Source organism: Myripristis murdjan, chromosome 8 (genome assembly GCF_902150065.1).
Source record: "Myripristis murdjan chromosome 8, fMyrMur1.1, whole genome shotgun sequence".
NCBI lineage: Eukaryota > Metazoa > Chordata > Actinopteri > Holocentriformes > Holocentridae > Myripristis > Myripristis murdjan.
The window spans coordinates 30481030-30593529 of NC_043987.1; the positions used below are offsets into that span (position 1 = coordinate 30481030).

A 112500-nucleotide genomic window follows, 5' to 3' on the forward strand; every position below is an offset into this window, starting at 1 on the left:
AAGCAGGTTTCACTGAATATATTCATTAAAAAAATGCATTTGATTTGAAAACATACAAAAGTGCCCTATAAGCACCAATGTGTTCATTTATTTTTTTTTTCAAGGGATCATGTGATATTTCCATCTGCATAAATTATTATCAAAACCAGTTTACTATGAAAAACCCTTCGTGATAGAGGTCATTAGGCATTATGCATTAAAAATGATGAAATTACGTTAATAAGAAGGCGTTATTACGCACACACACACACACACACACACACACACACACACACACACACACACAAACACACATTTCTTGGTGAGAACATCGGTGTAAGATTTGGGAGATCGGTGTGTGCCTGGTCACGTAGGCTATAGAGAGATTGGCACTGTATAAACGGATGCACCCGGAGGCGTTTTACGTGGTTGCGGGGGACTTCAGTCACATGAAACTGACGGACACTCTGCCCAGATTATACCAGCATGTCACCTTTCCTACACGGGGAGACAACACTCTGGACTGTGTATACAGCAACATTCACGGTGCGTACAGAGCTCTTCCTCGCCCTCATCTTGGCCTCTCCGACCACATCTCTATCCTACTGGCGCCAGCATACCGCCCCCTGCTGAGACGGATCAGGCCAACAAAGAAGACAGTCACTGAGTGGCCCAGGGATGCAGCCTCTGTGCTCCAGAACTGTTTTCAGTGCACAGACTGGCAGGTCTTCAGAGAGGCAGCTACATATGAGGGAGAGGTGGACCTGGAGGAATACACCTCCTCCGGCCTCGGCTTCATCTCCAAGTGTGCCGATGATGTCACCACCACCAGGACAGTAACCTGCTATCCGAACCAGAAGCCCTGGCCGAATGCTGAGGTGAGAGCGCTGCTGAATGCTAGGGACGCTGCGTTCAGGGCAGGTGAGGCATCAGCACTCAGAGAGGCGAGGAAAGGACTGACTGCAGGCATCGCGAGGGCTAAAGCCACATATGCCCAGAAAATCCAGGGTCACTTCACCACCAGTGAAGGGCATCAAGTGCGTCACGGACTACAGTATCAGGGACGCACAATGCCCAAGGGACCCCTCCTTGCCAGATGCTCTCAACCACCTCTACGCCCGCTTTGAGGACCCAGACCCCCCCCCCCCCACCGCCCAGCACCAGACTCACACCACCACCTGGCGACACGCCCCTCAGTGTGACCACAGCAGACGTGAGGAAGACCCTCCAGGGAATCAACCCCCGCAAAGCTGCAGGCCCTGACAACATCCCAGGGCGGGTACTGAAGGACTGTGCACACCAGCTGTCTGAGGTGCTGGCGGACATCTTTAACACCTCACTGTCACTGTCATCTGTCCCCACCTGCTTAAAGACTGCCACAGACTTCCGGTGGCGCTGCTCTGCTGCGACCCGGGCCACCTCGTGCCGCTGCCTCGTGTTCCTACCTGATGTTTTGTGTTGGTGTTTTTAACGTTTAGATGTGAATGTTTCTTATCTAACACGGTGCCTGACTGTACGAAACAATGCTGTTTTTACTAAGAGGATGGCTGGTGGGTTTTTTCGTCTGGCTTGTCTTATGCCACCTCCCGCCAGAAGGTGTTGGCGTCATACCGACCACGTTGTTGAGCTACACCCGGAACCAGCTCCTGCTTCTCCGTCCCAGCTACACACCCGTCCCCCAGCTACCGAGTGAATTGCTGGCCAGACGTCCGGAGGGAGGCTGCAAGAGACGGACGCGTAAGAGGGGGAAACGCGGCGGAGTACGACAGAGAGGAGACGAGCTAACCGGCCACCATTGCCCTCCATGCTACTCTGCAATGCCCGCTCCCTGAAGAACAAGGTCGAGGAGCTCAGGGCCAACGCCAGGTTTCTCCACGAGTACCGGGAGTCATGCCTGCTCGTGTTTACTGAAACATGGCTGCAGGAGAACGTTCCCGACTCGCCCGTTTCCCTGGATGGCTTCTCGCTGGTGCGCTCTGATAGGAACAACAACTCCGGTAAGAGCAAAGGCGGCGGACCTGCGTCTATATCAACAACCTGTGGTGCTCGCAGTTCACAACGAGAGAGTCGGTCTGTAATCCCGACATCGAACTGGTATGTTTAAGCCTGAGACCCTTTACCTGCCACGTGAATTTGGGAACATTTTATTATGTACTGCTTATATTCCACCGGGAGGAAATGCTGCTAAGGCGGCGAATATCATAGCAGACTGTGTTCACAGTCAACTGAAACGCACTCCTGAAGCACCGTGCTCTATCTTAGGTGATTTTAACCATTGTAAACTTGAGGCCACGCTTCCTGGGTTCAGTCAATATGTTAACTGTAGCACCCGAGGGAATAACATACTGGACAAATGTTATGGAAATATTAAAAATGCCTATACTGCGAAAGTCAAACCTCCTTTAGGGTCCTCTGATCACAACGCTGTCCATTTAATCCCTACGTACAAGTCCCTGCTCAAAAGCAACAAACCACAAGTGAAAACTGTTTATATTTGGGACAATGACAGTGTGGAAACTCTGAAAGGCTGCTTCTCTTGCACTAACTGGGACCTTTTCCATGGCCTGGAACTAGAGGAGGTCACAGATACCATCACAGAGTATATTAAGTTCTGCAAAGATAATGTGTTAACCCAAAAATCTATTACTATGTACCCAAATAATAAACCTTGCATTTCTAAGGAAATTAAAGAGTGCATAGTACAGAGGAAAGCAGCATTTAAGAATGGGGACCTACTACGCATGAAAAACATGCAGAAAGAACTTAACCACAAATTAAGGACTGCTAGGAGGAAGGAGAGGGAGAAATTTGAATCCCACTGTTCAGGCATGGACACTAAAAAACTGTGGGACTCTATGAGGACCATGACAAACATGACCCCAGTTAAGAGGTGTATTAATCTGATAAATGAGGAGGAAAAAGCAAATGAGCTGAATAATTTATTTTGCCGTTTTGAACTAAGAGACTTCTCTCAAGGACAGGGAACAGTTATGGATAGTGTGCCTAAATTAGACTCTGGAGTAATCACCATTGACCAGCATGCTGTGGAGAGACTTTTTTTCTCACATCTGCCCCAGGAAGGCCTCCGGACCAGATGGCATCTCTGGGCGCTTATTGAAGTCCTGCAGCAATGAACTGGCAGAAGCCTGGTGTCCCATCTTCCAGAAATCTATAGACACTCACTCTGTTCCCTCTATGTGGAAAAGCTCTATTATCATCCCTGTGCCTAAAAAAGCTAGCTGCAAAGAGAACAATGACTACTGTCCTGTTGCATTAACCTCGTTGATTATGAAGTGCTTCGAGAAAATTATGATTAACTTGCTGAAAACGGAAGTTAGCAGTTCTCTAGATCCCTTTCAGTTCGCTTATAAGAGCAACAGGAGCACAGAGGATGCCATTATAGCTGTGACCCACTTTATTAATAAGCACTTAGAGGATCCTAGCTCATTTGCACGGCTTTTATTTGTTGATTTTAGTTCAGCTTTTAATACGTTGCAGCCACATATTTTAATTAATAGATTAAATGATCTTAAAGTTCATCCTTCTATTATTAAATGGTATCTGTCATTTTTAACCAATCGTAGACAGCAGGTCAGGGTGAATGGAACCTTATCGGAAACTAAAACCTTGAGCACAGGCGCACCACAAGGGTGCGTGAGTTCACCGGTTCTGTTCACTCTGTATACAGATGCGTGTAGAAGCTCTTATCCAAACACTCACATCATTAAGTTCTCAGACGACACTGCAATTTTGGCACTATTGAAAAAGAACTGTGATTTATCTGACTACTTTTTGGAAATCCAGAGGTTTATTAATTGGTGTGACGATAACCATTTGGTGTTGAATGTTAATAAAACTCAGGAAATGGTGTTTGATCCATGTGGGGTGGGCGACCATAGGCCTGTGGTCATCCACAACCAAGCCATTTCCAAGGTGCAGTCCTACAAGTACCTCGGTGTCTTTATCGACAACACACTCTCCTGGAGCACACATGTTGACAGCCTCTGCTGCAGATTACAACAACGGTTGCATTTTTTACGCCACCTGTGAATTCATGGTGTCGATCATAATTTATGTTGATTTTTTATAAAGCTGTCCTAGAGAGTCTAATTAGGTACAGCATTGCAGCTTGCTTTGGAAATCTCTCTGTTCAGCTTAGGAACAAACTGGCTCGGCTAATTCTTGCTGCGGGAAAAATCATGGGTGCTAAGGAGCATTTCTCCAGTAAGAATATCTATGAACAGGCCACTCTGCAGAAAGCCAACAAGATAATTAATGATCCATCACACATTCTGCACAGCGAGTTTGAGATGTTACCTTCTGGGAGAAGGTATAGAGTTCCTCACTGCAGATTAAATAGATTTAGAAATTCATTCATACCTATGGCTATCAATCTAGTAAATAAGGCCAGTTAGACCAGTGGGATGTTGATTTGCGCGTCTTGCACAGGTGGCACTTTACTCTGTACTTTTTTTTTTTTTTTTTTTTTTTTTTTTTTTTAGTACTATCTATTTATTGGTATTATGTTCCTGTACTTGTATTATGTACGTATTTCATGTTCTTTTTTTTTTTATAGTACTATCTATTATTGGTATTATGTTCCTGTACTTGTATTATGTACATATTTCGTGTTCCTTTCATGTTTTTTTTTTTTTTTTTTTTTTTTTTTTTTCTGTTTGTGTGATGTGCAACACTCTGTTTATGTACTGTTCGATATGTGTGGCTGCAGCATGGGCGTTGGGGCCCAGAACAAATTTCTCACTCTGTGAGACAATAAAGGTAATCTAATCTAATCTAATCTAATCAATTGTCCCTGTCCCCAAGTGCTCCACAGTGACAGGTCTAAATGACTACTGACCCATAGCCCTGACCCCGGTAGTCATGAAGTGCTTTGAAAGGCTGGTCATGCCCCACATCAAGGACTCCATCGACATCACTGTGGACCCCCATCAATATGCCTACAGGAAAAACCGCTCCACTGATGACGCCATTTCATCGGTGGTCCACACAACTCTCACCCATCTGGAGAGCAGGAACTCCTATGTCCGTCTGCTCATCCTGGATTTCTCCTCTGCCTTCAACACCATCATCCCACAGACCCTGGTGCAGAAGCTCTCCTCCCTTGGACTGAGTCCCAGACTGGGGAACTGGGTCCTGAGACTTCCTGACCAACAGACCTCAGACTGTCAGGATCCACAACACCGTCTCCTCCTCCATCACCCTCAGCACTGGCTCGCCACAGGGCTGTGTGCTGAGCCCCCTCCTGTTCACTCTGCTGACGTATGACTGCTCAGCAAGACACCCCAGCTGTCATAAATTTAAGTTTGCGGACGAAACAGCAGTAGTGGGACGCATCACCAACAACGATGAGTCCAAATACAGAGAGGAGGTGGAACACCTGGTGCAGTGCTGCAGTGAAAACAACCTCTGCATCAATGTGAAAAAGACTAAGGAGATGGTGGTGGATTTCAGAAGGGACAAACGCCCCCTCCCTCCCCTGCACATCGGAGGAGCAGCTGTGGAAGTGGTCTCCAGCTTCAGATACCTGGGTGTGCACATATCCAGTGACCTCACCTGGGGTGCCAACACTTCCCGTCTGGTCAGGAAGGCCCACCAGCGTCTCTACTTCCTCAGGAAGCTGCGGAAAGCTGGACTGGGGAGCTCTGTCCTGAGGAGCTTCTACCACTGTGCGGTGGAGAGCATCCTCTGCACCTGCATCACCGTGTGGCACGGCAGCTGCACTGCTGCTGAGAGGAAGGCTCTGCAGAGGGTGGTGAAGGCTGCACAGAGGACTGTGGGGAGCAGCCTTCCCACCACCTCAGACCTCGACACCTCACGATGGAGGGGGAGGGCCCTCCGCATCATGAAGGACTCCACCCATCCCGCTCACAGTCTGTTTCAGCCCCTCCCCTCAGGCAGGCGGCTGAGGAGCATTCAGAGCAAGACCACCAGGCTCAGAAACAGCTTCTTCTCTGCAGTGTTTATATTATATATATATATATATATATATATATATATATATATATATATATATATATATATATATATATGTGTGTATATATATATATATATATATATATATATATGTGTGTATATATATATATATATGTGTGTGTATATATATATATATATATACACACTGTTTATATTTATTCATAAATACTGTTTATAGCCTACTTATATATCTTATTTTTTTATATTTACACTTATTATATTATTTATTTTTTTTACCTTGCTTTATTTATTTATAGGCTTATACCAGGACCTGAGTCCTAATTTCGTACCACTAACATGTAAATGTGAGCTGGTATGACAATAAAGTCCTTTGAATCCTTGATTCCTTGAATAACTAGGACTTTGGCTGCTGTTTCCATGTATGCTGTATATGTCTAATTAAAAGTCCCGTATGGCTGGCATGGGCATGTGACTCTCTCTCTCGGACTCCCCCATGTGGTTCCATGGTGTAATGGTTAGCACTCTGGACTCTGAATCCAGCGATCCGAGTTCAAATCTCGGTGGGACCTGAGAGTTTTGGGGAACTCTCTAACTGTAAATTCTGAAGCGACTAATAAACAGACCTTTATATTCTGTAGGCTATAAGAGTGAAGAACAGAGTTCCGCGCCATCACAGCAAGACTTGGACAGATAAACAGATAGCCTAGATTAAAAACAAAACAAAACATTTATTCAACAAATACTAGAAAACAAATATTAGAATTATAAAAAAAGTAAATTAAAACATGTTCTTAAGGACAGCAAATAGTCTAACAGGCTCTTTACGTTTTATTTGATACTCTACGTTGTAACATCAGATTTGCGGCAGTGGTCACTTCAAGAGGCAACAACACAGATGTTTAAAGATAATTATAAATTAAATGAATGAAAATGAATGAATTATTTTAAAAAATATTAAAATTTATTTTTTTTTATGTGACCAAATAAATATTATATCTGAGAGCTGAATATGGACTTTGCTTTCTTCTTGGACTTTCAACAAAAGAATCGGGTGCTAACACTACCGCCAATGTGATGTAATTATTCAAATAACCCGCCTCTTATAACAAATGGAATATGAAATAATCCGTTTTTGGAAGTTATTAAAAACTTGTTTTGGTTTTATTATGGTGTTTCAGGAGACAGAGCGCGCGCGCGCGCGTGTGTTTGTGTGTTTTTTTCCCTCTGTGTGTTGTGCAGGTATGAAGGTGCTATGGAGGGGAGAAACTGTAGTGTGAAGAACTGAGTGATTAGACAGTTATGACAGAGCATGCCAGATATATCCTCACCCATTTCTTTTCCTTGGAGAGTTCGTCTCGAATTAAAACTAACTGGGAAAAACTCACAGTCGACGTTATGAAGGTGCAGATTAACTTTTTGATGAAGTTGGGTGGCTCTTAAAAGAGCCTTTGAGTTGTTGAAGCTGGAGCAGCTTGTTTTACTTGGAGCTGGTGTACTTGGTGACGGCCTTGGTGCCCTCGGACACGGCGTGCTTGGCCAGCTCCCCGGGCAGCAGCAGGCGGACGGCGGTCTGGATCTCCCTGGAGGTGATGGTGGAGCGCTTATTGTAGTGAGCCAGGCGGGACGCTTCACCGGCGATGCGCTCGAAGATATCTTTGACAAAGGAGTTCATGATGCCCATGGCCTTGGACGAGATGCCGGTGTCGGGGTGTACCTGCTTGAGCACCTTGTACACGTAGATGGCGTAGCTCTCCTTCCTCGGCCTGCGGCGCTTCCTGCTGCTCTTGCCGGCCGTCTTGCTCACGGCTTTCTTGGAGCCCTTCTTGGGCGCGGGCTTGGCGGGTTCAGGCATTCTCACACTTCCGTAGTTCAAAGACAACGAATGATACTTCCTCTTCTATGCATGTTACTTTGTAGCCAGCTCATGCAAATTAAACTGCGCTCTATCTCCTCTACGATTGGTCGGGTTTCGCAGAGCCACACGAGGAATTCACCCACACGTCATATACAGACTGTAGTACAGCTCAATCCAAATCACCATCAGAAATACTTTACACTAAAACAAATAATTACATCCCCGATGAGAAACTCAGTTGCAGTTGCTCAAATTCTAAAGAGAATAATATAAGCACTGATAAATTTATAAGGAATAGGAAAAGCAATTTAAAAAATGTGCATTAAAAGTAAATGATGTGCATTATGTATGAATAGCCTATGTGTAGCCCTTGTATCTTAGTTATCATTATCTATACATTAATAACGAATCCTTAAACATATTACAACAAACATATATGAAACATATGAAAAAAATGTAAATGAAGGATTACAAAGATTTATTTATTTATTTATTTATTTAACCCTATCAGGCTGCTTCAGTGGACCAAAATGCATTTCTCATCTCTGCTCATCTGGAACTAGCCTGCTAGCAGTCCTAAGAGTTTAACTATTACCAATAAAGATTTAACTGTTAAAAAATTGGATTATACAAATTCCATTTGTTACAAAAGGCGGGATATTTGAATTTACATTGGCAGTAGAAAGACAATGGCACACTGAAGGGGGTTGAGCTGTAGGTGTGTCTCCTCAGGCTGCTTTGAAATTGGGCGCTCAGATGTTTTTCCATTGTGGGGTTACTCCAGTTCACTTGAGGTGTGGCTTTGCAATGTCTGAACAGATTAAGCAATCCACCTCAGTGTCAGTGAAAAACGAGGCAACTTGTAAGCTTCATTGTTTAGACAACATAATAAAATACAGTCTTTGATTTCCCACGAAAGAGTGCTGTAAGTTTAGACTGTTGAGAGTTTCACCAGACAAATCACTTGAAGCAAAACTTGGGGGCAAATATATATTAGGATACATAGTTGTGTTTTAAGTGTTTCAATATTTCTCTATTGTCCATTCACTGTCACCAGTGCACTAAATGTCTGCATGAACACAGATGGCAGGAAACGCTCTTGGAGAAGTGTGTGGAAGAGCCTGTGTGTGTGTGTGTGTGTGTGTTAGTGCAGAAGCCCCTCACTTCTCTGCTCATCTGGAACTAGTTTTTAGAACGGTCCTAAGAATAAGACCAAAAACAGGTTTAATTATTAGGCTACCAACAAAGACTGACCTATTTAAAAATTGATTATTTCATATTCCATTTGTTATAAAAGGCGGGCTATTTGAATAATTACGTCACATTGGCGGCAGAAAGACAACGGCACAGAGAGGGGGGTTGAGCTGTAGGTGTGTCTCCTCCGGCTGGTTTGTAATTAGGCGCTCAGATGTTGTGGGGTTACTCCAGTTCACTTCAGGTGTGGCTCTGCAGTTCGTTAACAGATTATGTAATCCACCGCAGTGCCAGTGAAAAACGAGTCAACTTGTAAGGCTGATGAAAATAACAGTGTTTGTTTCCCCACTAAAGAGCGTTGCAACATTTGGACTTTTGAGTTTCACCCAACAAAACATTTAGTTAAATTTGTGCGCGAATAAATGTAAGAATACATACAGTTGTGTTTGGAAATGTTGCACTTGTTTACTTTCCGTAGTCCATCCCCACGTTACACCAGTAGCTTATGCTTTCCATTTGTACATGAAAAAAAAGAGAAAAACAAGAGGAGACGCTCTTAGAGAAGTGTGGCTCTTAAAAGAGCCTTCGTGTGTTAGTTTGTGTTGGGTCTACTTGGCCTTGGCCGGCTTGTCGGTCTTCTTGGGCAGCAGCACGGCCTGGATGTTGGGCAGCACGCCGCCCTGAGCGATGGTGACTCCGCCCAGCAGCTTGTTGAGCTCCTCGTCGTTGCGGACGGCCAGCTGCAGGTGTCTTGGGATGATGCGGGTCTTCTTGTTGTCGCGAGCAGCGTTTCCGGCCAGCTCGAGGATCTCGGCGGTCAGATACTCCAGCACGGCCGCCAGGTAGACGGGGGCGCCGGCGCCCACGCGCTCGGCGTAGTTGCCTTTGCGCAGCAGCCTGTGCACGCGGCCAACAGGAAACTGGAGACCGGCACGAGATGAACGGGTCTTCGCCTTGGCACGAGCCTTGCCTGCGTTTTTGCCTCTTCCGCTCATGTCTGTTCTTCTTTTCGCTCTGAAAATCAAGTGAGAAACATCTGATTTCCTCCGCGATCCGTCTTTATGTTGCTCTCTGCTGCCTTCCGATTGACCAGTTCCACCTTTAGCTACGTCGTCCAATCAGATAAGAGGACAGCCCTGTCAAATCCACCCAGCATAAACAACACTTCCAAATAACACTTCAATCTCAATTCACAAGACATCTTATTTTACTTGTACTCTTAAATGTCACTAAAACTTCCTAACTAACAGTTTCCTCTGAAAACTGATTCAGAAAGCTGCTGTGACCAACTTTACCTGAGGAACTTAGAAAACTCTTTGAAATATTGCAGAAAGAGGTACTATGCAGGCATTCACTTGTGACACTAGTAAATATTTTTGGCCTCACTAGTGTCACTAGTAGCACTCACTAGTGAGTGCAAAAAAAGTTAACTAGTGGGATATCTGAATATATGCTCAAACGGCTTGCCATACAAGCCAGTAATTTCGCCTTGGACGGCAACATAGGCAGAACCGCCACTGCTTCCGCCTCCTCTCCTCTCCTCTGCTTCCGCCTCCTCTCCTCTCCTCTCCTCTCCTCCACATTCAGACACACACGCGAGTCACGACACCCCCTCCTCAACATGCTGCCTGTTTACAACGGACTGGGAGTGTTGGGGCGGGTGTTAATCAAAACAAACCAATCACGTCTTGATCTCTTCACAGGTTGGTGGCCTCTGATTGGCCTGGCCTGTCTCTCTGACTTAAAAAAAAAAAAAAAAAAAAAAAAACACGCGCAGGCCACCAGGCCAGTGACAGGCAGGCGCTTCGGGAAATCTCCCGGTTCTCCCGATGTACAGTCCGGGCCTGTGTGTGGGTGAATTCCTCGTGTGGCACAAACCCAACGTCGCTGCGAAACCGACCAATCGTATACAGCGCAGTTTGATATGCATGAGCTGGCTATACCAAGAAGCACGAGGAGAGGAGGGAGTATCATTCGTTGTCTTTGAAAGAAGGTAGGTGCTGTTGCTGTGGGAACAGTTCTCTTTAAAGGACTGGCCTATGAATTGGCTTGCTGGAGGTGACTTATTTTATTGAAAACATTTCGTGCTAATGTTTTTTTTTTTTTTTTTTTTAACATATATATATATATATATATCAAAAGGTTGAAAGGTGCCTATGTGTGTGTGTGTGTGTGTGTGTGTGTGAGTGTGTGTGTGTGTGTGTGAAGTCGTTCTCTGACTGTGCGGGTGACACAATGACAGCATGCATCAAACATCAAACTTCCAGTAGGCGAAATGTCACTGAAAGATCAAACGTGCAAACTTGTGTTGAAGGAGACGACAAACAAAGAAAACACACACCTCCTTAAAAATATTAGGTTCCACCGAGATTTGAACTCGGATCGCTGGATTCAGAGTCCAGAGTGCTAATCATTACACCATGTAACCACATAGAGGTGTCAGAAAGAGAGAGTCACACACCCATTCTAGGCTTACGGAACCTGGATGTCAGTGTACACAGATGTTCTCACCAAGAAATGTGCGTGCGCGCGCGTGTGTGAGTGTGTGTGCACAAGGGGGAGTGTGTGTGGTCGGACTATTTGTGTTCAGAACATTCCCAGAATTGGGGTCCGGTGTTCCTGCTCCTGTTCCCTGTTTTTCGTTCCACTGGCTTGGTCTTGCATAATATCTGTCGAGCACTATGATATTAATCAAAAGGTGTTCATATCCATCATGTTATGCAACATTTTTCCCAACCACGGTCAAAGAAGAAAACTGTACGGAACAGTGGTTATGACTTTGAGCACAAAAAAATTATTTAATCATTATTTAATAATTGGAGATTTGTCTATGGAAGACCTGGATATTGTCAATTCATATTTTAGAGACCATCCACCCGACTAACTAACTAACGAACGAACGAACGAACGAACGAACGAACTAACCAACTAACTAACTAACTAACTAAATTAATTAATTAATTAATTAATCAATCAATTAATTAATTAATTAAAATAAAACAAAATATCATGTTGTTAGGGGAGCGCATGTCTTACTGAGCGTCTTACAGGTGTGAGGTGAAAATATCCGGGCCTTTCTGAGGAGAGACCGTCCCCCCTGTAGTGGCATTCCTTCTAGATGTTCAAATATGCCACAAATGAACTGCACGCACAATCACTTGAGTCTGACGCGAATGACATGAGCTTTAATTTAGTTTAAGAACGTTCACTGAAAAAAGATGACAAATTACATCACACGGTAGAAAAACGAAATGCTCCCGTGCCTGATGCAGCTCTCTCCCCACAACCACTGTACATGACGTCACTCACTAATTAACAGAGCATCAATAATCAGGATTCAATATACAGGCATTTGTTCTTGTACATTTTACACATGACCTATATATTCCTACACAGTGACTAGAAATGATGGATTGTAAGATCTGCAGAATATACAAATGAACACATTTCACTTTCGCTGCTGAGGGCCGGTCAGAGAGGAGCAGCAGCCCCGCTCCGCAGAGAGAGGAGCTGGAGCGAAGAGGAGCCGCGGCCTGTGGAGCCTCTGACTGCTTCCAGCTTCAGGTGAGTGTCACAGTTCAATTCAATTCATTTTTAAGGGGCTTTACTGGCATGGGAAACAGACGCTAACATTGCCAAAGCGAGTGTGAAATAAAAACTACAAACAGTGCGCAGTAAACAGTACAAATGCTGTTAGATGTAATAATAATAATAATAATAATAATAATCGCTTGCGCCGAACCCCAATGTAGCTATATAAATGCAAATAAGTGGGAACTTATCTTCTTATATTTTTTTTATTTTTTTATTTTTTAAATGAATGTATTTAACGGTATTCGTTCTGTCTGTATGTACATGTACATTAAGAGTGTCTGTGTGCAGAGATGAGCGCAAGTGATCTGTGCGGGAACACACAGGTGACTGATGTTACACAGTCTGCACAGCAGGGGGCAGCACACACCGTGAGCTCATCGCTGATCGAGCTGCCAAGTCTGACGTTCACTCATGATGCTCACGTTTTCGTCCGAAATATGTTTTATACTTTGATAGTCCAGCCTTGTAAATCAATAAACTGAAGATAATTAATAATAATAATAATAAGAAGAAGAAGAAGAAGAAGAAGAAGAAGAAGAAGAAGAAGAAGAATTTAAAAACCTTAAACTGCAAACTTTTTTTTACTCATTTGGCAAATGTTGTGTCTAAATCAGCTTTTTTATTTATTCTAATATTTTAGACAAAGCTGTCTACAGTGTAAATAAAGACAGCGTAAGACTGACGATCACGCTGAGTTAATAACGCCTTCTTAATAACGTGATTTCATAATTCCTATGCATATAATGCCTAATGACCTCTATCACGAAGAATTTTTCACAGTAAACCGGTTTTGATAATAATTTCTGCAGATGGAAATATCACATGATCCCTTTAAAAAATATATATATATTTTTTGTGAAACCTGCTTCGCTAACTGGCCAGATACCAACCAGAGAAAGAAAAAAAATGCTAAATACATGAATGAATAAATGAATGAATAAGTAAATAAATAAATAAATAACTGCTGCAAATGTTAAAATGAGCCTGCCGAGTATAGCATTATCCTTAATATATTTGGCCAACATGGTACTGAATAAAATGATATGCCTGTGTACTCAGCCTTTGGGAGATGTGTAGTAGCCTATCTGTTGTTTAAAGTGTTGTGCTGTCTTTTTTGTTTGTTTGTTTGTTTGTTTGTTTTTACCATATGGCAGAAATTATTCAACAATGTAAGACCTAAACTTTCTGGAGCTCCACAGATTTTTTGATACTTTTGAGTTTTGATACTTCACTTCCACAGGACGCTGGTTTGCATATGCAGTTTCTTGTTTTAGGACTTTCATTAAATAAAAAGTTTTTGTTGATAGTTTTGGTTGATATTATTTTCTTCAGTTAAATCAAAAGCCCAAGAAGGCGGTCAAGAAACCCAAAGCCAAGGCCAGCAAGCCCGCTGTTAAGAAAGTGTCCAACAAGCCTAAGAAGCCGACAGCAGCCAAGAAAGTAGCCAAGAGCCTCAAGAAAGCAGCCAAGAGCCCCGGCACATTTATTTTCAAAGATGAGGTGATGACTAGAACCTGTGGCTTGTCTTTACACTCTTGTTTGTCTACTACTAAAGGTAATTACAACAATAACAGACTATATAGTCCATTCATGACATGTATTTATCCCCCTCCCCTGCTACTTTTTTCCATTTTGATTACGAATAGGCTAATGAGGTGACCCTGGAATGAATGAATGAATGAATGAATGAATGAATGAATGAATGAATGAGTTTATTTGTCATTGCACAACACGTTACAACGAAAATGAGGATTGCTACTTCAGCACAATGTATAAAAATTGATAAATAGTTAAAAAAAAAAAAAAAAAAAAAAAAAAGACAGTATAAAACAACACAGTGACAACAGCAGTAACAACAGGGACAGTTAAAGGTGCATCAGTATAAAGTGAAGTGCAACCTGGCAGTGTAAAGTGCATGTGATGATGGGAGAGGCAGTTCATGTGTGAGTGTTAAGTGTTCTGATGGCTCTGGGAAAGAAACTGTCTCTGAGTCTGGATGTGCGGGTTTTGATCTGTCTGTATCTCTTTCCTGAGGGGAGTAGGTGAAAAAGTTCATGACCTGGGTGTGAGAAGTCCTTGATTATTTTGTTTGCTCTGCTGAGGTACCGGGTGGAGGCAATGCTATTCAGTGAGGGCAGGGGGCATCCGATGATCTTTTCCTCAGAGCGGATCACTCTCTGCAGTGCCTTTTTCTCTGCCTCAGTGCAGTTTGCATACCATGCCGTGATGCAGTATGTTAAAATACTTTCTATAGCAGAGCTATAGAAAGTTACCAGCAGCTTCTGCTCCAGGTTGTTCCTTTTTAGCAGCCTCAAGAAGTGGAGACGCTGCTGAGTTTTCTTGATGATGGCAGTGGTGTTAAAAGTCCATGTGAAACAATGGATTGATCGGAACGATCACTTGACGCTGCCTGACGTCATTATGCCATTTATAACATTTACCTTGTGTTACTTTATATTACAGTTTAATGGATTTTAAAGGCTCCCGTCTTTGAAACGGGGTCATCCACATTTAATCGTTAGAATTATAAAAAGAGTGGCAAAATGCAATAAAAACGAATATTCATTTTGTGTGGGGTCATGTTCTCCCCGTGTCTGCGCGGGTTTCTGCACAGTCCAGACAGTCAAGTTAGCTGAACTGGAGATACCAAATTGTCCCTAGCTGCGAATGTGAGTGTTAAAATGCTTAACTAATCCCTAGGCTACAGGCCCAGCGGTTCATCAGCTCTCAAATCGTGCCGCACCTTTTGCTTTTTGTGATGAAAAGTTGTGAGTGTTCTCGTAAAAGCAGGAGTGATCGCTACTCCAATGTCTGTGGGTTTTTGAATGGATTCCAGCCGCTCTCTGTAAATGCCTGGCCTGGTGAACGAAGTGCAGTCAGACGCCCGGCTCCCTGCCCCTCATGTGAACAGACGGTCTGTGTCTCCATCTAGTGGCTAAATAGTAGTATTGACTAGCATTAAGTGTAGGGTTGCATAATAAACCTCTGTAACTTCGCTTCACTTTACAGCCACTGGTCTTGGCGCAGGTAATGCTCCGATGCTGTGCTCTGGTTTGTTGGAGGTTTTTGGGCTGCAGCTGCATAGCTCCAAGGTGATATTCACTCTACAGTTTCGTTAGCCAGAAATCAAACTGAATTTATGTTATGGTCAGTCATTTAGTCTGACCCAATAACATCTGTGCTTATTATCGTCTGTATAGAAATACACAGTATTATATCCTGGATCCACAAATAATGCATATATCCCACTATACATTATCTCGCAGTCCTGTATTCCATCTATGATGGAAATACGTCTATCAATTTTGCCTCTGCAGCAGCAAAGAAAGCTGCAAAGAGCCCCAAGAAACATGCAACCAAGAAGGCCGCTAAGCCCAAAGATGAGGATTAAATTTAATTGTGCGCATCTATATAATTACAAATTACAAGAAACTATTACTTGAATAAATTCATGAGGTAGAAACCATTCAGTGGAAACGTCTACACTACCCACCCACAGATGAGCACTGTGGACTCTGAATCCAGAAATCCGAGTTCGAATCTCTGTCGAACCTGAATTTTTGATTTTTATTTGTTTGTTTGTTTAGGCGGACGCTACCGCTCGTGCCTCCTGGTAACATTTGACAAATGTTAACTGTAAATTCTAAAGCGAGTAATACATAGACATTTATATTCTGGAGGCTATGAGAGTGAACGATGATTGAGATGAAAATACAAATCCTGGTGACAGAGGCCCGCGCCGTCACAGCAAAACTTGGATAGATAAATTGACAGATTAAAACTAAATAAATTAAAAATTAAAAAGTAAATTAGTCTAACAGACTCTTTATGTTTCATTTGACAGTCTACGCTGTAACATCAGTGGTCACTTGAAGAGGCAACAACACATGTTGGATAGGCATGGAAGGGCGCAAGGGAGTAATTTTGACTAGAACGCCAACATAGGTAGAGCCGGCACTACTCCTCCTCCTCCAACTACTACTACTACTACTACTAAAAATAAAATAAAATAAAATAAAATAAAATAATAATACAATTTGTATTAAAGAGGAAGTGAACCGCTCACCATCACAACCAACACAAAGGCTCTGTTAGGAGGCGACTTTGAACACAAATTTGCACGTTTGATCTTTCAGTGACATTGACTGAAAGTTTTATTTAGACCACATTTAACTCCTGAACCCCAAACATGTATTTTTTAAAAAATCGCCAAAATTCAAACGTTTATCATAGCTGGAAGCTTTAAAAACCATTTTTTTTCGTCGGAATTTGAATTTTCCGACGGTCCCTGAATGCAACATGTCCGACTTCCGTTTAGCGGTAGAAAAAAGGACGACACTAAGCCTAAAAAGCGATTTTTCATTCGAATCATTTTATTATACATGCTTCATTCAACAATTCGCCAAAAAATAGTCGTTTACTCAATCCAGATTATTCAAAAAACAGAAAATTCTGCGGTCTTCAGCGGATCTGAGACATCTTGATTGATTCAGGTGAGCCCAACAGTCGCGTGAATTTCAGTGTGTAGGCAACAGTAGTAACATGGAAGGGCACAAGGCAGTAAAAACGCCTAAGTTTATACAGGTTGGAAAAATATTAATATTTCAGGAAATAAATCATATGAAGCCCTACTTTTTTTTTCCTGGATCAGTGACACTTGTGGGCACCTGAAAAAATGTTCTGTATATTTATTCCAGTGTTTCTTGATTTTTGTAAAATAAATTATCAAAAAAAAAAAAAAAAAAAAAAAAAAAAAAATCACTTTGCCTTTTTTATTTATTTATTTTTTATTATTTATGGCAATGTCGGTGGCGTGGTGCTTCAGGAGACAGAGCGTGTGTGTGTTTTCCTCTGTATGTTGTGTCCTGCAGGTATGAAAGTGCTGTGAAGGAGGAGGGAAACTGTAGAGTGAAGAACTGGCTTGTTAGAGTTAAGACACAGCATGACACCTATTTCTTTTTTTCTGTAAGAGTTTGTCTCTGTTCAAATTAAACTCAGTGATTTGAACTCCGATTAAATTTCTGCAGGTGCAGGTTAACTCTTTGATACAAGGTGGGTGGCTCTTAAAAGAGCCTTTGAGTTGTTGAAGCTGGAGCAGCTTGTTTTACTTGGAGCTGGTGTACTTGGTGACGGCCTTGGTGCCCTCGGACACGGCGTGCTTGGCCAGCTCCCCGGGCAGCAGTAGGCGGACGGCGGTCTGGATCTCCCTGGAGGTGATGGTGGAGCGCTTGTTGTAGTGAGCCAGGCGGGACGCCTCGCCGGCGATGCGCTCGAAGATGTCATTGACGAAGGAGTTCATAATGCCCATGGCTTTGGACGAGATGCCGGTGTCGGGGTGCACCTGCTTGAGCACCTTGTACACGTAGATGGCGTAGCTCTCCTTCCTTGTCCTGCGGCGCTTCTTGCCGCCCTTGCCGGCGGTCTTGCTCACGGCTTTCTTGGAGCCCTTCTTGGGCGCGGATTTTGCGGGTTCAGGCATTCTCACACTTCCGTAGTTCAAAGACAACGAATGATACTTCCTCTTCTATGCATGTTACTTTGTAGTCAGCTCATGCAAATTAAACTGCGCTGTATCTCCTCTACGATTGGTCGGGTTTCGCAGCGCCGTTGGGCTTGAGCCACACGAGGAATTCACCCACACGTCATGTACAGACTGTAGTAGGCCTACAGCTCAATCCAAATCACCATCAGAAATACTTTACACTAAAACTAATAATTTCAACCCCAAGGGGAAACTAGGTCAGTTGCTCAAATTCTCAAGAGAACAATATAAGTACAGCTGAATTTATAAGGAATAAGAAAAGCATGAAAGCACATTAGAAAAAAAAAAAAATGATGTGCATTAGCCTATGTTAAAATATGTGTATTTATCATGACCTTGTATTGATCTTAGTTTTAAAAAAGTTTTTGTTATAAATATGTGTATTAATCCTACTACATATGATAACAATAAATCCATAAATAAGAATCCTATGTAAAAAAAAAAGGTAAATGAAAGATTATTAATTTTTTCCCCTGTCTGGCTGCTTCAGTGTTTCCTCCCAAAAGCACACAGCTGCAGTTTATTGAGAATGCAATCAAAGATAAAAATATCCCCTGGCTTTAAGTCTCATTTAGGATTGACTTTAAAATCCTGCTGTTCACCTAGAAAACGCTCAAAGGCCAAGCACCAAAATACATTTCTCATCTTTCAGTACAATATAACAGGATAACAGAACCCCCTCATTTCTTTGCCCATCTGGAACTAGCCAGCTGGCAGTCCTAAGAATAAGACCAAAACAAGTTTAACTATTACCAAGAAAGATTTTGACTATTAAAACATTGGATAAATAAAAATTCCATTTGTTATAAAAGGCGGGATATTTGAATAATTACATCAAATTGGCGGTAGAAAGACAAAGGCACAGACAAGAGGGTTGGGCTTTAGATGTGTCTCTTCAGGCTGCTTTGAAATTGGGCGCGCAGATGTTTTTCCATTGTGGGGTTACTCCAGTTCACTTGAGGTGTGGCTTTACAATGTCTTAAAAGATTATGCAATCCACCGCAGTGCCAGTGAAAAACGAGGCAACTTGTAAGGCTGAAGAAAATAAAATACAGTGTTTGTTTCCCCACTAAAGAGCACTGTAAGATTTGGACTGCTGAATTTCACCCAACAAATCATTTGAAGTAAAACATGTTTGAAAATAAATGTAAGAACACATACAGTTGAGTTTCAAATGTTGTAGTTGAACTTTCGTTACACCAGTATACTTTCCATTTCTACATGAAGAACAGCAGGAGACGCTTTTGGAGAAGTGTGTGGCTCTTAAAGGAGCCTTTTAGTCCAGTCATTTTATGAAAAAACCTAGGACAAATTGCAAGAGAAGCAAACTCAACTGATTTTGTATCCTCAGTTTGTCCTGAGTGAGGGTAAAAAAGTCCCAAGAAATCCCATTGGTGGAAAGTTTTGAAAATCACCTATTTATGACCACATATTACCAAAAAACACTGTTTTTAACACACAGGGGAAAGGGGTTCAAAATTTTACTTTCAGATATCACTATAAAAATTCACAAGATGATTACACACACAAAGACAAGAAAAAATAAATGCCAGAACAGATATTTAAACAGTGAATTAAAAGGTTACTATATATATAGTAACCTTTTAATTCACTGTTTAAATGTCTCTTCTGGTATTTTTCCTTGTCTTTGTGTGTGTAATCATCTTGTGAATTTTTATAGTGATATCTGAAAGTAAAGGGATTTCTTGGGACTTTTTTCCCTCACTCAGGACAAACTGAGGATACAAAATCAGTTGAGATTGCTTCTCTTGCAATTTGTCCTAGGTTGACCCCAATTTTGGCCTAAAATTACTGGACTATTTGTGTATGCTGGTTTGTGTGTTGGGGTCTACTTGGCCTTGGCCGGCTTGTCGGTCTTCTTGGGCAGCAGCACGGCCTGGATGTTGGGCAGCACGCCGCCCTGAGCGATGGTGACTCCGCCCAGCAGCTTGTTGAGCTCCTCGTCGTTGCGGACGGCCAGCTGCAGATGTCTTGGGATGATGCGGGTCTTCTTGTTGTCGCGGGCGGCTTTTCCGGCCAGCTCGAGGATCTCAGCGGTCAGGTACTCCAGCACGGCCGCCAGGTAGACGGGCGCGCCGGCGCCCCCGTGCTCGGCATAGCAGTAATTTATATTTCAGGATATTTCATCAAATTTTATTTATTTTGTAATTTAATTAACGTGATCCTAGTTTCATCACAGGCCAATTAGACCAACTTTTGTTTCTCTTCAAACAAAAATCTCATTAAAAAAAGTGATGTTTGGACTGTTGTGTAGCTATTTATTTTGGGGAAAATATTTGGAGACATAATAATTAGCTTTAAAAAATACTTGATTATTTACAGCTCTCACACTATTAGTTAATGACTCACTGCAGACCTTCCAGTCAGATGAGGGAGGATTTTCTCATTACTAACAATATCAGCAAGCAACACAGAAAATAAGAATAGGAAACTATTTAACATTTTTACAATAACCATAGCCTGCTGAACAATATTGTTGCTAATTCTTAAAGGGTAAATACAACACATGTAAGTTTGTAAACAATACTGTAGATTGGGTTTTATTAGAAATCACTCTGGCAGGACAGGTAGCAGGATGATCATCCTGGACACACAGAGGTCCTCTCTCCACATCCTCCATGGCCTTCTGTTCCTGCCACTGCAAGCCAACCTGGAGGTCTGGTGAGTCTGCTTTTGATGAGGTGCCACCAAGAGGCAGCGATTTGAGAAAGATGACAGCCTGTGAATTGTCTATGGAGGATAAACCCTGACCTCCAAGAGAAGTGCAATTTACTTAATTCAATGCCTGACAAAAGCAGGAAAGCAAAACGTATTAAAGCAAGAATCACCCAAAACCTGTAATGACCAAAGTGTTCACACATCATCCTCTTTATTTATTTATTGTAGCTTTATTGTATAGTTTTTACCATGGATCTCTTCACCCATGTAATTTTAACCATTCATTGTGTAACTTATTGGAAGGTTAGTGATACAAAACATCTATTTTCTTAAAAAGTCAATAAATAAATTAATAAAATTAAATAAAATTAAATAAAATTAAATAAAATTAAATTAAATAAATGGGATGGCATCAAAAATATATTTATAGGTTTTTTTAGGGATAACCAGAACATAAAAAGACAAAATTTCATTAAAATGTTATTGAAAAAGAAAGAAAAAATACAGGTTAATGGTGGTTAACCTCTTCAACTCCACCGTGGACACCTCAGCTGACATATTGTCTTTTGGAAATTATAAGAGGCTCAATTTTTCTGCCATATCTTAGAGTGAAAATACTGGTATCATATGAAACTAGACAACCAAAGGAACCCATTGATAACAAACCATGCTAGGTTGCTAAATATTGCCTCAGAGTTAGGCCAAATTTTGCTGAAGGAAACACTGGCATGTCTATTTTCAGTGGGTTCCATGACCTTTGACCTCCAGGGCCCATATTCAAAAAACATTTTAAGGTTAAAAGTAGCTCCTAACTTGCGGATTTAGGAGAAACACTTAAAAATAATGGGTGTGTCAATCCTAAATTTAGATAATTTTAAATTTCTCTGCTAAGAGAATTTCACCAAGCGTCTTAGTGTTAAAATCAGCTCCTAACTCTGTGACAAGTTAAGGGAGTCAAGAGACTCCTGAGTCACTAAAACCTGCTCAGACCTCCAGTCCTCTTATGCTGCTGTCAGAATGGCCAAGCTCACTACATATCAAGGCAACAGGTGATAAAGATTTGGGTGCAGAGCCTCCTCCTAATAAATACAATGAAGATTAATAAAAATGAAAATTAAATAGATAGATAGATAGATAGATAGATAGATAGATAGATAGATAGATAGATAGATAGATAGATAGATAGATAGATAGATAGATAGATAAATGAAAAGGTTATAAATGAATATAATTTGATGATGGGTATCAAAGTTCAGTACAGAATTTGTTAATTTTCCCATATGAGTGACTGAATAATGTTACACAGAGAATAACACATTGTAATCTCGAATGTTTACAGATAAATGGCTGATATGTTACTTGTTGCAGTTGTTTGGTGCTTAAACTATGTAATCTCTGTCCTTGCCTCAGAGTTTTTTCACAGTCATCAGTAGTCCAGGTGATGAGTGGGACAGCTGCATTGATCTGAACAGAGATCTGTGCCCATGCATCTTTTTTGCATCTTGATGTCACTCCTGCTCCAAATTTCCTTTCAGTGATATCCTTCCTTTCATGCGAGGAGCTGTTCTTGCATCCAAATTGGCTTTTGCTTTGTTTTGAAGGGCACAGCTTCAAATGATTTATCAGCCATGGTCACTGTAATATCTCAATAATGCTTGAAAGACTGCTTATATACATGTGTTCTAATTGTTTAACGAGATACATGTGCATAACAGGCTGCTGACATTTAGCTAAACATGTGCTTGATTCATTTTTATATTGTTTTTGTTGTTTGCTGCATGTTTTATCAGAGAAGGCTACACGCACACACACGCACGCACACACACACACACACACACACATATATAGATGTATATAGATAGAGCATCATATACCTCTTTCTGCAATATTTTCAAGAGTTTTCTAAGTTCCTCAGGGAAAGTTGGTCACAGCAGCTTTCTGAATCGGTTTTCAGAGGAAACTTAGTTAGGAAGTTTTAGTGACATTTAAGAGTACTAGTAAGATAAGATGTCTTGTGAATTGAGATTGAAGTGTTGTTTGGAAGTGTTGTTTATTCTGGGTGGATTTGACAGGGCTGTCCTCTTATCTGATTGGACGACGTAGCTAAAGGTGGAACTGGCCAATCGGAAGGCAGCAGAGAGCGACATAAAGACCGATCGCGGAAGAAGCCAGATGTTTCTCTCTTGATTTTCAGGGCGAAAAGAAAAATAAACATGAGCGGAAGAGGCAAAAACGCAGGCAAAGCTCGTGCCAAGGCCAAGACCCGTTCATCTCGTGCCGGTCTCCAGTTTCCTGTCGGCCGCGTGCACAGGCTGCTGCGCAAAGGCAACTACGCCGAGCGCGTGGGCGCCGGCGCCCCTGTCTACCTGGCGGCCGTGCTGGAGTACCTGACCGCCGAGATCCTCGAGCTGGCCGGAAACGCCGCCCGCGACAACAAGAAGACCCGCATCATCCCAAGACACCTGCAGCTGGCCGTCCGTAACGACGAGGAGCTCAACAAGCTGCTGGGCGGAGTCACCATCGCTCAGGGCGGCGTGCTGCCCAACATCCAGGCCGTGCTGCTGCCCAAGAAGGCCGACAGACCGGCCAAGGCCAAGTAGAGCCACAGCCGACCCCAACACACAAAGGCTCTTTTAAGAGCCACACACTTCTCTAAGAGTCTCCTTCTGTTTTTTTTTTTTATGTAGAAATGGAAAGTATACTGGTGTAACCGTGGGGATGGATGGTGGAAATATAGAACTGCAACACTTAAAACACAACTGCATGTATTCTTACATTTATTCGCCTCTAAGTTTGACTTCAAATGATTTGTTGGGTGAAGCTCAACAGTCCAAATCTTACAGCACTCTTTAGTGGGGAAACAAAGACTGTATTTTATTTTCTTCAGCCTTACAAGTTGCCTTGTTTTTCACTGGCACTGCGGTGGATTACATAATCTGTTAACGAACTGCAAAACCACACCTGAAGTGAACTGGAGTAACCCCACAACATCTTAGCGCCTAAATACAAACCAGCCTGAGGAGACACATCTAAAGCCCAACCCTCTTGTCTGTGCCTTTGTCTTTCTACCGCCAATGTGACGTAATTATTCAAATAACCCGCCTTTTATAACAAATGGAATATGAAATAATCAATTTTTTAAACAGGTCGGTCTTTGTTGGCAATAGTTAAACTTGTTTTGGTCTTATCTTAGGACTGCTAGCAAGCTTGGTCCACATGAGCGATGAAGTGAGGGGCTTTTGCATGCGCGCGCGCGCACGCGCACACACACACATATACACACACACACACACACACACACACACACACACACACACACACACACACAGGATCTTCCACACACTTCTCCAAGAGCTTTTCCTGCCATTTGTGTTAATGTGAAGTGCACTGGTGACAGTGAATGGACAATCGAGAAATATTGAAACTACACTTAAAACACAACTGTATGTATCCTAATATATATTTGCCCCAAGTTTTACTTCAAATGATGTGTCTGGTGAAACTCTCAACAGTCTAAACTTAACCATAATCTTTTCAGACATTGTAAAGCCACAACTGAAGTGAACTGGAGTAACCCCACAATGGAAAAAAACATCTGAGCGCCCAATTTCAAAGCAGCGAGAGAGACACACCTACAGCTCAACCCCCTTCACTTTGCCGTTGTCTTTCTACCACCATACCTTTTATAACAAATGGAATTTTTATTAATCCAATGTTTAAATTTTAGCAATCCTTCATTTACGTTTTTTACAAATGTTTCTTATACTTATGTTTGTTGTAATATGTTGGAGGAATCACGATTAATGTATAGATAATGATAACTAAGATAAAAGGGCATGATACACATATTCTACATAACACACATAATTTTTTCAAATGCATATTTCATTGCTTTTCCTATGTCTTAAAAATCCGTCAATGCTTATATTGTTCTCTGGAGAATTAGAGCAACTGCAACTGACCTAGTTTCTCCTCGGGGATGAAATTATTAGTTTTAGTGTAAAGTATTTCTGATGGTGATTTGGATTGGGCTGTACTACAGTCTGTACATGACGTGTGGGTGAATTCCTCGTGTGGCTCCAGCCCAACGGCGTTTCGAAACCCGACCAATCGTATAGGAGATACAGCGCAGTTTAATTTGCATGAGCTGGCTACAAAGTAACATGCATAGAAGAGGAAGTATCATTCGTTGTCTTTGAACTACGGAAGTGTGAGAATGCCTGAACCCGCCAAGCCCGCGCCCAAGAAGGGCTCCAAGAAAGCCGTGAGCAAGACGGCCGGCAAGAGCAGCAGGAAGCGTCGCAGGCCGAGGAAGGAGAGCTACGCCATCTACGTGTACAAGGTGCTCAAGCAGGTGCACCCCGACACTGGCATCTCGTCCAAGGCCATGGGCATCATGAACTCCTTCGTCAAAGATATCTTCGAGCGCATCGCCGGCGAGGCGTCCCGCCTGGCTCACTACAACAAGCGCTCCACCATCACCTCCAGGGAGATCCAGACCGCCGTCCGCCTGCTGCTGCCCGGGGAGCTGGCCAAGCACGCCGTGTCCGAGGGCACCAAGGCCGTCACCAAGTACACCAGCTCCAAGTAAAACAAGCTGCTCCAGCTTCAGCAACTCAAAGGCTCTTTTAAGAGCCACCCACTTCTGTAAAAGGGTTAACTTGCAGCTGCAGAAAATTGAGTTCGACCTTACAGTGAGTTTTTGAACAGAGACAAACTCTCACAGAAAAAGAAATAAGTGTCATGCTGTGTCTTAACTCTGTCTAACCATGCAGTTTAGTGATGGGAATTCCGGCTCTTTTGGCTCGGCTCACTAAAAAGAGCCGGCTCTTTCGGCTCCCAAGCGGCTCTTCAGATTTTTTTGTTGCTTAAATTAATTTATTACCAACAGTAATGTAAAATTATGCGCAAAATGAATTACTAATGTCAAAAAACATGCATTATTATTTTTTAATTTATATATGTTTATTATATAAATATGCCTTTATTTATTCATTCTACATAGTGCTACAAAAAATATTATAAAATACAAAAAAACAAACGTTTAACTATTTACAGTTGAATTGAATTGCTGTACACACTGCAGCAGCAGCAACAACAGTTGCAGAAGACACACTGGCACCTTCATTAATATCAAGTTCATTTTCTTGTGTGTTTTTTTTTTTCCCCATTGCACTGATGGCTGAACAGTTCTGGACAGTTTGGGGAGCCGGCTCGATAAGATATTTTTTTCTTGCAGACTCTACACTTTGCCTTTCTATTGTCAATAAAATTGAAATGGTCCATATTTTACTCCTTTTCCTGCTGTCACTCATTTTCTTAACTATAGGCTACCTTTCCAGCGCGTTCGTGTTGTCTCTCATTGTGGCCCCTTGCTCTCTTTCTCTCTCGTCTCCGTCCCTCCTCTTCTCCTGTTTGTGTGTGTGTTTGTGTGTGTGTGTGTGTGTGCGTGTGTGTGTGTGTGCCGCTCTGGTGTGAAGCGCTCAGCGCAGACAGACGGCACCCCACATCTTGACCAATCACGTGCGGCTTTCTCAGAAAAAATAACTAATCGGCTCCCGGGAAAAAAAAAAAAAAAAAAAAACGGCTCCTAATCAGGAGCCGGCTCCCGTCGTTCACTTTTTACATTACTTTTTACATTATATCACAGAAGCATGAAATCACTTGTATATCAACATCAGGGTAGTTTTGCTTTGATTTTGCTCGAGTTGCATGTGAGGATGAAGTCAGGGGTTGTTGTCTTGTCCTGTTTCGTAGGACTTGTGGGCCTGTGAAGCTTTTGGAGACGAAACAGGGATTCTGGCCTCCAGATGAATTTCAGTTTTAAACTTGAGACAGCATGGTGGGCACATCCATGATGATCCATGATCCATGATCAAGGCAGAGATCCAAACACAGCTTTAAAATTGTTTTATTACTTACATTAAAAATACAATATATGGAAGTAAATGGTTCACTTCCTCTTTTATACATATTGTATTATTATCAGTAGTAGTAGTGGTAGTTGTATTAGTTGTAGAAGTACTTGCTATGAAGTAAATTGTTTCTAAGACGTAAACATTGCTGCATTACACTAATCTGATGCAAGAATATTAGGCTGGAATATCATCTAGTTCTGAGTGCTGTGCAGATTAACAAATTAAATGATTCATAAAAAATGAAATAAAATGTCTTGCTGTGATGGCGCAGGCTTCTGTTACCAGGATTTGTATTTTCCTCTCAATTATTTTTCACTTTCAAAGCCTACAGAATATAAATGTGTATTCATTAGTCGCTTTAGAATTTACAGTTAGAGAAATGAAGGGGGTTCCCTAAAAGACTCAGGTCCCACCGAGATTTGAACTCGGATCGCTGGATTCAGAGTCCAGAGTGCTAACCATTACACCATGGAACCACATGGGGGTATCAGAGAGAGAGTCACATGCCTATGCCAGCCTTAAGGGACTTGCCCACTGACTTCCCAAATCTTCCACCAAACCTGGATGTCAGTGCAGAGCGATGTTCTCACCAAGAAATGTGTGTGTGTGTGTGTGTGTGTGTGTGTGTGTGTGTGTGGTGGGACTATGTGTGTTCAGAACATTCCCAGAAATGGGGTCCGGTGCTCCTGCTCCTGTTCCCTGTCCACTAGTTTGGCCTTGCATAATGTCTGTCTAGCACCATGATATTGATCAAAAGGTGTTCATACCCATCATGTTATGCAACATTTTTCCCAACCACGGTCAAAGAAGAAAACTGTACGGAACAGTGGTTATGACTGTGAGCACAAAAAAAATAAAATAAAATAAAATAAAATAAAATAAATAAATAATCAATATTTAGTCATTGGAGAATTGTCTATGGAAGACCTGGATATTGTCAATTCATATTTTAAAGACGCTCCACCCGACTAACTAACTAACTAACTAAATAACTAAAATAAAATAAAATAAAATAAAATAAAATAAAATAAAATAAAATAAAATAAAATATCATGTTGTTAGGGGAGCGCATATCTTACTGAGCGTCTTACAGGTGTGAGGTGAAATTATCCGGGCCTTTCTCTACTGAGGAGAGACCGTCCCCCCTGTAGTGGCATTCCTTCTAGATGTTCAAATATGCCACAAATGAGCTGCAGGCACAGTCACTTGAGTCTGACGCGAATGACAGGAGCTTCGTTCACTGAAAAAAGATGACAAATTACATCACACGGTTGAAAAACGAGATGCTCCCGTGCCTGAAGCAGCTCTCTCCCCACAACCACTGCACATGACGTCACTCACTAATTAACAGAGCATCAATAATCAGTATTCATTATACAGGCATTTGTTCTTGTACATTTTACACATGACCTATATATTCCTACACAGTGACCAGAGATGATGAATTGTAAGATCTGCAGAATATACAAATGAACACATTTCACTTTCGCTGCTGACGGCCGGTCAGAGAGGAGCAGCAGCCCCGCTCCGCAGAGAGAGGAGCTGGAGCGAAAAGGAGCTGCGGCCTGTGGAGCCTCTGCCTGCTTCCAGCGTCAGGTGAGTGTCACAGTTCAATTCAATTCATTTTTAAGGGGCTGTACTAGCGCTTACATTGCCAAAGCGAGTGTGAAATAAAACTACAAAAAGTGTGCAGTAAACAATACAAATGCTGTTACAACGATATAATAATAATAATAATAATAATAATAATAAAAAAATTTTCATGGGCAACCCACATATTCAGCTCTGCAGCTCATCCCACAAATGCATGTTCCTTACAATTGTGGCACCATTTAAAAGGGAAATAAACAGGCTTTCCAACGGTATAAGATTTATTTGCAAGAAGCACTGCTACAACAAAGAAATAATCTACCAAACACAAATTTCCTTACTTTTTGTACAATGTTTATATTATTGCTATTTTTTAAGTAGAAAGTATATGGTAAATATCTTTCCTGCGCCTATTGTAAACCCATATATACATACATACATACATATATATTTATATCTATCTATCTATCTATCTAGATATCTATATCTATCTATCTATCTATCTATATCTATATCTATATCTATTTATCTATATCTATCTATCTATATATATATATATATATATCTATATTTATATCTATATATATATATCTATATCTATCTATCTATCTATCTATCTATATCTATCTATCTATATCTATACACACACACATATATATATATATATATATATATATTTAGATAGATATAGATATAGATATATATAGATAGATAGATAGATAGATAGATAGATAGATAGATAGATATAGAGATATATCTATAGATATATATAGAGATAGATATATATAGATATATATAGATATATATATATATACTTCACACTTCTCTCACATGAAAACGCAAATGCTGCAAATGCTGCACGTAAAGTTCCTTAAACAAAAAACAAAAAAGGAGGAAGGCTGCAGAGTTTGGGACTGCCCATCACGGCGCGTGCTCTCTGTCTTCACTTACGTCCGCAAACAAGATTGAAAAGGAGGAGCGTCACTCTGAGGTTTCATCAGTTTCTTCTCACTCTTGAAGATTCGTTGAAATCATCATGTCTGGACGTGGCAAAGGAGGTAAAGGTCTGGGGAAAGGAGGCGCCAAGCGTCACCGCAAAGTTCTCCGCGACAACATCCAGGGCATCACCAAGCCCGCCATCCGCCGTCTGGCTCGCCGCGGCGGAGTCAAGCGTATCTCCGGACTCATCTACGAGGAGACTCGCGGGGTGCTTAAGGTCTTCCTGGAGAACGTCATCCGCGACGCCGTCACCTACACCGAGCACGCCAAGAGGAAGACGGTCACCGCCATGGATGTGGTCTACGCTCTCAAGAGGCAGGGACGCACCCTCTACGGCTTCGGAGGCTAAACACCAACAACGACCACAACAACACAAAGGCTCTTTTAAGAGCCACCCACAACGCACTCAAGAGCTGACTGTCTTTCAGTGAACAACAGTTTTTTTTATTTTTTTATTTTTTATTTTTTTTAACGCTACACAACAGCATACAGCAGGGGTTGGCAACCATGTGCCATAGTGAGCCGGGAGGCTGCAGGCTGCTCTCCAAACAAAAACTCCACCAGCTGATTTCACTGATTAGTGCCTGCTCTCTTCTTGAAAGTGAGGTAATCAGTAAAATCAGCTGGTGGAGTTCTTGGTTGGAGTGAAAACCGGTAGCCTCTCGGCTCACTATGGCACATGGTTGCCCACCCCTGGCATACAGCAGCAACCATTAAGGGACAACTTGTTACATACAATCTCCCAATGGCTTTATTAAAATAACAATTTACCTAAAAATACTTGATCCTGGATTAGCTTGTCCTCTCTGCTTGAAGGAGAGGTGAAATTGTCTCTCTATGGCTCATGATTGGACACCCCTGGTCTAACACATGACATCAGTATTTAAATAATAGCATTAATTTAGTTTTTGTTCTTGCATTAGCTCTGTTTCAAATATAATAATACGACTGGAAAATAATAATGTAGCCTAATATTAATTTGCATTTTAATATTCAAAGCTATACAGTAAATGGCATACTGAATGTGAGGTACTGAAAAGTAACAACAGACAAAGCATTTACTGTAAACAAGTTAACCACTTTAATTTCTCTTGGTTTACAAAATTTGCATCATGCAACAGTGCAGAGCAACAGCTATTAAAATCAAAATCGTTAGATAAACAGTTCCCCCCTTAGTAAAGTTCCCTTCTTAAATAAATAAATAAATAATGAAACAAACAAATAAATAAATGAATGCATAAACGAATGTAAATGCAAAAAGACAATATTAAATAGATAAAGACATAAAATGAACAGAGCTGTAATAAGATAACAGTAACAGTCCAAGAATTAAATGTAAGCTGAACAATTATTTTTGAAAACTACACAGATGTGTAAAAGGTTCAGAAACAAAAAAGGAGGGGCGGGGGGGGGGGGGGGGGGGGGGGGGGGGGGGGGGGGGGCAGTCATGTTAGATGTAACAATGTCAAACCACAGGAGTGCTGTGTCACTCCTTTCTCTTGCTTATTGTATCTCCAGACATTCACTGAATCCTCTCAAATGATAAAAAGTTTCATCATATGGAATCAAAATTACTGAAATGCAAATCCAACTAGACAAAACTAATACTTACATGTATAATTTGGTCAAAATATGACAAATTACTTCAAAAGTCAAACATCAAAATATAAGTACCGTGACTAGTGATTACATGGTATATTACAGTTCTGGTCTCATATGGTAATATTCTTTCATTCCAGCCACATCAACCTTGTATGTGGCCTTCTGCAGCTCTGGGATGGAGCTGTATTCCTTCATCTCCTCCAGGTCCTGGACCTGTAGTACCATCTACACATGGGAGAGAAAATGCCAAAGAGGGCTAAGTTAGTGTGTTTGTAGCTACAGCTGGACAAATCTGAAAAAAAAAAAAAAAAAAAAATGCTGACTACAAACAAAAATTGGCAGTGTCAGAACAAGCTTTTGTCTTGAAACATTATGTTTTGATGTAAAAATACATGCTAAGACATGCTATTTTGCTATGAGTTATGACTCTTATTTCTATGTTTTTAAGGTATTTAATATTGGGATTATTCATTTGTGTTTGTCATGTTGTCATGTTAATTCAGATACCTGCGTAATCAGAGGAATCAAACACTGAACACAGAAATAAATCTGAATTACATTATGTTTGGTATTGTAATAAATAAAATAATAATAATAAAAAAAAAATGTTTGCCCCCCCAGCGCAAATTTCAAACTCCGCCTATGGTTTTTTGTCCACATTTGGAGAAAGCCAAAAGAAACCTTCAAGGCAGATCGCAGATAACAAACTCTAGTACATGGTGGTGGATGTGTAATGGTAATGGCGCCCCCTGCTGGAAGTCATTAAGTCTGATGATCACAGGTCTGATTCTCTTCTGCCTCTTTGAATGGAACTGGCAGGTTAGTTTCTCATCAAACATGGTTGATATTTATCTATTCAGCTGTTGACTCCTGGGTAAGTGAAGAGAAATCTGCCACCATAAGATACAATAGCACGTATAAACTCAGTGGCCACTTTATCAGGTCCACCTGATAACCTAGTACAATTCAATCCACCTGTTGTGCCATAAAGTTTCCTTTTCTCCTGCTGCCTGTAATGCTCCGCTTGTCTTGTTGTCACAGTAATAGAGGTGTTCATTCACTTCTAGGTTTGGCATTGAGCTCACAGTTAGCGCTGCTGTTGGACTGGAAAAAAAAAAAAAAAAAAAAAAAAAAAAGGAAATACATAAACTTTCTTAAAAGGTAGAATTGATGTCAGTGCTGTTGCATCGAACTGTGTGTGTGTGTGTGTGCCCCACCAAATTGGCCAAGAAAATACATTTAAATGGGCAATATAACAAAATTATAAGAAATATAACAAAAACAGAGATGGGGGAGGGCTGCGGAGTTTGGCAACGCCCAGGAAAATGTGCGGTTACTGTCACCCACGTCCACAAAGAAGATTGAAAAGCAGCAGCTGTTCGCTGAGTTCTTCACTTTTTTTTTTCTCGCTTGCGATTCGAGCAGGAAGAGACATGCCTGGCCGAGGTAGGACAAACAAAGCTACAGCTAAAGGAGGTAGAAGCCGCCAGCGCCGACGTCAAACGGCACCAGCGCCGACGTCAAACGGCACCAGCGCTCAGGACCAGCTCCAGCTCCAGCCCCGGCGTCAAACGCCTCCAGAACCGGTGTTAAACAGCGCCGGCGCCGGTGTTACACAGCGCCGGCGGCGGGCTCAATCTGCACCGGCGCCGGCTTCAAACAGCGCCTGCGTCAAACAACAGAAAGTTACATACCTGGCCGCGGTAAGTGAGACAAAGCTACAGGCAAAAGGGGCGTCAAATGCCGCCAGCGCCGGCATCAAACAGGAAGAGACGTCCTTGGCCGAGGTAAGAGAAACAAAGCTACAGATAAGAAAAAGTCGTCAAGGCGCCGCCGCCAGGGCGAGCGGCGTCAAGCGCCGCCGCCTGGTCGAGCGGCGTCATGCGCCGCCGCCTGGTCGAGCGGCGTCATGCGCCGCCGCCTGGTCGAGCGGCGTCATGCGCCGCCGCCTGGTCGAGCGGCGTCAAGCGCCGCCGCCTGGTCGAGCGGCGTCATGCGCCGCCGCCTGGTCGAGCGGCGTCATGCGCCGCCGCCTGGTCGAGCGGCGTCAAGCGCCGCCGCCTGGTCGAGCGGCGTCAAGCGCCGCCGCCAGGGCAGCGGCGTCAAGCGCCCAGGGCGACCGTGAAGGTGAAGTTCTCCGCGACAACATCCAGGAAATCACTGTGTCCACCATCCCCGGCGTTGTCAATTGCATCTCTGGGTTCATCTACGAAGTGGTCCGTGAGTTATTGTTTGAATTCCTGAGGAACGTTATTCAGGATGTCACGAAGCTGTGTTTATTATACATCATAGGAAAGCTTTGGTGAGGCTTTTCTGCATTTGTTTGGGTTTTAACTAATACCTCTTATGTCCAACTCATGCTCTTATTGTGTCAGCCTAATACTATTACAACTACTACTAGGCTACTTGAAAGCGGCCAAGCGCCAGCTCTGTGTTCTCTGCGACATCCGGCTACCAAGCCCCGTCATCGGCAGTGGCGTCATCTCCGGCCTGATCTATAAAGAGGTCCGCGGGTTTCTCGAAGATTTCATGAAGATCGTCATCTGGGATGCCACCACCCTATTTACGAAAAGGCGTGTGTAGGAAATCATCAAACCCAATCGGCGAAGTCAATCGCATCTTATTGCATGTTGAAAAGCAGGAGCTGCCCTTTGATTTCATCTAAAGTTGGATGTCTCAATGGCTTTAATAAAATCGGACCAATATCACTAAATATGCAATGGTGTGTTTTTTTTTTTTTTTTTTTTTTTCAAGTCATTTTAAATTTTTATCAGTTAATGTAGTATGTATTCCTCAAATAGACTGACATGAGGTCATTTGGATTTGTATCAAATTGTTATATTTTTTTAAGAAATTGCTTTTTTTGTTGTTGTCTTTTTTTTTTTTTTTTTTTGTATCATTACCACACTTTTCCATACCTGGGGTCAAAAATTACCCCAAGCATATTTTATGGAATTTCAAGGGTTAACCCTAGCAACCTTTGATTTTTATCAACTGTGAATGGCAGGTATACATCTAGTGTTGATCCACACATCTAATGCCAGCAGTCTCACCACCCTGAAGGTTATTTTTACACAATAACATACATGTAAGTATTATCATTTTTATACCTCAGTATATGTGTATATATGTGTATGTGTGTGTGTGTGTGTATGTGTGTGTGTGTGTGTGTATATATATATATATATATATATACACACACACACACACACACACACACACACACACATATATATATATATATATATATATATATATATATATATATATATATATATATATATATATATATATATATGATGAATGGAAGGTAAACCACGCCTATAACTGAAGCAATGGGATGTGGAATGACAAAAAACAGCAATCCAGCCACAGGAGAGAAGCAGACAGGGCCAACAGAAGAGAAAGAGATGTAAGATATGTCCAAGAAACAACAATGGCAAAGCCAGCAATACTCGTTGGAAATGCAGTGACCCTGTGTGCAGCGCTCACAGCCAGAAACAAGTAGTTTGTAACAGCTGCTCACAGCAAGAAGAGAGAAGACACGTGTGTATACATACACTACTCACAAAAAGTTAGGGATATTTGGCTTTTGGGTGAAATTTATGTAAAATGTAAAATGTTCACGCTACAGTGATATTGTATCATGAAAGTAGGGCATTTAAGTTGAAGCATACACTGGTGATTTCCTCATCTCAAACAATTTCTTGAAACAAAAGCCAACAACAGTGGTGGATATACCACAACAAAAAATGTCAGTGTCAATAACTTGTCATGTGCCCTTGAGCATCAATTACAGCTTGACAATGACGTCTCATGCTGTTCACAAGTCCACTTATTGTCTGCTGAGGCATGGCATCCCACTCTTCTTGAAGGGCGGCCCTCAGGACATTGAGGTTCTGGGGTACAGAGCTCCGAGCCTCTACACGGCGACTCAGCTGATCCCATAGGTTTTCTATGGGATTCAGGTCTGAGAAAGTGCAGGCCACTCCATTTGAGGTACCCCAGTCTCCAGCAGCCATTCCCTAATGATACGACCTCGATGAGCTGGAGCGTCAAACACCTGATGTGATTTTTGCCGTTAAGCTCCTTGTTAGAGAACAGCAACTTGTGCAAAAAGTACTGAAACACTGAACAGTTGGACATGTGCATTCAAAAGTTTACAGAAGGTCACATTAAGTTCACCTGTAAAGGTTAGAATGCATTTTAGGTTCATCCTGAAATTTCACCCGAAAGCTGAATATCCCTAACTTTTTGTGAGTAGTGTATGTGTAGATGTGCATAGACAGACAGATGGACACACAAACAATAAATGCTGACATTTTGATAGTTGCATTGATAGGCTACATGACTAGTGTAAAAATTAATGAAACATACAGAAAACAGCTGCATTTCCATCCAAGGCCAAACCTCACGGAATGAAAGATTGTCATGCAATGATTAATGATGAAATGATCAAGTTACAACAAAATGAAGTTTTATTCCCAAAATGATTAGATAGAATCATATTTTTTTTATCGTATGACAGTGGCAGGCCACATGTTATTTTGTGATGAAAAGTTGTGAGTGTTTTGATAAAAGCAGAAGTGATAGCTGCTCCAATGTCTTTGGGTTTTTGAGTGCGTTCCAGGCACTGTGTGTTGATGTCTGGCCTGGGGAAAGAAGTGCAGTCAGACGCCCAGCTCGCTGCCTTTACTGCGAAACAGACGGTCTGTGTCTCCATCTGTTGGACGAATCGCAGTATTGACTGTAGCATGAAGTGTGGTGTTGTATAATAAAGCTCTACAAGCACTAATGTTAGTAGATCATGTTTAGATGTGCTATGGTTTGTTGTTACATATTTTCCCCCCACTGTTATGATTCTTAAGTGTATATTTTTTGAAGCGATTATATCTAATTGAATCTTTAAAAGATTAAAGAAAAAAAAAAAAAAAAAAAAAAAAGAATTTGCGTCTCTTCAGCAAAGTTGTATGTGGCTCTTAAAAGAGCCTTTGGTCGTGAGTTGTTGCCGGTGAGTCTAAGCCCTCTCTCCGCGGATACGGCGGGCCAGCTGGATGTCTTTGGGCATGATGGTGACCCTCTTGGCGTGGATGGCGCACAGGTTGGTGTCCTCGAAGAGGCCGACCAGGTAAGCCTCGCTGGCCTCCTGCAGAGCCATGACGGCCGAGCTCTGGAAGCGCAGGTCGGTCTTGAAGTCCTGGGCGATCTCTCGGACGAGGCGCTGGAAGGGCAGCTTGCGGATGAGCAGCTCGGTGGATTTCTGGTAGCGGCGGATCTCCCGCAGAGCCACGGTGCCGGGCCGGTAGCGGTGAGGCTTCTTGACGCCGCCGGTGGCCGGGGCGCTCTTCCTGGCCGCCTTGGTGGCCAGCTGCTTCCTGGGGGCTTTGCCTCCGGTGGATTTACGGGCGGTCTGCTTGGTTCTGGCCATGGCTCACACTAAAACACTCCTCTCTTTTCAGCGGAACAGTCAATACATGCTCTGGCTCCCTGGCGGCTTTATATAGACAACGGCGGGGCGGGGCTGACGCCCGAGCGTGAGGAGCATAGCGCGTGCGTCAACAAATGCTATTGGAGCACAGGCCGTTTGAACTAGGCGCCCATTTTTCCCTCCTTGTAGCTCCTGTCCCATTTCAAATTCTCTTTCTCTCACAAGTGTTTTTTCTCTCCTTTTTTATTGAAATAATCTTGATTTATAAAGTTGTTTGGCACGCGAGGCTTCTGGAATATTTTCATTACAATATTTGAACATTTTAAAAGGTCACGTCCTATACCCCCCCCCCAAAGGTTAAAATATTAAAACAAAAGGTAATACGAAATTATGATCAAACCATAGAAAAATACGAATTTAAAAATGACTGTTCAAAGGGAAAGCACAATTCATTCATTCATTGTATTTAGTTAAAACCTCAGAAAACATATTTTCAGTGGATCAGAGGTATTCAATTCAAGATTCAAAAGGTTTATTTGTCACATCCATGATTGTATATATACAGCAGCAGTGAAATGAGCTTGCTACTCCATCACTGTGCGAGTAAAATGGGAGAAAAAAGTGATAATATACTTCATACAGGGAGGAAAGTTTTTAAAAAATAAACATTAAAATGAAATATAATAAATAAGAAATGAATGGCATATTCACAGGTCAGTATGTATGTAGTAAAAATAAATAAAAAAATAAATAATTGTTGCAGTGTGCAGGGGACTGTGTGCATATCAGACTGCCAGTAGGTAATTAGGTGCTGAGCTGAATGCAGGATGTGATGTGAATGTTTGTGTTTTAGTGTTAAGTGTTGATGATCCTTGTGGCCTGGGGGAAGAAGCTTTTTCTCAGCCTCTCAGTGCTGGCTTTGATGGAGCCAGAACACAAAATCCTGTCATGTGATTGATTTGAATGAACCTCTGAAATTTAGCTCCCTCAGATTATAGTGACAGTTAATTAGGTCAGAGCATTTCATGTTCTGTTTTGTTACATGTAGTTTGCAGTATTATATTCCATGAAAGAATGAGCCAGAATGGAACACAGTACTGTTTCTGTGCAAATATCCTCATGTGAAAGTGTTGTTAGCTATTAAGCTAACACATGAAAATGTGGGCATGGCGTATCTTATTTAAACACTGTTGCATTTAACTGAAAATCACTCTCTCAGTAGAAGTGGGTGGCTCTTAAAAGAGCCTTTGAGTTGTTGAAGCTGGAGCAGCTTGTTTTACTTGGAGCTGGTGTACTTGGTGACGGCCTTGGTGCCCTCGGACACGGCGTGCTTGGCCAGCTCCCCGGGCAGCAGCAGGCGGACGGCGGTCTGGATCTCCCTGGAGGTGATGGTGGAGCGCTTGTTGTAGTGAGCCAGGCGGGACGCCTCGCCGGCAATGCGCTCGAAGATGTCACTGACAAACGAGTTCATGATGCCCATAGCCTTGGACGAGATGCCGGTGTCGGGGTGCACCTGCTTGAGTACCTTGTAGACGTAGATGGCGTAGCTCTCCTTCCTCGGCCTGCGGCGCTTCCTTCCGCTCTTGCCGGCGGTCTTATTTACGGCTTTCTTGGAGCCCTTCTTGGGCGCGGACTTCGCTGGTTCAGGCATGTTGACGCTGCTTGTTAAACATGTAACCCTGTGCTCCACCGCTGCTGCTTTTATAAAGAGCGAGATGACGTCAGCAGCAATGCGAGGCTCCGTGTGTATGATTGGTTGAGCTTCAGATGCCGTTGTTTGTGTGCGACGTTATACAACTTCACTCATTCATTGTCCGTGCTGACTGACGGATCATAGTTTCATTCATTCAGTGGGAATTTACAAATTCACAAATTAAACATTGAATAAACTTTTCTGAATGCCCCTGCTGGGAATAAATAGAATAGATAGACAGATATATAGATGGCCCCCTGAAGTCTTCCCTACACTGAGCAGACTATAAAATATAAAAAGAAACAAAGAAACAACTCATTTTCCCCTCTGTATCCAATTTTGGGTTTGCCAAGAATATCGATCGCGTGATGGCTGGGAATGCAGCAGCTGGCTTCTCAATTGGTATGTCAAGTTATAAAGAAAGACAGATAGAGATGGATAACTTTAATCAGCGATTCAACAGTGATGTTTTTAATATACCATCAAGTGGGAAATGTAATTGCAATATTTCTGTTCAACCTTAGTAGGATTCAATAAAAAAAAAATAAACAAATAAAAATGGATTTAATATAATTAAGAGCTCACAAGTTTGCTGTTTCAGAGACTCGCCAGGTCACAGCAAATGAGAATAGAATAAGACCTAGCATGCAGAGCAGGAAATCCGGTAGTGTTGTGATCTTATCCTTTTCAGAAAAGGAGACTGCTGTGTAATTGTTTTGACATGCAGCCAACGGAATATAGCATTTATGTGTTGATCTGGCAATTCGCACCGCTGTGACATCACTGATTTTCATTTGCACAAATTTAAGTTACGATAAGTTCTCTTCTGAGTAGCTTAATTATAAATTTCAGTTCCAAATATTAAGAAACATCAACTCCTTCAAGGTATATGGGTGGCTCTTAAAAGAGCCTTTGTGTTAATTGTGATGGATGTTAGGGTTTAGCCTCCGAAGCCGTAGAGGGTGCGTCCCTGCCTCTTGAGAGCGTAGACCACATCCATGGCGGTGACCGTCTTCCTCTTGGCGTGCTCGGTGTAGGTGACGGCGTCGCGGATGACGTTCTCCAGGAAGACCTTGAGCACCCCGCGGGTCTCCTCGTAGATGAGGCCAGAGATGCGCTTGACTCCACCGCGGCGAGCCAGACGGCGGATGGCGGGCTTGGTGATGCCCTGGATGTTGTCGCGGAGAACTTTGCGGTGACGCTTAGCGCCTCCTTTCCCCAGGCCCTTACCTCCCTTTCCGCGGCCAGACATGTTAGTTATCCTCTCTTCAACAACAAAAAGAAACTGGTTGAGCTGGTTAGAGGTTCCTGCTTTTCAATCTTGTTTGCGGACGTAAGTGAAGACGGAGAGTGCTCGATGCGCCGGGCGGTGCCACACTCCGCAGCCCTCCACCCCCACTCAACACACACACACACACACACACACACACACACACACACACACACACACACACACACACACACACACACACACACACACACACACACACACACACACACACACACACACACACACACACACACACACACAAGCGTTTGTTTTTCAACGGGAGTTTTGTTGCGGAAAGTTGGCAGAACCGTTTCCCGTTGCTTTCAAAATAAAGTGAGGAAACGAACACGAAATGTTATTTAGCATCATTGTAATGGCAGACATTGACCACTAGGTGATGCTTTATTTTCTTAGTTAGTTTGAAACTTCCTGTTTTTGGTTTTCTGTTTCCTTTTTGTCATCGCGGAAGTGAACTTGAGAAAAGAATGATGCTGGCAAGCAAAGAGCCCCTAGCATGTGTGCTGTTTCTTTTCCTCATGTGTTGGAAACATAATAAGTTTGCAAGAATTTCTAAGAAATATCAAAGGCTGTGAAGATTATTGACCAAGAAGTTTAACCCGTCATTGATTGGCAAGCAGGCAAAGTGGTATGTTTTATTTTATTTTGTTTGTTGGTCGTCACATTTTATTTCTTAAATTATGTGATGTGAAAGAGACTTTATTTATTTTCTTTATGATGTTTGTCTGTCTATATTTTAGTTCTACGGTGTTTACATGATTTTAAGAAGATCTGCCAAGATAATAAACATCTGTAAAAAGAACCGGAGTCTCGCATCTAATCAATGGGCGGCATAATCATTGATGCTTTCATCAAAGGTCTGTGCTCCGTGTTCCTGCCTAACTATAAACATATAAATGGAAAAAAAACAAAAAAGGTCTTTTACCATTAACCTTAATCGATTATGGAAGAGCCTTGACCTCTCTGAAAATACATGTGGAGGAGAAACTGGAACACATAAATAGGTTATTTTTTTTTTAAGCTACTAAATATGAAGCTGGATGTAGTGTGAAATTAGACATTCCTGTTAGAAGCAGGGCTCCATCTATTCAGGAGGAAAAAATAAATAAATGAAGGATCAGTTTAACCAGAGAGCACAGAGGAAATGACACAGAGTATGGGCAAAGAAAGCATGAACCACATTGTTTAATGAATTATATATATATTTTTCTACTTTACCCACTGTGTGTGAAGAGTAGACCATACACCGAAGACAGTCTGCAAAGCACATTGCTGTACACCACCAGAGCAACATGTGCTATTTTGTCCCAGGACTCAAGATATTTGTGTAAAATTTGATTTTAATTCCAGTTTCCTTATTTCACGATATACAAATACAGAAAAATAGATTGTGTGTGTGATGCACTCATGTTATTGACCATGAACCTAATGTAAGAACTGAATGGACACTTGTACGAAGAATATTGTTGACTTTGCACAGACACCTTAAGACTTTGGGGTTGTTCTGATCCGCTTGACTGTGTTTCCTTCACTCAGTTACCAGCAGAGGAGAAAACAGAAAAAAAGTAACATGAAAACAAAAAAAACAAAAAAAAACAAAAAAACAACTCCATATCAAAAATGTTTTATTTTTCTCTCACTTATGTCTTGATCATCTTGAAACCCCTCAAAATTATCTCATTAGCATTAGTTTGAAAACCTAGTTCATTCATTCATTCATTCATTCATTCATTCATTTCTTTCCTTTGTCTTTCACGTGCAGATCAAAGTCTGTTGGTGGGTTTCCCTGAAGGCCAGAAAACATCAGTGAAGGTCCATAGGCGGCATAACTCCATGTTCCCACCCAGAGCTTGCTTATTTATTTTTTTACTAAACACTGAGAAAACAAACAAACAAACAAACATGTTCTTAACAACTTATTGCATGTAATCTGTGTATAAAATGTACAAATGATGCACAGGCCTCTCGTGCTTAAGCCGCATGATTACAAGTCGCAGGGAACCAGGATGGACACAGGAGCAACGGATATATTAGGAAAGTATATTCAGGTAATATATATTCATGTATTGATTTATTATTTTTTTTTCCAGATCTCACCACATTCTCCTCTTGTCGACGTGGTCTGTAAAGGAAGAAACAGAGCGGAGCGTAGAGGATGTTAACTGCTCCGATGATGGCCATGAGCCACGGGAAGCCAAACGCCGCAGCGATGGGGCCACCGACAGACGGACCTTTGACCCAAGAGAGAACACACACAGAGGGGCTGGATTCACACATCCATGTTCAGCTGAGCACACACACACACACACACACACACACACACACACACAAATGAAGCTACTGTATGTGCTTATGACAACTTAGACAAAAAGTAGTTTTAAGGGATTTAAGTGTCTCCTAGTTTGATTTTTTTTTAAGTCACAATCAAACAACAGCAATGGTCTGAAGTCTTTTCACTTCACATTAACAATATTTGTTTTTCATATTCAGCATAAAACAAAAGAAAAAAAATGCAACATGTATGATGTTTTTTTTTTTTTTTTTTTTTTTTTCTTCCACTTCAGTCCAGGCACCACACAGGCTGGTTGCCTGTCAGCCGGTGTGAGTGACTGTCACCAGTTCACACTCATGCATGTTACCTGTGGCCTTTTTATATGGGGAAAAAAACAAAAAAAAAACAAAAAAAAAACAACTTCTAGGGTTTTCAGTTCAGGTCAGTTTAGTCTGTTGTCATTCAAACATGTTAAAAAAACATGAGGGCACGAAATCCATTACCCAGCTCCAGCAGCATACAGGATAAATCATGTTATGCAAGAATAAATAACATTACCATGCCAACATTACCAGTGTAAGAGCTCCAATTAAACAACCATCACCAGCATGTGCATCTTCTCTTTGTATATACTGAGTATACAGTGATACTGAGCCAGTGCAACTGTATTTTAATGTCACTAAAATAAATCTGAGTGAATCTCAGTGAATCTCAGCTTACAGTATAAGGTGTAATGCAATCATTATATTCCCCACTTGGCAGTTTCTGTGTCAGACGTAACATGGAAAAAACAACAACAACAACAACAACAACAACAACAACAACAATAACAACAACAAAAACTTACCTACAGAGAATCCTATGCATATTGCAATATTAGCAATGGCATAGATGCTGCCATAGACAGGCTCATGTCTGAGGTCAGCCTGGCATCACTGTGGAGTCCACCATGCCTGGTAAAACAGCATCACTCACAGTATCACAAACATTGATAAAAGTTAAAGTTTATTATTTGTTTATTTATTTATTTTATAGCCTGACATACTAATTGAAAAGCCAGCAGCTGCATTCATAGCCATCACAAGTTCGATATTCTTGGCAAATCTAAACCGGGATACAGAGGGGAATAATAATAATAATAATAATAAGAGAGCTCAGGGACCCTTCAAGCCACAAATGAATGAATGAATGAATGAATGAATGTCTGTCTGTCTGTCTGTCTGTGAGACTTACAGAAATGGTGGTTATTCCCAGAAGGAGCATTCCAAAAAAAGCACATAGCCATCTGTGGAAAGACAAGATGAGAGCTCACTGATCCCTGTGGGTGAAGTTAGGTCACTGAAACTGTGGAAGGTATACAACTCAGAAAAGGGACCAAAGCAGTATTAGAAAAAAATGCAGTATTGTAAACAAACGTAAAAAAGTAACATATTAAAAAAAATAATAATAACACAATAAATGGAATGTGAACGCTGTACATACTGCAGAAATGTGTATTTAAGGATTAGGATTATTTTAGGGTTAGGGTTAGAGGCTTGTAGACCAGCGCCGGGGATTTTAAAATCTGAGACCTTGGGCTTCAATCAAAGTTTAGAAAAAGGTGTGTCCCTTATCGTATGGCTTAATTCATGAATGTCTGTGGGATCTTGCAGCTCTTATTTAATCCCATGGATATTTGGCAATTGAGCCAAGCTTATATTGCCACTTGATATAACTTCAAAAAACATCCAAATGTATAAAAAACAGTTGACTCCAAAAATATTTTATTAGTTTGTCTGACTGTGAAACGTAGGAAAAAGAGGACAGTTCCTCAGATCTGTGTCTCTCCTTAGTTAAATGATACGGTTTCCTTTTGATAACTAGAGGGAACAACCATCTGTTTTTCAGTTTTATGGAAACATTTTCCACCCTCAGTGTCTGAGCCTCTCCTGACGCTATGTGGCGCCCCCCAGTGAAGGACGGCCTCCTGCTTTAAAAACCTCAGGATGAGCAAAGTAAATTCACCGTTTCTATCAAATATGTTAAAGAATGTGCCTTAACAAAGCCCATGACTGAGGTGTCATATCTACTGTGCATAACAAAAGTCAGCTTGGTTGCTTAGTACACAGATTTCTTGAATCCAATACAGCATACATGCATTTGAAAACCAATAATATTTCTTCATCCTACATGAAAACTAGCACTTCAGTTTTGGATGTGCTCATATGCAAATGACAGAGCACAGGTTTGGCTTGAGAGCAGCTCACTGTACAAATGTCATACAAATTTCAGCTTTTTAATGCACAACAACTGTGACCTATCAGGGTGTTTGCAGATGAGTCAGAATTTGCAACATATTTCAAAATTGATCATTTCAGATAAATTTAATGCACAGGAACATGTGTCATTAATCAGGGAAACTGCAAAACCTTTTTTCATAGAAATTAATGAGTCATTTAGATATTTTTCAACCTTTCTTCTTCTTTTTTTTTTTTTTTTCCTTGAACAGTAATGCAGCACTACATCAACCTACCATCCAATTCTGTGAGCCAGAGGACCAAAGATATTGGCTGAAACGAGGTAGGAGACACTGTCTGGCAAGAAGACAACACCTGAGAGAGAATTTGTGAGGATGGAGTGAAAAAGCAGAGAAGAAATAGAAGGATATCACCTCATTTTCCAGGCCAGAAGCCTTTTCTTACATCCATTCCTTCACTCATGAATATACTGGTTTAATTTCTGCCATGCTGTTTTTCAACCATTTTGAATTTTATGCTTGAAAAATAAGTAGTGAGGAATTTCGATACCAAACCTGAGTTAACAAAATCACAGGTTTTATGAACAAAAGAAGCAAAATGTTTGCTTGAAGGAACAGTCTTTGCTCTGGACCAGCCTCATCATTTGACCAGAATATTTTATGGTTAATTCACTGTATAAGTCAATGTTTTTGAAGATGAAAATGATCAAATCTCAGGAATGAGTGTTTGTGAGGCCTGGAGTTTTCAGAGCTGATGGGTCAGAAGCTGTGAAGTTAAATAAATTATCATATAATGATGCTGAAGTTTCCACCTGTGACATTGTGAAGCTGCAGCCTTTTGTATTACAGCACTTCTCAGTTGCTAAAAAACATTAAACTCCATTCTCTGAACCAGATTCTCAGTGGCCTAAACTCATTTTTCCAATCAAACACTCTTTTGGCCAAACATAAAACATTTACTTGGACACAATTTGCAAAACTCATCCATTCTTTTTTGCTAAACACATTACTTAAACACATTCTCAATCACTAAACACATTTCACACTGTCATACTCTCGTGTTGCAATACTGTAAACACTGACAGCTAATTGTGAACACAACTCCAACACAGCCGTCACCTTTTACACACAACAACTCAAAACTGAACACACATCATTCTTTGATTGTGCAGTAACGTGCTTTTCATTTAGTCTTATTTTTTGTTATGAAAGTGCTGAATGTAGTCTAGATATTGCTTTGACTACAATATTATTTTACTAAATGCATTTACAATAAACATTTTCTGTTGACTACATGTCCTGGATGCTGTGTCCTAAATTATTTGATGTAGTGTCTGGCGAATGCTCTGTGGTGACTATATTTGTACTTGCTGTGTGTATGATCTGAACACATTGTTTGGTTTTGAACGCAGGATAACTGCTTTTGAGGTGACAGTTTGATTCTGATAGAAAAGTCTGGGGTTTTGTGAATGTAGTTCGAGTTTTTTGGATTTGTGTTTAAGGTTTTGAGAAAATGGGTGGAGGTCTCAAGAAATGTGTTTTAGCAATTGGGAAAAACTGTATTGTCAGCAGGAGACGTGAGAGTCATTAATACCTAGCTGCCATTTCCTTGGACACATGGTCTTCATCATCCAGATGGGCAGAGATGCCTCCAGCATGCCGATCGCCATAGTTGAAAAACAAATGGCACCTGGCAACAAGATCAAGTCAACACAGAGTACAAGGTTCTTTCCATCTTTTCAGATTGAAGATATGCAGATTTTCTGGAAAGCTCATTTCGCTTGTCATTATCAAACAGCCAAAATATGTTGTCTAATCTGGCACTTTAAAGCGATATGGAACTATAATAATGATACTTCTGCTGTTTAAATTACCAGCTGCAACAAGAATGTATGGATCCTTCAGTAGCATCAGTAGTGGGGTTCCTTTTTGCTCTGGATAGAGAGAAGCATAAAAAAAATAATATATATATATATATATATATATATATATATATATATATATATATATATATATACATATATATAAATATATATATATATATACATATATATAATAAAAGAAAATAATAAAATAAACCCTTTGGGCATCAAATGTCACCCTTTTCCACCAATTTCATTTCATTTTGGTTGCACTTAATCCAGAAACATCTTGCTTGACTTTTCCTTCAGAGCGCACAATCAAAACTCAGTTTTGTGCACAAACTTGAGTGTGCAGTGCAGAGAAGTGATTTTTCATGTTGGTGGACACAGTAAACACAGTGCATATTTTAACCAGTAGATGGCAGTGTGTCTTACACATGCAGGTTTACACACACACTTTGCTGTCAGGTGTGGAACCTGCTGCCTGGCTGGGAGACTCACTCCACCATGTTCAAACTTCTGAAACTCACACAGGATTGAAAAAGGTGCCTCTGGCCATTTTGCTGCCCAACTGGAAATGCAGTGGAGAGCAGAACATTCTGCACCGAGCGCTGAGGCGCAGTGAGGCCGCCCGGCAACCGTCAGGGAGAGAGCCGCCACCCGAGAACCTCGCTGGGCCGAGACACGTCAGCCTACTGGCAACGTCTCCCCAAAAGCACCGAGCTGCACCCACATCATCCTGTGTGACCTTTAACCCTCTGAAATAAAACCCTTCATTTAAAATGCATTTATTTCACCCTCTTAAAAAAAAAAAAAAAAAAAAAAAAAAAAATCACTTTATCTATTTTTTTAGTGTTAACTTTCTGGTAATTTAATCTGAACTAGATACAGTATGTACGTGTGTCTTATTTATTTATTTACCCACGCCCCAAGCAATTTTTTTCTTGCAATTTTTCAGGTAATTGTCTTGTGACTTTTCCACAAATTTCTCACAATTTTTGGTGTCATTTCTTGCGGATTTTCCCATCTCCTTTTCATGATGTTTAGAGTAAGCTGGTGAATTTCTACATTACCTTCACCCAAAACAGCGGAACAAGAAGGGAGACATCTTCCCCACATATTCATACATCACACTGCCGAAGGGAGCCCCCGCTACAAGACACAGAAGAGAGTGGACCACATAACAGAGCGAGGGTGGCAAGTTTGCACTTTCTAGGATGGTAACGAAATTTCTAGTTGATTTACATTCATTCTCTGCAGCCTTCCCCTAATGTACGCCTAACCCCAAACTTAACCTAACCATAACCTTTAAGGCAGAATGAGTAGGATTTTTTTTTTTTTTTTTTTTTTTGTATAAGACAATGTATAGACACAAACAAAAATAATCCCTCTCAATCATCTCTTCTGAGCCACAAGCAGTGTGTGTTAGTGTGAGTGTGTCTGCGGAGACTCTGCCCTCTGCCTGGAGTTTCTCTCACCAATAAGTCAAAATATCAATAAGTCAAAATGACCTCCCAAAATAAAAAAAAAAAAAAAAAAAAAAAATTCCCTTGTTAAAATGAAATTGGTGCAAGGGTAGCTGCTTTGGGGAAGTGAGGTGGTGTGATGCTTGAGGAGGGCTTCCACTGTCTTGTATGACCTGGTTTCATGGCCCCATGTCGGTGGCCATCTTCCTCGTTGAAATGTCCTCGAGCAATTTTCTGAATCCCTACCTGCTTCTCTGTAGCCATGGCTGTTCCCTCTGACTTTGCCAAGGGAGGGAGAGCAAAGATCGAGAGTCAGAAAAAGCACTATATGCACATCCCCCCCATTAAAAAAAGGGAAGGGAAGGGAAGGGAAATATTTTCAGGAAGGGCTTCATGAAAACCTGACAAGGCAAAGAAACAATATAAATCCATCCCGATAACCTTATTGTATCACTTTATTTATGCATGTGACTGTGTGTGCATGTCTGAATCCTTCCCCGTCTGCTTGACATTTTCTTTCTCATGACGCTCAGGGTTTTTTAGGTTGGATTGCACTTGTTTGGGTTGTGTTTTATATCACAGTGGCAGTAGCTAGGGTTGGGAACCGGAACCGGTTCTTTTTCGGAACCGGTGACACTTACAGAGGGTTGCCATGAAGATTGTTAAGAAACCAGTACACATGGGGATGTGATATCCTCAATCATTTAGATGGACTCTTTATTTGTTTGCAGCATAATCACAAAGGCATTTCATGACAACATCACAGAGTCACCAATAGATATAGACAGATATATACCAATACACACATCCATGCAATACCTCATACAAGTTTGGAGCTAAACAGAAAAGTCTCCTACCTAGACCAGCTGGCCATCCTGCTTCATTAATTAATTATGTGAGTTGCTTCTTAAAAAACTTAATGTCTTGTGGGACAAATGAGAATCTGTTGTTCTGTTTTTTAATGAATTGTCGGGGGCAATATTGTCGCCCAGATGGCAACAGCTGGAGGCAAATGAGGAGGCGAGAGAGTGCCTGTTGTCGCCCGCAATGTTGTTTGCCTTATTCTTCATTCTGTCTCTATAGATTCACTCTGTCCTTGGTAACACGATCCCTAACAGTTTACTGGCTGCTGCAAACATTTTTCTGACAGACTTTTTCTGTGTCTCAGTGGCATTTCAAAACCAGCAGACGATGCAGAAGGCCAAACGCTTTCAATGACAGCACAGTGGGACACCGAGGACAACCATTTCTTCAAAAAAGCACATTCTTTGCTGTGTCTTAGTGCATAAGAGGTCAGACCACAGATCCCATTTCAGCTTATTTTTCAAGCACAATGTGGAGGTATTTGTAATCTATAGCAGACTGTATTGGCTCTCCATTATGTCAAATCTGAATAAACACAAAACAAATGCAAGAATGAAAATGGAGAGGTTTTAATTAAAGATGCACAGTGACATTACACAGTGCTATGAGAGTTTTACAAATTATGAAGCTGACTGAAAGTTATTAATCTCCAGTTATTCTCACGTCATTGTTTGTGGGGGATTCCCTGTGTTATAATGCAATTGGTGCAGCTTCAGATCTCCATAGTGCTCCAGGATATCCATAGTGAAAAGGCAGTTGTGTCAAAATAGGCAGCGTCTGAGTTATTGTATATAACAGACAGACAAACAAATTTAATGTCATGGGTCAAAATATCAGGGGTGCTACCAAGTGTGCATGTGACCATCGGGATCATGTGTTTATTGCAAAATATGTATGTAAAGTCCCATATTTGCACTGACAAAGAATGTAGTAGGAAACTAAACACACCATAAAATATAGCAATGCCTCCATTCACAGTCTACTTTCAGCTTTTCTAACGAGGACATTAGAATGATTTTTTTTTTTCATATGTTTTCAAAACACACTTGGCTTAAATTGTATAGAAAAGTAATTAACCAATCAAACAGAACATGGACAGACTTAATACCATGGTAATAAGCAAAACTTGTGCGAAGGGACCAGTTTCAGCTTTCATGCTGACTAAAATGGATTGATTTGTTTTTTGTAAGTCTTTGCAGATCATACATTTTATCTTTTTATCTAGCTTAGCTTTACTGTAAATAATTACAACTGCTCAAAAATATTGTAACTCATTTGTATTCAGATACATGGCAGCTAAAAGAAAACAAGTGATTTGTCTACATCGTTAGTAACAAAGGCATAAAGCAATTTGCCGATGTGTCTTTTGGTCTTTATATGAGCATCCAACTTGCACACAGACTTGTTGAGAATTGTAATTGTACTGGGTTATTTGACTGGGGATGCCAAAGGACTCACAAAGGCAAATAAATTAAAGCCTGTGTAAACAGTGTTTGTATAATCTGTTGAGCTGAGTACTCTGAGGCATGCTCGTGATGACGGGCATGAATGAACCTGACCAAACAGAACGCAGAAGTTAAACTCCTTTGTCATACACCAAGAGCAGATGTTACCTGCTGTGTGGTCGGGTATGGTTCATGTAGGGTCAGGGGATATGTTTTGGATTACTCACATCTGAATCCGTACTAAGACTGACTTTGGTCCGAACCGGATGTTGGGTGTGTTGCTTTGCTTCACTGGTGCTGTCAGCCTCAACTGGCTGAAGATGGTTTTGTTTAGTCTGCATGTCAACTTTAATAGACAAAGTAAATTCCTGTGCATGTGTGTGTCTGTCTCTCTGAGCAAAACAGCCCAGCTTCAACTTGCTAGGGAACAAACCAAAACTGTTGTAAAACATTAATTAAAACAACTACACTCACAGGTCAGGCAGGCACAGCCCCGGTGAGCTGGATCCCGTCAGTGCTCGTACCAGCACTTGTGAAATGCAACAGTGAGGACACGGACATATACCCGAGAAACACACTGTGCACCAGGCGGCACTGCATCCTCTGGTCACGCTTACAGAGGTGTTACGTGTAAGCATGGCAGGAGGACCCAAATGCAGGAGACGAATGCGATGAGGCAAGTATATTTAATGAAAACTGAAGGCAGGATTTCAGAATAAAGTCACATATAAACCTAAACTTAAGCAGCCCAATGTGGACACACAATGAATAAAAAAAATAAATAAAAAATACAAAAGTGAAAACAGGACTTAAATACAGTAGAGACTAACGAGGAAACAAGATGCACCTGGGGAAGGAGCTGGAAAGACTGGAGAAAAAAAAAAATGACTGGCTAAGGGAAACACTGGAGAGCGAGCAGAAGAAAATAGGGCTAATGACTCTAACTCAGGGCAGGTGTGGAAAGCTGGGCAAAGACTGACAAAAAGGAACCCAACACACTAAAAACACAAGAAAAAACAAGGAAAAAACAGAAAGCAAAATCCAGAAGTCCAAGTATAAAGTCCAAAAAACACCAAAAGCCCATAAACATAACCATAACTGACAACCATTGTGGATGATGCATGATGAAATCGATGATGCATGTTATTTCTTATTTTTCTTCTCAATTCCACTGCATGATATTTATTTTACTGAATAGCGTGTGAAGAAAGTTATCCTGATCGGACAGAGAGGAAATGTGCAACTTAAATGTGAATTTGCTAAATTAAATGTCTTAAATTATATCCCAGTGGGTATAACTGCACTGTGTAGATAAGCTTTGTGAGACTCGCTTATTAGCGAGCCTCGACACGGTCGAGTGTGTGACTCTTTGTTGATAATGTGTTCTGTGGAAACGAGCTGTGCAATGTTAGGTTCCAGATTGACCAACTCACTTTTGGCTTTATAGAGAGGAGTCCTCCCTTTATTTTTGGAGAACTATTTTGAAATTCCTATGCTGTGATTAATAGTAATAATCATCATCTTTGTTTCCTTCTTAAAGGATCTGTAATGCTTTTTCAACATATCCTCTACAGAAAGGGTAGGCATGGGTATATGTGCATGTGTGCATTACTTGGTGATGTACCAAAAACACAGCTACAATAAGAAAAAGAAGAAGAAGAAGAAGGCTCACTAGTCACTTTAAATTTTGCCATGACAGTTTCAGTCACCCACCTGTTAGTCAGTGGCCCAATGAAGGGGTTGGTGATGAGTTGTATGGTGGCCTTGGAGGCCAGCAGCACTCCAACTTTCACATTTTCATGGTCTAGCAGAGTGTCTGCTGTAGTGTAATTGGGACAAGAGGAGTTCTGGGCCACGATGGATGAATCAGAGGAGGAAGCCGGGCTCGGAGGCTCGGCTGTGGAGTTCAAACCCACTGAGCTGTTGCTGCGGGGCTGGAAGGTGGAACCGACTGTGCTGTTCTCAGCGGCGCGGGTGGCAAGCTGATCCATTGAGTACAGGTAACTGGGAAGTATTGGCACTGATGGAGAGAAAACACATGAAAGAAACAAAATATATAATATATTTCCAAGACAATTCATTTTCACTCATACAAGCTGCACCTACCGACCACAGAGAGCAGCATGTTATCCAGCAGCAAGGCAATAAACACAATAACCAGGAGCGTTTTCTTCAGCTGTGCCTCCTGCCTCAGCCAAGTCAGCAAGCCTAGTTTTCAAAACAGAAACAATTATCTTAACTTTTTTTGTCTTTCTGGTACCATTCTGCTGAATATTTCTGGACAAATAACAACAGCAACCAATAAAAACACAACAGGCATATACATACAAGAAAGAGAACACTGAACACACAAATAAGTTAGTTAATTAATTACAATGTTAGAGATACTTCTGTAACATAATTATGCTTAAGCCATTAACCTATGAGATCACATAATTCAACATGTCTTTAAGTATTAGATGCCAGTCACTGTAAATAATGATAAAACTATGTTTGTAGACAGATAATCCATAACTAAATGAAAGTAAAGAATCATATCAATGGGTTTGCACCGGGCAAAGAATGCAGAGATATAATTGAAGATTTTTTTTTTATTTATTCCTTTTTTGTTTGTTTTGCTTTAGTTTGTTGATACGCACATAAGGTAGATATAGGTGTATAGATATATGCCGCAGAATTTTGATCCAGTTTGGTAATTTTGTGTCTCTATGCAATATGCTCACTACCAAGTCAAAGATTGCCAGTGTGACACTGCTTGTTACATAAACATATTTGCTCAATAGGCTAAGTAAAGTAAAGTAAGTAAATGAATTACAGTAGGTCTTTAATTTGAAAACTGAATTAACAGTAAACTCATGGCCTATTTCTTCCCTCGTTCGACATTTTCAAATTTATCACTGACAGCATCAAATCTAGAAAAAAAAAAATGTGCCAGAGAGAAAATATCACTGAAATTTGACATGTGGATAGCCAACAACAAAATAAGAAACAATATCATTCAAAATTCAAAGCATACTTACCAAGATCTTACTTCAAAAAAAAAAAAAAAAAAAAAAAATGCTAGATAATCTCTTGAAAGTCATTTTTTTTCATTTGTTTGTTAGTTTGAATTCACATGTTAAAAAAAAAAAAATTAAAAAAAAAAAAAAAAATATATATATATATATATATATATATGGAATCCTATTATATAGAATAGAAGAGAAGATAATCTAGAAAGAAAAAAGAGATAGATAGATAGATAGATAGATAGATAGATAGATAGATAGATAGATTGATTGATGATCTCTGTGTACTTACCCATGTGTAAGCTTTGCCAACAGAGCGGGGCAGCCTCACCTGCAGGTGTGTCCAGGTGTGACAGTTTACGAAGGACTTTACTTCGTTGCACTCCTCCAGCTCGCCTCAAAAACATTTATATAGCAGTTTGATCCAACTGAGTGCTTTGATTGGACAAGAGCGCTGATATTCAGTACAACAGCACTCCATCCACTGTGATATTGTTTACAAGAAACAAGCAGAGCGGATACTAATGAGTAACAGTGAGCCTGTGGCTTTATGTAAAAGGTATTGTAGTTGTGTTATATGGGCTAACTTGTCATAGTGGCTATAATGCAGCTATTAACACAACTATGGAAAACTATTCACAGAAGTTCAAATATTACATAGTATGTCAAATGTGAAAAATTAATTGTCAAAAACCTCACATAAATTTCACAATAAACTCACAAATCCACATATACAGAGTATCTGTTCAGATGTCTGGCTGGCTCATTACTGGCTTGGCAGCCTCATTTGAATGCTACAGCCCAGTCAGCTGTCCATCCCGTAGAAAATGAATGGGTAGAACCGACGTGGGCCTTTGGTTCACAGCAAATTAGAGGATTTTTGGGTGGTTGTCAAGGCAACAGCTGCACATGTTCAACTGATGTCACTGCATCGACAGAGGAGTTTGTGTTTGCCAGGAGAACTGATGCATGGCTAATGGAAATATGTTCTGTTTTCACAAGAGAATGAATAAAGAGAATTGAAAAAATAACTTTTTGGCTCTTGATTTAAAAAAAAAAAAAAAGGTTTTGGGGGGACTTTAGTCGTGCAACGGCTCCAAAGATTATAGCAACCACCTAGCAACCACCCAAAATACCATAGTAACCACCTGCCCATGTCCTAGCAACCATTCAGTTTACCACAGCAACCATTTAGCAAAACAACTACAAACCAAACACACCACCACGCACAAACGGCATAGCAAAGGGACGGCGGGTTAGCGCACGGCCACGCATTCAGCGATGCAGGCGAGCACATTTACAGTTTCTCGACAGAGATCCACCGAACAGCAGGTGCTTGTTTTGTTACAATGGAAGTTTCAATAAAGTTACTCTAATAAACTCCTCTGCCTACATGGTGAGGTCAGTGAATGCTGCAGCTGTTGCCTTGGGAAGGTGAACCACCTGGAAATATTCTGATTTTCTGTGACCTGAAGGGCCACAGTGGCCCGTGCCAGTTCAATTTCTATGGTCCATCCACCCACACTGATAATCTGTGGCCTGAAGGTTAGAGAAGCTTGTGACAGCACAGTCACTGATGAGCTCTCTCTTCCTTTGATAACCCACAGCTGATGTGCTCTTGAGCAGAGCACTTGACCTCAAACTCCAGTGGAGCTGCTCAGTGGCCAGCGGTGAAGACGGTGGCTATAATGGGCAGCTCCCGGGTGTGAATGTGTGTAATTAATGTGTATGTGTACTCAGCAAAAAAAAAAGTCCATTCCACCGCCTGGCCGAACAGTTCTGAGCACAGACAGAAACTGCTGGCACTTCCACCTGGGCATGTTTCCAAATGAAAGGGTTTCAGACTGTGTCCACTTCTCTGGGGCACAGTTTGTAGAGCTGATACCATGCAATGAAAAAGTGCCGTTGTACTACAAAAAGTATACAAATGCCCGAGACCGTGTCAAATTCTTCTGTGCAGAAAGCGTTTCAACATCAATGACGAAATGTTCCCCTCTTACAAGAACTGAATCTGTTGGTGACTCAGCGAAAATCGGACTCTTTTGTTTGTTTCTTTCAGTCAGTAGTTATGTGTGGTGAGGAGCAGGAGGATGTTTTTACACACTCACAGACTCTGTGAGTGCATTCCCGACAAGTCTGCAAGGGGAATCGGTGTGTGTGTGTGTGAGGGTTCTTTTGCAACACTTTCTGAGCCCTTCATGAACATTTTCCCCAAATTTGCAGTCATGCTTAAGGAAATGACTCTCAATCCAGCACGTTGTGACGTTGACCAGTATACGGTTACACAGATCAAGAGCTTTATGGTATTTGAAACCCAAACACCATAACACAGGCAGCAACACTGACCAGCTTCCCACCTACTCTGAGGCTGCCTGCACACGATGAGTTCATGTTCATATTGTAGTGGAATCACTGGAAACCTGTGACTGCATAAAAGGTAGCACAAAAGATATTGGACTTCTAAAATATGACTGTTTGTTTTGGGAACAGACTAGCGGAATGTGAAAACATCAGCAGAAACATGTGTACTCGTGTGTGTGCGCGCGTGTGTGTGTGTGTGTGTGTGTGTGTGCCTGCATTTCCTCTAAAAATTCCAGGCAGGCCAACAGCAGAGCCGCAGAGTTTCGGTTGCTGCTTGCAGTTCGAACGGCACCAAATGTTATCTGTCCTGATTGCAGATATGTCATGTGCCCTTCCTTAAAATACACTGAACACTCAAAACCTGATCATATCTGTCTTGACCTCATTCGTATTTGTTTTAGTTTCCTGTAACAGTGACAATCTAGGCATTTACTTTACAATTTAATTTACTGGAAACTGGCATGGATAACAATTTCAGCAAAGCGACCGCTGCAGATTTTACTTGTTTACTTTTGTTATGAATGGCTACATAATAATATTGATATATTATTTCTTGTGTTCTTTGAATGATCCATGAATGTGCAGATGTTGTCAGTTTTGTACTTTTGCCAACTCTTTTATCACTTTTTTTTTTTTTTTTTTTTAGAACCCATCATAACAGTTGCCATTGTTGCTACTGACTTGTTAGTGACGTGTTTTCTGTGCAGGTTGTTTGCAGCATGCTGGAGGAATGGAATAAACCACGTTCTTTTGCAAACCCTCCTGTTCTCTCTGTGTGTTTTGCGGACCGGCTGCACACACCGCTGTCACATCCGCATGTGAACCCGCTCTGCTCCGTTTTCTTATCTCCGTCAAAGCTGATACAGAGGTAAGTGCACACATTCGTATAATTTATCCTATATTTTTCTGGCCATCTTTGATATTTGCAATAGTTTTTGGCATTCTCTGATGTGGTCTACTCTGCACATTAAATCAACATTACACTATTTGTTTTTCTTTCCAAATGGATAATTGTTTCTCATTCTACACATTTCTACTCAAGTCAAAGTATTTAAGTTTTTGCCTTTCTAACATAGTTATGTATTCAGAGGAACATTTTCTTTTTAATCTCAGCACGTTGCTGGATTTTCACAATGCATCTAAAACCGAGTCTTTCCAGTGACTTGAATTAAGCCTGCTTCAAAATAGTTAAGTCATTTTTTTTTTTTTTTTTTTGTCATTTCTGTTCTTTTTATCTGTGTATTCCCATTGCTTCTACAATAAAAATGAAACAAAACAAAACAAAACAAAAAAAAAATAAATAAATAAATACTTGGTCTTTTTTTTCATCAAAAGTGTAACAGCATTATCAGTAGTGGCCAGCTGAAAATACCAAAATCCCATTTGAGCTCTAGGTGCACGTTATGTGGGTTAAGGTGGCATGTGGCTAACATCAGTGAACAAGTGATGTGCCGGGGGAGGAGTGGCTTTGTGTGTTTATGAATGGAGTTTGTGCTCTTGTCACCCTCTAGTGATTAAAAAAAACACTCAGTGCTGCCGTAATGAAAGCCTATGAATTATCAAACTTTCCTCAATTATCTGTAATGCATCTTGTATTTCTGTAAGTGTCTTTTTTTTTTTTCTTGTAACCATAGTGCTCTTATAAGTTTTAATTGTCTCTCCACTACCGAAAAGATGCAAGTAACGGGAAAACTATGTCAACTGCGAGAGCTAGGCTTGCTGACTTGGCTGAGGCAGGAGGCACAGCTGAAGACAACAGTCCTGGTTATTGTGTTTATTGCCTTGCTGCTGGATACCATGCTGCTCTCTGTGGTCGGTAGGTTCAGACACATAAGTCACATTCTGAAAATGCATTATCTAACAGGCTGCAGCACACATTAAGGAGGTAATTTTTTCATGTGTTTTCTCTCCATCAGTGCCAATACTTCCCAGTTACCTGTACTCAATGGACCAGCTTGCCACCCGCGCCGCTGAGAGCAGCACAGTCGGTTCCACCTTCCAGCCCCGCAGTAACAGCTCAGTGGGTTTGAACTCCACAGCCGAGCCTCCGAGCCCGGCTCCCTCCTCTGATTCATCCATCGTGGTCCAGAACTCCTCTTGTACCAATTACACTAGAGCAGACACTCTGCTGGACCATGAAAATGTGAAAGTTGGAGTGCTGCTGGCCTCCAAGGCCGCCGTACAACTCATCACCAACCCCTTCATTGGGCCACTGACTAACAGGTGGGTGACTGAAGTCCTGAGCAAAGCTGGAGAAAGAGCCTCTGAGGGTGACACGCTAACTGAGACCTGGAATATTTACATATTTACACATGTGTTGCCAACTTGTCCTTGTGTGCATCTAAAGAGCGCTAAAAACTATAATACAGTTTTTCTCAGTTGCTAAAACACTAAACCCTATTGTCTGAACCAAATGCTCCATTGCCTGAACCCACTGATTGAATCAGTCACTCTTTTGGCAAAACCATAAGCACTTTTCACCTGTTTAGACACAACTTACCAACACATTTTCATTGTGATACACCTGTGTTGCATAATGGTGAGCACTTTTGGCAAAAGTCAAACACAAGTAAAGTACTGGTGTCACTGGTTGAACACAACAACTCAAAATTGATCACACTTCTGGCTAATAATGTGAGGGAACATATATAAGCCAGTTCAGAGAGCACTGCTTTGTGAGGCACTACAATGGATAGAAATCTGAGAGGAGGAGTTTGTGTCAGAGGTGGTCGAGGTGGTCGAGGAGGTTGAGGAGGTTGAGGTGGTCGAGGTGGTCGAGGTGGTCGAGGAGGTTGAGGAGGTTGAGGTGGTCGAGGTGGTCGAGGTGGTCGAGGAGGTCGAAGTGGTCAAGGAGGTCGAGGTGGTCAGCGAAGACAAAGAACAGTAATATCTAATGAAATCAGAGCTACTGTGATTGACCATGTTCTTGTCCACGGTATGAGCATGAGGGAGGCCGGACAAAGGGTACAACCAAACATCAGTAGATTCACTGTGTCCACCATAATCCGAAGATTTAGAGAAAGAAAAGGAGAGCAACTTTCGAGAAATGTGTCTTAGCAATCGAGAAAAACTGTAAGATGGAGTGGATGAAAGTTTGAAATTGCAGGTCAATCTCTTTTTTTTTTCATTTCATTGTTCTTCATCATCATCATCATCATCATCATCATCTTTTTCTATACATCTTCTTCCCTCTGCTAGGGGGTTATGTATATTTGTCCCTTGGCTCGGCTTTCTGTCTGTCTGTCAGCAGAATAACTAAAAAGTTACTGATTTGAACAAAAAATGTTGTAAAGGTTGGATCATCGGAGACACAAAACACTCACAGTATTGTAAGGATTCAAGAAATATGTAATATGCTCATACTGTTTCATTGTGAGAGGGAATTGACTTTGGCAGAAATCTCCATCTTTATGATAGAAGTGTAAACATTGGGATACTTTTAGGATTTTCTGCACTGAACAAAACCTGGTATATACTGCCAGTTAAGCAAACACCCAGGAGGCATTGTAGTTTCACAAGTTATAGCTTAAATTGCTCATCTTGAACTTGCCAATCAATTCATAACCAAATCATGCCTTGTGAGGCTGGTTAAGTTGTTTAATTTCCACTATGAACACACAAACAAACAAATAAACGTGGCACTTCAGATTTTCCTTATTATTTCTAATACATACTCCAAAATGATCATACTCAAAATGATCATTATCATGACATTTCTTATATCACGTGTGTTTGTTTTGGCTCTTTTGTTCTAATTAAGTGCATATTTTCCATACAATATTACAATGCATATGGAATAAGTAAACAAGCACAGTTAAAATAAACATAAATTAAACTAAAACAAATAAACACCATATTTAGACATCTATAAGTTGATACTGTTACAGTATGTTGTGTATCCTTGTTAAGGCATGAATTTGGGTGTTTATGCTAAAATTCTTTCGGCTTACATTTGCATTTGCAGAGTGAAGAGCGTCGCAAACTGGATTTTTGTGGAGATGCAAATTCTGCAAATTTTACACATGCAATTAATAAATTTAATACATTTCTTCATTTCCTTCACGGAGATCAAAATTTCTTGTTGCAGACATAAAATGTTGGGAGGTGTTGTGTTGGGAAGCGGTGTGTTGGGAGGTGGTGTGGTGGGAGACGGGAGGCGGTGTGTCCGGAGGTGTATTTAGAAGCGCACCCTACTCTGCTCTGCGCCCGTCTGGCCGTGGAATGGAACTGTAGCTGTTTTGTGTATGTTTCATTAATTTTTCCACTAGTCATGTATCCTGTGACAAAATTATTGTTTAAGCGTCCAAAATAGGATAGATATTTTTAGCTTGTGGCCCTTGGACACAGCTGAATTTTGCTGAGTGGTCCCTGAGGCATCTTAAGTTGAGTGGCTCTGAATTATAAGGAATGACAAAAACAAAAACAAGAAAACTGAAATATGGCAGTGCAAGGAGACACCTTCAGAATCCACTCCATTTATGACGTACAAACTGTTTAAAATCTGTGTTGGCCTTTTTGGGCAGAAACATCATTTAAACTCCAGGATCAGACTGATAATGCAGAGTTAGTTGGACAGCTCGAGGACACTCTCTCAAGCTCTGCCAGTCATTCTGGTTACCCTGAATAATCTTATGTTTCACACAGATCAGATCAAAGGAAACACAAAGGTTGCCCTATAATTCAAGCTGCTTGCAGAGGCTGATCTCCAGAATGACGTTGAACTCTGAAAGACAGCTAGCTGAACACGTCTGACTGCATTCAAACAGTACAAATACCCCCATTGCTAATTAATCTAATCTAATCAAAACAGAGAAGGAGCCAATCTTGATGTATGCAACAATCCTGTCTCTGAGCTCTGCAGGCACTTCCTTTGACCTCATGGCTTGTTTTTTGCTCTGATATGTATGTCAGCTGTGAGGCCTTCTACAGAGAGCTGTGTGCCTTTCAAAGTCATGTCCAATCAATTTAACTGACCACAGGTGGACTCGAACCAAGCTGTAGAAATATCTCAGCAACCAGCAATAGAAATATTTCTACAGTTCTGTTTTCACTTTGTCATTATAGGGCACTGAGTGTAGATTAATGAGAGAAAAAAAAATAATTTAAAAAAATAGCATCAGGCTGCAACATAACAAAAGTGAAAAAAGTGAAGGGGTCTTAATACCTTCTGAATGCAATGCATGAGTATCAGTTTATAGATGTGTAAATACCGCATTTTTTTTTTAATGTTTATTTTAAATGTGCTTATTTAGTGTGCAGTGTCTCTGGTAATTTTCATATGTATTGTAACACAGTATGCAAAATAAATAAATAAAAAAAGAAATCCATAAAAAATAAATGTGCATGTTAGATTTTTTTTTTTTTCTTCTGTTTACAATCAAAAGAGCAGTCTCTGGTGGAGTTAATCTTGCAATTAAAGAAACATGCTTTATTGCTTTCTTTTCTTCTTTCCTATGTTGGAACAGGATAGGATACCACATCCCAATGTTTGCTGGATTCTGTATAATGTTCTTGTCAACCACCTGTAAGTATTAATTCATTCACTCCATCAGTTATTCTCATCATATCTCACACATCTCACAGTCCCTGCAGCTGGAAATCCCTTTGAAACCACATGAACTGAAAAAAAATGTGTAAAACATTTGTGGGATTAGTGCTTTCTCAAGGCAACGGATTGTCAGTCTAATTTTTTTTAATTTATTTTTTTTTTTTTAAGTGTTTGCCTTCTCATCGAGCTACACTTTATTACTCCTGGCCAGATCAGTGCAAGGTGTGGGCGGCTCCTGCTTGACTGTAGCTGGTAAGATTTATGCTATTAGAATAATGTGGTAAATCAGTTTTGCAGCTGAAAAGTTAAGGGGAGAAAAGCAGGTCAGAGTTACACAAAAAGTGAGTTGCTATTTTGCTATTTTGCATCGCTCAGAACAAACGGACTCATACTAAACAATTAATGCTGAATTACTTTCACCTCCTCTTTTTTTAGGTTTGGGGATGCTGGCCAGTGTGTACACAGCTGACAAGGAGCGAGGACGTGCTATGGGAATAGCCTTCAGTGGTTTGGCCTTGGGATTAGTGTGTGTGTATACAGTCTCTACTAGCAGCTATTCATTGATATATCAGCAGTGTGTGATTGACATGCTAAAAAAAAAAAAAAAATGGCATGCAGTGTCATTGATGTGAACCACCAATCATTATTTGCATCTTTGTCAAGCTGGGGTTAAAGTGTCAAAGTAGTTTGTTTGCTTATTCATTAAATATTTAAAAATATTGATATTTAAAGGTGTAAAATTTTCAGGTATATCAGTATAGAAAACATAAGAATTTAGAAGAAGCTAGATTTGACAGCTGTGTTTACCTGCCTATCAATTTTGTTTGCACTTTATTTATTTGCACAGTTCATTTAAGTACTGTCAAATATTATTCCAATTTTGTGTTTGTTTGTTTGTTTTGCAGAGGGTCTGATGTGGTTTGATAACTGCTTTAGAGGCTGAGCAGAGGTGCTAGGGGAATTTTTTTTTTTTTTTTTTTTGGGGGGGGGGGGGGGGGGGGGTATTATCTCTGTTTTGTTTTCATTTAATTGTAGAGTAAGATGCAAAACCATTCATATGCAGTTACTCTTCAAGGAGTGATTTGTCTCACAAAGTCCTGAACCTAATCATATATGAAGTTATAAGCAACAGTTTCACAGATTACTTTTATTTATTTATTTTTTCTTTCTTTTGCATAGACATGGATAGTAGATTTTTTAACACAGCATTCTGTTCATCTTCCATATAATAAATGTGGCACCACTTTACAATAAAACTATTCTTTTAAAGAGTTTATGAATGGTTTATAATTGGGTTATTAATTATGTTATGCATTTTTAAAAGCTATAACAGAATTCATACATACTATGACCAAAACTCAATATATTTAAACTTTGACCTCATTTGGTGACGATGTTTTGAAGCACCTCCAATCAGACTCATGATGCCAAAAGCAAAAACAGAAGAAAAAAAAAAAAAAAAAAAAAACTGAAGCTCTTGCGTTATATGCTATTGTTAAAATAGCATTTTTATAGCAAAGTTTTTACTATGGCACTTGACTTGTGCATCATCTAATTAACCCTCAGGCTAACCAAACATGGCGAGGTGAATAAGGCAATATGAGGACATATAAGTGGGTGTCATCTGCATAGCGGTAGAATCAGATATTGTATTTGCAAAAAATGTGACCCCTGGGCAGCAAGTCAATGTAAAACAAGAGAGTGGGGAATGAGAGTCACGGCCCCTGAATGCATCTCAATGATTGATTAAAGCTTTTTGTGATTTGGGAGTGACTCAGAGCTCTCTCTTTTAGAAACTGATAACTTTTCAAGTCTACAAAAGGTTAAAAAAAAAGTTCTGAAATTGTTGTTTGTAATTTAATGTTGCAATCACCGGAAATTATTATGTCATTAGAATGACATTCTGATACTGCAGCAGGGTGGACATCAGTGCACAGTATAACAACATTGGGGCACATTATTCAGGAGAAGACTGACTACCCAGCTTTCAAAATCATCTTTCATGTTTATGTTCACTGTCATCTGAGTCATGTGTCTCCTTCATGTCTTGCAGTGGGCGCTCCAACTGGAAGTGTGATGTATCAGTTTGCAGGGAAAACAGCTCCTTTCCTGTTCCTGGCTTTCATCGCTGTGTTGGGTGGAGGTACTTTACAATGTGCTATAAGTGTGATTAAACTCACGATCATACTCTAAACACCATCATCAAACAGTTCATCTGTGGTACGTGCATTGTGCCATCCATCCTGACATGACCTGTGTCTTTTTTCTCCAAACAGCGGCACATTTCCTCATCTTTCAGCCATCAGGAGTGCAGTCAGAGGTAAAGTATGCCAGCTGTTTTGTCAGCTGCTCCAGTCTACAGTAGTTTGCATTCTAAATTCTGCACTGCAGAAAACACAGGTGTATCACCGTGTGTGTGTGTGGCCTGGGAAGAGAGAGGCAAAGCACCTGTGCCATACAGAAAAAAGGGGGGGGGGGGGGTCATTAAAACAAAACAAAACAAAACAAACAAACAAACAAACAAACAAACAAAAAAAACTACTGTGTAATGAAATACATAGGTAGAAACACATACTCACAACAAAACACAAAGACCACATGATAAATAATACACATACAAACTAAATAACTAAATTGGGAACATGAGCCAAACAACAATGAACTGGGCTAAGCAAATGTCCATTGCCCAAAAGCATGCTGGGAAACTCCATTGATTGGACTTAACTCAGACTTTGGCCGCTAAGGGAAGTCCGCCACATTTTTTTTCCCAAATCCGAATCGAAATTTTTTTTCCCCAAAAAGTACAAATAGTGATGCCTCTGCACACCCCAACTATGTGTATTAATTGTACAATTATCTGTTTATCTTTGTTTGTTTTGTCCTCTTTCCAGAGTAAAAATGGGACCCCACTGCTGACTCTGTTGAAGGATCCATACATTCTCATTGCTGCTGGTATTTTAAATAACAAAAATCACAAATTAAACATCCTCATCAATTTAAAGTACCAAACTGTATCTTTTAACTCTTCGTCCATGATGAAGAAAATCAGTTCAACAGAAAAACAGAACAGTTGCAATTTCAAAAGACAGAAAGAGTCATAATGCATTGTATTCAGTCTTGACTTCACATGTTCTCTTTATCAGGGGCCATTTGTTTTATAAACCAGGCTACTGCTATGACAGAGGCGGCACTGCCCATCTGGATGATGAAAACCATGTGTGCAAGCAAATGGCAGCAAGGTATTTACAAATCTCCAGTGCTGATTCACTCTTTCACCGTAAACAGAAAATATAATTACTATTGTTGTTTTCATATGTCCACCTCATAAAGAATTGCTATCCTGAGAACTCAAAGATGCAGGAAACTTTAAGAATAAGGTTTTGTGTCCGATCAGTCAGGACATTTTGGTGCCACATCAGCTGCACACAAAAGTTACATTATACATTTTAAACAAGGTGGTTTACTAAAGTTCTCAGCTCCTTAGTTTTGCACACAGTGACACCTGCTTCATCTCAAGGAGCTTTGATGGACTCCTGCTGTTGCCGTAGATGGTATACGCACCAAACGGCAGCTCGGTGTACCCGGCCATCCTAGAGGCACTAGGAAGACTTTGTGGTGCTACTGGGTGACTTCAACACTCACGTTGGCAATGATTTGGAAACTTGGAGGGGGGTGATTGGGAGGAACGACTTGCCTGATCTGAACCCGAGTGGTGTTTTGTTGTTGGATTTCTGTGCAAGTCATGGACTGTCCATAATGAACTGTGTTCAAGAATAAGGAGGCTCATAGGTGTACACCGGGTACCAGAGCTCCTTAGGCTATGATCAGCTTAGGTCGATGGCCAACTTTGTAGCTGTTTCATCAGGGCTGTGACAGCAGTTATGCAGTCACCATCGAGGAGTCGAGCCAGAAGGTAAAGCTCTCGATTAACCAGTTCCAACCCTCACCTGGGGTCACAAGCTCTGGGTAGTGGGTAGTCTGGCCAGCAGAAATTTGTTTCCTTTGCAGGGTGGCCGGGCGCACCCTCAGGGACTGGGTGAGGAGCTCGGAGTAGACCGCTGCTCCTCTGCATTGGATGGAGTCAAATTGATTAAGAATTGATTAATGGAGTCAGCTGAGGTGGTCCATGCTGCTAGTCAGGACGCCTCCTGGTCACCTCCCGGTGGAGGTATTCCAGGTATGACCAGCTTTTTTCTCTCTCTCTCCTTCCCAGGTGTTGTCTTCCTGCCAGAGAGTGTTTTCTACCTTGTTGCATCCAACACTGTTGGCGCCCTGGCTCACAAAATTGGGAGGTAGGTTGGCGGGGTGCAGAACAGACTGGTACTTGACATTGTGTAATAGTAAGGACACACAAACCTATGGTAGGCCTGTTGCCCTGTAAATGATTTGTGTATTGATAAATGTTGGCATGAATTTAATTCAAATTAAATGCAGTTGAAATTAGGCAAATTTGGAACTACCAAGTTAAATACAATGAAATACATACAAATATTTATGGAAATACATGAATTAAAAATGACTCATTTAAATTTGAAACATAGGTTTGTCAGCCTCCAAAATTACAGTTTAATTCAACTTAAAATAATTTGGTTATATGTCTTGAAATCTAAATGCTCTTACACGTCAGCAATGACAGTGCTTAAAATGTGTCAGTATTTGTGTGGTGACCATTACAACATCTTATTCACTGAAACAACAACAACAACAACAACAACAACATGATTTCAACATCAGTTGTGTAATTGCTATACTTCCAGCCCCACATTTTTGTATTAAGCAGCCAAGCTTCCTTTCCACAGATGGCTATGTGCTTTGTTTGGAATGCTCCTAATGGGAATCACCGCCATTTCTGTGAGTTTTATTAATTTAAACAACCACATATCATTCAAACAGGCTGAGATCATGTAAATCAGTGAATAACCCAAATCTTTGGAGGGTTCCTCAACTGTCTCTGCACTGTACAAACAAATCTTTACACAGCAGGGCACAGAGATGTGAAATGACCCTTTAAAAAATGAGTACAACAAAAACATTAAAATTAAAAGTTTGGTTTTAATTTGTAATTTGTTTATACTTAATAGGTAAGTTACTATCTTATTTCCATAGCTATAGGATGATGATTTGATGATTCACTTTCTGTTTTTTAGTATGGATTTGCCAAGAACATCTACCATGTGATGGCTCTAAGTGCAGCAGCTGGCTTTTCAATCGGTAAGGTGGTCCATGCACACTAATTGATGCAATAAACTTTTACTTTACATTACCTTTTTTCATTGAGGGTTGTATGAATCAGTGATAATTTTGTTTTTAGAAGGATTACTATAATAATGTGCTTGTAAAGTACAAAGATAGTATAACTGGAACATGGAAAATATTAAATTCAATTATTAGAAATAAGAAATGCGACACCAGTTCCTCTAAATGCTTTATAGATAATAAGATAATTACTGATAAGAGGGAAGTGGTCCAAGGCTTCAACAGTTTTTTTGTGAATATTGGGCCCAAACTGGCAAGTGAGATAAAACCTCCACAAGAGGGAGGTATTGAAAAATATCTCGGCGAAAGAAATCCAGCCACAATGTTCCTGAGCAATGCAGATAGAAACAAAATTATAGATCTAGTTCGTAACTTCAAAAGTAAAACATCATTAGATTGCCATGGAATTGACATGACACTAATTAAGCAAGTGATTGACACCATTGTGGACCCCCTTACATACATATGTAATTTTTCTTTTAATACAGGTTGTTTTCCAAATAAAATGAAATTAGCCAAAGTGATTCCTATATACAAATCCGGAGATAAAAAACTGTTCACCAACTACAGACCAGTATCATTGCTTCCCCAGTTCTCTAAAATACTAGAGAAACTTTTTGTTTTACGTTTGGACAGCTTCATCGAAAAGCACGGGTTGCTCATGGAAAGCCAGTATGGCTTCAGAACAAGCAGATCAACAGCAATGGCCTTGATGGAACTGGTGGAAGGGTTAACAAGTGCTATAGATGAAAAGAAGTATGCAGTGGGAATATTTATAGATCTTCAGAAAGCATTTGATACCATCGACCATGATATTTTGCTAAAGAAATTGGAGCGATATGGGATTAGAGGAGTAGGACTGAATTGGCTAAAAAGCTATATTGAACATAGATATCAGTTTGTTCAGATGGGTGACACTAGGTCTACTCTTTCACACATCACATGTGGTGTACCACAAGGGTCAATACTAGGACCGAAACTATTCATTCTGTATATTAATGATATTTGCAATGTCTCAAATTTTTTGAATTGTGTTGTTTTTGCGGATGACACGAGTGTTTTCTGTGCTGGGAAGAACCTTCAACATCTTTTGGAAGATGTTACTGGTGAGTTGGGAAAGCTCAAGTTTTGGTTTGATGCAAACAAATTATCTTTAAATATAAAAAAAACGAAATATATGATTTTTGGAAAAAAGAATAAACATCTGGAAATGCCAATTGATTTAATAATTGATGGTGTCAAGCTGGAAAGAGTATCTGAGAACACATTTTTAGGAGTCATCATTGACCACAACTTGAGCTGGAAGCCTCACGTTAAACATGTTAGATCCAAACTGTCACGAACAATTGGAATTTTATGTAAAACAAGACATATGCTTAATTATAACTCATTATATATGTTGTACTGTACACTTGTACTTCCATATTTGACTTATTGTGCTGAAGTTTGGGGAAATACTTATAAAAGCACCCTCCAAACAATATGCAGCATGCAGAAGCGTGCATTAAGAATTGTGCATAATGTGGGGTTTTATGATCATACAAATGAATTGTTTCTCAAATCAAGAGTATTGAAATTTTCAGATCTTGTGCATTGTAAAACTACACAAATTTTGTACAAAGCAAAGCACAACCTACTTCCAAGGACTATACAAAAAATGTTTGGAGAAAAAGAGGGAGGCTGTAACTTAAGAGGGAGAGGGAAGTTAAAACAGCCGTTTGCTCGTACCACATTGAAAAGTATGTGCATATCTGTTTGTGGAGTGAAGCTTTGGAATAGCTTACCCAATAATATCAAAGAGAGTAAAAATGTTGCCCATTTAAAAACAATGTTTAAAAATAAGATATTTGATAAATATAAAATAGAAAATGCTGATAACAGCAAATGATCAAAATCATAAAAAAAATTACAGATGCCTTATAATTTATTTTTGATTAAATTGAGAGTTTTGGCCTTTTGTTTAGTGTGTGTTTTGGATACTGGTTTCATAACGGGGAAAAAAAAAAAAAAAAAAAAAAAAAAAAGAGTATCTATGTCGGTATGTATGCTTCTCGTATGACAGCTAGCAGGTACTGTATGTATATATGTGCACTCAGGTACACTTATGTAAATGTAAACAGTAGTATTATTATCTGTGCTTTGTTTGCTTATTCTTATTAAGGATTTCAGGAGGAAACAAATGAAATTGATTGCAAGGGTTCGGCAGCCATAAGCTTTTGCTTCAGCCGAAAACCCTTTTCGACCAGCCATATTCATTCTCTTTAATTCTTTAACTATGTTTAATTTGTTGTGCTGCTGTGATCGAAATAAACATATTCATTCATTCAGGCATGGTGGATTCCACGATGATGACTGTGCTTGGTCACTTGGTGGATCTGAGACATGTGCCTGTCTATGGCAGCATCTATGCCATTGCTGATGTGGCAGTCTGCATTGGTTTCTCTTTTGGTAAGTTTTGTTTCATTATTGTTAACAAAACTACTACTACTATTACTACTACTACTACTACCAATGATAGTGTTACTGTCTTTTGAGAAGCTTTTCTAATAATAAATATATAAACTTGAATTTCTATTTCTGCAAATTATGTCAAAAATACAACAACTACAATAAAATAAAAATAGTACCGACATATGCACATATGCCATGCAATGCTGAAGAGTCACAGATAATGTGAAGACTGCGTGTGACAATGTGCACTGTGCTTATATGATCTCATGAGGGGTGGAATACTACATTTTTTACTGAAAGCATATTTCACCCAGGCAATGAGCCCTTCAGAAGATGGAATGATACATTCCAGAAAATATTTCATACTACAGTAAGCTTCTTAAAAAAAAAAAAAAAAAAAAAAAAAAAAAAACTGGCTGTTTTACTTTTTACTGCATAAAACTAAAGATTTGAGACTAAAAACTGTGTTTATGCACAAAGCTAGAAATATGTACACGCATTATTTTATTTATTTATTTATTTTATTTTATAAAGCCGTACATACACATGGATCTGTTTTATGAATCTTTGCCGCACACATTTAGTAATTTAGACCCAGGAAAACATTTTGCATCTATAGTAACTTCCAAAATGCCTGTGTGTGTGTGTGTGTGTGTGTGTGTGTGTGTGTGTGTGTGTGTTTGTGTGTGTGCATGTGTTCAACCTAACTTGCTGTACTTTGTTTTCTGCTGCAGATCATTGTGAATATAACCCCTCTGTGTGTTCTCTCTTGGGTCAAAGGTCCGTCTGTCGGCGGCCCCATCGCAGCAGCGCTTGGCTTCCCGTGGCTCATGACCATCATTGGAATAGTCAACATCCTCTACGCGCCGCTCTGCTTCCTCCTCGTCAGACCGTTTCAGAAACAAGAGAATTTGGTGAGAACTGCGAAACATAATGCACTCCTAATACTTAAAGCAGCCGCTGCTCAAGTCTTTCTCCATGTATTAGTGCACAACTGCCATTAGGTGCCATTAGATATCACACCCAAAAGCCAATGACTGTTGTTTTTTTTTTTGTTTTGTTTTGTTTGTTTTTTTGCAGGTTTTGGTAGAAGAAAACTAAGCATGCGTGGTTGACAATGAGTGAAAAAATGCTGCAGGATGGACCTCAGTCTGCATGACAGAAACTTCACCCAAAGTGAGAAGATGAATTGCTGGTTATTTATTTTGCTCAAGAACAAATCGGATCAAATGTACTGACAAAACACAAAGCTGGTAAACATGTTACTGTTGTTGTCATTAAAGGAATTCAACCATTCGTGGGAAAAGAATTTTTCTTTTGTTTTTCTTACTGTGACTGAGATTAGATGGCAGACAACAGTCTCCAGTGCGTCTGGTACAAACAGATCAATGGGATACGTGCCAACCTGGTTAGCTATCACAATACAGCATGCTCCAATAACACTGTACACACACAGCACGTTATATGAGGTGTGTGGGTGTGAGCATGCTCCAACAACACTGTACACACACAGCACGTTATATGAGGTGTGTGGGTGTGTGTGTTTGTGTGGCGGGTGGGGTGGGGGTGGTGATGGATTATAGCAGCTGTTTAATGTATCATAAAATGGTTAATTTACCTGTTTTTATTTTCTTGCATATACATCTCTTTCATAATTCAGTTGATCATGTAAAGAAAATGACAAAAAATACATTATGTGTTGCAAATATGTAAAATTCAACCCTGCTTCTGACTATTTTACTAATATAATTAATAGTTAATCCTCCATTAAATGGGGCTCAACCATTTTACTATTAATTTCCTTTTCATATTTTAGGCTATATAGCTGCAGTTTTTGACTAGATAATAGCCAAGTGTGCCTTGGTTCAAACGTCAGGCTGTTTTGTGGTGCTTAAACCAGGGAAAGTGCTCTTGGCTTTCTATATCTGTGTGGCGTTAGAGTCACATTACAGAGACTCTACACCTTTACTGATACACCTGAGAGCTGCTGTGACTTCAGTCCATCGTCCTCATTATAATCCTCATCACATCCTGCCTGTATAACAGCAGACAAGCACATGTTACTGCCGTGCTGCTCTTGTCTCCTCCTGAGTGCAACATGAAACAAGCACCGACACACCACGCTGATCTCCATACAGGTCACACTGAGATCATGGGCTCGCAAAGTTCAATAAACATACACGAGGACACAACAGAAAAACACTTTCAGGTTCAATACTTTCTTTTTAGATATGAAAGTGAGGTTTTGGCTCATAACTCCTCAAAAATAAAATGTACAGACTTGGCATCTGTATAACATGAAAAAGAGTCGGTGCTGCAACTTCTACCCTTGCTACAATTGACCCGGACATGTGATGAGTAAAAGTTTATTTATCTACTTGTTTATCAGCACTAACAGTTCCTTCATCCATAAAATACAAAAACAGTAGCATCTGCAGATTTTATTTATTAATTTAGTATTTAATTGTTACTTATATATTGCTAATTGGTAATGTTTTTGTATTGAAACAGGATGGAAGATATTAGTTGTTTTAATGGCAGCTACATTCTGAACTACTTTTGATGAATATCCATTTATCCTTTGATGAAGAGAGTCTGCAGCTTTCTTTTCAACAACACATTTTTCCCAGGCTCTTGCAGTTTGAGTGACAAATCCCCGGGTGTCAAGCTTGTTTCTTTCTTTCCTCCGTTCTTTCTTTCTTTTTCAGGCAGTCTCATTTTTCATAAAGCCCCTCGAGACATGTTTGTGATGAGGAGCTATATCAATAAATGAACTTGAAATTTCAGACTTTTGTAGCTTCACGGCATCATTTAAGGTACATCTGGCAAGTGGTACATTTTACAAATGTAACTTATTATTATGACAAACCTACATGTTATTATTGTGCTAAATGTCATAACAATAATAAAATAACTTCTTCATCGTACATGATGTCAGTAAGGGCATGTACTGTATGTATCAGAGCACTTGCTCTGATACAAACAGTACATTCAGTACAAGCACACAGATAGTGACGTGTGTGTGTGTGTGTGTGCGCGCGCGTGCGTGCGTGCGTGCGTGTGTGTGTGTGCGTGTGCGTGTGCGTGTGCGAGTGTGTGTGTGTGTGTGTGTGTGTGTGTGTGTAAATTTTCCACATTTTTGTTCTGTACCTTAGTGGGTGTGGCCAAGACAAGAGCTAACAGAGAGATGATAAGATAATTAGTGTCAGTATTGAAGACTGGAGTGAAGCTTGCTGACCTGTGTGAGTAATCATCTGTAACTTAAACTGATGCAAATGCTATCTGATGAGGTTCTTGTGATTCATCTGAAAGGATTTCTAATATTCATACGATAGATTACATTTAAGAAATTATAGCAATCTGCTTGAATGCATGAATAATTAACTATACAGGAATTGATTTTTTGAAACTGGCACATTTTTTTTTATTCTTAAAATAATAAATGTCATTCTGTTTGGTACAATAGCACTGTATTATGTTGTAAATTTAAACCTGGTAGTTGCTCATTTTATGTGTCCTTTCTGATATCCTCCTCAACAGCAACAGCAGCATCTACATAACCTCAGTCATGGATGGTTTTGACCCAGAGCAGTATGATGTTGACTTTTTGGATCGTGGGGGAACTGTCCATGATTTCATAGACAATAAAATAAAAGAGCTTAGCTTGGTGGTAAGTATCACAACATTCTTATGTCTTATCCTCCTCTTTAACAGTGGCTCCACAATTGTGTCTAAGTTTGGTGTGATGGTAATGAGCCTTGAGATCTGATTTTCATTAAAAAAAAAAAAAAAAAAAAAAAAAATTTAGTTTATACGTCTAAAAGTATATATTTATGAGCTTCAGTCATGCTTCATTCATGCTTCATTCTTTTAGGGCTGCAGTGAACCCTTCCATGTGGCAAATCTAGACAATCTGGTGAAGAAATATGTCATTTGGTGTAACAACTTGCCTCGCGTCAAGCCTTTCTATGCAGTGAAGTGCAACGACACACCGACAGTCATCGGGGTGCTGAGCGCTCTGGGGACAGGGTTTGACTGTGCCAGCAAGGTACTGAGGATAATGTTTTCTATATTTTTTCTCTCTTTTTTCTCTTTTTTTTCTTTTTTTTTTTTTTGAAGGACTCTAAAAGGTTTTCAGCCTCTGTCTCTCTGTCTTAGAATATCTTTTTCCTCATCACAGGCAGAGATTCAGCTGGCTCTGTCCCTTGGAGTAACGCCAGACAGGATCATTTATGCCCATACAATCAAAGCAGAGTCCCATATCAAATATGCCCGCACTCATGGAGTCCAGATGATGACTTTTGATAACCAGGAAGAACTCTCAAAGATTGCGCGTTGTCATGCCCGCGCCAAGTAAGCCACCAAATCCTAATATTTTTACTTCAAGCTAAATAGATAGATAGATAGATAGATAGATAGATAGATAGATAGATAGATAGATAGATAGATAGATAGATAGATAGATACTTTGTTGATCCCATTGGGAAATTCAGGTATCTTGCAGCTCACAGTCCGTACATACATTCATACATTCATAAATACACATAGATACATACACAACAAAAGAAAAACAGATAATAATAACCAACAACTAAGTTAAAAATCTTAAAAAAGTAAAAAAGAGATAAAAATCAGAGCACTAATGTTGTTAAAATGGTGTGTGTAGTTCAAAGTTATGATGTGAATTGTCCTGACTGCATGCATGACCTAAATATGAGACTTTCTGACTGTGCAGGCTAGTGCTTCGCATCACAGTGGATGACTCCAAAGCCGTGAGAAGACTTAACACCAAGTTTGGGGCCAGTTTGGACTCGGCTGGTCGGCTGCTGCAGCGAGCCGGGGAGCTGGGCCTGGACGTGGTCGGAGTCAGCTTCCATGTGGGCTGCCAGTGCACCGACAGCAGGGCGTACAGGCAGGCCATCGCAGACGCCCGGCAGGTTTTCAACATAGCAGTAGGTGTCTCATTGTAGCAATGCTGGCTTTGATATGAAATTTACAAATTACATTACATTTTTTGAGGAGTGTATGCTTTGAACAACTCACTGTTTTGTAAAAAAATAAATAAATAAATAAATAAAATAAAGTCAGCATATCAAGCATTTAATATGCTGATATTCACTATGATGCATGTTGACTCACTTGTCTATAGCAAATATTTATTGTGCAACACAGTCTCATCCAGTTTTGTGACACTGCATAACCTAAATAGATTATTTTGCTTCTCTACAACAGCACCATATATTGAAAAGTTAGATAATTCATCATAATCACTTATTTATCTCAAAATTAAAACTTCACTCACAAGAGGAAAAAAACTGGAAAATGATCGTGGATCATCTGTCCACCACTCTGGTTCCTTTTATCCACACTAGTTCAGTATCAAATGCTCTATTTTTTTCTAGTTGTTCCCATCTTTGATAAGATAAGATAAGATAAGACAGTGGCGTGCACAGACATTTTGGGGGCAGGTGCTCAAGTGAAAAAAAAGGGCACCTTCTGAAGCGCGCGGAACTACCGGCTGCATTATTATAGTAGTGTGAGATTTAAAAAAAAAAAAATAACATCATTACAGGCACATGTACATAATTGCATATTTATTTATTTCAATACCCATAAATAATGCTTATAGATGGCCTATTGCAGGACAGCAGAGAGCTGCTTCCCTACGCTGCCTGCTGCAGCTGCCTAGACCAACAATAGAATATGATGTTTATTTGGGTAAGACTGCTTGGTGTCATCACACCAAACTGTAACTTCAATGCCCTACCACATAGCTGTGTTCTGCAGACAAATTTTAATGGGCTATTTGTCATTGGCAATGTTTTAATAATAGCCTATTAAGGTAAATACAAGATTACTGCAAGTGTTGTAACATAGAAACAACTGCATGGACATGCGCTAAACTGCCAGCCCTATGCTGTTTGTAGGTTGTGTAGTGTTGTCGCTCTTGCCCAGGTGGGGAGTTGAACCCTGGTCTCCTGCATGGCAGGCAGAGACGCTGGGTCTGTCTCAATCGAAGGGCTAGGACACCTCCTACGTGGCACCGTAAGCTGCAACCCAGTAGTCATCTAGCCCTTCGATTGAGACAGACCCAGCGTCTCTAACCATTGGGGCTTGTGTGGCCTGAACCAGAAATGAGTATCTATAAAGCACACAGCATGAGTGACAGTGGAGCTTGGGAGAGAATCGCCTAAAAGTAGTGGTCAAACAAAAGCTTTTTTCTCAATGACAGTAAGTCCGAGCGGAAAATAAAAGGTATCATGAGAAAGGTCAGACTTTGGGCTTTCAAACTGTGTCAAATTATTTTCCAACTCCCAAAAATACCTGAGATTCAGCGAGTTGAAAAAGTGTGTGTTTCTCCTTCTCTCCCCAGATTTTGGGTTCCAGATATAATGGGAGTCTATGGGGGAAAGAGCTGGCACTCCTGCCTCGTTAAGTGTCAGCGTTTAAAAAGTTGAAGCTACTTTGCTTTTGTATTTACATTTTTCAAAGCAAAACTAGTTTTCCTACTACTTTATCCTGAATTTATGCATGTGGAGTGAAAATTGTCTCTCTTTCTCTATCCATCTCGTCTGTCTGAACGCGGAAGACAGAAACCCCGTCGGCACTATCAACGCTACTGAGCGAGTGACTGAGTGACGTCACCGGCCGCAGGCAGGCCAGGGTTGCCAGATACTGCGACAAATACCCCCACAATCCGACTTGTTTCCTTCACTGTAAAATCGGGAGATTAGCGGGAAAAATTACTGACCGGGAGCACTGCGGCAGATAGGGTTAAAAATCAGGAGTCTCCCGCGTGAATCGGGAGAGTTGGCAAGTATGCAGCTGCCTCCAGGCGCTGCATACTTGAGAGGGAAGGGAGGGGCACGTGTGTGTGTGTGTGTGTGTGTGTGTGTGTGTGTAGGGGGGTGTCTGGCAAAATTACAACAGGGGCATTATTATTACACGCATTTAATCGAGAATTGATCGATGTCAACATTGGGCCACATACAGTACACTGTTAAAAAAAAAAAAAAAAAAAAAATTCAAAAGGGCACTTGCTGGTCCAGACTAGGGCAAGGGCAAATGCTCTAGCACCACCTAGTGTCTATCTGTGCACGTCCCTGAGATAAGATATTCCTTCATTAGTCCCACAGTGGGGAAATTTCCAGAATTACAGCAGCAAAGTGGATAGCAAAATATGAAGCATAATTTACAGTATAAACAGACAATTATTAATTATTATTAGCTATATTTATTTATTTATTTATTTCAGTTTTCTTGCACAGAACACAAGGTATTATTTACAAATAAATAAATGTATGAATGCCTTATAGGCATGTTAGCATTTTCCCCTTTAATTTCCCTTTTCAGAGTTTGATGGGCTTCCAGCTGAGTCTCTTGGATATTGGAGGAGGCTTCTCCGGGAATGAAAACTTTAAAGTTAAATTTGAAGAGGTAAAATAATGACTTCATTTAAATTAAAGCTTAACTGAATAACTTGGAACTTATAAACTATCACTATGGAAGCCATTGTCTTCCATAGTGTTATTTATTTATTTTTTTTATTTTTTTATAACTGGCATTTGAACCCTGTTTGTACATTTGTTTGTTGGCCTACTATATAAAACTTCCAGGATCTAAAAATAACACCGTCCATCTCAGCAAATGCAGATGAAAATCTAGCATGGCACATAATGGATGGACATATTTGGATGATTGGATAATTTGCATGGATTATTTTCTATAACCACACAGGCAACATTAGGCTATTAATATAGTAACCCTATATTATATCTTTGCTGCATTACATGTTCATATTACATTACATTGACTGCTTATATGAAATCCATTACTACGTCTTCCTTTCTACCTCTGCATGATTATCATTATAGCTAATTATTGTATTTTTTTTTATTAACAGAATCTTTTTACATCTCATGCATGCATAAAACCTGGGAAATCTGATCAGACTTTGTGATCTAGTTTGTGTACAGCCTCTGAAATTACAGTTTACATTAACAAACTTCCATGAGGAGCTTGTCTGCAATGTCTGTCATCCAGGAAAATTACGTTTCCTGTTTCGCACATGTGTCACATCTGGTGCCCTCCACCGTCCCAGGTTGCAGCCACCATTAATTTGGCACTGGATGACTTCTTCCCCGTTGGCTGCGGGGTGCAGATTATCGCTGAACCAGGACGATACTACGTGGAGTCAGCATTCACACTCGCAGTAAATGTCATCGCCAAAAAAGTCATCATGGAGGAAGCAGCTGAACACAACAGTATTGTTTACATTAAATTGTGCCTTTTGAAGCTATTTGAGAGTTATTTATCCAAAAAAATACACATGATCTATGGAACACTTTCACTTAGTTATTTTTCTTGCCAGTGCATGATAGATCCAGTTGTAATTTCAATATCTTGTGTGTATTTCTTCCAGGGAGCGAGGAAGGTGTCCCTGACAGGGTGATGATGTACTACGTTAATGACGGTGTGTATGGCTCCCTGAGTTTTCTCATCAACGATCCTACCAGCGGCTGCATCTCGCCTTACCTTCAAAGGGTAAAACACTAAGACACAAACTCACCGAGGCTTCACTGTGCAGGCAGGAGGGTTTGCTTTAAACGAGCTGTGCTCTGTTGCACATTACCGGTCACAGTCTACAAATCGTAATCATAGCTGTAATCAGTGTAATCAATCAGATGTAATCAGCTCAGGGATATCATCTGTAAAACATGAATTTAGATAAGGGATTTCAAGTAAAAGAGTGTGAAAAATGTATCATTGTTACAATTTAATCCACATTTCAACTGGTGTAAAATGATATTTGTTGTGTAATCTCAGTCAGAATTGTTGCCTTTCAAAACATGTATCTGCATAATCAAATGCAAAAAGTCAGTAATTAATTATTCAGCGGATTTGTTTATTAGTATTGCCAGTAAAGGTTTAAACTTAATCATGTTGGGTTATTTTACAGAATGAAATATGGTGAACAGTGCAATGTGGATTTCACATTTTGTTTTCGGTGCTGTTCACAGGCAGCTGAAGGCAGCGAGCGGAGGTACCGCTCTGTGATCTGGGGTCCGACCTGCGACAGCTTGGACAAGCTGACTGACAGCTGCCTCCTGCCTGAGCTGCAGGTGGGGGAGTGGCTCCTCATGGACAACACGGGTGCCTACACCGTCTGCCTGGCCACCGACTTCAACGGCTTTGAGAAGGCGCACGTCTATTCCGTGGTGACACCTGAGACGTGGCGAGCCTTAAACTCGTCTCACGCCTGAGGCTTTCTTCATGGACACGACAAGGAGCAAGTCGAACTTCTTAAAACAAACAAGTCAATAAACAATCAAGTCAATCAGTCAATTAATCAATCAATAAAACTGAAAAATCTCACTCTTGTGCCAAATCCTAGTACTGTCTCTAGAAAAATAATAATACAGCGAACATATTCCATATAACCATAACATGTTTCATTTGTGATTAAAATGTATTGACATGATTGAGATCCAAATAAAGTGTTTTCCTTATATCTCCCACTGCTGAGTGTTTGTGTTTCTCTCATTTTCACTCGGAATGTGTGTTTATCCATTCTCATAGCCTTTTCTTTGTCTACTTTTCTGTTAGTCGTGTGTGTATATCGACATGTTCGTGTTGTTTTTAGCCATAGCTACACTTAAACAAAGTGTAGCTGAAAACAAGTCTACATCGAGGAACAACGTGCACTTGCAGACATAAAGATGTTCCTGGGCTTCTGGCAGCGGCACCTGAGAGTTAGCAGAGACGAATTAATCACCTGTTAGGACAGAGATTAGATAGATAGATAGATAGATAGATAGATAGATAGATAGATAGATAGATTTACTTTATTGATCCCAAACTGGGAAATTCTTATGTCTATTGCAACCATCTGTATATTTCATATCTGATATTGTTGGATGTTTATATTTTTTACTGTATATTGTCTTGTATATATTTCTTCATTTATTTTATTCTATTTTATTTTATGTTTCTATTGACACTGCTGTAACATAAGAATTTCCCAGTTTGGGATCAATAAAGTAAGGATTAGTATTGTAAGAGAAAAAAAAAAAAAAAAAAAAAAAAATCAGGGGCCAAGCCATTTCAGCTGAAAGGAGGCTGAAATTTGGCATGGAGGTCAAGTGTGTGTGTGTGTGTGTGTGTGTGTCAACTGTTTGTACCAGTTAGCCAAAAGGGGGCGTGGCACTGGGAGTGGCCTATAACAAAAAGGCCAAATGGATTCGCATAATATGGCTCAACTTTGTCGATACATATACATATACACAGATACAGATACACACACTGATGCGTTCACTGATGACGCTTTGCCCCGCCCCAATCTTTTTTTAGCCACGCCCACTTCCACAACTCATGAAGCGTTTGTCGTAGACTCTTGTGGAAAGCATCATTGGGCTCAGCTGAGGTTTGTTTGTCAGTGCTGTGGGTTCATCACGCCTTCTCCCTGTTGCTAAGCTACATTAAGAGAAAATAAGAAATCAGATTAGATGATAGCAAGTTGCCTCAATACTACATTAATTAATGTGTGAGGAATGTATTAGACATGGTTACTTAATGCATTTTCATGATAATGATGCATGAATGTGCATGAACTGATGATTTTTTTTTTTTTTTCATGTGTGAAATTTTGTACTTTGGGTGAACTGTTCCTTTAATCACATTTTTTTCTGTATTTTTTTCCTTTCTCAATGCATTTTCCTCTCCCGTGTTTACAGCCAGACAAGACCATCTCTTGCTTTCTGTCCCTGAGATGCACACACACACACACACACACACACACACACACACACACACACACACACACACACACACACACACACTCACACATGCACACACACACACACGCACACACACACACTCTCACATGCACACACACACACACACACACACTCACACATGCACACACACACACACACACAGCTTTACATCCTGACTATATTTTTTTGCTATCTCTTTCATTCCTATCTCTCTCTCTCGTTCACCCGCCTTCCTCGCTCTTCCACCCTCTCTCTCTTCCCCTCATTCCCTCCTCTCCGTCCATCCCTCTATCTCTCACTCCTCGCCGTCTTCTCTCTTTTCCACCTCCCTCTCTTTCAAATCTCTCCCCTCCTCCCTTCTCTCTTCCCAACCTCCTCCTCCTCCTCCCCCTCCTCCTCTCCTTCATTTTTTGCCTCCATATCCCTCCTTTCTCTCTCTCTATCTGCCCTCATCCTCATCTCTCCCTCCTCCCTCCACTCTCCCTCCTTCCTCTGTCCCCTCCTTCCTCTCCCATTATCATACCCTCCCTCCTCCTCCTCCTCCTCCGTCTCCTCCTCCCTCCCTCCATCCCTTAGTCTGTCTCAGCTGTCCTTGATGCTGGCAGGCAGATCGCTGCTGCTGTGAGGAGAAGAGCAGAGAGAGAGAGAGAGATACAGAGAGAGAAAGAGAGAGAGAGAGAGGCAGTGTGTGTGAGTGTAGGAGGGGAAGGCGGTGAGTGCAGTATTTTGCTGAGTAGCGGTGAGCCAGCACCAGCTCGCTGTAGCTTCATCCAGACAGCAGACACCTTGGCAGGGGACAGGCTCGGCGGCGTCCGTCCTGCGGAGGAACTACAGCGCCCAGCAGCCCCCCCGGTGCAGCCCAGGCTCACCTCAGCCCGGCTCCGCTGTGGACCGGAGCCCCGTGGAACCCTGGGAGCTGTGGTCCTCGCTGCCGGCGGCGGTGAGACGGGCGGCGAGCGAGGGTGATGCCAATGTGCCATGACAACTAAGTGCCAACCGTCAGGGAGAGAGATATAAAGGTGGGTCGTCAGCTGGATTTGGTGTGTGTGTGTGTGTGTGTGCGCGCGCGTGTGTGTGTGTGTGTGTGTGTGTAGGTTTGTGTGTTTTATCTCATAGTTGCATAATTTGTTTACATCCTCTGAAATCTGTTTACCTGTCTGATATTTTAGCCACTGTCATCCCTCCCTCCCCTCCCTTCCTGATCTTTGGTTGTTTTTCATCTTTTTCTTGTCCACCTCCCTCTTCTCTCTCTCTCTCTCTCTCTCTCTCTCCTCTCTCTCTCTCTCTCTCCCTCCCTCCTGCACTGTCTCTCCTCCATCTGTGTCTCTATCTGCACCACTCTGACTGTCTCGAACATTTCTGTTTTTCATCTATTATCTCTTCCACTTTCGTGTCTCTCATTTCCTTTCCTCTCCTCTCTCCATCTCCCTGTTGTGTCTAATATCTGTCTGTCTGTCTGTCTGTCTGTCTGTCTGTCTGTCTGTCTGTCCGTTTGTCTGTCTGTCTGTCTCTTCCTGTCTGACAGTGCATTTTCCTGTTAGAAACAAGCCACAGTCTTCTGGGAATTAGCTATGCCTGGTTGCCAGTGTGTGTGTCTCATTAGATCTGTGTGTGTGTGTGTGTTTCTACAAGAGCTACGTGTACCAGGCTTCACTGTATCTGTGCCACTAGTGTGTGTGTGTGTGTGTGTGTGTGTGTGTGTGAGCATCCCCACCCAGTCTGAGAAGCAGATCAGTCTAATGACAGTTCACTAAACACCGTGTCACGCTCCACCGCTCGCTTTAATGACGTGTGTTTTCCACAGCACCCACGGGTGCAGCCGGAGCATGACACCGAATGACACGACGCGATGTGACGTGACATTGTGACATGACATGACGTGACATGACATGACACGAGGTAACATGACGCGGCATAGTATGAGATGACATGACATCACATAACATGATCTGACATTTTTTTTTTTTTTAATATAACATGATGTGGCCAAAAAAACGTGACCCTGTGAAACTTGTAAAGAGATGTGACACGACACGAGGTGACACGTCGCAACAGGAGGCAACACAACATGACACTGGTCAAGTCAAGGTTACTTATAATGCACAATTAAAAACAACCACAGTGATGCACAAATTATAATTAAAGGCACAGCGATAGCAATTGAAATCAGTGAAAATCAATAATAAAATACAAGGCGAACCAAAATATACACATAAACCTAAAAAAGAAACACAATAAATCTTATATGACAATGCAACACAACAATCGCTGGCCATAACATTAAATATGTCGTTACATGTCATGTGCAGACGTAATTTCATGTGCATAATTTTATGTACAGACTGTATTATTTTACTAATGAAGAGCCAGAAAGCGTATTTGTAATTTGCAGGAGGCACATCACTGTCACGTGACTTTTACCTGTCACCATGTCGGCCTCTGACAGACGCCCCCGTAAACTCTGACACTGCACAGTAAATCACACAATTTCTCGCTCCTCACTGGTCAAAACGGTGCCCAAAGTTTCATTTTTAATGTCATGACCACCCTTATGCAACACCATGCAACACAGTGTGACAGGCTGCAATGTGGCAGGACATGACACGGCACATTGCATCGAAAAGCATGAAATATAACGACCCGAGCTGTGACTCACCTTCCAGAGAAGCTGCAAAAAGCGATTTGAGAACCTATTAACAATCCTGAAATTAATCTGTGATTTATCTAGACTTTTGCACACCTAATTATATAAACCAATACAAGTCGCTAAGCCCAGACATTTTGCTGCTTTCACCTGTTTTCTCTCTTTGTTGTCTAATTTCAGCCCAGAATGTAGCTCCGCCCACTCCTCCCCTCCTCACCTATCTCACCTCCTCGCCTCTTCATCCTCATTCACAGCGTCTCTGAAACGTCACATTCAGCAGATAAGCATATCCAGATTTCAGACAAGTCATGTGAAGCAGGCGTTTTAAAAGTCTGCAGTGTCATCATATTTACAAATTGGAGGTTGCAGACAAAATAATCCAAAGTAATCCAACAAGAGTCAAATGCATCCCCGATTTCCATCTTTTTTGCCGTAACTTTAAAATTTGAGCAAGCGATCTGCCGTGAACCCGGAGGCAGGACTGACTCTGTTTGTTTTGAGCTGTTGGCGCCCTCTAGTGGTCAGACAAAGTGGCAGCTTTAGAGAAAACCTTCATAGTGTAAAGTGATCTGTGCCTTTTGGTGGCCATTTGGATCCAGTTTTTATCCAAGATACCATGAGATACCATTGCGGTGTCAATGTCTGGCACTTAATACTGAACTTAATACTGAGCTAGTCGTTATTTTGTCCTGTAATAACTCTGTGATGCCAACAAACTCCAAGGAGAGAATGGTAGCATCGCTAGTGAGTTAGCAGCACCCCGAGCACCGGAGCCTGGATGGTTCATGTCCGTCTGTTATGTCATTCTGAACTCTCCCTAATTCTCTGTTATTGTCGTCGATATTTAAAATAAATGACTTAAGTTTTGTTGAATTGTGCCCTGATGGTGTCAGAGAGGCTTTGATATGCTTTTGGGAGCTCTGGGCCAAGACTGCATGTCGTTATCTTGATACAGCAAGAGACAGGGGAAAACTATTCTTGTTATCTCTTCAACATAAGGAGTAAGCGCGTATGTGTGTGTGTGTGTGTGTGTGTTCGTGTGTGTGTGTGCACATAGACGGGGTAAACCATTCTTGTTTTATCTTCAACATAAAAGTGTAGTGCGTCTCTGGGTAGGAGGAAACACTAAGTCTGGCATGTGTGTTACCTTATCCATTCAAAGAGATGGCCGAACATCATTCTCATTATTTCTTTTGCATAAATGTATGATGTGTGTGTGTGTGTGTGTAGCACTGTTTTTCATATATATTGAGGCCATTCCCTGGAGGGAGGCACACAGTATATTACCTCAATGCTCATTTGCCTCTCTGCCTGCCTGTTTTTTTAATACTTTCCCATAACTCAGCCACGGTGCTGTCAGACAGCATCGCTCCAGCACAGACGGTGAAGGAGACAGACACAAAGTAAAAGAAAATGAGCCACTTGATAGAAGAAATGACTAAAATAACTTTTACAACTCAGAAATGCCCACAGCCAAGAACAGCGACATTTTATTGATGCCTCTTGATGAAGGGAAAACTTTGCTTTGCCTCATCAGGGGTCAGAGGTCAAAGGTTAGGATTACTGCAGGAAGCTTTACTAGTGATTTTACATGTTTAGCACAATATCTGTACTTCATATTTTGTGCTAATCTTTTCCCAAAGCGAGCAGTGGTATTTTAGAGCTGCCATATCATTTTTCCTCCATTTTCTCCAGACGTTGGTTTCCATTCATCCCACTACGATATGAAAATGAACTTTCAGAGACTTCAGACTTTCCTCACATCAGTTTTCCATCACCGTCATAAAGTCCTCCACATGAGTTTTCCTAAAAGCAGCGGCACTGTTGTGTTTTGATGACTCGAAATTGGGGCGGAGTGAAACAAGTCCCTCCGCCGGGGAAAATAGTCCCTGGGGAAATGTTTGCGTTCCTCAACCAGTTATCAGTCCTGTGGTTTATGACTGTGGACGACTTTGTTTTCGCCGCAGAAGCAGAACCTTATAAGGTGGCTCTGTCAACCAGAAATTGAAATTTGAAAATCAAGTGGGTTTTGATTATACGTTGAGAAAACTTTTCTGAAAAATACCAGAAAAAGAAAGAAAGAAAGACAGAAAGAAAGAAAGAAAGAAAATGTTGCCTTAGTGCAGATTCTGTGATCTGGTTAGGTTCCCAGTTTGTTTCCCTCCACATTGATGCAATGGCGCTGGCTGGGTTTCCTTTTGTGGAGCTCAAACTGTCAAAAATGCACATTCAAAAAACTCAAAAGCAACAGCTCTTTTCCAAAACAGAGACACGGATACCTGGCATCATCCAAGATTTACTGGCGAAGAGCCTCAATAAACCGCATCTATGCACCTGAAAATTTATACTCCACGGGGGTGCGTTGGATAGAGTTTACTGATGTTCTTTGGCATGTGAATTTCTTAAAATTTGAGTTGCACAAAACAATGGGGATTGGTAAACTTCAACCTTATGCTAAATTTTAGTATGTCAATACATATTAGTCAGCTGTGACCCTTCATCTCCATATTTCATTTCATTTCTTTTTTTTTTTTTCAGAAAAGAAGTGTTTAGCACAGCAAATGGAGGGAAAAAAAATCATGAATTGGCCATATGTCGTTGTGTTATATGATTTGACAGCAGTGTGAAGCTGGATTCTTACCTGTATGGCGAATACTGCAGATTATTGTTTCAAATGAGGCTGACTTACAGTAAGATCACCTTGATATTAAGGTGCTTCTGAAAAATAAATGCATCTCTTATGCATCATGACAGAAAGAACATGTTTTTGTTCAATATTTTCATGAAATATGGTTGAGCGTTTTTTTAAGGGTTGCGACTCAACACCTAAATCTCCACGTAAAACTCTCAATCCGAGCAAAAAAAAAAAAAAAAAAAAAAAGGAACAAGCATCGAAAATATGACAAGGTTTTTGTTTCCTGAGTGTTTTTCTATTTGGATTTTGGGTTTCCGTGGTGAATAAAAACAGCATTAGTCATCATACCAGCAAAAAAATATTGACATTTTTTTTCTATCTCCATCCCCATCTCAGTTGTTTGGGTTTTCATCTTTCTTTCTCTTTGATCTCATTGATTTTCTCTCTGTGTGCGCGTTTGCACGGATTGGTACCTTCTCTCTATCACTCGCTTTCTTTTATTCCTCGGTACAGGATGTTTCTCTGGTGTCCATCTGTTTATTGCCTACACACACACACACACACACACACACACACACACTGGCTGCAGGGTGCGGGGTGAGGCAGCAGATGGCCCTTCTCCTGGGCTACCTGCCCACTTCTGCTCAACCTCTCTCTCTCTTTCTCTCTCTTCTCCTCTTTCACTTTCTCACTCTCTTCTATACGGCTATATCTCTCCATCTCTGCTCTAATCTCTCTCTCTCTCTCTCTCTCTCTCTCTCTCTCTCTCTCACTACCCTCTCACATATCAAACAACTGCTCTCCATTCTCAGGTCACGAGACATCGAGGGCATCATCCTCGGCTATCAGATGTTCACTCGTTTGCGCACATCACCTTTCCGTCCACCTCTGCTCCTCCCTCCCCGTTCCCTTCCTCCCTTGTCCTCCTCCCGGCTGAGGGGGATGAATTGCCGCCTCAGAGGCTTGACCTGACTCTGCTGTGTAGATACTGTAGATACTGATACTGTAGCCACGGAGCTGTGCAGTCCAGTTAGCAGCAGATAGAGCGGGGAAGCGACCGAGCACGTGATGTGTGCAGGTGATAAGAGGGCAACAGGCTGCAGCTGCAGCCGTCGGAGATAAGGCAGTGAGACGAGGCCTGAGGCGAGTATCTTGACTCAGCTGATAGTGCTATCATCCCCGTCCTCGGCGGCTGTGCAGTTCCTGTTTGGGAAGTGGGTATCAAAACACAATAAGCAGCAGAGGTTTGTCTGCCTGTAAACGTTCAGACGTTTCCACTGTGCCTTTGTGCAGACTGCAGTTGTAGCTATGCAAACATTTATCACAGGTAGAAATAACCTCACTGGTCTATTTAAACACCAGTGTGTAAAGCTAAGAAACTTCAGTGTGTAAGATAGCTTATAGTTTAATAATAATGTAAAGGGGATGTCTGAGAATATACGATGGCTGAGGACGAAATCCTCTGACTCGTGAGTTGAATGGCAAAGAGGTAAATAAATATGCATAAAATCAGTAAGTAAGTAAAAAAAAAAATAAATAAAAAATCAATTCAATTTTCATTTAAAGCAAGCATGCTTTTTACTGTGTTCATTTCAGAAAAAAAGGTCAAACCCTTACCTCAAACAAAGTTTTTAGTAGGCGAGCTTTAACTAACTTTTACTTTCTATTTATTATATAATGCACATTTTATGTCCATATTGTACATAGGATTGTATAGTGTATATTTATACTTTATACTTTCTATTTTATTTATATTTTTATCTATTTTTTTTTTTTATTTGCACAGTGCTGGAGAATTTCACTGCTGCTGTACTTGTACATTCATGCATGTGACAAATAAAAATCTTGAATCTTGAATCTAAAGTTGTTTCCCTCAGCTAAATTCATCCATAAACTATCTTCAATAAACATGTGCTAATGGTTTTTAATCAGAAAACCTCATTAGATAATTTACCAAGTTAGACATTACAGCGGCAGATTTTTTTGTCTGGACGGTGATGTGATGTTCTGCAACCGGTTCAAACCGGTGAAAACTCGGATGTGCACCGAGGTCCGGACGTTGAGCCTCCACTTTGTGAATTCACTCACATGTTCTGACAGTGCAGAGGCTCGAGGCCCGAGGCTCGAGGCATCAGTATGTGTGTGTTTCCAGTTCAGGGGCTGCCTCCGAGGTTGCATTTCAAAACCGCATAACATTACAGTCACTTGACAAGGCTGCCCCGGTCTAAAATATTCTGAAGCCCAGATATGGAGCCTTCTCTTTGCAGGATTTGGAGACCCGGTGCTTCCTTGTTGTGCAGCTGCCATTTTTGGAAATCCACAGCGGGAAAGTGAAGATCGATTTTGAATAATGCAGAATGAAAAGGATAAATTTTAAATGAGGATTAAAAGTCCCGTCCATTTTCTGAATGTCAGCATACTTTGTTGTCCAGATAACGTTCGACAGCTGGTTGATCTTGTGAGGGTAAAGGAACCTTCGATGACAGCGGGGGGATCCTCAGTGGTCTGTCCCGGTCAGAGACATTAGCTCGCTAGACGGTTCAGCCTTCAGGCCTCTGAGGAGCTCACCTTTGTAGAGCGTGTGCTCTGAGGGAGGCGAGCTGGCCCTGCATCATGAGGGTGTTTTAGGAGGCTGCTGGACTCAGGGATGTCGGTGTTTCCCTTGAAGCAGGACGTGTGTGTGGCTGATAAGACACTGATGCTGAACTCAGGAGCATCAATGTCTCTGCATCCAACTGCTGCTGCTGCTTATCTAGTTTGGAAATGTTAGAGCCAAAAAATCTCATGTGAATATAAAAGTTCACAGTGTTCTCTCCTTGTTTCCTCTCCTCTCCTCTCCTTGTTTCCTCTCCTCTCCTTGTTTCCTCTCTTCTTCTTGTTTCCTCTCCTCTCCTTGTTTCCTCTCCTCTCCTTGTTTCCTCTCCTCTCCTTGTTTCCTCTCCTCTCCTCTCTGACTGAAGTGGGTCAGCAGTGTTGAGCAGCATCAGCTGAGCCTCCATCCGTCTCCCTCATGACTCCACGCCTGAGGACACACAGCCTTTATAGAACACCAGTGTCTGTGTGTGTATGTGTGTGTGTGTGTGTGTGTGTGTGTCAGAGTCTCTACAGTGTTTTCTGGTGAATTCTTAATGGGGCTTTTCAGAGGTCAGTTCCTCTGAGAGGCTGGGACACTGCAGTCAGAGGGAGGAGGAGGAGGAGGAGGAAGGTGGAGAAAACAGGATTTGGACAGGAGGCAGGACAGAAAGGGAAGAGAAAAGGGAAAGGCGGAGGAGCAGAGTGGATAGAAAGTGAGGGAGAGGGCAGAAGGAGGGTTTAAGGCTAATGGATGGAAGGAGGAGAGTGGAGGAGGAGGGGAAAGGGCAGAAGTGGATGAAGGGAGGAGGAAGTAAAGAGGAATGGAATATGAAGAGCACAGCATTGGGTGTAAAGGAATAAGGGATTTGGAGGAAAAGGAGGGATAATCAACTTTGCCTCGCGTCAGGCGGTCCTCAGCCTCCACGCTGTGTCTTAAAATGTTTTAACGCACACCTACGAGTTCATTATCCCACTTAATCCACGGCGACTCACCAACGCTGTCAAGGAGAGAGGAGGAAACTATATTAAAAAAAAAAAAAATCCACTGGTGTGTCTTCCTTCCTGCTCGATTGTTTATCAAGTTGATACCTGAGGTGTGTTTGCCGCAGTTGACGAGGAGTCATCTGTGACAGCTGTGCTTTTGGACGTTGCCGTGGTTACAGATGATTTAAAAAAAAAAAAAACAGATGATTAAGCCAAACTCCTCGTGCGGTGCTCGCTTTTAACGCGCACCTGCAGGCTCGCACGCCGTTTCGTTGAAAGCCCGAAGCTACAACTCGGCCTGATGATGTCCTCGCTGACGTCGTCCCCGTGGCGTCTTCAATTGTACGGGCTCAAAATGCAATCGTGTGGGAAAAAAAAAGAAAGAAAGATAAATACTGTATTTCAGCTTTTACATTTATGTCTCACATTCTTTTCCTTTTCCTCTCCGTCTCTCTACACAGTAACCGCTGAGCCATGTCTGCCACCCTCGAGGATACGGAAAATGTGTTCGGTGAGTCATGCACCTGAATGCACGCGCACATACACACACATACACACACACACAACTCTGCATTACAGTTCACGTGTTACAGGTAAATGCTGCATCGGTGCAAAATGTCACAATAAATGCACTGTCCAGTATGTCCCTGGTCACCTTTCTCCATGGGTTTGTCTGAGTGTGCATGTGTCTCTGAGTGTGATTGTGCATGCATCTGTGTGTGTGTGTGTGTGTGTGTGTGTGTGTGTGTGTGTGTACTGTGGACTCAGCTGTTTGCAGCTAACAACATGAGGCTAATATTCCCCCGAGTGCCAACTCCGGCACAAACAAACACCTCCTCTCTTCCTTCCTCGTCCACCCTTCCCTTCTCTCTCTCTCACATCTTTACATCTCTGCTTCCCCCTCCTCTCCTCTCTCATCTCGTATCTCTGCCTCTTTCTGTTCCCCTTTCTCTGAAGTCATCCCTCTAATCCCTCTGTAAACCTTTCCTTTCCCATAGTATTTCTTTATCCTTATTTAACCAGGTGAGTTGACTCAGAGCTTAGTCTCTCAGGGACGGAGGGACGCTGGAGAAATGCTGCCGGCGTCGTTTCAGCACCAGATGCTCAAAAGAGGAAAATATAAATCGTCGCTCTGCCAGTGTTAGCTTTACCAATCCGTTTCTGGTGTGAATCCAGCCGTTTACATGAATTTCCCCATCTGTTTCCCATTTAGGGATGAAGTCCAACAGCTTGTTTTTTTTTTTTTTTTTTTTTTTTTTTTTTTTTTTTTTCAGGTAATCCTTTCCCCACAAGGTGCATTCAACATCCCTGATGCACATTCAGTCTGTTTCAAAATGCTTTGCAAAACAAAATCAAAAAAAGAAGAACAGACCGGAGTCAATCTTTCTTATGAAATATTTATTATGGTCACATATAAAGCAATGCAGTGCTGGCAGACAGAGCTCACACCGGATCTCTATCAGAATGAGCCCCGATATCAGGAAATGATACACATTTATGTTCTTGGGCTTGGGCCTGCCCCGTACAGAGGTTGGACTTAAACGCAACCGAGAATAATTGGCCAGTTACCCGGACATGGACAGGCCAACCACTGTCCATGCCTTGATCTCGGAATGTGTGATGCTATGTGTGTGAATGTCGACTGGGCGTGTATCTAATGCAACAGACCTAAATAACAAGATAGAGAAAATATGTCTGGCTCGAGCTTTATCTGCCCTCTGCTTAGCAGTCAAGCTGTTCTGAATAATACAAGAAACATTGAACTCTAACATACATTGGATACTACAAGAGGCATGAACTATAAGGCCAATTATAACATGCCAAAGATGCAAAATAGAAGTTTGCACGCTGAACTGGCTGGAGAGCGAAGTGGATGCCCTGAGGTTCCCTGTGCAATGACAATGCATCATGTCCAAATCAATCCCGATCAATAGCACACAGCCAGTTGAGTCAGCAACCTTGATGATGATTCCTTGGTGCTGATAATCACCTATAGATGTAGTGAGGAGTTTTCGCTCATTTTGCACATTTTCTGCCCTTAGATGTTCATTGTGGCGTTTTTTTTTTTTTTTTTAAATGGATGCACCACGATTAAATATATTTTTTAAATCAATTTTGCCAAACGGCTCAGGCTCACCCTTCACATTCAATTCTAAGCAGCACAGAAAAATCCACAGATATCTAATTTATTTATACAGGAGCTCACACTGTGAACTTTTACATTTTGAAAGAAGCGCTGTACATTATTTCTCCTTCTAAACAAGACAAGGCCTGATCGCTACATGTCTCAAGTTAAATGTAAAAAAAAATCAAGCTTGATTTTACATAATTCTGTCTTAAATCTCACACTCTCACACTTTTTTACTACGAGTAACATCTTTCTGTCTTCCCTTCTTCCCTCCTTGCCCCTCGTGTGATTTGAGCTATATGAAGGCGACGGTTGCTTGAAAGTGAACATGGTGTTCAGTTTGCATTTTGATTTATTAGGTCGCAATTCAGTTTGCAGTCTTTCCTTTTTTTTTTTTTTTTTTTGTTATTTAAATATAAACCAGCAATTCAATACAAAAAAGCTGAATGGGACTTTTGCCAATGTCCTGTCAAGGTTGTGCAGCGTATAGCAAATGAGAGCCTTTGCATGCAGTTTTTCGGAAAAAGACAGTTATTATGATAAATTAGTTATTATACTTTATATGTAATTGTAAAAAAAAAAAAAAAAATAGTTGCAAGAATTGAGGTGGGAAAAAAAACAAACAAAAAAAAACAGCTCACGCCATGTATAGTTAGATGATCCTGTGATGCTGAATCACATTTTTGTACAAAATCATCACCCCTCCACCAAGAAGTTAAAGAAGCAGGCTTGTGTGCTTGTAAGGTTGCTGGTTCAACGCCCTGGGCAGTCTGGGTTGAACTGTGGAGAGCCCAGTGCATGCTGGGCAGCTCCCGTAGGCGCATGTGTGTGTAACTGTGAACATGAAGCCGGCTGACGCTGGAAAAATCAGAGTGTGTGTGCTCAGCAGATCTCATCAGCAAAGGTTAGGGTTAGTTTGACCTTACAACATTTATTTTTTTTTCGTTTATTTTTTCTTCTGTTCCTCTTTCTGTTCCCTCCTGTGATGTGAGGTTTTGTCTCATTACTTCTAGTTGTATTTTCATTCTCTCCTCCTCTTTTTCGCTCTCTCTCCGCTCGCTCTCCTTTCACATCTTCGACTCTCCCCACGTTCTCTGTCTCCTTTCCTTCCTTCCATCTCCATCCATCCTTATCTCTATATCATGTTGCCTCTTTTCTTCTCTCGTCTTGCTCTTTTCGGCCTCTCCTGCCCCTGTCACACCCCTTCTCCTAATAATGGATAATGCCTTTCTCTCTCTCTCTCTCTCTCTCTCTGTCTCTCTCTCTCTCCCCAACCTCCCACCTTTAATATAATTTTCTCTCTGTCTCATCTCTCTCTCTCTCTCCTTCTCTCTCTCCTTCTCTCTCTCTCTCCATCCCCTGGCGGTAATATAATGTCTGTCTTTCTCATATCTCTGCTCACCCCCCTCCCATCCCCCATCATCTAATTTCATAATTCTTTTTTCTTGCACTTTCTTTCCAGATAACTTGACTTAAAACGTCACGCCCTTCACCATCAAACCAAAACCACCAATACCATAATGGCTTGTTTGATCTAGATCTCTTGTCTCCTCCATCTTCTTTTTTTTTTTCCTTTGACTTCTCTCCTTCCCTCCCCCCTCCATTTAGGTTTACCTCCCTGCCTCTCCCATGGGAAATACTAAGAGGCGCTGCCACTGTGGGGGTGGAGAGAAGGAGAATATATGTGTGTGTGTGTGTGTGTGTGTGTGTGTGTGTGTGTGAGTGTGTGTGCATCCATTTGACATAGCTGCTCTGCCATTTATATGTGTGCTTTAGAGCCTTCACCAACGCTGCACAGAGATGTGGACGGTGGCACTTCATTTTGCCTGTTTCCCCTTTTACTTGTGTTGCCAGCGGCTGTGAAACACATCAAGGAAAATCATGACACTGACCTTCTTGGTCCTCTATCTACTGACAAACAAAGGGGTCTGTGCAGGAGAGCATGTGGAGGAACCATGAGATGAACTCCCACTACTTTTACCGGGTGGAAATCGGTGTCAGAGTCTTGTCTCAAAATCATACGGCATAGTGAGAAAATGTGATATTCTCAAGAATGACATCCTACATATAGAGATGTTCCAATTTCATTTTTTTCCTTCTTGACACCAAATTTGATCCCTGTACTTGCAGGTATGGATGTGATGTGATTAAATCTAAAGCCTTGTGGGCTCATTGCTTTTATACTGGTGGGACTTTCCAGTGTAAAATATTGCTAAATTGCTGACATTTTTGTCCTCTGTCCACTGACTCAAGAAACAGTGAAGGCTGTTTTACTCATCATTTTTTACACCGGTGAAACGTCAGGCTGTGTAACCTATTTTAACACCTCACACTGATAGTTGACTGTTGACTTGCAGTGGGTAAAATCGGCCAGAAAAACATAAATGCACATCTGGATTTTTTTTCACCTGCTATCGGAGCAGACAGGGCCACAATAGGATAAAAAGTGAGTTAGACAGTGAAATGCAGTGAGGGACTGCTGCATAGTAACTGTGTACAAAAAAAAAAAAAAAAAAATTAAACCTGAAGTTTAATAATAAATTCCTTGGTATCCGATCGATGCATAGACTCATGTACTCACCGATACCCGATCCATCGTTTTAGGTTGTATCAGTGGCATTTCCAATATGGGCATCGGTATCAGAATAACTCTATCTACACACTCAATTTGCTGAGTATTTTGTGGTGTACAGTGATTTTACACAGCTACGCCCAAGTAATCAGCTGATATGGAAGTGCAGGTATCGGATTCACAGTTTACATTCGCATAATGCACTTTTTTCCTCCAAATTTCTAATGCACATTTGCAACGCACATTGCACACACATTATTTTTCTTATGTTCCTTTTCTATTCCTCATAATTTCACTTATATATATTTCTGATTCTGATTCTGACTGATTGATGATGAATTTATATCATATTGATCGCCACATCACTATAAAGAGGATTATCATACAGTTAGTGTTGTAGTACTCGAGATCGGACTTTTTGAGGGTCTCGGTCTCGTCTCGGAATCGAAGGCATTTTCACTCGGTCTTGTCTCGGTCTTGGACTGGGCGAACTCGGAATTTTTGATCAAGACCTCTCGAGACCAGTCTCTCATACTTTGATAAGAGAAAAAAGAAAAGTGCAGCTGCTGCCTTCCCGGTGTCACACAGCCTTTGCGACACCTTGTGTGACACGCCCCCTGAATACGCAGAGTGGATAAAGATGGCTGGAAAAGCGGTGCTTATGTTGGGCGTCCCCGGGAAATCGCCATGAAAAATGTCGGCAAACTCTGGCTGGCGTTCTCTCTTGTTGCATAAGTCGGTGGCAACGAGTACAACGTCTCGGCGAGTGTGTTCTGTGGCTCATGGTGGACTGGCTGACGTGCGGCAACATGCAGGAGGGGATAGACATAGAATAAAAATGAGAACGGACAGGAACCAAATGGCAGTGTCAGTTTTTCATAGCTGTCACGGCTCCCGAGGTCGATACAGTAAGGGACATCATTATATGATAAGCTTGATTTCCTATATGGTTGTGTATTTAGCAGAAGATGTCAGTGCTTATGCTGATGTGGGCATATACCCTACAGCACAGTTTCTCAAATGAGGGTACGCATACCCCTGGGGGTAAGTGGAGGAACTCCAGGGGGTACGTGAGATTTTTAAAATTTATACAACAGGTAGATCCGACCAAGCAGTCTGACTGGTCAATCAGAAGTTTAGAATGTGCTCAAATGAGCATGACAGCACGGCTAGCTGTGCTCAAATGAAAAATACCTCATCACTGAAAATATTACTCCTTAATCTTATTGCCAGAGTCTGTGTGGTTTCCATGGCAACATGGAACGTTTCACTGAAACCCGCATCAAAAACCGCTGTCAACTTTGTCTGCATAATGGACCGATTTGTTGTCAATTTTGATTTCTTTGGCGACCTAGGTTTGGATAAATGGCTGGACGAGGAAGACAAGACAGAAACAGATAAAGCCAAGATATGCAAGAGTGATGAGTGACGAGCTGGATCAGGTGGAGAGGTCAGGAAATGAAGCCGGTACGGCCCGGTCAAAGTCTTGGGCCGTCAAATGTCTACAAGACTGCCTGACAAACAGCTGATTTTTCAGGTGTAAGTAAAGAAGAGCTAAACAAGATCCTCTGTGAATTTTATGGAGCTTTATTTTCTATAATAAAGAGAATGAAATGCACAGACAGTACCCGCTGAAACAGATTCAGCACCACGGACAGTACCTACTGAGGGAGATTCAGCACCACGGACAGTACCAGCTGAGGCAGAGTCAGCACCATGGACAGTACCCGCTGAGGAAGATTCAGCACCACGGACAGTACTCGCTAAGGCAGATTCAGTACCACGGACAGTACCTACTGAGGGAGATTCAGCACCACGGACAGTACCAGCTGAGGCAGAGTCAGCACCATGGACAGTACTCGCTAAGGCAGATTCAGCACCACGGACAGTACTCGCTAAGGCAGATTCAGCACCACGGACAGTACTCGCTAAGGCAGATTCAGCACCACGGATGTAATAGTACCCGCTGAGGCAGCGTCAGCACCACGGACAGTACCAGTAAGATTTTCCACGGAGATGTGCAGGCAATAACTTTGTTCTTGTTATTAATGTTAATCATTATTCATTTGTTTAGTCTTTATGAGTAGCCTTGGCTACTCATAAAGGAGGTAAATTGATAACAGCCTGAAAAGGTGATTATATAACTCTGTTCAGCCTTCATGTGACTGCTTACTGTTGTTACTTTTGCTGCTTAGCCACATTAATCCGATCTGATGTTAAATTGGAGTGACACACCCCCAGCTGAAATAAAACATCTTCCAGTGAGTTTATGAAAAGATACATGTTTGTTCTGGCGCCGACACTGGAAAGCAGTAACCTATATTTAAATATAACTGTTCATTCTAAGTTTGTTGTAGATAAAGATCAGCTGTGTTGGTGAGTCGTTGTCATGGCACCTGTTAGATTATGACTGAGAAGTCAGCAGAAGTATAACTATCAGTCCATGAAAAAATGATTTTTTTCCAGCGGATATTCTAGTTACAACGTGATTAAGCTAGCAAAGCAGTTTTGTGTTGCTATGTGTGGTATTTATTCAGCTTTGGGAAATCACGATATCTAGAAAACATGATAAGCCCAAGTTGGCTGGCTGACAAGGACTAGTTAACGTCAGATCTCATGTATTTCCGCTGAAACGGAGAGAATACTAGCAAAAAACTTTTTATATTTTGAGAGCGAAATGGCCACAGTATGAAAACATGTTGATTATATATTTTATTTTGCTGGTAATAGTTGTATAATCGCATTATTACATTGGAAGGTGTGCTTGACTGTCATTATTGTAACTTCACACCCTCTTGTGTAATAATGCTTAAATATATGTTAAAAAAATAGCATCCATGCAAGGTTCCTTAAAAATCATTATTTAGCCTAATAAATATTCATTAAAATATAAATGGAAGTTCATAAACAGAATTTTATAGTCAGTATTCAGTATTCAATTTCATCATCCTGAAATGAGTCAAACTATAGCTGTCAAAGCACCAAAATGCAAAATGTTCTCAAATTGCTTAAGTTAAAGACCCATGTTCAAGAAACCTTGCTGATTTTTTTTTTCATTTAGTTCATTTAATTTAGGTCTTATTCCTTTTTCTTTTAATCTTTCTTTATGAAATAGCATATTTATCATTGCTTGTCAGGTCAATGATGGTGTACTTTTTACAAGAAGTCAAACAACAGATTTCCTTAGATTTGAGATTTGTTTCATTGTGCTGGTTAGAAAACAACAGCATTTTGTTTTTGTTGCTGTTGCATTTGTTTAAAAGCAAACTAAGTTTAAAAGAGATACCTGTCATTTTGTTCTATTGTGTTACGATTTTTCTTTAATATATATGGTCTTATTGGTCTTATCTTGGTCTCGGCACTCTCTAGTCTCGGTAATGTCTTGGTCTCGGTTGGTGTGGTCTTGACTATAACACTACATACAGTATGTGCTGTTTAGTATTAGTATTTGTTCAGTTTCTGGGGCACAGCTCATATCTTTAATGGTGATCTCACACTGCACTAGTAAGCGTCAATAAACATTTTAGCCAATAAAATTTTACACCGCTGAACGATCGCCTGAAAAACCTTACGTGTTGCCTTCAGTGTCGTCACATAAACTCCAGCACTGTACAGGAAGTTGCCCAGAACAGACAGTAGTTCCATCATTTCTCACTAAAATAATGCGGATGTGACCCAAACCCCAACATAATTTCTAATTTTAGCATGCACAACTGGAATTTTGTATATTTTATTTTGCTTTGTACTTTTTTTAAACAGTTTGTGCTTGTATATTTGTAAAAATATATGAAAAAGTGATGACGAGTAAGGTCTATAGTATAAATGCAATGGCTTTTTTAAAATTCTTTCACTATAGAAATAATAAGTAACACTAGAGCAAGTTTACAGGGTTGAAGTGTCACTAGTTGTGTTATCAGGCAGTGTGTGTACTATGTGTGTGTGTATGTGTGTGTATATGTGTGCGCGCGCAACTTGCTGCAGGGTGTTCGGAGGGGTAATGGTCAGCATGTTCAATATTTGATGGTGCTTTGATGGTGTGAGTGGGAGGAGGAAGAGGAAGAGGAAGAATGCACTCAAGAGGAGCCCATTACGCTGCATTCATGCAAATTAGTGTCATCTTAACTAAATTCGATCAATAAGGAAAAAACCTCCAAAAGTGTTTTACATCGCTCCTGCATGAAAAAAACGCTCCTGTGTTCAACGTGAAACAAGCACTGCTTTTTTTTTTTTTTTTTTTTTTTTCAGTTGGTGTAAAACCTTTTCATTTATTCATTCATGCATTTATTCATTCATTCATTCAAAGCGGGGAAAAGAGGAACCGAGAGAGAGAGAGACAGGGAGAGAGAGAGAGAGAGAGAGGCTGGGTGGGGTCGCTCGAGGGACAGACAGCGAAACAGACAGCAGACAGACCTGCCCAGCCTGTCCTGTCGTGGAAGGTCACCCTGTCAAAATTAATCAGCGTCTGGCTACATCTCAATAGCAGAGCTGGCCGCAGCACTCCATTTCCTCCCATTTAACGGCGGAGAAAGTAGAGAGGTCAAGCAGAACTTTCTCCCATTTTGCCTGCAAGATAATGAGGATGCATGTACTAATTTGCTGATATAATTCGAGGCTTAGTTAGCATTAATTAGTCAGGCAATCCCAATCAGAATCAGTAGTACCGGGGGAAACCAGCACGGAATTAGTAGACAAACAATAGATAACAATGTGCATAAGTTAGAAAAACAAAAACACAATTTAAAACAACATAATGGGTGCTCCAGTGATAGAGCAGTATCATCAGGAGCAACCCAGAATGCTTTTCTTTTCACACACCGGAGCATCAATAGAGAAATTACATTCAAAATTTAATGTGTTACATATGATTGACCCTTATTAAAAGTGTAATCAGTCGTGGGAGTCACTGGACAACTCAAAATCCCCCAAGCATATTTGTGATTTGTCTTATTTTTTTGGACAATTTTTTTTTTTATACATTAAAAAATGGTCATAATGAATGTATAAAAAACTATTATCATAACCATAATGCATCCTCAGTTAACCTTTTTTATTTTTTTTTCAGATGTGTCAAATGACGTTTGTGTCTTTAATCAAAATCAAAGCAGAAACAGGGAGGTATTTTAGGCTCAGGAGGTGAGACCAGGGGAGAAAGAGAGGAGAGAGGAAGAGACAAAGACATAATGAGAGACAGAGAGAGACAGGCGGGGCGTGACAGTGTCTTCCTCTGCGGCGTGCGACTGCACGTCAGTATTCATTACTTCCTGACTTTGTCTCCATGCTGCTTTCGCACAGAACGCCATTTGGCTGTGAACAGTGGCTCTACCGCAGCCGCCGATCACAAAGCGAGGACACTTCCTGATCCAGCATGGTAAATTAGTTTGGATGTCCTTTACCTAACTGGACTAAAAACACACTCAGACTGCAGCTGCAAAACGCCCCCGTGCTGCAGATGTCATATTCTCATTCATGTTCGCACGCTGCTCCATAGCGCTATTGTCTTCTAGGTCACAATTCTCATTTGTTAGTAGGTTTTTGGTTAGTTTGTTTCCTTTTTATTCTTACATAGGTTCATATTTATATTTCGATCTGTACATGGCAGTTAAATGTTTGTTGTATGTCTAACTCTTTGGAGGTACAGGAGTCAAATTCCCAGAATGTGCACACATACTTGGCGATTAAAGCTGATTGTGATTCTGATTTTCTCACAAAAAAGCTGCATCGAGTCGCAGTTCTAACTAACTAATCTAACTCAGATCGCGTGGAAATTTGCAACACTGAAACTGGAATTTGCCAATTACCATTATAATACATAAATTTTGTGTCAGAAAGGCGAGTGATACTGAGGTGGTGTCCTCATTCCACTCAAAACACAAAGGTACATACTGTCTGACGTGTTGGAGATAAAACTGGGACTTCCTCTGTTATTTTCACTCTGCATACGTGTGTCACTTCCAACCCAGTGTACATATCAGTGTTGCATGCAGGTCGCATATGATATGATCAGCCATCTGAAACAATCAGCCCTTTGAAATAGACACACAAAATCCTGCAGTGTGAACACACCCTGAACTAAGCCTTTTCGGTTCAAAAAGATAAAGAAACCAGCGCTGTGAGGAGAGTTTCCTAAGCAACTCTCAACGTGGTAAACACTGGGCATGGAAAAGAAGTGGCTTTGGGTTTGTTTTTCCACATTTTCACCCAAAAATATAGTTAGTTGTGGGCTGTGGTTTTTTGGGGGTGGCTTATATCTCATAGCTGTCCTTGCTGTCTTTGGGCTTGTTTGTGTCTGGATGCTTATAGCACACAGAAGCCAACCTGAGATTAAATATAAAATCTCAAAAAAATGGGCAGAAAAAAAAAAAAAAGCCTGAGAAAAAGAGGAAAGACTGAAAATATTTCTGTAGTCCGTTTAATCCAAAAATTAAGGAATAAATCCAGTCTTTCAGTGCACGTGTGTAATATGGCAAATTCAATTAATGACAATAAGCCCTTTTTTTTTTCTTTTTTGGAGGCTGTAATCCCACCAAAGTAAAACTTATATTAACATTAAATGCACATTCTTCATGCAATGGGGCTCTCAGTTGATTTTCCATGGCGGCCAGTGGGACACAGGCTCAACAGATGGCACTGCGGTGCAGCCGAAACGGGACAGGCACAGGGTGTGAATGTAACCTTATGTCATGGTATACTGCTGTTTTAATAGATTTTAGATTCAACATTTTTGCTCGCTGACCTTAATGTTGGATTTTTCCTTAGCCCTTAGCGGCACAACGTGATCGAAACCGTAATTTCTGTTCATTTCCCAAGGACCCATCCCGAACACACAAGGTCGAGCCGCTGAGCCGTGGGGTTGAACGACAGGGCAGCGGGGAATATTTTCATAACTTCAGAAACACCAGGCGATCAGTCATCCGCCCCCTGGAAGGAAAAATCCATCGACTTAATTGCTACATGTTCTTAGCAGTGCAGGTTTTTTTTTTTTTTTTTTTTCTGGGGATGACATGACACCTGCATCCGTGTGCCAGACTGATCTGGCCGGCTGCCAGAGAAACTTCAGAGCGTCTGACATGAGGGGCCGCGTGGGCGAGGACAGCCTGCGCGCTGACTCAGCAGACTTTTTGCACTCGTTCTTCGCCGTGTTTATGTAAGATCACATTTTGCTCACCGCTTTATCAGATCCTGCGTGCACACCGTGTAGACTGACTTTGCTGTTTTCCAGCCGAATCGAACCGAAGTAAAACATCTGAGGGACGTGCAGGGAGAGGCCGATGCTGCGTTCAAACATGACGCGGGATTCCCAGCTCCCAGAGTTGTAAAAATTAAATAAAATGGCGTGCCAACTCCAAGTTCATTGTAAGGTACAAGAGTTCAAGATTTCTCACTCTCTCCCACTAGTCACTTGACATCATTTCAACATGGCTGCCACACTGTCAACTGTCACACACACACCCACACACACACACACACAAAAAGATCCTATGAAATTTCAGGATAGCTGTTATTCATTGTTTTTAACATCTGCCACTAAAGACAGAATAAGTCGGATTTGTTGTAAACATTCAAAGCTGGTTCCTTCTCCCTGGCTAAGACATGTTTTCCTTTCCTAGGATGGTGACGGAATGAAACAACCACCCAAAATGTAACATTACCATCCTAAAAAAACAAAACAAAAAATGCCATCACCATGTCACTCTTCATCCTCATCCTCTCCCTCAGCGCTCGCCATTGAGTGAAAGCCGACCCCAGATTCACTCTCGCGGTGGAACGAGCTTTGTCCGCTTGGAGTTGGTTTCTTTCTTTCGCCGATTTTCTTCCTGTTGAATGTCAAACGCCACATCTTGAAGCTTAAATGCACCAATGATGTGTCTCCGCCTTTAAATCCCCCACATCAGAACATAATTCAAAACTGAGGAGAGGCGACACATCGCTGGGGTTCAACACCTGTGCAGTAAAACCTGGCCTGCAGACGGGGGGTGATCATACAATCAGCCCTCCAACATCGCAGCTCCAGTCACACTGAACATGTGCCCTCCTCCTCCTCCTCCTCCTCTTTCTCCTCTCAGCTCCCACTGGGTCACAGACGGTGACTCAGCTTCCTTTTAACGGCCTTGAATTGGATGCAGTATATTAGCCTGACCTCTTAGTTAACAGGATGTGCAGGATCATCATCAACACAAACAAGCCTGCAATATGATATTACATGATATGATATGATATGATATCACTTGATATGATATGATATGATATGATATTATATGATATTATATTATATTATATTATATTATATTATATTATATTATATGATATTATATGATATGATATGACTTGATATGATATTATATGATATGATATGACTTGATATGATATGATATGATGTGATATGATATGATATGATATGACTTGATATGACTTGATATGATATTATATGATATTATATATGATATGACTTGATATGACTTGATATGATATTATATGATATGATATGATATGACTTGATATGATATTATATGATATGATATTATATGATATTATATGATATGATATGTCTTGATATGACTTGATATGATATTATATGATATGATATTATATGATGTGAAATGACTTGATATGATATGATATGATATGATATGACTTGATATGACTTGATATGATATGATATGACATGATATGATATGATATGATATGATATGACATGATATGATATTATATGATATGATATGATATCATATATGATATGATATTATATGATATGATATGACTTGATATGACTTGATATGATATGATATGATATGACTTGATATGATATTATATGATATGACATGATATGATATGATATGATATGATATGATATGATGTCACAGTAAAAACTCTTGTGAACTTGTGAACTGATATCAGAAAGAGGAAAATCTTTAGTTCTCAGTTTCCCGAAGCGACGCAGGCAGCGGTGATGGACACCTGCGAGCGCCGTCTCGCTGCCGGTTCTTTGGCCCCATAAAGTCAGACGGGTTTTGATGTCTTCTGTTTTCATGCTGACACGCAGCCTGCGCGAGCCGCTCTGCTCCACTGCTGCTTTTGTTCTCTGGCAGCCGCAGATCTCAGTGGGACGGCTGGTGATAAATTAGGTTCATAACACTAATTGCGCTACTGCAGCTAAATTTAAGCCACAGTTACAAAGCAGCGCTAGCGTGCGTGTGTGTGTGTTTTTATGTGTAAGCGTGCCTTTGTGTACTGTATGTGTGCACACTGTATGCCTCTGTGTGTGGGAATGTGTGTGTGTGTGTATCAACAGTAGATATTTTGAAATGAGCCCAAGCTGGCTTCTTGATGATGGGTGAATCATCATGCGTGTGCGTGCAGAAGAGAGAGAGACACTTTGTGTGTGTGTGTGTGTGTGTGTGAAACGTCGCCAGTATCTGCACTGTTGACTCACTCCCCTGGTTCCTCTGCGGTTCCTCTTCTTCCTCTCCTCCTCCTCCATCCCTTTGTCTCTTCTTCTGCGGCCACCTGCCTGAAAAGAAACTGCGCAATAAAGAAAAATAAAGACATGAATAAAGACGGAAAAAGATAAAAGAGAATGAAGGCACAGCAAAATTTTAAAAAATCTGTCGCGTTTGTGTTGGTAAACCTAATGCACTCATTAAATTAATGGTAGCAAGTGAGAGAACTGTTAAACCTTCAGCGCTGTTACACTTACAGGACGGCCCTGTCCAAACTAAACCGAGTAAATCTAAAAATGCCCATTTTGGGCTTCCATCCACACTAAACCTTTTCCAGTTATGAAAATAAAAAATGGGGCTTTTCCATGACGCTCTCCAAAGTGTTTAAATGTGAAAAGGCCGGCCTCGTGTTGGAGTGCAGATGAGGAAAACTGAGCTTTTTTACAAGCTGACATATAGTTATCATGTGATCCAAGTTCACGTGCACAGCTTGACAGGGGACTTAAAATATTTAAAGGCCCACTGGTCACACATGTAAAGTGGCTTTCATGTTTACTAGACATCTCGAGGTTTGCTCCTGAGGCTCAGTTTCCTCGCACTTTGCTACACAGCGTCATCAACACGGGGGATTTTGGCAAAAACGTGGAAGCGTCAGCAGTAATGGCACTTGTTACACGTCCCCAAACTGTCTGTGTAATCCTTTCTACATTTTTTTTTTTTTTTTTTTTTGGTGTTGTTTAACTCGAAAGTTTGTGCTTGCTTTGGTAATTCTGCAACAATTTGAACAAACAGGTGAACGCTCTCCAGTCATCAAGACGAGCTGTCGAGCCAGCGCCTGTCAGCATGGAGCTGAAATCCTGCAACTGATGGCTAAAAACATCTTATCTTGCAAATGTCAGACTTCACAGGAATGAATAAAAACAAGCTTTGACTTGAGCTTGATGAGAAAGCATTTTTTTTTTTTTTTTTTTTTTTTTTTTTTAGAATTTATTCAGTGGGTTTTAGAGGAGCGTTTTTAACCCCCGAGGTCTGGGAATCCACTGAACCCACAGAGGAGCACGCGATGCTCCAGCTGACGTGGAAATATGAAGGGAAATAGTTACAAGGTTTGCATTTAACAACAGCATCTTGTTTTCTTTTTCATCTGTTTGTTTATTTCTTTTTTTTCCTCCCCTGAAACTAGTGATGGTTGAAATTTCTCCCCACAAAGACCATTTTGACAACAAAAACCTTCAAAAGGCTCAGACGTTTTAAACTGTGCATTTATTTTCTGTTGAAAGAAATACAGTTTGTGAGATTAAAATACATAAATAAATACATATTTTTTTAAAAAAAATCCTGTTTGCCTCAAACAGAAATTAACTGTCTAATATACGACACAGAGCCTTTTGATGAGATGTAAGGTGTGTAATTCCCGTGAGTCCTTCTTCTCTCGTAGTAAAAATCATATGTTTATGTCCCTGTAAATCAATCTGGATCAATAAGTTGCAGACGTGGTCATCATGGGATCAGGGTTCATCGCCCATAATCCTGTGCTGCCTCGGTCGCCAGGGACAACCAAATTCATAGTCATGAATCTCAAGGGCGTGTCTGTGTGTGTGTGTGTGTGTGTGTGTGTGTGTGTGTGTCAGGTGGGTGTTGAAAGAAATAACGGTGGGACTTGTCAGTAGCTTGAAAGGAAAATTAAATCGAAAAGGGGAGGATACACACACATACATACACATTGGTACACACACACACACACACACACAAATTGTATGACTGAGGCCATGAGAGAAGAAAGGTAAAGAGCGAGCGGTGGCGGGAGCGAGGGCTGCAGAGGACGCTGTGCTGACAGGAAAGGTGCAGGGAGCCATAACTGACGGTGGCCGAAGGAGAATGGATGGAGATTGAGGTCAAGAGATCACAAGCAATCAGACATTTTTTTCTTTCTTTCCTTTTTCTTCTCTTCTGGTCTCTTCTCTTCCTCTGAAACAACCGATTACATTTGAATGCGGCATTCATCTTATCTTAGCAGGCGTATTGAAGGTGGGAGAGGAATGTGAAAATAAAGACGCGGGTCTCAGAGTGACGAGGTCGCCGCTGCAGATGCGCCCCAACAGCAGCGCAGCATTCATGTCGTCATTTGTCTCTGATTTGTTAGCATCTCTAAGACTCCTGATTGAAAAAGAAATAAATATATACTGTATATATTATCTATGGGAGAAATGAATGTGGCTCTCCTAATTCCTTTAAAATAGGTGCATTTGTTTGTATATGGAAAAAGAAAGATTTTCACACATTTTTTATAACCTGACAACAACTGGTGCAATTTCAAGGAACAAATTTCTGTGTGGTTAGTTACACACGATGACCCACAGAGTTGTAGTGATTCTCCTCCTCTTGATACTTTTGTCATCCTTGAACAAAGACAACAGATCAGACAAAGAAATGGACGTGGTTAGCAAACAAACATTTGTAGTTTTATAAAGCATAAAATGCATCTGGACTTCACTACGGATTTGTATGAACGCGTCACAGTTATGAGCCCACGTAGCCTCTTAGCAGCTTTTTTCATTGGTAATAATCGCTACAGATGATGATGATGAAAGCCAAAGGAAAAAGTCCAACTGTCTCTGGACGAAGCACTTTTTCCACCAATGACCACCGTGACATTTGATCCTGCTTCGTCTTCTTCTTCTTCTTCAATGGCAACCATTGTTTAACATACCTCACTGTCACCTGCTGCTCTGGAGTAGGTAGGCTATGTACCGGAGCCCAAATACGATATTCAGAAGTACACAAATAACGCTTTGATCCCGGATAGTTTTTCTGTCTGAAGTTTCTCCTCATTATTCGGGAGCTTTTTTCTAAAGAAAAAAACAAACAAAAAAAAAACCGCTTGGATGTGTGTTTTGAGCATGATTTTGAGCCAATTACAAAAGATTAAAACAAAACGTAACAAAAAACATGTTGGTGCGTGTTTTGAGCCAATCACATCCATCACGTGATGCACTGTGGCCCAAAAAGCATTTTTCTCATAGACAATAACGGCTCTAAAACGGTGGATAAATTTGTTTGAGTGTCACAGACCCAAACGCGAAACGACTCGTTTCACTGGCAGAATTTGATCCATTGAGTCCGATTACGTTTGGAAAGTCTAGAAGAGCCGCACAATTCAATTATTTCCATTCTAGTTAGGCGAGAGCTAAACTGGAAGTTAGCCGGCTAGCTCGGGCTAAATCTCTCGTGCGCCAACTTCTGGTTTCTTCCCAAATCCAAATAACGAATCTGAAGTTTTTTTTTTTAAAAGCCTGAATCCGAACCCGAATACAAATAGTTCAATGGCTGTACACCCCTACTCTGGAGTGTGCATTTCTGTGTCATTATGGTAATCTAACCCTATGATACAACAAACGGAGGCACGCTTGGATTTCTAGGGCCGGCCCCTTTCAAATACAGCGATGCTCTGAGCATTATTGTTTGTTTATCCTGATCTTTACTGCAACACAACAGGCAAAAAATCAGAGCAGTCACTGGTTGAAATAATCCAATAGCTATTTAGTTGTGGGATGAGCCAATAAAAATGAGGAAAGCACTCACCTAAAACATTTTTTTTTTTATCTACGTATAGTCAAATGTGCTGTGTGAATCCTCTGATAAAGCGACTGCAGGATGAAAAAGTTCACTTCCTGCCCTAATCAATGCCTTGAATTGGTTGTAAAGTATCTCTCAGGTCCTCAGCAGCGACCCTGCGCTTGTCTTTCAGACCTGAACGAGGCCATCCCCGAGACCGAGCTCCTGGACAACAGCATCCAGAAGGGCCGGGCCCAGCTGTCCGTCAAGACGCGGAGGCACCGCCCCTCGCGGTCCCGTTACCGTGACAGCGTCAGCTCCACCGAGGGGGATGACAGCTTGGAGAGGAAGGTAAAGCTTCTTCTCTTACTTGATGAATTGCTTTTATTGTGAAGCCACGATCTCCGGGTCGATCTGCTGCTGCTGGAGCTGCTGTCTTATTAATGACTTTGTTGAAACTCTATACCGAGGAAATAAGAGACTTTTTGGTTTTGGTCAAAATGATCAATTCATGCAATTTATTTACTTATTTTATTAGCCTAAAAAACACTGAGCTGCCATACCAGGCCTGTGTCTAAATGTCTAAATGTCGAAAAGCTTGTGATTTTTGTGGGCCTAGTTTTTTTTTTGTTGTTTTTTTTTTTGTACTCTCCTCCGCCTACAATAAAAACTGTGTGTGTGTGTGTGTGTGTGTGTGTGTGTGTGTGCGTGTGTGTGCATAGCAGGACAGTCCGTTAGGCCTACACTCGGCCCGCTCCCCGCTGCACTCGGCCATGCGAGGCTCCTCCCCCTCTCCTGATTCGCTGCTCTCCTCACGAAGCCCCGCCTTCTCCTTTGACACTTCACTGGTAAGACCAATCAAGACAGAGAACTTTTTTCTTTTTTTTTTTTTTTTTTTGTGGCTCTGCTTTAATTATCTTATTATTAATACAGAAAATTGTGTAAAAATAATCATAGTCAAACAGAAATTTAAAAAAAGACAAATTAAGAATAAATCATAGCTAATGCAGTGGGTCTGCTTCACCTCCTGTTTTCATCCTCAGGTGCGTCGATCGCCGGAGGACGGAGGCACGTCATTGGCCGCTCCGCCGCGGGGGCGGTACCACCAGCTGACCAACGCCACGTCCCAGGAGGCTTTGGTCACGCCCAGCAGCTCCCCCTCCAAGTCCTGCCCCTCCTCCGACTGCTCCCCTGTTTACCTGAGGAGGAACAGGAGGCCCGACAGCGAAGGTACACACACACACACACACACACAGTAAAATATAAAGGTGAAACAAGTCAAGAAATAAAATAACTAAGACTTAAGGCAAATAGCAAAGCACTTAACTGTGTGTGTGTGTGTGTGTGTGTGTGTGTCTGTGTGTGTGATGATGATGATGATGATGCTGATGATGATGATTATGATGGGCTTGTGAGATATGTCTGATTAAAAGGTAAAAATTCTTGGTCTCAGACTGCAGCTGAGTCACCTCTTCTACCTGCATGTGTGTGTGTGTGTGTGTGGTGTGCGCATGCATTTATGTGTGTGTTAGTGCTGGTATCAGACACAAGTCGTGACACCAGCCCAGCTGATCCTGGCAGTCCGACCGTCATCTTCGACAAGAAAACCAAGAGACGCTTCCTGGACCTGGGGTGAGTCACTCACACACACACACACACACACACACACACACACACACACACTCTGATGGTTTCTCTCACTGTGTTGGGTGTGACACGTCGCTTTATGGAGGATTCAGTTTTGTTTAAAGTGGTAGTTTTTTGTTATTTTTTTCAATTCTTGTGTTCAGTTATTAGTTGTTGTTTTTATTTGTAATATTTGTTAGTGCATTTAAAAAAAAATGGCCTAAATGTAAAGAAAAAAGTAGAAAATCATCGGTGCATTTTGAACAATATCTGGTTGCTCATTATTATTATTATTATTATTATTTTAATATTTAAAACCCGAGTGACATGGACATCCACAAGAGTCACCTGCCTAACATTGTCCAAGCTTTCACTGCCAACAGTAGTGAGTCTCTGCTAGAGGATGAAATATGCAAATATTTGCACATCAAGCAAAAATTATCATTAAGTGGCACCGTCGCACTTAAAGCAGCAGGATGCGCCAAAAACAAAGAAGAAACATGCAACATGAAACATTTGCTGCATCATGTTGTGCAGCCGCGGATCAAACAGTGACTCGGCTGTTTTGTTGTTGTTGTTTCTGGCCAACCTGTGATTCTCCACTCGACCAATCAGCACTCGAGTCAGAGAGGCATTGCACAAGACTAAATGTGTTGTTGAGATTTTGGAGGTGAAATGCAAAGATGCTGCCACGGACTGATGCAAAGACATAAATTCAACTAAACAGACATGATCTAACAAGTCACGTTGCTGCAACACTGTCTTTCTCTTTTCCTCTCTCTCTCTCTCTCTCTCTCTCTCTCTCTCTCTCTCTGCAGGGTGACTCTGAGGCGTTCCTATGTCAGAGTAAGGAAAGATAAATCCAACAGGCTTTCTATGGGCAGCAGGTGGGTGAGCCTCAGCATTGCTTATGTCAAGATTCCCATACAGTCAATTTCCACTTTCCAATTTCCAGTTCCAACATTAATCACGCCGACCGAGATAAAACACATGGATTCTCCGTATTGCCGTTCGCGTATTTGTGATTTCCATTTCACACCGGAAAGGATTACATGTTTCTGTAAGGGCTGAGAAGTTTCTTTGACCTCTTGAGCTGATGAAAACTTTCTCTAAACCTCACTGGGTAAACTCAAACATGCATTGTGATTAAAGTTCAAGTTTATTTAAAGCCCGGTATCGCTGTTTAGAGTCTCTAAGGGCTTAACATGCCCACAGGTTTCAACAAGCAGGACAACACCCACGACTTAATCCCCGTTGCGGGGACAGGAGCCACATTCTTACAGCAGATTCAGACACAAACATCTCACACAAACAGAGGAGGAAAGGTTAGAAACACACAACAAGTGAAGGTAGAGAGGAAAGAAAAAAACAGAGAGACTGTAAGAGACAGCTAAACCAGCAGAAACTAAACTAAAGACAGGAGAGCCTAGAGCAGGGCTACTCAACCCGCGGCCTGGGGGCTGCATGCGGCCCGTGTGTCATTTTTATGCGGCCCGCCACTGTCATATCATAAAAATAAGATTATTCTATTTCATTATTAGACTTAGACTTAGATTTAGACTTCCTTCATTGTCATTGCACAAAAAAACACAGCAGTGAGTTTTTTGCAACAAAATGTCGTTGCTTGGCTTCCGGATTACAACAGAGATGGAATTGTAGGGCAGTTTAAATAATTAAAATATAATCTATATAACTAGTGCGTAAAAAAACAAGAGTTAAATAATCATGAGTGCAAGAGAGAATGAATAGATAAAACAGAATAAACAGTGTAAACAACAGAATAAACATTATTGACTTTCAGTCTATGGACAATTAATTTCTATCTCTAACCACAAGAGGGCGATAATGCAAAGGCTATTTCGCTGATGTCATGAACCTGTTTTGACCTACTGACCAGAAGAGGGCGTGTCTCACCTCACAGAGCTGACGTGTAAGACCACACCGGTCGCGGTGTGTCGGGAAGCGGTGTGTCTTCCGCCTCCCGCCACCCGACACACTGCTTCCGGACACACCGCCTCGCAGTGGCGGTTCTGCCCATGTTGCCGCCCTGGGCGAAATTACTGCCTTGCGCCCTTCCGTTCTAGCCGTGTGCGCGCGCACGCACAGCGAGAACTTCCAAGCGATAACGGCCGCTACCGGTGCCCCTCTGGCGGCTAGACGCGCCTCTCCCAGAGCAGGGGCGCCAACACCTGCACAAATACCTTTTTTGGAAAAAATACTTTTTATATGGACAAAATCTTGTTTGCATAAAAAAAAGCCACCGGTCAGCATCAGGCGGGCCGGCCGCGGCACCGGCTTGATGCTTACAGGTGCCGCGCCCACCCGGTCAGGTCTGCCGGATCTGACAGGTGAGCGGCGCACACATACTGCCATCCTCTCATTATTAATCAACTTTTGTTCATACGCGGCTGCAGCAGCACAACGGACAGTGACACAGACAACATGGTTGATTATTGACTGCGCAATGCGGCCATTCGCCGGTAATTGCGGCATCAGGCGAGCCTACCTACTGGTTTATATGCAAGCACAATGCATGTGTATTTGCTTAGACCCCAATATTAGACGAGGGCGTTTTTTCAGGGCATTTTCAATGGAAAAAAATACTGTCTTATATTCAGATGAATACGGTAATAGAAAACTGCTTTGCAGCGAGGATGATTTTTTTTTTTTTTTTTTTTTTTTGCGCTCATGCCGCCCCCCACGTGACATGAAAATATGCCGCCCCGGGCGGCTGCCCGCTTCGCCCATGCCTAAAACCGCTACTGCCGCCTCGCGACACATCGCCGTATCCAGCACAGAGTGGGCCCAAACCGCGCGCTGTGTGGAAGGCCCTTTACATTTTGGAAATGAAGCCTCATTTGGTTTAACTTGATCATTTCATCATTAATCATTGCAGGACAATCTTTTATTCCGTGAGGTTTGGCCTTGGATGGAAATGGAGCTGTTTCTCCTGCATGTTTCATTGATTTTTAGACTCGTCATGTAGCCTGTGACAAAATTATTGTTTAAACGTCCAAAACAGGACAGACATGTTTAGCTTGTGGCCCTTGGACACAGCTGAATTTTGCTGAGTGGCCCCTGAGCCGTCTTAAGTTGAGCGGCCTTGGCCTAGAGGTAGAAACTGAGCCTCCCAACGCTCAAATTTAATAATATATAATCCATTGAATCCATTGTATTTTTTTTTCCTTGTAGTAACATCCAGCAGCTACTGCTGTCCACATCTGTGTACAGACTCAGTTAGAAGCTTAGTAGTGTTTAATTAATCATAGTTAGAGGTTGCATTTTGTACCACAACACAATTTATGGTAGCACATAAAGTTAGATATTTTTAAAAGAGCTGCAAGAACTATCAAGTCAAGCAGCCACAGGAAACAAACAAACATACATTTAGGCTTCATACTGAATAAACAACGAGCCGTAATGGTCACGGTTGGGGTTGAGAGCAAAAACAAAAGCAGTATTGTCCTGCTATTCAGTAAATGTTGTTTACCTGAACAGCAAACAGCTAATCTGCTGCGCGGATCAGCTGTTGCTATGAGGTTTATTTTTCATTTTTCTCCTCTGTTGTGTTTGCAGAGAGCCGTCAGAGAGCCCGTCCCGCTCCTCCGGCTCCTTCGTCCCGTTCTCCTGGTTCACTGAGGGCCGCGGCTCCGTCTCCTCTGGGACGCCCCCCTGCTCCCCCAAGATCCCCCCGCTGGGTTCCCCGAGACCCCGCAAGTCACACTCCCAGGTACAGAAAGGACAACCTATATGTGTGCATATGTGTGTGTGCGTGTGTGGGTATCCATATATACCATGTTTGCAAGGTTAAAGCAATAATCTGCAATACTTTCTGGCCACCATGGCTGCACAGACAAAGAAAAGGGAAACTCAAAACACCATCAACAGGAAGTCCAAGCCCCACCCACACTGTTTCAGAGGTCGAGAGAAATTTCAATGAAGGTGCGGCTCTCTACATCTGAGAAAAAAAAAAGATTCAGATGGGTGGTGGGTGGATAATTTATGCACTCACGTGGATCCAGATTACGTCGTAGCCGATCTGCACGCCACTCTTCCACCAGCACACACAGGTACAAAACAAAACGTCTCCATATGGAGTCCAATACTAATCTCTCACTTTTCAGTTTTAAAGCCATAACGGGCTCAGGAAATAAACCCAAAAGAACCTGAGCTATTTATTACCTCGTGCCGACGGGCGTACACGTGACTAATTAGACAGGAATCTACCAAACAGCAGGACAGACTACTGGAGCACAGGTAAGATCTTACAGAATGTGAAATATATAATGTTGAGAACCTTAAGCCTAACAATAACCTTATTCTTAACTAAATACCATTACTGCTATTAACTCTTAAACATTTTAAAGACGATATACATTAGAGTATCCGGAAGAAATGCAGTTATGCATCGTTCCATCAAGACTTAATATGCAAAATATGGATATGCAATGTGAATCTAACAACCTGGGTAGCCTGATAAAATGTGTAATAGACAAACTAACTCAAAACAGCAAAATTTACCATTAAAGTACCGTTTCAGTCTATTAACCCTATAAAGCCATTTGTATCATATATGATACACATTTTCAATTCCGTTTTTCATTTTCAGTTTAATCAATACTTGACCAAAATACTGTTGTATACCTTTGAACACTTCCCCTGTTCACCCTGGACCATACCATTGGCACTTCAAGTACATATCATATATCACACACCAGAAAGGTCGTGTAATAACATATTTTTATTTTTTTATTTGTTTATTTTTTATATATATTTTGTTATAGGACTAAATAAAGGGTCCAATATCAAAAAATTGGAATTTTTTGTCAATTCTTTCATAGTTCAGGCTTTATAGGGTTAAACCAGAATTAGCACACACACAAACACAAACACAGACAGTACACTAAAATGTAGATGCCATAACATCATATGTAAATGAAGCACATAAATATACATATTGATGCAGCAGGCCAGAGAGCAGATCCAGTCATGTGAAAATAACATCATGACACTCACCTGGACTGACTGTTCTGCAAACGGGAGCAGAACTCTGGACCTCAGTCCGGGATGCAGCATCATGCCAGGGGTTTAACAAGCTCCTGCAGGAGGAAAAGAAGCAGCAGAGGAGGAGGAGGAAGAGGAGGAGGAGGAGGAGGAGAGCAGACAGGCAGGCAGTCCGAGCCCCAGCAGGAATTCTCTAAAACCAGCGATGCTGCAAGAATATCCAGCAACACTCCTCTCTTCCTTCCTCTCTTTATTATTTTGTCTCCTCCAGCTTCAAACACGTCCGAGTGGATTTTCGTCCTCTCTCCGGCTCGCTGGCTGTCTCTGCCGCTCTTTATTTCCACTGTTACGGCCCTAAAAAATACACACACACACGCACACACACACATACAGACAAACTCACACACGCATGTACACAGTTAAACACAAATCTGCAGCACATATTGAGCAGCCGCCATTTAGCTTTTGCGTCACTTAGCAG

General features: G+C 41.1%; 14 protein-coding genes, 3 non-coding genes and 1 pseudogene across 17 annotated transcripts in view; 8 read left to right on the forward strand and 10 right to left on the reverse strand.

Moving 5' to 3' along the window:
* The first annotated feature begins 6431 nt into the window (after window positions 1-6431).
* Window positions 6432-6503, forward strand: trnaq-cug (transfer RNA glutamine (anticodon CUG)). The gene has a single exon. It is a non-coding gene; the product is annotated as a tRNA-Gln (tRNA).
* Window positions 6504-6955: 452 nt separating this feature from the next.
* LOC115363250 (histone H2B 1/2-like) lies at window positions 6956-7800 on the reverse strand. The gene has a single exon (XM_030057361.1). The coding sequence runs from the start codon at window positions 7784-7786 to the stop codon at window positions 7412-7414; it is 375 nt and encodes a 124-aa protein (XP_029913221.1). The 5' UTR covers window positions 7787-7800; the 3' UTR covers window positions 6956-7411.
* A 620-nt stretch (window positions 7801-8420) lies between these two features.
* On the reverse strand, window positions 8421-10045 carry LOC115363235 (histone H2A-like). Its single transcript, XM_030057345.1, has one exon. The coding sequence runs from the start codon at window positions 9976-9978 to the stop codon at window positions 9592-9594; it is 387 nt and encodes a 128-aa protein (XP_029913205.1). The 5' UTR covers window positions 9979-10045; the 3' UTR covers window positions 8421-9591.
* A 1294-nt stretch (window positions 10046-11339) lies between these two features.
* On the reverse strand, window positions 11340-11411 carry trnaq-cug (transfer RNA glutamine (anticodon CUG)). The gene has a single exon. It is a non-coding gene; the product is annotated as a tRNA-Gln (tRNA).
* Window positions 11412-17445: 6034 nt separating this feature from the next.
* On the reverse strand, window positions 17446-18066 carry LOC115363256 (histone H2B 1/2). The gene has a single exon (XM_030057368.1). The coding sequence runs from the start codon at window positions 18054-18056 to the stop codon at window positions 17682-17684; it is 375 nt and encodes a 124-aa protein (XP_029913228.1). The 5' UTR covers window positions 18057-18066; the 3' UTR covers window positions 17446-17681.
* Window positions 18067-19968: 1902 nt separating this feature from the next.
* On the reverse strand, window positions 19969-20238 carry LOC115363678 (histone H2A-like; the record flags this gene model as incomplete). The annotated part of the gene is made up of 1 exon (XM_030057955.1): window positions 19969-20238. A coding segment is annotated over one exon (270 nt), but the record flags the coding sequence as incomplete, so codon positions are not given.
* A 2761-nt stretch (window positions 20239-22999) lies between these two features.
* Window positions 23000-23398, forward strand: LOC115363245 (histone H2A-like). The gene has a single exon (XM_030057357.1). The coding sequence runs from the start codon at window positions 23012-23014 to the stop codon at window positions 23396-23398; it is 387 nt and encodes a 128-aa protein (XP_029913217.1). The 5' UTR covers window positions 23000-23011.
* Window positions 23399-25014: 1616 nt separating this feature from the next.
* LOC115363253 (histone H2B 1/2-like) lies at window positions 25015-25594 on the forward strand. Its single transcript, XM_030057365.1, has one exon. It carries the CDS (start codon window positions 25015-25017, stop codon window positions 25387-25389), a length of 375 nt encoding a protein of 124 aa, XP_029913225.1. The 3' UTR covers window positions 25390-25594.
* Window positions 25595-27120: 1526 nt separating this feature from the next.
* On the reverse strand, window positions 27121-27192 carry trnaq-cug (transfer RNA glutamine (anticodon CUG)). Its single transcript has one exon. It is a non-coding gene; the product is annotated as a tRNA-Gln (tRNA).
* A 2119-nt stretch (window positions 27193-29311) lies between these two features.
* LOC115363261 (histone H4) lies at window positions 29312-29712 on the forward strand. The gene has a single exon (XM_030057372.1). It carries the CDS (start codon window positions 29343-29345, stop codon window positions 29652-29654), a length of 312 nt encoding a protein of 103 aa, XP_029913232.1. The 5' UTR covers window positions 29312-29342; the 3' UTR covers window positions 29655-29712.
* A 2616-nt stretch (window positions 29713-32328) lies between these two features.
* Window positions 32329-33598, forward strand: LOC115363217 (uncharacterized). The gene is made up of 2 exons (XM_030057326.1): window positions 32329-33209; window positions 33309-33598. Exons 1-2 carry the CDS (start codon window positions 32341-32343, stop codon window positions 33406-33408), a joined length of 969 nt encoding a protein of 322 aa, XP_029913186.1. The 5' UTR covers window positions 32329-32340; the 3' UTR covers window positions 33409-33598.
* Window positions 33599-35886: 2288 nt separating this feature from the next.
* On the reverse strand, window positions 35887-36359 carry LOC115363230 (histone H3). The gene has a single exon (XM_030057341.1). The coding sequence runs from the start codon at window positions 36333-36335 to the stop codon at window positions 35925-35927; it is 411 nt and encodes a 136-aa protein (XP_029913201.1). The 5' UTR covers window positions 36336-36359; the 3' UTR covers window positions 35887-35924.
* A 1183-nt stretch (window positions 36360-37542) lies between these two features.
* On the reverse strand, window positions 37543-37991 carry LOC115363252 (histone H2B-like). Its single transcript, XM_030057363.1, has one exon. It carries the CDS (start codon window positions 37984-37986, stop codon window positions 37612-37614), a length of 375 nt encoding a protein of 124 aa, XP_029913223.1. The 5' UTR covers window positions 37987-37991; the 3' UTR covers window positions 37543-37611.
* Window positions 37992-38486: 495 nt separating this feature from the next.
* On the reverse strand, window positions 38487-39295 carry LOC115363269 (histone H4). Its single transcript, XM_030057381.1, has one exon. It carries the CDS (start codon window positions 39278-39280, stop codon window positions 38969-38971), a length of 312 nt encoding a protein of 103 aa, XP_029913241.1. The 5' UTR covers window positions 39281-39295; the 3' UTR covers window positions 38487-38968.
* Window positions 39296-41048: 1753 nt separating this feature from the next.
* Window positions 41049-52765, reverse strand: LOC115363679 (synaptic vesicular amine transporter-like; annotated as a pseudogene).
* A 2835-nt stretch (window positions 52766-55600) lies between these two features.
* On the forward strand, window positions 55601-69394 carry LOC115363214 (synaptic vesicular amine transporter-like). Its single transcript, XM_030057324.1, has 16 exons — window positions 55601-55698; window positions 56505-56646; window positions 56747-57053; window positions 60296-60354; window positions 60547-60630; window positions 60814-60906; window positions 62432-62521; window positions 62655-62698; window positions 63270-63330; window positions 63522-63617; window positions 64592-64670; window positions 65178-65229; window positions 65526-65589; window positions 67963-68082; window positions 68866-68999; window positions 69166-69394. Exons 2-16 carry the CDS (start codon window positions 56505-56507, stop codon window positions 69184-69186), a joined length of 1446 nt encoding a protein of 481 aa, XP_029913184.1. The 5' UTR covers window positions 55601-55698; the 3' UTR covers window positions 69187-69394.
* Window positions 69395-71279: 1885 nt separating this feature from the next.
* Window positions 71280-77596, forward strand: LOC115363215 (ornithine decarboxylase-like). The gene is made up of 9 exons (XM_030057325.1): window positions 71280-71327; window positions 71626-71755; window positions 71960-72133; window positions 72266-72438; window positions 72821-73037; window positions 75439-75522; window positions 76187-76349; window positions 76508-76629; window positions 77106-77596. The coding sequence occupies exons 2-9, from the start codon at window positions 71654-71656 to the stop codon at window positions 77346-77348; spliced, it is 1278 nt and encodes a 425-aa protein (XP_029913185.1). The 5' UTR covers window positions 71280-71327; window positions 71626-71653; the 3' UTR covers window positions 77349-77596.
* A 27593-nt stretch (window positions 77597-105189) lies between these two features.
* The window catches only part of samd14 (sterile alpha motif domain containing 14), a 19678-nt gene continuing 12367 nt past the window's right edge, over window positions 105190-112500 (forward strand). The window contains exons 1-6 of the mRNA XM_030057383.1: window positions 105190-105740; window positions 106115-106237; window positions 106433-106619; window positions 106922-107021; window positions 107834-107902; window positions 110592-110745. Of these exons, the coding sequence (XP_029913243.1) occupies window positions 105489-105740; window positions 106115-106237; window positions 106433-106619; window positions 106922-107021; window positions 107834-107902; window positions 110592-110745 (885 nt within the window). The 5' untranslated portion in view covers window positions 105190-105488. The remainder of the gene's footprint in view (window positions 105741-106114; window positions 106238-106432; window positions 106620-106921; window positions 107022-107833; window positions 107903-110591; window positions 110746-112500) is intronic.

Excerpts from the sequence above, each read along its gene's own strand:
- LOC115363250 (XM_030057361.1), bottom strand. The coding sequence starts at position 7,786 with ATGCCTGAACCCGCCAAGCCCGCGCCCAAGAAGGGCTCCAAGAAAGCC.
- LOC115363235 (XM_030057345.1), bottom strand. The coding sequence starts at position 9,978 with ATGAGCGGAAGAGGCAAAAACGCAGGCAAGGCTCGTGCCAAGGCGAAG.
- LOC115363256 (XM_030057368.1), bottom strand. The coding sequence starts at position 18,056 with ATGCCTGAACCCGCAAAATCCGCGCCCAAGAAGGGCTCCAAGAAAGCC.
- LOC115363245 (XM_030057357.1), top strand. The coding sequence starts at position 23,012 with ATGAGCGGAAGAGGCAAAAACGCAGGCAAAGCTCGTGCCAAGGCCAAG.
- LOC115363253 (XM_030057365.1), top strand. The coding sequence starts at position 25,015 with ATGCCTGAACCCGCCAAGCCCGCGCCCAAGAAGGGCTCCAAGAAAGCC.
- LOC115363261 (XM_030057372.1), top strand. The coding sequence starts at position 29,343 with ATGTCTGGACGTGGCAAAGGAGGTAAAGGTCTGGGGAAAGGAGGCGCC.
- LOC115363217 (XM_030057326.1), top strand. The coding sequence starts at position 32,341 with ATGCCTGGCCGAGGTAGGACAAACAAAGCTACAGCTAAAGGAGGTAGA. Across the intron at positions 33,210-33,308 it reads TACATCATAGGAAAGCTTTG|GCTACTTGAAAGCGGCCAAG; the intron begins GTGAGGCTTTTC and ends AACTACTACTAG.
- LOC115363230 (XM_030057341.1), bottom strand. The coding sequence starts at position 36,335 with ATGGCCAGAACCAAGCAGACCGCCCGTAAATCCACCGGAGGCAAAGCC.
- LOC115363252 (XM_030057363.1), bottom strand. The coding sequence starts at position 37,986 with ATGCCTGAACCAGCGAAGTCCGCGCCCAAGAAGGGCTCCAAGAAAGCC.
- LOC115363269 (XM_030057381.1), bottom strand. The coding sequence starts at position 39,280 with ATGTCTGGCCGCGGAAAGGGAGGTAAGGGCCTGGGGAAAGGAGGCGCT.
- LOC115363214 (XM_030057324.1), top strand. The coding sequence starts at position 56,505 with ATGCAAGTAACGGGAAAACTATGTCAACTGCGAGAGCTAGGCTTGCTG. Across the intron at positions 56,647-56,746 it reads CATGCTGCTCTCTGTGGTCG|TGCCAATACTTCCCAGTTAC; the intron begins GTAGGTTCAGAC and ends TCTCTCCATCAG. Across the intron at positions 62,522-62,654 it reads CATCGCTGTGTTGGGTGGAG|CGGCACATTTCCTCATCTTT; the intron begins GTACTTTACAAT and ends TTCTCCAAACAG.
- LOC115363215 (XM_030057325.1), top strand. The coding sequence starts at position 71,654 with ATGGATGGTTTTGACCCAGAGCAGTATGATGTTGACTTTTTGGATCGT. Across the intron at positions 71,756-71,959 it reads TAAAAGAGCTTAGCTTGGTG|GGCTGCAGTGAACCCTTCCA; the intron begins GTAAGTATCACA and ends TCATTCTTTTAG. Across the intron at positions 75,523-76,186 it reads TTAAAGTTAAATTTGAAGAG|GTTGCAGCCACCATTAATTT; the intron begins GTAAAATAATGA and ends CCACCGTCCCAG.